Consider the following 144,179-nt stretch of genomic DNA (forward strand, 5'->3'; position numbering starts at 1 on the left):
TTAGCCAGAATTCCCCTTACCCATTATGTTTCCTCTTAATAAGCTTCCATCCACTGACCCAGACCCTGCTCCTTGGTTATCAATCTCTGCTTGTCCTTGCTGTATTCAGAGCTTGTGCTCCATCTCTCCCCCCTATCACAACACTTCCGCCCCTCCCATCGCAGCAGTCCCAGTGAATAAAGTCTGCCTTACCATCTTTAACAAATGTCACAGATAAATTTTTCTTTAACACCAGTAAATAAATTCCCTTCCTATTTCCACTTGGATTCCAACCGCAGTATGAGCAGAACTTTCTATCGCCTCTGTTCAATGCTTCAAAGGGCCTAGTCCTTGGAGACCATGGGGAGCGTGCTCAAAACCAAAACCCCCAGTGACGCCCACACCACTCAGCATCAAGCTAGCAGTGGGAGAAGTAAGGACTCTGACCCCTCGCCTGCCACACCGCACTGAAACCCTGAGTCCTCCTCACTCCCACAGGCCGTGGATGCAGCACTTGGGGGTGAACTTCGAAAAGTCAGGATATGCGACTTTCCGAAAGTACGAGTATTTGACCACTTTATCTCACTGAGCCTCGATTTCCCGCTCTGTAAAACAGAGAGAATAATCCTAGTTGTACGATTAGATAAAACGGTAGATGTGACGCTGCCTTGTACACAAAGTTATCGTTACAGAGGCAATCGCAGGTGTTACCTACTTGGAAGGAGAAACCGAGGCAAAAGCCCAAGCCTAGGCTGTAGCTCCACCCTCCGGCTTTTAAACGGGGCGGGGCGGGGCCACGGCATCGATCACTCGGCGCTCCTCTAGGCACGCCTTGGTGATCGATACTCCTCGGGCAAGCCTCTGACTACTCGGAGAGACAGCCAGAGTGTTCGTCCAGAAGGAAAAGTCGTCGCCGGCCTCCAACGACTCGACACTGTCCAAACTCGAGACTGGTGAGTTCGAGCAACTCGAGAGGGCGGGCAGCTCTGGCTCCCTAGAAGCGGGGAGGCCGGGCTGAGAGGGGAGGACTGCGCAGGCGTAGCGTGAAGGGGCGAAGCAGGAAAGGACGGTCTCGCGCGTGCGCTTTGGAAAGCCCAGGGCGGCCCTTCAAAGCAGCGAAACTGAGCCGGGTGTTGGGGGTGGAGTGGGGGCGGGCAAGAACCGGGGGTAGTGCATGCGCTTTGAGAACGCAGTTTAGCCGTTCAACTCCAGCGCCTCCAGGGGTAGGAGGAAGGCCCTGCGCGTGCGTGGTGCGCTTCTTACGCCAGTCATTTCTTTTTGCGCGTGCGTGAGGCCAGGTTGTCGTGTCCCTTCGCTGTTCTTGGTGTCGCGTTGTTGCGACTCTAATGCCCTTGCGAGGCTTCCGATTTCCGCCGTGTTTGTAGCGGCAGGTGGTTGTCGGCTGACCCTCCCGAGCCAGTCGCCGTTTGTCGGTCTGGAGCTAGGCCGACTGGGCACGCTTAAACCATTGGGCCCCGAATGTGGACCAAGGGAAATGAAGCCCCGGGGGAGGCGCCGGGGAGGGAAAAGGTGTGAGACCTCGGGGTGGAGGGTTGGTGGGTTACGTAGGTCCCCTGGGGGACCCGGTGGGCCCTGTGCATGGGGCCGCCTGGAGGAGGGGGGCTGTCTAACTCGATAGGGGTTAATTCTGAGCAAAGATGGGTCACCGTGCTCAACAAGTTTGGAGTAAATCCAGGGGCAGGAGGTGGGCAGGTGTTGGGGCCACACCGACGGCCCAAGCCCGATCCTGTCTGCTCGTTACAAGACTGGGCAGCCTGGTCCCAGAAAGCCAGATTGAGGCCGATGTATTCTGGGAGGCGCTTTAGAGTTTTAAAGATGAGTTAAGAGAATTGTGGGATGACTGCGGTGGCTTCCTAGAAGGCTTGATTTTATAAATGTCAGGAACCCACTTGGGCTGTTAACTAACAGCCAACCAAAGGCCAGCTTAGTGCTTCCCTGGTGGCGCAGTGGTTGAGAGTCCGCCTGCCGATGCAGGGGACACGAGTTCGTGCCCCGGTCCGGGAAGATTCCACATGCCGCGGAGCGGCTGGGCCCGTGAGCCATGGCCGCTGAGCCTGCGCGTCCGGAGCCTGTGCTCCGCAACGGGAGAGGCCACAACAGTGAGAGGCCCGCGTACCGCAAAAAAAAAAAAAAAAAGGCTCCTCCAGTGGGTGAATGGGAATTTGCACTCTTGCCTCAGCATGCTGGGTCCAATCAGGCGGAACAGGCAGGAGCTATTAGGAGGTTGGGGCAGCCTGAAAATTGCCTCTCCTGGGAGCATCTTGGGGCCTGCCCCTGCAGGGTTAGGAGTGGACCTGGGAGGCCAGGCGGTTTTTCAGGGTCTGCTGCTCATGTAGATGCCAAAATGATGCCACCATTCTTTGAGGGAATATTCTTGACCCACAGGGCCTATGTCTTTCTGGAGGAGCAGGACGATTAGGAGGTCCAGGTGACCCAGACCTCATATTCCCAAAAGATTTAACGATCCACCCATCCTGGGGGTTAGAAACACACGCAATATAGCCAGATGCCCTGAGCTCAAATCCCAGCTCTGCCATTCAGTGGCTGTGTGACCTTGGGTGAGTCATTCAGCCCTTTTCTGCCTCGGTTTTCTCATCTGGAAAATGGGGGTATTGACAGTACCTAAGATTGTTATGAAATTTAAATACATTACTACTTACAAAGCTCTGTCGTGAGCTCTTCCTGACACATAATAAATGCTGGTGTGTAGACACGCAGTTGTGTACACACACACGTATTTTTTAAAAAATATAAATTATAGTTGATTTACAAAGTTGTGTTAATTTCTGTACAGCAAAGTGATTTAGTTATATGTATATATACATTCTGTTTTCATATTCTTTTCTATTATGGTTTATCATAGGATATTGAATATAGTTCGCTGTGCTATACAGGAGGACCTTGTGTATCCATTCTATATAGAATAGCTGACATCTACTAACCCCAGCATCTCACTCTATTTCTCCCCCAAGCCCCTCCCCCTTGGCAATCAGAAGTCTGCTCTCCATATCCCTGCATCTGTTTTCGTTTCATAGATAGTTTTATTTGCACACACATGTATTTTTGTTAGAGAAATATAATTTAAATTTCTGACATCACGTCCAAAGAAGACTTATATACCATTACATTCAGAGATCGACCAACAGGTTTGAAAAAAGTCATTTATTCTCCAACTTTAAATTTATGTCCCATACCTGGACCTCACTGCCCATAGGGAACATGGAATTGATAATACTCCCATAATTACCTTATGAAAAGTATAATTATATTGCTTTGCCTTTTTTTTTCCCCTGAGGGTGTTAAAATGTTAGTATGTTCACTGGAGATGTGCCGTGACTCTTGTGAGATTTTTGGGGGCATCCTTGTACTTTTTTAATATGTCAAGAGCCTCAAAGAATGGCAGGGGCCCCTCCCAGCTTGAGGAGGTGGCCGGGAGCTGGAGAGAAGGAGGAGGGGCAGCGGCTGATGAGCCCATCCCAGCTCCAGCGCGTGGGCGCGACTTCTCTTATTACTCCCACGGGGTGGGTGGGGGGGAAGCAATCACTGCAGAACACAGCCGTTCCCTCCGCTGTGCTTTTCAATCTTCAATAATTTCCACACTTTGTCATGCCACCTGCAGCCCCGTTAGTCATGTCACCTGCAGCCCCGTTAGTCATGTCGCAGCCTGAAACGCTGTGTGGCAGAAGCAATTACTGCCAACGTTGTCACACTGTCATAGTGTTTGTTACCCCACCTGTAGCCAGGGCCCACACCAAACACGTGGCCACCTGCTGTTTCTCACCTGCCCCCCTCCCCTTGCTCCCTCCCACTTGGTCTCAGGCGCTTGGAGAAGTGGGACCCAGCCTCCAGGTGCCAGGACGGACGCTGAGGGCAACAGCCCACCTTGCCTGGCTCTGCCTAGCTGCCTGCCTGCTGCCCGCACCCTGAACCAGACTAGCCCAGCCTTGGGGAGATTTGGGGATTTTATGGGCCAGCTTGAGTTTGGGAGTCAGAGAGTCTTGGGTTCCCATCTTGGCTCCTCCACTCAGCCTTGAACAAGTTACTCTTTATCCCGTGTCCTCAATTTTCCGTGTCTGTAAATTGGGCTTTGATTTAGAGTGCTTTGGCAAGAATGGGCTGAGATGTGGTTGAGTTCTGTGTGAATGCAGAATTGTTACACAGCCCCTGGCCCTTAGCAGGCGTTCCTGCAAATTATCATCATGGGGTGGAGGGGGTGCTGGCACAGATGTGTAGCCCCAGTTTTGAATCTCTAGGGGCTGAGGAACTCTGGCTGCCTTCCCCCAAACATCGCTGTGTTTGCATTCTCTTCGTCTGGGTCCCCATCCTTGGACACGGTCTTAGTTTTTCTGGCAGTGTTCGCAATTCTGGTGTGACCTCAGCCTCCCAAATCTAGCTCTGTGACTCTGGGCTGGTCCCCATCTGGTCATTAGGCTCCCCCTGGGAGCCTCACTGCAGGCTGAGGTCCCTTTGTGGGGCACTGAGTGGGGTCCAGGCACACGGTGGGGCTGGTCCACTAATCCAAGGGACCCCTCCCTTACCCCGGCTCCTCCTGGGGACAGCAAGTGCGAACATTGCCACCACAGCAGCCAGGAGGCATGGGTTGGTTGTCCCTCTGTAACCATTCCCTGGTCACCATGACTGTAACCAGCCATCACAACATTAATTGTCTTGGTTATATTCTGAGGTACCGGGGGATGGGGCTTCAGTATATGAATTTGGGGGTGGGGGACATAACTCAGCCCGTAACAAGGGTCCATCCTGGGTCATCTCCCCCGACTCCCCTGCAACCCTGGTCCTCGGCTGGTCTTGCAAATGCTATTTAAAGCAGCTGCAGTGAAATCCACAGGTGGAAGAATGCTGGACACACCAGTTAAATCCCCCAAAAGAGAGGTCTTTAAGGCTTTCCCAGTACCTTCCTGGCATGACCTAAGAGGCTGCTCACGTGAGCACAGCGGTGGGCGCTTGGATGCACAGCTCACCTCTCTCTTCTGCGTGTGTTATGGTCGTGGGAGAACGCTGTGGCTGGAAGGACCTGAGATCTAGTTTAGCACAGGGCTGCTGCTTCGCATGATTCCTGGGGATGTCATACCAAGGGGTCTGGAAGCTTATGGAATGCCAGCCTTTTATTTATTAAGGTTTTACAGAGAGTTGCAAAGATGATCCAGAGAGTTCCTTAGTACCCTTCATGTAGCTTCTTCTAATGTTAGTATCTTTCCTAACCATGGTGCATTTATCAAAACTAAGGAATTAACATGGGTATAAACCATCAACTAAACTGCAGACTTTATTTACGTTTCACCGGTTTCCCCACTAATTTTTTTTTTTTTTTCTGTTCCAGGATCTAATCCAGAATCCTACTTGGCATTTATTCTTTCACTTGCTAGATTTCAAAACCGAAGTGTGGAGGGGAAGGGCTTAAGTGCCTATGCAAAGGTGAATCTAGAACCCTGTCTCTCTTTCTCCCAGGACTGCACGTTAGAATACCCTGGGGGCTTTTGCAATGCCATGTTCCTCCACCGAAGCCACTCCATCGTTGGGAGGCCACTGGCCACCTGGCTGATGGCCACTGTGTGACTCGTGCACAAATGCAATGATGGGTTCTACCTCCGTGGGGGGCAGGGACCATTCAGGCCGGCTTCGGTTTTCTCGTTTCTGGAACGGGGATGATGATAACTACCTCTGCCATTTACCTCCCTTCACTGCTCTGTGCCTCGGTTTCCTCTGAGATTAAATGGGGGGAAATTCACATTGACTTCCAAAAATGGTTGGAGGGTTTGATGAGTTGTATATGCAAATCAGCCAACATGAAACAATGCTTACTAAGCAATTCTCACGTGCACACTGGAACACCTCGGGGACTTCTTAAACTCTGATGCTTGTATCCCACTTCCGGAGATTCTGATTTTATTGGTCGGGGCTGCAGCCTGGATTTAGGGATTTAAAAAGCCCCCTGGGTGATTCTAATGTGAAACCAGGGTTGAGAATCACTGGTTGAAGTATTTCCTCCCAATCCCACCTTCCAAGCTTCAGTGAAGAAGCAAGAATCAGGATTACAATGATCTGGTAGGAGCAGGGGGTTGGGTGAGGGATAAAAGCCTATCTTTTCTACAGATAACACCAACAAGAGCAATGCTAATGTCTAGCCTCTGTTAGAGCTTACAGGCACAGTGCTAAGTGTTTTCTGTGCATTTTTCTCAAAAGGACCCTACGACCCAGGTCCTATTATCACTGCCATTACACCGATGAGGAAAATGAGGCTCAGAGAGTTTGAGTTACTTGTCTAAGGTGGCACAGCTACTTATTGTCAGAGCTGGGCTGTCACTCAGGTTGTTTTGATGGTGGAGCCTGTGTTCTTAACCACAGTGCTGTCTTACTCAGATCAGTGAGGTGGCCTCAGGATGAAAACCTATGGCTCAGTGGCTTTAAGTATGACAAATACTAACCGGTATCATTCATTATCCTCCTACCATGTGCCAGGGCTGCCTTCTTCCTCCCAACAGCCTTGAGAAATAGGTACCATTTTCTCCGATCTCCCAGGTGAGAAACAGGTCCCCCAGGAGATGAAATCGTTCACCTAAGGCTGAACTGGGAGTTGAACTCTTGGCTGCCTGACTCCCGGACCCTGAGGGGACGCTGTCTGCAGGGGAGGGAAGCACAAGAACCCACAGCAAGAAGCAGCAAGAGGGTCTCCCCAATTTCTTCCGTGTGAAGAAAGTGATTATCAAATTGGTTTCACTTTTAAATACCCTGTTGAACAATACCTGTTTATCTTAATTGTTCTACAGCTCAGGAGGCATTGCTGGGGAAGCTGAAGAAATACAGCATCTGTTGTTGGCTTCCTGGTGGGAACCTGCTGAGCTCATCAGCGTGGGGTCAGTGGGGGTCTCATCCTTGATGTTCTCCTTTCTGCTCCTCGTCAAAGTGTCTCTGCGACAGGAGAATGGACTGTCCGGGTCAGCCATCAAATTCCTTGTCACTCTCAGCTGATGCTTTTAACTCTCCCCAGCCTCTGACCTCCGCCCATTTCCAAGCTGAACCAGTATCACTGGGGCAGGGGAGAGAAAAGGGAAAACAACAATGATGGCAGAGGCAGACAGCTGACCACCAAAGAATTGTGTTCCTCTCCCCCCAGGGTGTAGAATTGTTGCTGAAAAGAGGCTGCCCATCTGAGGGCTCAACTTCCCAGCCTCCTGTGCATCTAAGGGGGACCATGTGACTAGTCCTGGCCAATGGGATGTGAGCAGAAGTGATGCATGTCACTTCTGGATCAATGTGGGTGCCTTCTCTACTCTTTCTCCATCATCCATAGTGTGGAGAAGATTCTAAAGGAGGGCAGACCCCCTCTCTTTGCAGCCTGGGTCCCAGCATGACCATGTGGAAGCCTGACTGACCAGGAGTATCACACTGGATGGTCCATGAGGGAGATAGAAAGGTTTCTTGTGCTAGGTCACTGAGATTTTGGGGGTATATCTATTGTAGCAGCTAGCTTTACCTTGACCAACCCATGTGTTCCCTCTGACTAGAACTCTTCTTTGTCTTTCCCCAGCCGACTCCAAATCATCCTGCAGCTCTTACCCAGCAGTCACTCTCCTCCAGGAAGTCTTTTCTGATTCCCCAGAGTTGCCCTCCTCTGGTTCTTTGGTTACTCATCAGTCTCCCTTATTGACAAGGGACTGTCTGAGGTCCACGTCCGTGTTTTTTTGTTCACAGTTCTATCCCAGCAGCCAGTACGGTGCCAGGTACATTGCATGGCTTGGTAATATTTGTGGGAAGCATGTCTTATTACAAGTTTGCTCATCCTGCCTCTTGTGCAGAGGATTCACAGGTGATAAAGGTACAGTGTTATTCAGAGTTCTGGCAGGAAATACAAGGCACACTGCAGAAGACAGTTGAGGGCAGTTTATTGAAGGGGCTATGTAGAGGCCTGGGCAAGGATAAGGGCAACCTGCAAGAGCTGGTAGTGTTCTCTGGGACTAGCCACAGTGGGGAGCCATAACTACCCCTAGACCTGAAAGGTTTACCAGAACCCAGAGGGAGCTGTAGGCAAGGGAGAGGCTCACTCACTGGGGCCAGTGGCTTTAATTAGAAGAAGTGAAGAATAAATACTCTGCCCTCTGATGGCCTCTGAGCACCTCCTATCAGCCAAACCCAGTCTAAACTAGGGAGCGAGGGAGTTAATTGATGCACACCATAGAAGTTAGGCTTCTGGCAAACTATAATTCAAAAAGATATATGCATCCCTATGTTCATAGCAGCATTATTCACAATAGCCAAGACATGGAAACAACCTAAATGTCCATTGACAGATGAATGGATAAAGAAGATGTACATATATACAACAGAATACTACTCAGCCATAAAAAGAATGACATAATGCCATTTGCAGCAACATGGAGGCAACTAGAGATTATCATACTAAGTGCATCAAGTAAGACAGAGAAAGACAAATACCATATGATATCACTTATATGTGGAATCTAAAATATGGCACAAATGAACCTATCTACAAAACAGAAGCAGACTCACAGACATAGAGAACAGACTCGTGGTTGCCAAGGGTGGGGGGAAAGAGAGGGAGGGATGGACTGGGGGTTTGGGGTTAGTAGATGCAAACTATTACATTTAGAATGGATAAATAGCAAGATCCTACTGTATAGCATGGGGAACTATATTCAATATCCTGGGATAAACCGTAATGGAAAAGAATATAAAAGAGAATACGTATATGTGTGTAACTGAGTCACTTCTGTACAGCAGAAATTAACACAACATTGTAAATCAACTATACATCAATAAAAAAATGTCTGGGACTATATCTCAGAAATCTTTAGAACTACAATGGAATGCTGATTCTACAACAGAAAGAAAAAGTAGTTAGGCTCCTGGGACACAGAAGATAGAAATGGGTGGGGTGAATTTTGAAGGACAAACAGAACATTGGGCACAAGCCCTGTGACAGTGACCTGCTCCCCCGACACGAGCTTGTGTTCCAGGTGCTGACATGAGCACAGCCCTCGAAGGTGTCATTCTAGGGAGGTACAGACTGGAAGGGCAGCCTGAATCTCAGAGATGCCAGACACAAGAGAAGCACCCCCATTAGTAATACAGGCAGACATCACCCACCCCTACTCACACGCCTGGGTCCCAGTGACCTGCCCCCAGCTGGCACCCCCTCCCAGGGTGAGAGCAATGATCAGACATGCTTTATCACTTGTCACTAGTCTAACCTCCTCGCCACCAACTTTCCAGGGACAAGAGAGTGGCATTTATAACACAGTGGATAATTATTCTTCAAATGAATCAAGCTATCAGGGAGCACCCTGGCTGAATAAATCAAAGCAGAATGAGGGCAGATTTCATAGAACTGAGTGGCTACAGCTGCCCTTTGTGATCGATTCGTGCAAGAGGTCTCTTTTGTCACCACCCAACATTTATAAGTGATGCCTCCCCTCCATGGCTTTCAGCAATTTCCCATGCCAAATGAAGATAAATGTCAGATGAGCAAACAGCCTTCAAATTGCTATTGAAAATATTTTGAAAAAGCCATGAAATGCCAGGCTTTTCTCCCTTCCATAGAGATTCTATTTATCTCCTGAGAAATAACCCCTCCACCCTGAAGAAACTAACTACTATTCAGTGAGGTGGGGAGGTAGCACCCAATTGCTATTTCTAAGGAGTTGGCAATGCCTAAGTGATAAGCCCTCTAGCCAGGTGAATTTCCATCCAACTAATGTCAGCTGACCAGGCTCCCAAAAGGATGACATCATTCACTGTTTATTGAGCACCTACAAGGTGCCAGCCATTGTGTTCAGCAGTGGACCAAATGGGCAATATTCTTACTCTCCTACAGCTTAATTTTTTTTAAAATTATTTTTTATTGAAGTACAGTTGATTTACAATGTTGTGTTAATTTCTGCTGTACAGAAAAGTGACTCAGTTATACACATATACACATTCTTTTTTATGTTCTTTTCCGTTATGGTTTATCCCAGGATATTGAACATAGATCCCTGTGCCATACAGTAAGACCTTATTGCTTATCTATTCCATATGTAATAGTTTGCAGCTACCAACCCCAAACTCCTAGCCCATCCCTCTCCTTCCCCTACCTCCTTCCCCCTTGGCAACCACAAGTCTGTTCTCTATGTCTGTGAATCTGCTTCTGTTTTGTAGATAGGTTCATCTGTGCTCTATTTTAGATTCCACATGTAAGTGATATCTTATGGTATTTGTCTTTCTCTGTCTGACTTACTTCACTTAGTATGATAATCTCTATTTGCATCCATGTATCTGCAAATGGCATTATTTCCTTTTTAATGGCTGAGTAGTATTCCATTGTATACATGTAACACATCTTCTTTACCCATTCATCTGTTGATGGACATTTAGGCTGTTTCCATGTCTTGGCTATTGTGAGTTGTTTCATACAGCTTACTTTTTAGTATGGGGTATGTGGGGAGGCAGATAATAAAGAATAGATGTTCTGTCAGAGGGTGATAAGTGCTGTGATAAAAAGTACAGCAGAGCAAGAGGGATGGTGAGGGATAGGGGTTGGAGGGCTACATTAGATGTTACAGGGAAGGCCTCCTTATAACATTTGGGCAAAGACAAGAAGGGAATGAGGGAACGGACCAAGAAGGTATTTGAGGAAGAGAGTTACAGGCAGAGGGATTGGCACGTACAGAGGCCCTGAGCACGGGTGGACCTGGTGTGTTTGAGTGGCAGCAAGAAAGCCAGCATGGCCATAGCAGAGTGAGCGAATGAGAGAGTGGCAGGAGAAAAGGTCGGAGAGGGATCTGGGGCTTATCAGGCAGGAAATGCTAGGCTGTGCTAGGACTTTGGATTTTAATTTGAGTGAGGTTGGGAGATATTGGAGAGTTTTGAGCAGAGGAGTTTCAGGTCTTATTCATGTTATATAATATGATTTCTCTGGCTGCTGTGCTGTCATGGACTGTTGGGGCTCAAGAACGGAGACAGGAATGTGGTCCTCTTTTGAGTGAGATGACAGTGACTTGGGCCACAGTGTGGTGATGGTGGAGGAGGTCCTGGCTGGATCCTGGCTCACAAGGAGAGCTGATGTAATTTGCTCATGAATTGGATGTAGGGTGTGAAAGAACAAGAGGAGGAAAGGATGACTCCAAGGTTTTTGGTTTGAGAAACTTCTAGAGTGAAGGTGCCAGTTAATTGGGATGGGAAGACTGAGCAAGAAGTCAAGATTGGAGATGGAAATAAAGTTTAGTTTGGGACATATTTGGCTTGAGATGCACACTAAACAGTCACATGATGATGCTGAGCAGCCAGTTGGGTGCCAGAGTCTGAGTCTGGTGGAAAGGTTGGGGATGTCAGGTGTACAGTATAGAAAGCCGCTGGGCTGGCTGAGATCATCTGGGGAGTCAGAGGATTTGTTTGGTCAATTTTATTGAGAATTACTCTACGCTCAGCCTCGTTCCACGTGTTGGGACATAGCTCACGGTCTAGTGTGGAAGATGGGTAAGAAACTGGACAGTTTCAATCCCGGGTGATGAGTGTTACTATGGAGGAAGCACAAGGTGGGAGAGGCACCCAACTTGGTCTTGGAACTCAGACAAGACTTCCTGTAGGAAATGAAATGTATGCTGTTACCTAAAACTTACAAGTAGCTAGTACTTGCCTCATGCATTCTAAGTGCCAGGTAGAGTTTCAAGCATTTGGCGCTGGTGGTTCTCAACTTTGCTACATAGTAGTATTGCCTGGAGAGAGTTAAAAAAGCCCGGTGCCTGGGCCTCACCCCAGACCAACTAAATCAGAGTCTCTGGGCATGGGATCCAGGCATCAGTATTTTAAAAAAATGTTCCCAGTGTTTCCAACATGTGGCTAAGTGTGAGAACCATTGCTATTTCTGTATTTATTCATGGAATTCTTGGAATCACAGCCTCATGGGGAAGGTACCACTCTTAGTATTATCATCCCCATTTTACAGATGGGGAAGCTGAGGCATATTGAAGTCATACACATATTCAAGGTTATAGAGCTAGTGAGTGGATACGAAGTCTGGATCCTCCACATTCTTTTTCTTTTTTTTAATTTATTTTATTTAAGTATAGTTGATTTACAATGTTGTGTTAATTTCTGCTATGCAGCAAAGTGACTCAGTTATAAATACATATACATTCTTCTTCATATTCTTTTCCATTATGGTTTAAAACAGGATATTGAATATAGTTCCATGTGCTATACAGTAGGACCTTGTTGTTTATCCATTCTATATGTAATAGTTTGTACCTGCTAATCCCAATGAAACCACAGGTCTCCCCCTTGGCAACCACAGGTCTGATCGCCATGTCTGTGAGTCTGTTTCTGTTTCACAGATAAGTTCATTTGTGTCATATTTTAGATTCCACATATAGGCAATATCATATGGTGTTTGTCTTTCTCTTTCTGATTAACTTTGCTTAGTATGATAATCTCTAGGTCCATCCATGTTGCTGCAAATGACATTATTTCGTTCTTTTTTTATGGCTGAGTCATATTTCATTGTATATACATATATACCACATCTTCTTTATCCATTCAGCTGTCGATGGACATTTAGGTTGTTTCCATGTCTTGGCTATTGTGAATAGTGCTGTTATGAACATAGGGGTACATGCATCTTTTCGAATTAGAGTTTTGTCCAGATATATGCCCAGGAGTGGGATTGCTGGATCATATGGCAACTCCATTTTTAGTTTGGATCCTCCACATTCTTAAACACTGTTCCATGAAGCTTCCCGTGAGGGGCCCGTGTTGGCATTAATCAGGAGAAGGGCACGATAGGAAGGAGTGTGTTCCAGATGGTGGGTTTATTTGGACTTTGATGGAACTTTAAGTAGATTAATGTGAGTATAGAATATGCACATTCATTCATTCATTCATTCATTCATTCAACAAGTATTCTTCCAAGGTTTTTGGGTTGAGCATCTTGGCAGGAGCTGGTTACTTTTACTAATATGTGATAGGAGTAGTTTTGGCAGAGATTATGAATAAGAACTTCATTTTGGACAGAGCATATTGCAGATGCCTTTGAGAACTCCAAGAAATTCCGGTGGGTAACTCGATATTCAAATCTAGAGCTTGGACATACATATGCCACCTACAGCCATGGGTTAATGATGTTGTCCCTGTTCTTATGTCCCCTGCAGACATTTGGCTCCCATGTCAAGGTGGTGTCACCTCAATCTGTGGCATCAGAAGCGAGGTCAAGCATATATAATATCTGACCCTTTTCTTAAATTTCAAGGTTGATCTACCTCATTTTACAGATGTGGAAACTGAGGCTTGGGGAGGAAGGGACTTGCTCAAGATCACACAGCGTGTTAGTGGCAGAACCTTCACCTCCTTTCTCTGTGCTTAGGTGATTTCATAGGTCTCTGTGGCAGTGGGAGTAGGCACCAGATCCTAGGCACAGTGGTGGCTCTATCAGGTGGACCTTGCCACTTAAACACAGGCCCGTAGTTTACTGTTTCTCTGCTCCTGCATCTTTACACTTCATCCCACTGGTGAGCTTCATAAGCTCTTAGATTTTCAGAAGTGGAAGCCCTTTGGGAGGTTAACTTGACCAGGCATACATAACATGGCACCTGTCCCACCACTGCCCATGCCAGACATCGCCAGTCGATCTCAGAACTCCTGGTCACCAAGTCTTAAAAGCATCCTCCACCTAACATTCTAGGTAGTTGAAATTCCAGAGTAGGCAGGTGAGTGAAACCTGGACAATTGCTTTGTGCGTGGAGATTAGGTTCCTAAGCCAGAATGTAAGGAGAAAATAATGGAGAACTAAAATTTTGGAAAAGTATATCAAATTGCTCATGAAGTACAATGCCTGTTATTTTGTGTACATTGTGTTTTTCCTCAATGAGTACAACTCAGCCAATTTTTCTCCTAACTTTGGTACAGATGATTGTTTCTTTGTTGAGTACTGGATGAAGGAAATGACCGGCAATTAGAAGCCATTCTGTGATATTTACCTTGAATCGCACAGGGAAAATTCACAGGAATGGTCCTCCACTGTGCCTGCCATCTCTCTTCCAGAACAATCCTGCTCTCTGCCTCCTTCTCTTTGTTTTCAATAACATAAGCTAATGTTAGTAATGCTTACTATGCATCTGATACTCTTCTAAAAGCTTTACATGTATTGATTTTATTTAATGCTTGCATCAATCCTATGAAGTGAGTGTTTTTATTAACCCCACTTTTCAGAGGAGGAAACTGAAAATCAGAGAGGCTAAGTCATTTCCCCAATGTCACACTATTGGTGACAGGTAGAGTCAGGATTTGAACCTAGAACTTTTTTTTTTTTTTTTTTCCCGTACGCGGGCCTCTCACTGTTGTGGCCTCTCCCGTTGCGGAGCACAGGCTCCGGATGCGCAGGCTCAGCGGCCATGGCTCACGGGCCCAGCCGCTCCGCGGCATATGGGATCCTCCCAGACCGGGGCACGAACCCGTATCCCCTGCATCGGCAGGCGGACTCTCAACCACTGCGCCACCAGGGAGGCCCGAACCTAGAACTTTTGGTTCTAGAGCCTGAACTCTTTATGCTGCCCTACCTAACCCTAACCCTAACGCTAACCCTAACCATAACCCTAACCCTAATCCTAATCCTAACCCTAATCCTAACTCCAGGCTGAATGGTGGTGCTCATTGCACTGTAAACTAGTAGTGACCTCAGACTGGAGCCCATATCTTTTGTCTCCCCTTCTCAGGTTCTTTACATCTCTCCAGATCTTCCTTCTGGCCTGGCTTCCCTGCCCTCTCGCTGGGGGCTGCCACACTTGCTGACTGGCATTCATCACCTGTTATCCATCCCAGTCTCCAGTGCTTTGGTTAAACATGTACTCCAAGACTCCAACCTCATTTCTCCAGTCCATTCAGAGCTTTATTGATCTTGCCTGACATTTGCTTCTCTCGGATTCTCAGCCCCATGCAGCTGGACAAATGGCCTTTACACCTCTGTGTCTCACAGGAGCTGCAGCTGTTTAACCAGCTCAGGGCTCTCAGTTAATGGAGAAGGCATGGGGGAGGGGAGGGGATTGCTATGGTGGATGAGAAAGGGACACTGACCTCCTGGGCACCCCAGAGTTCTCTCCCCAGGGACTCCTAAAAGGCATTGATCTCAGCACTTTATATTTTCAGAGTAGCTCTCTCTGAAGTCTAGAAGACCCATGTAGTGTACCTGTTATTCAAGGGCTGCAGAAGGAGGGATCAAGACGGGACCTTCATGCCTGTTGGGATGAAGACAGGACAGCAGATTCCTGGGGAACAGTAAGACTGAGATGTTTGTCTAGACTGCCCAGGAGTTGATATTTTTGGGCTGGTATCGCAGTATTTTTCCTGTGCTCTCTGATGAATGTATCCTTGGTTTCCCAAAGCAGAGGATGTGGCAGAAGCTGAAGCATTTTGTGGCCCTGGACGGGTGATGGTGTCTCACTGCCAAACAGAAAGAAATGGCTGTTCTCATTTAGGTTTTCTGAAGTCAGATCTTTTTATTTTAATTGAAGTATAGTTGATTTACAATGTTGTGTTAGTTTCAGGTGTACAGCACAGTGATTCAGTTATACACACATACATGCGTATATATGTATATGCATATGTATCTAATATATATATATATATATATATATATATTCTTTTTCAGATTCTTTTCCAATTTATTACAAAATATTGAGTATAGTTCCCTGTGCTATATAGTAGGTCCTTGTTGAAGTCAGATCTTTGATAAGGCTTTCTGATTGTTGGCATTCAGGAAACGGGTTTGGTTTCTGAGAGATATGGCTTGAAGTAACAGCGGGTGATTGCCTGGCATAAATCAGTTTCTCAATAACAATAGCAGAGTACACTTCGGTAGAATTTTTGATGAGTCACATACAGTTCTAAACATTTAACTCCTCACATTTAACGTTAACTTGCCTGATACTTACGGCAACTTCGTGGGGTAGAAACCATTATTCCCCCCACTTTACAAATGAGGAAGCAGAAGAATGGATTGTAACACCCTCAGTTAGGATTCACACTCCAGCGCCAGGTTCCCGAATTTGCAGTCCTATCCAAACTACCCAAAAAGCTCTTCTGCCTGTCGTTGTCTGTCCTGATGGTTGTCACTGTTGCTAACCTGTCACTCACGTCCACCCGATTTGATGAATTCCTTTCATTTCATTAGAACCCCTAACCGAGACCCCCCTCGGGGGGGAGGATATGGCAAAGGAGTAAAGAATGTTCTAGAAACGGTTTGTTGTCTGGTTCTGGAGACACATTTAGCCCAGCTCAAGCCCAAGTCTACAGAGGAGAAAAGGCAGATTATGGACCCCATATGCAAATCATTTGTTCCTCTATTCATTTATTTAAGTAAATAAAAATTTCTCCATAAGTATTTGTTGAGCACCTACTATGTGCTTGGCTAACATGACTATTAGCTTAGCCACTCAAAAATATTTGCTCACTCAAGGAGAGAACAGAGCAGAGAGGCAGGGACACCACAGAAGCGGTGATGTAGCCTCTGACTGCGTCACCAGGGGCCCTGGTCTCCTGGTCTGACACAGCATTTAACTTGTCCAAAGCTGAGACCTATGTCCACGGTCTTTGGCCCATCTCTCTGATCAAAGCCCTTGTCCAAACCTAGTTATTTTTCAGGCCTCTGAAAACTTTGACTTGTGCTCTGTGGTTGGAAAGCTTGAAGGCAAACAGGGTATTTCCTTGCCCTGGGGTAGGGGATGCCCCAGGCCCCTGGTGACACATCCATCTGGGAGACCATTAGGCGTCCTCTTCATGTCTGCCATATATGCTGGTAGAGCTGGTTGTCCAAACAAAACAAACACGACAAGACCTTACTAGCCATTGATCCTAGGATGCAGATAAGGGCAGGAGCTGTGGGCCAGGCTGTTTGGGTTGGTCTCACCTCTGCCTCTTTCTGACTGTTTGATTCTGAACAAGCTTCTGCACCCACATCAGACTAACATGAGGAAGAAGCAAACGTTTGGTTGTGTCAGCCCCCAGATATTTTAGGGTTGTTATAGCCATTAGTGAGTAGTCCTGTGATGAGTGCAGTAAAAGTGGAATGTTGGAGGTTCAGGGAATGCTGTGTGGGACCATGCACGGGGTAGGGGCAGGTGCTTTGGGACTGCCAGGGCTTGAGAGGGATTCTGGAGGTGGAGACAGTTCTACCTGGTGTTCTTGCTATGGCTGGCTGATGGTGCCCTGTTTCCTGCCCATCCCTCTTAGGTGGAAGGTTTATTCTTTGCTGCCCTCCCTAGCAGAGGACAGCAGGTCCTCATCTGAGCCCGAGGGACAGCAGGGTTTGCTCCAAATGAGAGGAGATTCTGAGCACAGAGAGTGGGGAGTATGAGGGGTGGGTTTTCGGCCTTTCTCATGGGGGCACTGGATCCCCTCCCCAAGCCTGCACTTCCAAGGAGAGGCTGCCCTTTCTGGTTGCCACCTTGCCCTCTGTCCTTTCTGTGAGCCCTGTGAGGGTCAGCGGGAAAGAGCCTTCCAATGAGGCTGAACTCTTTTTTTTTTTTTTTTTTTTAAAGTTGTACGCGGGCCTTTCACTGTTGTAGCCTCTCCCGTTGTGAAGCACAGGCTCCGGACGCGCAGGCTCAGCGGCCATTGGCTCACGGGGCCCAGCCGCTCCGCGGCATGTGGGATCCTCCTGGACTGGGGCACGAACCCGTGTGTCCTATATCGGCAGGCGGACTCTCAACCACTGCGCCACCAGGGAAGCCCGAGGCTGAACTCTTGATCAGGGCTCCCAGGGGGTCTTGAGAGTCACAAGCCCACGTGGGAACTTGAGCGGCTTTCTAAACTGAGCTGGGTCTTTCTGTCTCACCGGGATGGGGGCCACCCCTTCCTCTTGAGCCAAGCTTCCTGTTCCAACTTCCTGTCCCGACTCTCCTTGGAGTGGCTTCTATGCCCTCAGATTCCAAGCTACGTGGAAGCCGGGCAGCCTCAGTGCTCTGATGGGCTTGAGAAAAATGACTTTGTAGATGATTTGGAGTTTTCTCTTTTTTAGGGTGAGAGACTCCCTGTTTGGGCTGACTACACTGAAGCAGAACCTGAAAAGTAAATTTTCACGTGGAATTTTCCAATCTTTAAAAGTTGGCAATTAATTAAAATGATTTAAAAATACTGCAGGCTGCTCAAAGCATGTCCGTTGGCCAAATCCATCAAAGCTATCAAGGGTCAGAGAAAGCACAATAGAATTGAGTCTTAGGTGTGTAAAGAGCAATACTAATGAGGGCTGCAGAGCATTGTGAGTCCCAGAAATGTGGAGAGAAACCCAGAGGATGATTGGAAGTGAAATTAGCAGCTGGAGTCCTTTGGGGGGTTCTTTGGGGTCCACAGTTTGACCTAAATCTTCCTCAGTGTCCCACTGGACACCATTGATCGGTGGCTGGGCCAAGCTGAGCAGAAGTTGCTGAAGAGGGGAGACGTGGTTTCGATGTGAGCAGAGCTAAGAGAAGCCCCTGGGCCTGCACCCCCTTTCCTCCAGCCCCGACCCTGGGTTAGACCCTCTTGCCTGCCCGGGTCTGTGCCTCTTGTCCTCACGCCCAGTCACTGAGACCCAATAAGACAGGTGTCTTCCTGCAGAGAGTGGCAGGGAGACTTTACAGCCCTTCTGCAGAGAAATAAAACACTGCCTTCTGCTCAGGCTTCTCATCCTACTGGCCTCCCCCTCATTCCCCCAGAGATGGGATTTTGAGTGATGAGGGAGGGATGAGGGGTGGGTAGGGGTGGTGCCAGGGATCTAGAGAAATAGCGATATTCAAGGAGGCACGGAGAGGACAGAAGGAGACAGACTTGGGAGAGCTAAGAGCCACAGAGACAGAGATGAAGAGGAAGAGAGACAGAAAGTGTAACAGAGAGAGAAAGAGGGATGGAGGGAGGGGGGACAGGGAGAGACAGAGAGACAGACAGAGATGGACAGAGACAGAAAGGAAGACAGACAGATAGACAAAGAGATAACTTTCTAGGGACCAAGACAAAACTAGAGAGAAAGAAAACTATGGAGTTGGGAGAGGCAAACCAAGAAGACAAGGAGGTGATGTGGAAATAAAAGAATGATCCAGAGAGACAAAGCAGAATGTGGTTCAGGTCAAAGAGGGGGGCGACAAAGAGGCACAGAGATGGAAGTGGTGAGACAGGAAGAGGGAGCTCCAGATAGGATGCAGGGATCTGGGGAGCATGCCTACGGAAAGGGGTAGAGAGGGGAATTGATATTTTTTGAGGACCTCCTATGTCAAGGTGGATTCCATATATATGTGTTGATTACAAATATTTTTTTTTTTCTTGTTTGACCCTGTGACAGCCTCCTGGGCTAGAGGCATCATTGTCTTTACTTTAAAGATGGGGAAACTGAGCTGTCACTTGGCTAGGAAGTCAGTGACCTGGGGCTCATCTGACCCGACCTGCATCCAAAGCCTCTCTCTGACCTCAGACACAGCAACCAACAGAGGGGAGGCCAGGCCTTGCTCTGGGTCCTTGGTTTTCCGACCCCTCCTTGTCCCTTTTGATTCTGCCGTTGCAAATCAGGGCTGGAGATGGTTCTGGTAGGGCTTGAGGTGGGGCTGGGGGTGGTCACATTCTTCAGGGAGGGAACGTCTGGAAGGATTTTTCTTCATTAGGGCAAGAGGATGATTTGACACCTGCAGAGATGCCTGAGCAACCTCAGAAAAAGTATCCCAACTCCTCATTCCAGAGGTTAGAGCTTCTAACAGTCTAGATCTGACCTACTTCTAGATGACCAGCTGGCCAGGACCAAGTGCCATTCACATGGAATCCTTCTTTCTCCAACTGGGGCTCCTTCTTGCTTGATCACACTCCTTGCTTGACGCTGGCACAAAGATCTGTCTCTCTGGAAGTTTCTCCTCACCCCTCACAGAGGCCAAGGCAATCAAAGGGAAGGTGAGTCCCTTTGGTGTTTTGCTGTTTGAGTTACCTCACAAGTCCTGGCTCTCTACAAAGGCTGTCTTTGAACAAGATTCAGACGAGAAATCTCTACAGTCCTGTTAATCAAATATAGTCATCTCTCTGTATCCAGCAGGGATTGGTTCCAGGGCCCCCGGGGGAATACCAAAATCTGCGGATGCTCAAGTCCCTTATATAAAAGGGGGTAGTATTAACATATAACCTACACACATCCTCCCATACACTTTAAATCACCTCTAGATTACTTATAATATCTAATACGATGTAAATGCTATGTAAATAGTTGTAAGTACAATGTAGATGCTATGTAAATAGTTGCTGGCATGTGACAAATTCCAGGTTTACTTTTTGGAACTTTCTGGAATTTTTTTCCCCTAATATTTTTTGATCCGCGGTTGGTTGAACCCATGGATGGAGAACCTGTGCATATGGAGGGATAACTGTACATTAAAAGGAAATTCTGTTTCTTCTGAGGCCTGATTTCTCAGGGGACACTGGAGACTGAGGTCCCAGGGATCACTTGGGTGTAGGAGTTGATTCTTCACCCATTGTGGAGGTGGCCTTCCATCTGCTGGCTCTTGGACTCCATTCTGTGCTATACTGTGAGATCCCAGGGCTGGGATGGATGGGGTGGGATGTTTTCCAGAGTGGTTAAAGGCAGGTAAGGAGGGCAAAGAAGCACTGGGGAAGAACACCTGAGGTCAGGTGTGAGGGGTAAGGTGATGCCACAACTGCCCATTTTTCCCTGAGGGCAGAATCTGGGTAGGGACCAACAAAAGTTATTATGGAGTCACTTTCCAAGGGTCAGAGAGGTCGGGAGATGGGTGGGGGCTCCTTGGATGGAAGCTTCTTGGATGAAGTTTATGGCATGGGACAGGTTGATGGATCGAGGGTGCAGCATCATCCTCCCACCCACTGGATTTTCATTCTGGGACATTCCCTGCACAGCAGTCCCCTCATCCTTGGACTGACAGCCTGGACTTAATATTCAGTCTTTGCTTCCTCTCTGGGTCACCATTAGCAACCAGAGTCCTTCTAGCTTCCCTCTCCTTCTGCTCTCCTTGGGGGCACTGCCCAGAGAGCTGACCTTCATGGAAGAGGGGAAGGCAGACACACTGGGGTTGGGGGGATGACACGGGGGGTGTGCAGAGGATGGACTTCCCTGGCTGGGCATTTCCATCTCTTTGGAAACCTTCTCTTTGGTCACAGTCCTTTTTTTTTTTTTTTTTTTTTAAACAGTCGGTAGTTTCTTTTTCTAAATTATTATTTATTTTATTTATTTAGTTTTGGCTGCATTGGGTCTTCGTTGCTGCACGCGGGCTTTTCTCTAGTTGTAGTGAGCGGAGGCTACTCTTTGTTGAGGTGCACAGGCTTCTCATTGCGCTGGTTTCTCTTGTGGAGCACAGGCCCTAGGGCTTCAGTAGTTGTGGTACACGGGCTTAGTAGTTGTGGCGCACGGGCTTAGTTGCTCTGCGGCATGTGGGATCTTCCCGGACCAGGGCTCGAACCCATATCCCCTGCATTGGCAGGTGGATTCTTAACCACTTCGCCACCAGGGAAGTCCCTGGTCACAGTTCTGAGCCCCTCAGGGTGAGGCTTGTTGGGCAGGACCACCAGCCATCTGCCCTGAAGAGAGCTTACCCAAGGGATTTCCAGAAGAGATGAAGCCATTCTTCCAAGTTAGAAGCATCCACCCTTGGTCAATACTGATGCTCGTGGAAAGTGCGTCCAAGCATATTTATTTCCCTGGGAGTGATGAGGTTGAGAAAAGCCAGCTGTTGGCACAGGGAGACCCCCCAGATTGTCAGCTGGGCTGCAGCTGCTCATGGAGCCCACAGTAGCGCAGCTGACCTTGCCTCTTCCTTGGGAGATTTGACAGCAATTCCTTTCTTGGATGCAGGAGGAATGGAGCCAAGGGGTAGGACCTGAAGGAGGGAGGGCTCAGGGCAGCCTTCCGGTGAGAGGTGAGGTCAGGACTCTGCAATTCAAGGCTGAGAGAAGCAGGGTCAGTGTTTCTGCTTCCCTCCCAGGGTCCTGACCTGAGTTAGCCAGGACTGGGACCGCTGTGAAGGCTGACCCCAGGGGAGTGCTTCAGACTCAGAAGAGCAGCTTCATCTCTTATTTTGGTGGGCCATTGGGTGAACCCCATTCAAGGGGCAGACGGAGGACTGCTTCCGCACACTGGGAGCCTGCACAGTGGGGATCAGCACTAGGGTCAGGGCGAAGGTCTTCAAAGTTTTGTCTCCCCTCCTCTCTTTTGGTAAGAGAGATAAATGGGTATGTTCAACTGGATAGGCTGATTGTGGTCATAAGCAATCCTCAAATGTCAGCGGCTTTAGTGAGGCACAAAGATTTCTTACTCACATCACAGTCCAGTAAGGGCTGCACAGGGGCTCTGCTCCATGAGGTCTGTCAGGGACCCAGTGTCCACCAGTCCACGGCTCTGGACTCTTCTGCGTTTTCAGCTCAGATGGATGAAAAGAGTGAGAGGATTGCATGGGAGTTTTTGGATCGGGCTGGGAAGTGGCACACAGCAGCGTGCCCACATCCCTCGGGCTAAGGATTTTATCCTAGGAAGACTTTGCCTGGCTACTGGGGAAGGAAGGCTGTCTCCAGGGATTCACACCTAGAACCACTGGTCAGAATTGGGCCACACTGGTGCCTTTATGTGCAAAGGAGGTGGTGAGATTAATGTTTTAGCTGAGCACCTTGCCACCCTGGACAAAATCTGTGCTTGGGATGTGTGTGTGTATGTGTGCATGTGTATGTATGTATGTATGTGTATATGTGTGTGTGTATGTGTGTGTTGGTGTGTATGTGTATATATATTGTGTGTGTGTGCATGTGTATGTATGTATGTATGTGTATATGTGTGTGCATATATGTGTGTATGTGTATGTGTGTGTTGGTGTGTATGTGTATATATTGTGTGTATGTGTGTGTGTGTGTGTATGTATTTGTGTGTATGTTTGCGTGTGGTAGGCACCTAATCACACTCACCACAGCTACCCAGACAATAAATGAGTGGTGGTTAATGGCACTGGGTTTTGAGCCAGACCCTCTTGGCTTTGAATCTGGACTGTACACCATCCAGCACTCTCTACACTGCTTGGTTTGGGGGTCAAGGGAAGAGAAGCTCCAGGGAGTGGCTGGATGTGTGTGGCCTGGTCCAGCTGACCTGTGTCCAAGAGGTCTGAGCGGTGGACCCTCTGCTTGGAGGCTGCCCCTCCACCCATTCCTTTGCTAGCATCTCTGACTGTGGCATTTGTGCAGGGTTTGGGCATCACCCTCGGGGTGGCTCAATGCAAGACTAGTCAGAGCATGTCAGGGTTGCAAACGTAAATATCTAGGGGTCCAGGCTGATCTTTCAATAAACACAGTGGTGCAGTGGATGGCTGTGACTCAGGCTCCACTGAGGGTGTCTCCAGGGGAAAGCTGGGTATTGCCAGATTTTTGGAAATGTCAGAGAAGCTGCAAGTGAAAACTTTTATGTGCACTTTTTTTGAACGATAGCAATGAATCACCTAAAACTTATTCAGCAATAACTTGGCCCAAACCAAACATCTCTGCGGAAGGGCTATTTCCCAAGGTCTGGGTCCATCTCTGTATGAGGGAGGGGCCTGGCTGACACAATGACACCCTTCTGGGTGTGCAGGAAAACAGAGCTGAATGTTAAATAAGCACCCGCTAATTACCCTGAGAATATTTATTGAGGTTTCCACACATTGTAATAAGAAATTATTGAAACATACATCACCTACCGAGCTGTTAATCATTGGTAAATATATTTTAAAAACAGCAGTCCATTAGTATTTTAATTTAGCCTGTCTCCAGGAGAATTTGTGTTGGATCAGACAAATGTGCTGAGCTTCAGAGCCAAGGGAAAAATTCCTCACCTAGTTAATCTTTATGTTCTCCTCTCAGGGAGGAAATGCCGTCTGCACCAGCAAAAGAAATGTTCCCCCGGGTCCGGTATTGATGGAGGAGCTGGTGGGCAAGGCAGGGAGGCTGCAGCTCTGGAGAGAAGGCAGAGTGGGTCGGGGCCAGGGTGCTGGCTATTGGCGACTCCCCTGCCGGTCACTGAAATGCACAATTGTACAGCTGAAAAAAATGACAACTTATGTATTGAACCTCAATGATCACAACAGACTTTCTTTTCAGCTTGGGTGGTCTGCTCAGAATTGTTTACTCCCCTTTCCTGTAGGCTTCCTCTCTGTCCAAAGGGTGGGTTCAGATGTCATGCTTCACGTATGCCACATACACGTGGGGCCAGCCAGAAGGGGACAGACTGAGTGATGGTGAACTGGCCTTTGCCTCGGTGCCACCAGACAAGCCTCATGGACCCCTTTCCCCATCAGCTTACCTGTTCATTCAACAGACACTTATCAAGCACCAATCACGTACCAGGTACCGTTCTGGGCGCTGGAGATACAGGGGTGAACCAGGAAGAGAAGGTTTTACTTTCTGGAGCTTACATCCCAGGTGTGGAAGGCAGACAACAGACACTTCAACAGTCAGTAAGCAAGTGCGTTTGGGAGCCTGAAGACACTGTGAGAAAACAGAGCAGGGGTGATGGGGGAGGGTGACTGCCAGAGCCGTGGTGGGTGAGCGTGGTGAGGGAATATCCGAACTCCGACTCAGAGTCCATTTTTTTTTTTTTTTTTTTTTTTGCGGTACGCGGGCCTCTCACTGTTGTGGCCTCTCCCGTTGCGGAGCACAGGCTCCGGACGTGCAGGCTCAGCGGCCATGGCTCACGGGCCCAGCCGCTCCACAGCACGTGGGATCTTCCCGGACCGGGGCAAGAACCCGTGTCCCCTGCATCGGCAGGTGGACTGTCAACCACTGTGCCACCAGGGAAGCCCCAGAGTCCATATTTTGATTTGATAGGTGAGGGGGAGGGAGAAATGGATGATACCTTTGAAGTTTCAAAAGTGGAGTAGACGGTGAGCCATTCATTCCCTGAGCTTAGGAATTTGAGGGAAGGAGCAGGGTCACGCAGAGGGCATGCTGACCTAGTTGGGAACATGTTGAATCCGAGGTGTGTATGTGTCACTCAGGAGAAAGGCCTCTGCTGAAATGCCCCCTCCCACTCCCAGCTATAGCAGACACATGTGGTGCTCTAAGCCGCATCCCCTCGGCACCTCTGATGTCAGCGCTGGGGGTGTGGCCAGTGTCCTGCCAAGCTTGTGCTGCTGTGTCTCTTCTGTGCCTGCCTCGGTGGGAGGCACGTCAACTCAAGGCAGCTGCCACCAGGAAGTGGTGGAGGGGAGTTCACTTCACTGGGGAGACCCTCAGTCAAAGGAGGATGAGGGAATTTTCTGGCGCTCCAGTGGTTAGGACTCAGCACTTTCACTGCCATGGTACGGGGTTCAATCCCTGGTTGGGAACTAAGATCCTGCAAGCTGCCCAGTGTGACCAAAAACAAACAGACAAACAAACAAGCAAACAAAGGAGAATGAGAGGTGGTAGATAAAAGCCTCCATCTTCCCATTCTCTGCGAGGGGGGCAGTTCCAGGGAACATTCTCCAGGGTTCCTCAGAGGATCTCCAGTGGGACTGAGCCTGGGGGCCCACAGTGTCACCTGCTGTCCAGTGTACATGTCAGTTGGCCTTTCTCTTCACTCTGACCCACTCTCTCACTCCTGCTTTCTCAAAGAAACCTCTCAAACTCCCTGTGCTGAGTCCTTGTCTCAGAATCTGCCTTCGGTGGTACCCAAATCTGGACAGACTCTTACCAGCTCCCGAGGGCACACACATGAGACTGTACATCATGGTGCTGGCTGACCACGCAGCAGCAGATTTCCCAGGAAGAATGGGAGGCGTGAGAACAGAAGAGGGAACACTAATGCTTAGAAGGCAGGCAGAGGAGGAAGAGTGGGTTTTCCTAAAAGCACACAGAATGAGCAAATCACCCAAGAGCAAACACCGACAACCAAATACTTAGGGGGAAAAAAACCCAAACCTCATCGGCTTTCTCTTCTTTTCCCTTCTTTCTTATCCTTATCGTAGCTTCTTAACCTCTTTGGGCTGTGAGGTCATAAGAGGTTTTCAGAGGAGTTTTTGCATCCCTGGCACAGTCTTATTGGGGATATTTTCTTCTGAGACCCCATTGGTTTGCAACCCAGTAAGATTGCTTTGGGTATGGTGTGCGTGGTGTGAAACCCACCTGGAACACCAGCTTGATCAGGAAATATCCCTGGCTGATTTCCAGTCAAAGTCATCTCTTCTTCCTGTCAGTTTCTATCTCAATCAGCTCTCACCACAATCATGATGTATAACAGACAGCCTCCAAACTCAGCAGCTCATAAAAATAAGCATTTGTTTCTTGCCCATGTACTTGCAGGTTAGTGGTGGCAGCCCTGCTCCCCATGTTTCAGGTTGGAAGGGCAATGGCTGGCTGAGACATGCTTTTCTCGAGAAAGAAGTTGGATGCCCCCAGAGGGCCAGCAGAAATGTGCAATGTTTATTAAGGCCTTGACTCTGAATTCACAAACTGTCACTTCCACTCACGTCTTATTGGGCAAAGCAGGCCACACATCCAAGCTTGATATCAGTGTGCAAAGAAGCACATTCTTCTCGTGAGGATGTGCGTGTATGTATATAAACAGATATTTGCTAAACATTAATGAACCACAGGTCCCACAGCACATGATCTAAGCATCTCTTGTGGAGTTTAAAACATTCTACTCGTGAGGATGTGCGTGTATGTATGTAAATAGATATTTGCTAAACATTAATGAACCACAGGTCCCACAGCACATGATCTAAGCATCTCTTGTGGAGTTTACAACATTCTACTCTATATTATGTACATGTCAGTTGCATGTATGCTCTATCTCCCACCCACCCTATGAATTTCTTCTGGGCAGTATTCATTTGCAACCACTTTTGCTACCTCTCCACCCATCAACCTAGAAGGGGGATACTGCACATAGTAATATGTGGTCAGATTCTAGTTATATTTTGAAGGCAGAGCAAACAGGATTTGTTGACAGATTAGGTATGCACTATGTAAGAGAATGAGGGAGATGGTGATATTGTTTTTGACCTGAGCAATTGAGAAAATTGAGTTGCCCTAGACAGGGGGGAAATTGTGGGAGGAATTGATGCTCAGAAAATGGAAGGTCATGAATATCTATTTTATTGCTTCCAGAAGTGTGGGACACTCTATATTTATGGGTGGAAGGGACATGATACAGAGACCCAAGAACAGTTAACATTGAATCAAAGAGTTAGAAAGCTATTTATCTTTCAATTCTTTTTTTTTTTTTTTTTTTTTTTTTTCTGCGGTACGCCGGCCTCTCACTGTTGTGGCCTCTCCCATTGCGGAGCACAGGCTCTGGACGCGCAGGCTCAGCGGCCATGGCTCACGGGCCCAGCCGCTCCGCGGCATGTGGGATCTGCCCGGACCGGGGCACGAACCCGTGTCCCCTGCATCGGCAGGCGGACTCTCAACCACTGCGCCACCAGGGAAGCCCTATTGACTCTTTTGATTAGTTAAAAAACAGTCTCGGTTTGGTGTTGGTGTGTCTTTAAACACTTGCTGATCTCCCTTTTTGGAAAAGAGATTATGCTGCAGGCTAAGAGACTTGGGCTGGCAACAATATCTAGCTAGATTTAATAATGGCATTTTCTTTTCATTGTATGTCTTTTTCCGGATAACGTCTCTGTATGACTGTTGATTCTGGTTCATTTACATTCTAGATATACATTTCCTTTTACAAATGAATGTACTTACATTAAAATGGGAATCAATTTAGCAAACAAAGGTTTACGTGAATTTATTTATCCATTTATTTGGAAACTATTTCTTGAGTGTCAGCTATTTACCAGACACTGTCTTGGGTGTCGGGAACGTAGCAGGGAGTAAAACTAGACAAAACTCTGGGACGTGATGGAGCTTTCAGTCTAGTAGTGAAGGCGGAACACAAAGCACATAGGTAACAGGAGGGTATTTGCTACGTCCTGCAGAGCAAGTGAAGCAGGAGAGCCGGGTCGGAAGCAATGTGCTGGTGGTGGTTCAATTCAAATCGGGCGGGCAGGAAGTGCTTCCGGGAGAAGGTGGCGTTTGAGGAGAGATCCAAGGGATCTAGCCACACTGGTCTTTGAGAACGTGTGTTCCTGGCAGAGGGAACAGCAGGGACAAAAGCTCTGAGGCCACAGCATGCCTGCCATGGTCCAAGAGGAGCACGGAACCCATTCCATTTGGAGTGGAGGGAGCTGGGGGAGAGTGGTAGAACATAAAATCAGAGAGCTAGCGAGGGGGTGGCATCATGCAGGGTCCTGGGGGACATTGCTGGGAATCCAGCTTCTACTTTGAATGTAGTCAGATTCTGGGAATATTTTGAAGGTAGAGCCAGCAGAACTTGCTGACAGATGAGATATGTGCTACGCAAGAGAATGAGGGAGATGGTGTTTTTGATCCGAGCAATGGAGAAAATTGCATTGCGCTCTTATACAGACAGGGAACTTGTGGGGGGAGCAGGTGGGGGTGCGCATCAGGAGTTCCTCTTTGTCCTGTTGACTTTGAGGTGCTTGTTAGACATCCCAGTGGGGTTGTTATGTAGACTCTTGGATATTGAGGTTGGAGTTCATGTGAGAGATCCTAACCAGGGCTTAAACACAGGGACCATCAGCATATAGATAGTGTTAGATGAACAGACAAGAGACAGAGTGGGGCATAAAGCTGGGGTCTCTCTTCTTGCCTGCCTGTGCCTAGACCTGCATCTGTAGCTCTTTGCTCTTCTAAGGTCTGGGCCCCAGATATGACAGGCGCAGATGACACAAGGCTATTTTCTTCGTGACTTGGGAAAATGTCCCCATTTCCTGTGGTCCCAGAAAGGGCAAAGAAAATCTGCTTTGAAAAACTGTCACTTCAGCATAATCACTCTGCATACCAAGCTCCGCACGTTAAGCTTTTCAAATTGATCTGTCCTGCCATTTTGACTCCCTAAACCTTACCTTTTTCTTTACATAGTTCATATTTCCACTGGGAAGCAGTTGTCTGAAGCCTGAACTATGTATGTGAGAACATCCTGTGAGGGTTTTCTGAGGTTTGTGATGTTGGGTCTCTTCAGCGCATTTGGTTTCCAGATCAGAGAAGGGAAATTTTCTTCCTGTCATTAGGTTATCACCGCAGACCGGGTCTTGACTGCTTCCGGTCTTGGGACCAAAAACAAATGCCTAAGATCTGTAATGGATTCTGCTTTAGGATGTGGAACTGGCTTAGCCTGGAACTTGTGAGGACAATTTAAAATAATAGTGGTAACTGCCATCAAATGAACACTGATTTTGCCAGGCTCTGCTTTGTAGTAGATGCTATCGGTGCCTTGCAGAAACCCTACACTGGCTGCACACCCACTGTCCAGCTGCTAACAGCTCACATCTGTCCCCTTGGCTGGACAGCTGTCCCACCTCACCTGCCCCTGCCAGCAGCTGGTGACCGACTGACGCAGGTTGGCCACCTTGCCTTGATTTGGGACTATCTCTGTGCTCTAGAGCTCCCTGTGGGATCAGGCTGAAGCCAGTCTTGGGGTGAGATCATATCCTTGCTTTTCTTTCTTCCCTCATCCTACTCTGCTTCCCTCACTCCCCTTCTCTAGAGAGAGCCCCCATCTCAGAAGACCATCTCAGGCTCTGTTTCTGGAGAACTCAGCCTAAGACAAGTGTCTGATATATTTCATATCATCTAATCCTCTCAACAACCCTTTGACATAGTAGTATTATTTCTTATTTACAGACGTGGCTGTGAAGGCTCAGAGAGGTTAGGAGCCAGCCGAGAGTCACGTAGCTAGACAGGTACAGGAGCCAGGAGTCAAATCCAGCAGTTCTTCTAAAGCTCATGCTTCTAACAATTATGGTGGCATGTCATCTTTCTAAATGGTTGATCTCAGATATTTTGAACATCAAATGTTTTCTTCCTTTCTCTTCTTTGGGGGTCAAAAATGTTAAGCAGTGTTGATTGGAGGGCCAGGGACTAGTTGTCTGTGGTGACAATGGGCAAAGGGATAATGGATAGCTGGGCCCTTGGGGAGGCAAAGAAAAGTCATTGATCAGTGTATGTAGTTATGTTGTACGTATTCTGGCCAGAAAAAGTAGATGGCCTTGGACACCCCAAGAACCACTCCTGACTGGTTTTGGAGTATAGTCAGAAATTCCCAGCCATTTGTAAGTCACTCACATATTCACTACTGGCTCTCCTAGACTAGGCCTCAGGAGACATAAATATTCATCTAGCTTCTGCCGCTAATTAGCAGGGTTTTCTTTTGCAAGTGTTCTAACCATGCTGTGTGAAACAGTGTTCTCATCTGTAAAATGGGGGAAATGACTTCTCCTCCGTCTTTTATAAAATCATTGTCTGTGCTTGACAAACTACAAGTTAATTGCTCTCTGAAAGAGAGGATTATGATTGGTGAGTTTTCTGGGTGAGGAGAGGGTCCAGGTCCTCTTGTGTAATTCCCAACGTGTACACTGAGGGCTTCTGCCGCCTGGTGGACCAACCTGTGTCTCAAAATGGAATGAGTTGCTAAAATCATTGAGATGAGATGTGACTAGTATAAATGTAGGCACACGCATTTAGGTTCAAAACATCCTAAATGCTGGATGGGAGAGGGCTGGAGAAAGAACAATGCATGCTTAAAAGGATTTAAGAGTTTTTGAGAGAGCAAGGTCAATACCAGCCAATAATGATGATGTCATTGTGCTTGTAAGGCCATAAATAAGATCCTCACTTGCTTTAAGAGAACTAGGGGATGCATGGCCTCATTCTACTCTAGGTGGATGAGATTACAGTTGGGGAATAAAATGATAATGACAAGAACTTATATTTATTGACTACATATCATTCCAGACATTGTGTGTGCTAAGCGCTTCATGTGCATTATCTCCTTTAACTCTCACAACAGCACATGGGCCCCCAAACTGTATTTTTTAAACTCTACATATGAGGACATTGGGGCTCAGATAAGTCACTTACTCACCTCCCAACAATAAGTAAGTTAATGTCCTTAACCAGGAAGAAATGGTTTTCAGTCCAAGGGCCATGCTCCACCTTGAGTTAGGAAAGCATGTTTATGAGTCATGGTCAGATTCAGAAAATACCAGAGTTCACTGCAAGGAGTAAAGAGTTGCTCTGCAAAACTTTTGATCCAGGAATCCCTGTGTTGTTGCTATGTTTGTGCACATGTATATACACATACGTCTGTATTGGTTTGTGATGAAAAATGTATTTCTTGCTATAAATGATAGTTTTAAAAGTTTGAACAACACCAGGCTTACACTCTACTCCTTGCTTTGGGTTTCTCACTTTAAGTGACATGGGTGGACATAGAGATCGTCATACTGAGTGAAGTAAGTCACAGAGAAAGACAAATATCATATGATACCGTTTATACGTGGAATCTAAAAAATTGGTACAAGTGAACTTATTTACAACACAGAAACAGAGTCAGAGATGTAGAAAACAAACTTATGGTTACCAACGGGGAAGGGGGGAAGGGATAAGTCAGGAGATTGGGGTTGACGTACCTACACTCCTATGTATAAAATAGATAACTCATAAGGACCTGCTGTACAGCACGGGAACTCTACTCAGTACTCTGTAATGGCCTACATGGGAAAAGGATCTAGAAAAGAGTGGATACATGTGTATGCCTAACTGATTCACTTTGCTGGACAACAGAAACTAACACAACATTGTAAATCAACTGTACTCCAATAAAAATTAATTTAAAAATAAATAAAAACTCGCTAAAAAAAAAAGAGGGATAGGAGCAACACAGAGCACATCCAGAGGAGAGTGACGAGGACCATGGGGGATGGGGATAGATGACTAGCCCAGGTTCCGGCCCTACTCCCTACAAGAATGGAACTTTCCCTTAAGGTTCCATTTCCCAGGCCTGAAGACCATACTCAGCGTCCTTTTGTTCTAATCTTATTTATTTTTGTTTCTTTCTCTGCAGGGAAAGCTGCAGTTACATTGCTCAAAATTTCAAAGGAGTCAGTAGTGACTTTCTAATTTAAGGCTCACGCAAGGAAAGTGGGATAGGCCGGGGGAGCAGAGGCGGCCTGGGTGCACCTCAGCACCACGGCTCTGGGGTCTGGTCTGGTAGTCTGAGACGTTAGGCGCTGGTCAATGCCGGTGACTCCCTTAGGTGTTGGTCATGATCCATCAGGACGTTATTTAGGTCGGGGGAGGAGTATGAATAGGGGAAGGCTGAAGGCAGACACGGCCAGGACGTCAGAGCCAGCCAGAGGTCAAGCATGGTAGCCTGGCTGTGTCACCATGGACAGTTCCTGGGGGGCAGCCTTCCTCTGGACTCTGGGATTTCATCTTCATTGCTTCTGAGCCCCACCATGTGTGAAACCTAGTTGATGATGTGACTTCCCTTTATATTTGTCAGGAATTCATCCTCAACTTTCCAAGAGCCTTTGCCTTGGAAGGCTGTGTCTTTTGAACTGATGTATGTATATAAGACACTGTATAGTTCTTCCTGGGACTCTTTCAGAGGTGAGACTGGGGAACACTTCTCTCAACTTGGGGGAAGCACATCTCCTAGGAGTTGGTGCTCATCTTTGTCTTTATGCGGCATCAACTCTAATCAGGTGGTGCTGCGGGAATACATTTCAACTTTGGGGGTAACCAGAATGTGAGTTCTCTGCGGTCAGGGACCTTGTCTTTTTGTTATTCTTGTCCACTCTGTGCCTGGCACACTGAAGGACTTCAACAAATATTGGTCCAGTGAATAGGTTTCAATATCTGCTTTCTTTCATCCTAGCCAAATGGCCTTCAGCAAATCGCTTAACCTTTCTGAGTCTCCATTTCCTCATCTGTAAAATGGAGACGTTAATATCTAGTCTACAGGGTTGTTGGAAGGATCAGATAGGATGCTGTATTTAAAAGAACTGGACACAAATCAGACACTTAATAAGTCACTGCTGCCTTCCTTCTGAGGAACTGACATTTTTGTCCCCCTCCCCCAGGGCCCTAAAGCCCACCTCTGACTGGAGTTCCTTCCTCACCTGAGGCTGGCATTGCTTCTGAGCCTGGAGCTGTACTTTTGGGGACCATATCCTCTAACGGGGGAATAGGTGCAGGCTCATGACTTCTTCTCAAGATGGCAAGGAGAGGTGTGGGAGTCAATGGTTCACCTTTCCTATCTGGCCCAGAGCAGACTGCAAGGCCTGGGCTCTGGCAGACACCCCAGGACTGATGCATGCAGACTAGGGGCAGCCTTTTCAAAGCACACACCCCGGGAGGCTGCCGGCACCTTCCAACAAAGATGGCACCACCAGGAGCTTTCCAACTTTAGGCCACTTTCTTTTAAAAATGTATCTTTATTTTAAAAGCCTAAAATAAATATTCTTAATACAAAATAATCTAACAGTTCATTAAAGCAAGACATTAATGAATCTCTCAGTCCTGCATGCTAAGGGGAAACAATGCTTAATATTGTGGTACATGGAATGTCAAGCATTTTTTTATGAGTACATTTTATGAGTATATTAAATAAATATATATATTTAATATATATTTACATATCTACATTTAAATGTGATCATTATCTTCTGATCTGTAATATGCTGTTTTCATTTACATTTTAGTGTCAGAATAAATGTACTTTGTTCTCTCTCTCTTTTTTTTTTTTTGTGATACGTGGGCCTCTCACTGTTGTGGCCTCTCCCGTTGCGGAGCACAGGCTCCGGACGCGCAGGCTCAGCGGCCATGGCTCACGGGCCCAGCTGCTCTGCGGCATGTGCGATCCTCCCGGACCGGGGCACGAACCCGTGTCCCCTGCATCGGCAGGCAGACTCTCAACCACTGCGCTACCAGGGAAGCCCTGTTCTTTTTTAACACCTGCATAGTATTCCATTATACAGTGTGTCCTTAATTTGATGAACCAGTTGCCCTCCTGATGGTCATTTGGGTTATTTCCAATTATTTTGCTAATGATGAACCTCTTTTTCTACTTAGGATATATACACTTTGAATTTCCCATATAAGATAGGTTTCTGTCTCTTGAAAATTATTTGTATTTGGGAAACAGCTAAGAGTGATTTGTCAGCAGCTTTGTCATGATTGTTGTCAAAAACATTTATTCGGCAATGAATGTTCCAGACCCCGTGCTCAGTTCTGAGGTTATAGAGAAGCTCAAGTCCATCCACACACCGTTGCGATGAGGGTTTTATGTGATAATGACCATTAGAGAGGGGTGAAACCTCTGCTCTGGACATCTGATCTGAGCTTTAGGTAATTAGAAGTTGTCCAAGCAAAAAAAGAAAGAGAAGGACATTTCAAATATATGAATTAGAGCTACAAAGCCAGAGAGAAGTGAGAGAGCATGCCATGGCTCAGAACTGGCGAGTCAGAGCTTGGGTCTGAAGCAGAGAGGAGCTTCCGTGCGCCGAGGAGAGAGGATCCAGCAGGAAGTTGCCAAGGGCAGCCAGGACCAGACTGCAGACTCTGTGCTGAGAAGTCTGAACTTGGAGGAAGGAAGTGATAACTGAGGTCATGGGCTTTGGAGTCCAGCTGTGCTCTGATCTTCACCACTGTGGCAGCACCTTCACAGCAGTGCCTTTGGTCCTGGCAAAGAGGACTGCAGAGGGCTGGCTCTGGTCTTCCTCTGACCCTGCCCTCTGTGGGGTGAGGAGGCAGGGGGTCGAGGGGCCATGCCTGCCCAGAACCCACGTTCCCTTGCTGTAGACCATGCAACTTTATGATTCCTGTTCAAACATCCCCTAACCTACTTTGAGGGCCTGCATGAACCACTTTGCTGAGCCCATCCTCCTGAGAATGCATCCTGCTACTGGTGTGAACATTCCCACTTCTGAGCAGTGCCCAAGGTGTGGCAGTTTTCAGGGGATATGGATGAAGTTTTGATGGGAAGGCTGGGGTGTCCACACACGTGTGTGATGAAGCCCCTTTATGTATGGGATGGAGCCAGTATGGAAAGAGAAGGTCCCTGGGTTGTGGGCTCACAGCTTCCCCCTGCCAGAGGGCTATAAATGTCAAGGGAAGGCTCATTACTTCAACTGCCTGCTTCTTAGCTACCTCTTCTGTAAGGTGGACTAACAGTAGACTTTATGTCACAGGGATTTTGTGAAGATTAAATAGGGCACCAGATGTAGTGCTAGCGTAGTGCCTGCCCGGCATTCAGCAAGTGCTCAATAAAGGCTTATTGTAGGCAAAGGGTTCTCTGGGAGGCTTTGCAGCTGGGTGGCATGTTGGATGTGGGATGTTGTGCGGAGATGGACTAGGGGTGGGGAACTAAAGACAGGGAGATCAGTTACGAGCCTAAATGGTATGATATGGAGAGTTGATGGGGAGGCGGATGTAGCCTTGGCAGTGGGGCTGGAGAGAGTCAAGGGATGTTATCAGGCCATCAGCAGTTACTGGAGTTGGGGGTGTACGTTGCCTTTCTGACGGAGCACTAAAATCAGCATTTGTTCCGTCTGACTCACTGACTTCCAGCACCAGATCGACCTGGGAGGTTTTGCTGAAATGCCGATTCCCAGGTGCCAGTTCAAGCATAATGTGTCAGAATCTCTGGGGCTGGGACCCAGGGGTGCTTATATGCACATCAATTTGTGAATCACTGACACAGAGAGAAATAAAGACAAGCTGGTGACTAAGGATTGTGGATTAAAATCTGGAATGACATTGAAAAGAGATATTACCTGCCTGGAAGAAAGGAAGTATTACCTAATATAAACCAGTTGTTTTGGAGAAAATGTCTTTCTAAACTTGAGCTGAAGGAGAAAAAGAATCAGAAGGTGTTGGCAACAAAGCGGCTGGAAGCCACGGCTTTGAAGGAGGCTGTGTGTGTGTGTGTGTGTGTGTGTGTGTGTGTGTGTGTATCTAAGAGATTGCAAATCGATATTCCATTTCCCTTGGAGTTTACACAGCTGCCCACAGGGCGATTCCTGACTCAAGGATAAATAGGGCCATATCACTCGGCTGGAGAATAATGAATTTTCTAGATGGGCCACACATCCACACGATGGGCCTTTCAGGAAACAACATTTGGGGGAGAGCTTGTTCTTCCCTGCAGAGAAGTGCACTCACATACTCCTGTCCCCCTCTGGCCAGTTCTAGGACATATGTGTCACATGAGTGAGTGCTTTTGTGCAGGAGAACATAGTATTTGAGAGAGATCCCCTGCATTCAGGTCGGGGTTACTGGTATTTGTGGACTGATTTTTCTGTCCACTGGACTGTGATTACCTTGAGGGCAGAGCCATCTTGTATTTGTCTCATCACATCCCCTGTAACCATCAGGATAGGCTAGGTGGTCCTGCAGTCACAAACCACCCTGGACCCTCAGTGGCTTTTGATGACAGGGCTGATTTCTTGCTCACACTATGTGTGTGTCCATCACGGGTGAAGCTGGGCAGGGCTCCATGTCCTTCCTGCTCTGGCCTGCAGGCTGATTGATGGAACTTCTGGGCTGTTGCCAGTCGCCAAAGAAGTGGGATGGAAACATGGTGGATTTCACACTGGACCTTAAGGCTTCTGCCTGTAAGTTGCAAGACACTTCTGCTCACGTTTCACTAGACAAAGGAAGTCACATGGCTCCATTTAAGTTGAAGGAGTTGGGGAAGTTCAATGTACTTAGTCTTTCGAAGGAGAAAACCAGAAATATTAGTTAATGGCGAGAATGACTGCCACACCACCAGTGACAAGCTAACTAGGGCTTGGAATAGTGTGGGCAAATGAATGAAACGTGCTTGTCTTGAATCCAGAGCTAATAAGAACAAAAAGTACAAGGAAGGGCCTGGCTAGGGTATCCAGAGCAAATCTTCTCTTTGTCTGGGTGTCAGTTCCCATATTTGAAATATAGGACATATTGGCCCTTTAAGTTTTGTTTCTGTCTATAAGCTGGGCAGGCATTTACTGAATGATCTGGCATTTCCAGCTCCACGACTTGAATTCTGAATGCTCTTTAACTCCCTAAGTCTTCCAGCGAAGTGTCTAGCAACCCAAGCCAACCACTTGGGGCTGGCTGTCCAAAACCACACCAATGAAGTTGACCATGGACATCCCAGGTGCACACAGCTGGAAAATCTGAGCAGGGAAACGGGTTGGCCCTCAGGCCCCAACTGTTTCCACCACAATGTGAAAGCGAGACTAGCAGAGCCATGAGTACGGGCTCTGGGGTCTGATGGCCTGCTCTCAGCTTCGGCGGTTGCTGTGTGGCCTCAGGTAAGCGACATTTCCTCTTTGCCCTTGGTTTCCTTTCTTGAGGGTTTTGGTGAGCATTAGGTGAGTTCACTTGTGTAAAGCCCGTGGCATTGTGCCTGACACACACTGAATGAGGGATGATGGATGCTAAGCTGTGGTCCTGAATATTATTATTTGTTCCTTTCCACTAGGATTCCCGTGCCTGTAGCCTGTTTTTCCATCTACAATATAGAGATACAATTAAGACCTCACAGGATGGTTGTGAATCTTCATTGAGACTTGAAATCAGTGGAAATGCCTCATACGATGCTGACTCTTGATCAGTAACCGATAACCAGGCATTTCTTCTCCTGATCCCTCAACTCACTCACTGGGTGACCTCAGGCAAATCACTTTACCTGCCTGTGCCTCAATTTCCCCATCTGTAAAGCAGGCATCGATATACCTGCAGTCACATGCAGGGATTCTGAACCTCTGCTTTTAAGTGTGCCTTAGCCCCTTCTCCAATATTTCTGACCACAGAAGAGGAATAACAAGGGAATATTTCCTTAAGATTCAAAGCTGCAAGAACCCTAGAAATACTGCTAAGACCTGATAGCTAGTCAGCATCTCCAGGTCTGCATTAAGCAGTCCTTCTCACCTTAGTCTAAAAGTCAATCCAGCAGTATGCTTGCCTTCCCTGCCTCCAGCCTCCCTCCTCCCAATGTCTTGGCATTACAGACAGTGATCTTTCTAAGACATCCACCTGACCAGGTCACTACCAGCTCAAATCCTTCCAACAGTTTCACTCGCCCTCAGGATAAGAACCAAGCTGTGTAGGATGGTACACAAAGCCCTTCACAAGCAGCCCCTGTGGGATCTCCAGTCTCTTCTCTCCTCCGCACACTTCAGGAAGCTCTGCTTCTGCCAGACTGTACCTTGTCATTCTAGCCAGCCTCTGTATTAGTCAGGGGTCTCCAGAGAAACAGAGCCGATTGGATATATCCTACTGGTTCTCCCTCTCTCCAAGCTGGACCCCCAGGAAAGCTGTGTTCATATATAACCTTGTGATGCTATGGGCTCAACCAGGGCTTCTTGAAAATTCAGGTGACCAAGAGCGAGAGTTAGGAAGAGAGTCATTCTTTGTCCATTCTCCCGGCAGGGTAGCTTCTGTGCCCCTGAGGGCTCAGGGTGACCACCAGTGGGCATTACAGTGCTCAGAAGAGGGCCTGGGAGAAGAGTATTGGTACAGAAAAGGCTCTCATTGGCCAAGGACCTCCCTTGAGGGCTGATAGGTGAGTGACCTCCTTCTAGAAAATAGGAGAACCTGACAGGCTTGAACCTCGCACCACTACCAAGCCGATAGCTCACTAAATAGCTGCGGCAAACTTTCAGAAGAGTCTGATTGTTCCAGGAGCACTGGATGTGGCCATCTTTACCTAGATGTCTTCGCTAGTCATGGCTTCTCCTAGGGGAAAATGTGTGTGTGCCTGTGTGTATGTGTAGTAAAAGAATTACTCTATTAGGAGCTGACTTTGGTGGATCATTTGTGTAGGGCCCCCTGACTGTAATTGATGGTAGGGAGTGGTCTCCCCTCAGTTCGTACATCCATCCTCACTTGGATGAGTTTATCGTAAGTTGTGCAAAAGTCATACGTTCTCGGGAAGTTCGTTGGAATGCTCCATTGGTGACGTGGCTGCTGGGGCTTAGACTGTGATGTCTTGGTAATGGCACTGCTGGTGAGTGATGACAGGTTTCCTTCTCCATCCTGAAGGCAGGAGAGATCCCCCCTAGGCTGTCACAGGGTCAGAAGTTGCAGAATCTGTGTTCCAGGGCTTACCCCATTCCTGGTTCATTAGTAGGTAGAGAATAGAAGCAGGACCAATGTCGGGGCAAGTGTCAGAATCTTTGGTAATTATGAGGGATGTTTCGAATGGGGAAATCGGAGGATAGACCAAACTCACTGCTAGATGAGCAGGTAAGGGCTCAGGGCACCAAGAGCTAGGGGAACTTAGGTTCTCTGGGTGGTACAGCTGGCACAGACAGGCTGATTAGGGGAAAAGTAGAATTGGGAGGGCTCTCATTCCTTGGGCTGCACTGTTCTATTGGATTCCAGCTAGCATATGCTGGGCTGCACGATAGGCTTTATCTAGAAGAGGTGGAAGAGGTCTGTCACTCGAGGTGACAGTTTGGGGTTTGGTGACATGTTTCCTCTTTACTCCTTTAGCATTAACCTGCTCAGAAGAGAGGATTTGATTGGCTCAGGATGCCATCGTGTATCATGAAATGCCCCTCTTGGACAGAATTCTTTCCAAGTCACCTGCCCAGCCCATGTATGATGACCATCGCCTTGTGCATGAGTCCAGCCAGGGAGAGCCATGATGGCTGGTTTTACTTGAAAGCACATGGTCCAGAGAGGCTTATGTAAGAGGCAAATGATTGCAACATGTTGAAAAAGAGTAGCTAGAGAGTGTCTACTCCACTTTAGTCAATTTAAATTTTACAGGTGAATCCTGTACACGGTTTCACGGTGGATATATTTCTGAAATGCGAATGGACCTGATTTTGTCATGTCCTTGTTCCTGAAACTGATGACTGGCATGGCATAAAAGCAACAATTAAACCATGTGGCCTTGTGTAACATGGTTGCTAGTTGAATCTCTTGATGATAAACACCGGGAAAGATGCAAGTGAAATCTTTGATCATAAGACATTAAGATCACCTGGAAACAGCTAGAAACTTTAGTTTCCTGCATGGGTACAAGATACTGCATAGCACAAAATGCCAAATTCCACAAGAAGGTGGTGTGGTTTCTGGATGAGAGCAGTGAGGACAGCCCCTCTGAATTGAGGGGAGGAAGATGGTGGCAGCTTGATAACTGGTTTAGTCTCCTGGGTCTCACAGCAGGCACACATGTGCCCCAAAATCTCACTAACACAGTTCTGTGACCTTCTTCTCCTGGTCTCCCTATCCTCACAGTTCAAAACCAGCCCATAAAATGGGGGCCATTAGGGTGACACGAGAGGCTGAAATTGGGGTGTGATTATAAAATGTTTCAATGGAAATAAAAAATAAGGATATATTTTATTTTATTAAATTTTAGTTTTTGTTTTTTTAAGCTAGGCTTGAGGCATTGTCTGTCCAGGTCTGGTTACCGAACCAAACGTGGGTATGCTTGTCTGCACGCAGTGAGGCCAATCTACTGACACCGGCCTGTGTTGAAGGAAAGTGCAGCGTTTATTGCAGGACACCAAGCAAGGAGTCCAGGCAGCTAGTGCTCAAAACACCCGAACCCCCGCCTCCCGGCATGGATTTTAGGAAAGCATTTTTTTTTTTTTTGCGGTATGCGGGCCTCTCACTTTTGTGGCCTCTCCCGTTGCGGAGCACAGGCTCCGGACGCGCAGGCCCAGCGGCCATGGCTCACGGGCCCAGACACTCCGCGGCATGTGGGATCTTCCCGGACCGGGGCACGAACCCGTGTCCCCTGCATCGGCAGGCGGACTCTCAACCACTGCGCCACCAGGGAAGCCCAGGAAAGCATTTTTAAAGGCCAGGCGAGGGGTGGGGGTAGCAGGGTAAGTGCAAAATTCTCTGATTGGTTGATGGTGAGGTAACAGGGTGACAGGGTGGTGTCACAGGGGTTCACGTTATCAATCCTCAGGCTCCAGTAGGTGTGGAGGCCACATGCTCATGGTCATTGAGTAGTTAGCGTCTTCCATTTTGTGGGAGTTTTAGCATCTGTAAAACCACTCAGGAATGTGCACCAGATACTGTTATCTAGGTACTTCAGAGAGGAGCTACAGCAGAGGGTGTGGAGGGGAGCGGTCGGCCCCTGGAAGACCCCACAGGGTCCTGCTCAGTTACAGTCCCATAGAGCCCGAAGCTGTCATGAAGTCTCTTCACTCCAGCTGTCATGTGCGCAGGTTCACTTCCATTTTCTCTATCTTGCGTTGGGGCAACATGTGGTCACAGCTACTGAGGGGAGAACTTGGTAGTGGTGACAACTTGATGACATGGGAAGTGTCAGGGCCTTTATATTCAAATGCTTATGGGGTCCAGACAGTTAAATGAATGAACTGGGCCAGGCAGGGACTAAGGCATAGGAAAAGGTACTTGGCCTTTGCTACCTGAAGGGGGCAGTACCCCTCAGTTCCTGCCAACTGAGGCCACGTAGATGTGCAGGTGAGATGTAGCCAAATCTTATTTTAAGGAAATCCAGATTTGTATGTGAAATTCACCAATTCTTATTTTCCAAAAACATCGGCCCTACCAAATAGAATGCAACTGTGGGCCAAAAGTAGCCCATGATCACTGGTCTTTGCTATTGGATGTTTGTGAATGTACGCAGCTCAGCACCTGGTGTGAAGTTAGCCTTCAGCATCCTTGAGCTCTCTGCCTCTCTTCCCTCTCCAGAAAGGTTTTGTATGATGAGGAAGGAAAGTAAGATTAAGCCCAAGATGGGTGGAGGTTGTCTGTTTGTTGTCTTAATGGGTTGAGTCTCATCATTAAATTTTCCTGAGCTGATGGCTTTCTGTGGAAGAAATACCAGCCAAGCCCGAACACCCTGAAAGCTCTATTAATCTTTCTGTAACCCCATTAACACTCACTGCATATTTCCTGTGAAAAAGGATTGGAAATGACCAGAGCCCGCAGCATGGAAATATCTGTCATGTACCCAGCAGCCGGGGAAAGGCCGTGTTGGCACACAATGGGAGGACTGTCTGAATATGCTTCCTTTGGAATTGTTAAAGGACGGGGGACAGAGAGGGAGAGAAAGAATCACTTGACCCTGGGCATCTTATAACTTGACAGTCATTACAATAGAGTCATCTGTACTTTGCCATCTAGAAATATCTATTACCTTGAACCTGGGGTTAGATGCCTGCTCCCCAGGGGAACTCTGGAAACAGAGATTTATTTGTGCAGCAATAATTGAAGAGCTCATTTGATTCCAGTGTGGATCTTTCAACCACAATCAATTTCACGCCCCATCATAAATAATGGAGGTCGCCCAGGCAGCCAGGCAGGGAGGGAGGATCATTCAAATAGCATCAACAGAAAGGGACAGCATGTTTGGAGAGGGTTTGAGTGGCAGGGTGTGTGTTTTTTTTGTTTTTGTTTTTGTTTGTTTGTTTTTAGCAGAACCTTTTTTTCTCCCCCATAAATGGGAGAGACGTTCAGACATTGCATTATTAACTGCATGGGGAGCAGCAAGATCGCATCAGTGGACTCAACGCTCTGGCAGCTCCTGGGAGGGTATGCTGGAACAGGGCAACTTCTCCAGGCCCCTTAGGCACCAGGCTTGCTTCTTAGGGAAGCCCTATTGGTGGAGGAATTAACAAGTGGAGTGCTGTAATTGGCAGAGTTTCAGGATGCTTCAGGTTAAATGCCCTGAGGCGGTGTGAGGGATGGCTGTTTGAAGTCTGAATTGGATGAGGATAGGGAAGAAAGGGTAAAAGAAAATAAAAAAATCAGTTCTGGCTGCTTTACAGAGATTTTCCATTTCTACTGAAATGAGATGTAGAAATTTTAAAACTTCACATCTCTGGAAGTCACTGACTTAAGTATACCTCCCAGCCTGGTCCTCTTCCCCTGGCTCACAGAGCTGCTGATCCTCTGTCTTCTCTCTCCAGCCTCAGGGCCTTTGCCTGGGCTACTTCTTTTGCCTCACTCCTCTTCCCTCTCTTCACCTGGTTAAGTCTTACTCAACCTTATGCTTCCAGCTTAAATAAAATTTCCTCAAGGAGATCTTCTAGACCCAGTTGTATGTTCTGATAACAACCTGTTCCAGTCTTTCAGAGTACTTGTCACAGTTGAAATTAAATAATGATTTGCATAATTGTTTGGTAAATATTCACTTCCCTCTCCAGCCTAAAAACCTGCTTCTTGGGAAGCAGGGCTAGTGTCAGTCTTGTTCAATGTTGTATTCCCAGCCCTTTGCACACCATTTGGCATACAGGAGACACTCAAGACATGTTGATGGGTGAATGGATGCTTGCCAAGAGAAACTGGAGGATAGCCCCTTGGATCTGCAGCTGTCATGTGCACCTGTGTATTCTTATAACCTGGTGGCTCAGATGGTCAGGAGAAAGAGGCAATAGGAACCAGTGGGGCTTATTTAGGACAAAAGAATCTGCTTTTGCCTGGCTTCCAGGGTGGTGGCCACCACCTAACAACCAAGGTCCAAAATGGGCTGGGCATTGGGGTAAATCCAGAAAGTGGTACCCAGTTCAGCTGGTGGCAGTACCATCATTCTAGGTGATTGGTCTATTCCGGGCAGACAGATATTCAGACATGGGAGATCAGATTAAGCCACTATAAGGGGGAGGGTAGCAGGGAGGTGGACCTGAGACTACTGGCTTGATTCTAGAGCAGGATTTAAACATCAGAGATATATGGAGGAGGGTGTGGGGGTCAGTCAGAAGAGCTTAAAGATTCTGGGAGTTCAGGGGTACGTGGGGGGTTGTCCCTATCCTGGGGGATGGATTTGGAGCAGCAAGGTTAATTCCAGAACTGCTGATGGAGATGGGATTTCTAGTTTCTACGTCTTGGCTGGGTAGAGCTCGGGGACCAGAGTGAGGGTGTAGAGACTTGGAGGTCTACACGGTTTCCCCTTCCTGCACCAACAGATGCTGATTTTTGTTTGAGTAGCCATACTGTAGTCTCTTCCCCTGGCAGCATGGTGATTCTACACTCCAAGTCTCAGGGGGAATCACATGACCCAAGCCTATGCCAGTCCCACTGTCTCAGTGATTCATTCAGGGATGGGCACCAGAGCCAAGTTAGGCCAATCAGAGCCAACAAGAGCTACTGAGGAAGTGGATTACACTCTCCCACTGATTCAAACATGAAACTAGAGCTTGGGCTGCCATCTTGTCCCAACAGAGAACCTCATTAGGAATTTAAGGGGAATCCAAAGCGAGGTGAGGGATGGAGAGGTTAGGGTCCTAGCCATATCATTTGAGCCCCTGCATCTAGTTCTGTCCTAAACCAGCCCAGAAGCTTTAGGTTTTCAAGTTCCATAAGTCGTTAACTCCCCTTTTTGCTAAGGATCCTGTTTGAAAGAGATAAGCATGGATATTTCCCCTATTTTAACCCCTTCCTATCCTACCCAACTCACAAGAGCTTATAAAAAGCTATTTGAAAAAAAATCTATTTGAACCCCTGCTAATGGTTCTATCAAGCAAGTGAAAGTTCATGGAATCATAGGATGTCAAAGCTGTTAACATATCGTCTGCTTTCACAGCTTAACAAATGGGGACATTGAGGCACATAGAGAGATGTCATTTACTTTACTCAATTAGGTCTTCACCAAATATTTACCAAGAGTGTATTTGGTGCTGGGCCCTGTGCTGGACAATGGGGGTGCACAAATGAGAATATTATTCCTGCACTCAATCAACTTAAAACAGATGGTGGAAATGGTGAGTAAGTCAACAACTGCAACGAGCTTTGGTATATGATATGACGATGATGTTAATGTTGTAGGAACATCAAGGTGGGGCCCCCCATTCATCCCGGGTCATGGGTTGGTCTCATGTTTGAGCTGATTTTTGGAAAATGATAGGAATTCTCAGGGTGGCCTCAGTGTGTAAGGGCATTCCAGGCAAAGGAAAGAAAAAACACAAAGGTGTGGAGGTGAGAGAGCATGACAGGAACCTCTAGGGAATACAAGTAATTTAGTACGACTGGCAGGTAACATGTTGACTGTTGGGGGTGGTGAGACATGAGGCTGGTAGGAAATAGAAGCCCGACCACTGAGGGACTTTAAAGATGGCTGAGAGGTTGGATGTTCTAGGGCAATGAGGAGTCATAGGAGGGCTCCAGTCATGTAGCAGGTGTGAATCTCAACTCACACATTCGAATGTGCAAAAAAAATCTAATTCTTTTGTATAACTCAACTTAATTTCTGAATTTGAGCCCTCCCATTTCAACATTAATCCCAGTCATTTTGGGGGGGGTCCTCTAAAGGAGGTCTCTGAGATGATCTCATGTTCTGGGGTCTTACATGGTGTCAAGGAATTTGGGGAAGTCCGTTGGTCTTCAAGCAGTCTGTCCACTGCTTGACCAATCATGAGGATGATGGATGATGAGGTGTCCACCATCTTCGCATGAGTGACCCCTGTGTTCTGGCAGCCATCAGTGGCCAAGCTAGGCGTGGGAATATTTTGCAAGCTGTGATTATGGCTTCCTCCAGACATACCATGCAGACCTTTCTTACTTGGATTTTGCTATCAGTCCATTAGTGTTGTCAGGAAGTAGGCTTCAAGTCACATGTGCTCCAGGGTCCACCAATCTCTCTGCTTTCAGTACCTCTCTTTTAAGCTGGGGGAAATGCTTTTCCTTCATAGTTCTCACTTTGCCTTTGCCAGTAAATCCCATTTTCATAAGGGCTTGGGCTTCTTGGAACATACAAGACAGAGGATTGCAGGAAAGTTTTGATTTTGGTCCTGCCATTTCCTGCTTGAATAACGTGGGGGAAAAGAAAGGTGGAAATATAAAGAGCCAAAACAATTAACATTCCAAAATATTTCTTTTCCAGAGACAATCATATTCAGATATTAAGTAGTTAGTGTGGAGAGTATGTTGGTGGGGGAGAGTTGTGTGGTGGGGAGGCCACTGAGATCTACACACGGGATCTGAGCAAGGGGGTGTGTATCGTGACCATGGGCAAACTGCTAGAGACCGGGTAATGCTTCCTGAACCTTTACTTGTTCATCTCATTAAATCCCCATAGCAACCTTGTGAGACTGGTATTTTAAACCTCCATTTTACAGATGAGTAAACTGAGTGGTTGGCAGAGTCGGTATTCAAACACAGGCTTATCTAATGACATGGTTTCCATTGCCCCTTGTGAACCCAAGTCTTGCACCCTTTTCACCCCAGAAGGGATGAGAGACTGCCCAGGCTGGTGGGGAGGAGGGATGGAGACCAGGTTTGTGTTTGTGCACATGGGTGTGTCCATCTGCTCACGAAGGCAACCTTTTCTCGACTCAAATGCCAGAAGTCTATACCCTGTTCCCTACCTGAACTCGTTCAACAAGTGAATTCAAATGTATTTATATCTCTGATGAGTTGGTTTGTGCCAGTGTGTACCATCATCAGAGGCAGAGGTTAGGTGGTCTCTGAGATGAGATACCTGTGTGTTCTCTTTCCAAGGGGAGGGAAGGGGAAGGTACAGCTAACATCTGTTTTTAGTCATCAAATGCAACAATGGGAAATCTGCTGGGGAGAACTTGGCATCCAACCTGGAAGGGCACAGATATCCAGAGCAGGGTGACCTCCGGCTTGTCACCCTGTGATTTTCCCCAGCTGCTTCTAACAGCCTGTGTGATATTTCGGTTTTCTGTTTCCTGATCAGTCACATGGTCCGGTCTCAACAGAGAAGCCGGAGGAATTCCATGTAAACCCGAGTCAGATCTCACTCCTCCTTTTCTCAGAACCCTCAATGGCTCTCCATTTTGCTCATGGTAAAAGCCAAGTCTTTACACTGGCCTGCATGGCCCTGCACAATCCAGCCCCATCTCCTACTGCGTTTCTTTCACTCACTCCGTTCCAGCCATGCCTGACGCCCTACTGTCCTTTAAACCTGCTGCAAACCCTCTACCCAGGCATGGTCCTCTCTGGTCCCTCTACCAGGAATGCTCCCCTTTCATGACTTGCTTCTGCTCCACTTTCAGGTCTTCATCAGGTAGCATCTTTGCAGGGAGGCCTTCCCTGACCACCCTGTCTAAAATTGGAACTCCTTCCTCAGCGTGACCTTGACCAGGTCATTTCTCCACTTTGGTCCCCGTTTCTGAGTCATGGTCTAGTTGCAACCTGTGCTTTGGAATAGTGAGGGTTCCGTAAATGACGGCTATTATTAGCAGCATCCTTGCTTCGCAAAGAGGAAGGGAGAGGCCTTCCTCCCCATCAGCAAGTGAAACTGAGCCAAAGCCAGGATGGGTGCCAGGTATCCTCTTTCCCAGCTGGGATCTTCCTAATGAATTTCTCTCCTGGAAATTGAGGGAGACCTTGGTGAAGGGAAGTTGGGCCAGAAGAGAATAAACTCATTTTGAGCCAGATGTAAGAAACATCCTTGGTTCAGGTAAGTCCAACATCCCCGACTCTTTGTCTCTTTTCTCCTGTAGCTCTTTCCACTGGACTTGGCCACATCACACACCCTCCCCCACCATTCTCTGTTGGCTCCACCCTTTGGGCAGGAGCATCTTCAGAGGTGGGCCTGGTGGAGTCCATCACAAGACATCAACTTCTTTAATGATCAGTTACCATAATGACTAGCTGACCGAAAATAGAACCGCCTCTGGAAGGTTTGCATCTGCCCATGTTTCCTTTTTGTTCATCATTTTTCAACATGTTAAGGATGTTTTTTTTGTGTTTTTTTTTTTTTTTTTTTTTTGCTGTACGCGGGCCTCTCACTGCTGCGGCCTCTCCCGTTGCGGAGCACAGGCTCCGGACGCACAGGCCCAGCGGCCATGGCCCACGGGCCCAGCCGCTCCGCGGCATATGGGATCCTCCCAGACCGGGGCACGAACCCGCATCCCCTGCATCGGCAGGCAGACTCCCAACCACTGCGCCACCAGGGAGGCCCGTTAAGGATGTTTTAAACCAATATACATGAGCGCCTTTTTTATCTGCTGAGTATCAATTTTGCTACATTTTTAGGAAAGGTAGGATTATATTAAATCCTTGTGGGTGTCTTTCCTCCCTCCTATTTTATCTGCTTTGGGTCCATGCCCAGAAGTAGAATTACTGGATCATCTGGTAATTTTATGTTTAAGTTTTTGAGGAATCACCATTCCGTTTTCCACGGTGGATGCATCATTTTACATGCCCACCAGCAATGTACAAAGCTTTCAGATTTCTCCACATCCTCACCTCACAGAAAGTAACACTTGTTGTTTTCGGTTTCTTTGATAGTAGCCATGCTAATGGATGTGAGGTGGTATCTTATTTTGGTTTTAATTTATGTTTTCCTAATGATTAATGATGTTGAGCACTTTTTCATGTGCTTATTGATCATTTGTATATCTTCTTTGGAGAATGTCTATTTCAGTCCTTTGTCCAGTTTTTAATTGGGTTGTTGGTTTTTCTGTTGTTGAGTCATAGGAGTTCTTTATATATTCTGGAAATAATATTCTCCCATTCCATGGGCTGCCTTTTCATCTTCTTGATAGAGTCCTTTGATGCACAAAAGTTTTAAATTTTGAGAGTCCAACTTACTTATTTTTTTCTTTTGTTGCTGTGCTTTTGGTGTCATATCCAACAAGTAATTGCCAAATTTAATGTCATAAAATTTCCCCCTATGTTTTCTTTAGTCTAAGCGTTTTATAGTTTCAACTCTTACATTTAGGTCTTTAACCCATTTGAGTTAATTTTTATATATGGTGTAAATAAGGGTTCAACTTTTTCCCTCCATATAGCTATCCAGTTTTCCCTTTACCATTTGTTGAAAAGACTTTCCTTTACCCCTCCTTAAATGCTCTCGGCACCCTTGTTGAAATCATTTGATCGTATATGCAAAGGTTTATTTCTGGGCTCTATTCTAATCCATTGGTCTATATGTCTGTCTTATGCAAGTACCACACTGTTTAGATTACCATGGATGTATAGTAAGTTTGAAATCAGGAAGTGTGAGACTTCCAACTCTGTTCTTGTTGTTCAGGATTGTTTTGGCTTTTTGGGATCTCTTGAACTTTAGGATGGACTTTTATCTATCTGCAGAAGTGTTGTTGGGATTTTGATAAGAATTGTATTGAATCTGTAGGTTACTTTGGGTATTATTGACATCTTATCAATATTAAGTCTTCCAATCCATAAACATGGGAAGTCTTTCCATTTATTTGTGTCTTCTTTAATTTCCTTCAGCAGTGTTTTGCAGTTTTCAGTGTACCAATCTTTTGCCTTCTTGTTAAGTTTATTCCTAAATATTTTATTCTTTTTGATGATGAAATTGTTTTCTTAATTTCTTTTTCTGATTGCCCATTGTTAAGGTATAAAATCCATCTGACTTTTGTGTGTTGATTTTGTATCCTGCAAATTTGCTGAATTCATTTATTTATTCAAACAGTTTGTGTGTGTGTGTGTGTGTGTGTGTGTGTGTGTGTGTAAAACATTTAGCATTTTCTATATATAACGTCATTCTGTCAGTGAACAGAGATGGTTTTATTTCTTCCTTTCCAGTTTGGATGTATTTTCTTTCTTTTTCTTGCTCTGGCTGGGACTTCTAGTGAGAATTTTTTGAGATGCTGGATATGTTTTGTGCTTTCTAACATGGTAGCCAGTAGTCACATGTGGCTATTGAGTACTTGAAATGTACCTAGTCCATCTGAGGAAGGAGCTGAAGTTTTAAATTTTATTTAATTTTTATTATTGTAAATTTAAAACTAAATAGTTACACATTGGCTGTAATAAAAAAATGAGCAAGTGTTGGCAAAGATATGAAGGAATTGAAATGCTCATGCATTGCTGGTAAGAATGTAAAATGGTGCAGCCACTTTGGATAACAGTTTGGTAGTCCCACCGAAAGTTAAACCTAGAAGTACCCTATGATCCAGCAATTCCACTCCTAGGTATATACCCAAGAGAATTGAAACCATACATTCACACAAAAACTTGTGCATGAATGTTCACAGTAGCATTATTCACAATAGGCAAAAAATGGAAACAGCCCAAATGCCTATCAACTGATAAATGTGGTATATTGAAAATGTGGTATATTCATAAGTGGAAATTATCATAAGTGGAAATTAATCAGACATGATAAGAATTGAAGTGCTTATACCTGCTACAATGTGGATGAATCTTGAAAACATTAAATGAAAGAAGCCAGACATAAAAGACCACATATTACAGCATGCTGCTGTTTGTATGAAATGTCAAGAATAAGCAAACCGTAGAGATGGAAAGAAGATTAGCAGTTGCCAGAAGCTGAGGGAGGAGGGAACGGGTACAGGGTTTCTTTATGGGATGATGAAAATGTTCTGGAAATAGACAGTGGTTATGGTTTCACAGCCTTGTGAATATATGAAAACCCAGGGACTTACACATCTTAAAAGGGTGAATTTAATGGTGTGTGAATTATATTTCAATTTCAAATATAGTCACGTGACTGATGGCTACTGTGTTGGACAGCACAGGTCTAGATCAATCTTGGGCATCCCTTCCTCTTGCCAGTGAGCAAGGATCCATTCGGGTCGGTGAAAACAATAGGGGAGCATTTTGGCGTTCTTCTTGAGAAAGTCTTCCTCACTCTTAAGAAGGAGACACAGGAAGAGGTGCCCCCTTTTCTTTTCCCTACATTGTTTTCTTCATTTCCTCCATTTTTCCCCCTACGATGTACTGGATATTGGAATTGCTGATACCATCTTGAGTCCACGAGGAGGGCAGAGCGTAAAGCACACACACGGAGGATGGCAGAGTGGGGAAGATGGAAAACACATGGGTTTTTTTATGGTTTCATTGAGTCTTGGATCACATTACACCTGGGGCCCATCCTCCTCATACAACCTTATGAGGTTATAAATTGTCTTATTGTTTAAGCCATTTTGAGTCAGTTACTTGCTGCTGAAAACATTACTGATACAGTTATGTTCCCTCACCCCCTGCTGTTTATCACCATCCTCCTCCTCCTCATTATCACATTGGGTGGTAATTTGGGCACAGGTACAGGGTCTTCAAGACTGTGCTGCTGGGTGCGGAGGAGTTCTCCTTAATGGGATTCTCTCTCCACCTTAGTAACTGTCAGAGAGAATAGACAAGCTATTAATAAATAGCATTTTCACCATGCTTTACAGCTCTCAAAGGTCCTGCACATCCTTTATCTCAGTTGACCTTCACTACAGCCTAGCAAGATGGTCTGGGCTGAGTTCCTTACCCCATTTCATGAACAAGAAAAGTGAGGTTTCAATGGAAATGACTTGCCCCAGGTCACCCAGGAGGACAAGGAGAGGCAGATATTCAAACCCAGGTCTTCAGACTTCTGTTTTAGTATCCCTAACCACAGTGTCCTATTTGGAGCAGACATTGGGTGGTGGTGTTCGATTTTCATTCATTTCTCTACTCATTTCCAGTAGGGAGGACTCTGCAGTCATGATTTAGAAGTGCTAGCTTTCCCACATTTCTTCCTGCCCTGTAACAATTTAATGACTAGTAAGGTTCCTTAGGGCTCAGCCAGACAAAGCACACGTGAACGTTCACATGCCAGAAAGCACACTTAGGGATCTGAATGTTCATCATCTTGAGTTGTAGGAATCTTGTGTCCTGGCCTCTAACCCCAAGACAATGGGGTGGCTGGGACATCACTAGGTGGATTCCACCACCACCATGATTTTTGTGGCATTTGAAAGGGCAGAGGGCTGGGTGTGATTAGGCTGGTCCAGCGTTGCTCATGAGCCCAGACAAGCAGCAGACATGAGGAACAGCCCTAAAGGAATGATCATCTCAGTCTGGATCCCAGAGTAACTCTGGCTCTCAAATAAAACCAGGAAAGGAACCCAGTGCCTGCTCAGATCCTATGCTCTCCCAGCTCAACTGTCTTCAAGTCCTATCTATACTCCTAAAGTCCCCACGAGCCAAAGATGACCTTACTGTCCTCCTTACTGAGAACATGCAAAACCCCAGATGCCATGCATTTTCCCAGCTCAAGTCTTTCCTCTGAGAACGTGGTACAAGATGTTTGGAGGACAGCAACTTCAGTCTTATCATCATCATTGTCACTGTTGTCATCAATGTCATCTCCAGAGCGTCATCAACAGCAATTAGTATATCAAGAACCGACACTTACCAAGCACCCTATGTGCTGTGAGTGGCAAGGTACTTTACACACTTTAACTCATTTGACTTCTCACAACAGCCCCATGAATAGGTTCTGATGTTATCCCCAATTGACAGAAGAGGAAGCCGAGCACAGAACATTAAGTGGCTTTGTGGAGTCGCACAGGACTCCTGCCTGGAGTTCATGCAGAAGCCAGAAATGTGAGCCTGGGCCCCTCTGACCCCGAGCTTGAGTTTTATGCCGCCTCTCCAGATGGAAGCAGAAACAGTCACGGATTGATCAATTGATCAGTCAATCAATAGAATCAAAATCCAACCCCTGTGCCACAACATCCCACGTCCCTAAAGCCTATGATCAGGAATGGGAACGTGAAAGAAAAACAGGCTGTATCTGCAGGACAGCATTGAAAAACAGGGACTGGTTGTGTCAGCTGGGGAGGACTGATGGTCAAATGAGATAACAGAATCCAAGGAGGATGGTCCAAAGTGAACACTGGACATCCGTCAGCCAGGACCAGGGGTGCTCCTCGCCCAGAGGGAGCAGCGGGGGTCAAACCTCCTTTCTCACGGAACGCGTGGCTTCCTCCTCCCAGAAGAAGGAGCTGTGTGCAAACCCAGCTTTCCATGGGTCTTTCCCAGAGAACACCAGAATTCCTGATGCCAGGCCGTGTTTCCCCACTGCCAAGGCTGCTCTCACCCTACGCTGTGAGAAGGGAGAGTAACAGTGGGGGTGCGGTCTTTCCCCAGAACATAGGCCCACAGAGAGGGTCTAGCAGAGCACCTTGGCCTTGGCACACATCTGTCTGAGGATGATGAGAGGCCTGGGGAACCTTGGCCCCTCTTACCGACACTGGTTTCTAAGTCTCCAATAAAGCCATTCTATGTGACTCTTTGGAATTCCCTGGAGGTCCTGGCACCTGACAGATGGCCACCACAAACGGACCCCCCTCACTGACAAGCACGTGGCTACATGCCCGGCACATAGTGAGCCCTTACTGTCAAGTCGTGCCAGTTGTCAAGGCGTCACTGTGGTTGTGATTGCCATCTCCACTGTGAATGTGGCCATCGCCACCCGTCTCAGCCAAGCATTGCACCGGCCCTTTCCTTTCCTCTGCTGGAGGGGATCCTGCAGCCCGGAAAGGGGCAGGGGCCCTTTAAGAAACTGGCCCTCCTGCTTCAGTGCTGCATCAAAGAAATGTCAAGAGGCTGAGTCTGCTCCCGAATGTAATGTGTCCTGTCAATCAGGCGTCAGACCTCAGACCTGCAAGGCCCATTGACGGAGACCCAAGAAGATATATTTTGTCTCATTTAATTGCCCTTTTTGCTTTGTAAACATAAAGGTTGCAGCTTATGGTCTGACAGCTAGAGTAGCTTTTTTTTTTTCTCGAAAAAAAGATGACATTTGGGCTCTTAGAAATGTTTCCCTCAATCCTGTCTAATAGTCCCTCGCCCTCCACCCTTGCCTTGTGCAAGTTCTCTGAGGTTTCTTTAGGAAGACCCCAGCACTGGTGTCAGATGGACCCCCGTGACCCGTGGCTTCTGTTTCTTCTTCTGTGAAATGTGTTGGGAAAATTCACTGGGGCAGTGCAGTTGGAGTGGCTGAGAGCCAGCACTAGGACCAAGAGCTCTTGGGTTCAAATCGCAGTTCTGCTGCTTGCTAGCTTTGTGACTTAACCTCTCTGTGTCTCAGTTTCCTGCTCTATCAAAAGGGGATGCTTAAGGTAATGAGGAGGATTGAATGAGTTAATGTGAGTGAAGCACTTAAAAGAGGGCGTGGCCCATAGTAAGGGCTGCACAACTGGGTTTATTTAAATTAGCAGATGCTCTGTGCTTTGCTCATGCCTGACACATAATAGGGAGCTTTTATTATTTTCTTCCAGATCAAAGGTTACAAAGAGACTGCCCAAGCAGTACTTTATTTGTTAGCATTTAGCAATTTGAGGATTTCATGTAAAATGCAGATTTCCAGCTTCTCTTGAGAAGTTGGAGGATTGCTGGCATCACTGGACCTGGACCACGTTTCTGCACGGCAACAATTGCTGGGCTGAGGAGTGGCTCCTGCCATGACCATCAGACTCTGTGGGCATGTGGGTCTCCCATCTTCCAGCCACAGACCCTGGGAGATGTTCTTACACTCAGAGGCTGTGGCCACAGAAACACTTCTGTTTTTGCAAGATGCTCACCCAGGAAATCCATCGTTTTACCATGGAGTGATTTTTTTAGCCTCGACCACGAGAAGGCCATGCTGTGACTGTGGTTTTCTGACCAACCCCACACTCTTTGGGCCACACAGGACCTACTGAATTCCTCAAAGGACTCAATACCAATTTTCAGAGAGAAATGTTATAGAGAATTCTCATGTTGCTGCTTTTTGAACGTGCCCAAATGTTAGCCATTTTTACTTCAGTCTAATCACTAATTCACTGCCCTGAATCCCTGTGAATTAGCCTGCCATTACCATGAAAAATATTAAGCAATAAACAGTTGCGATATTTAACGCTTTCTGCAGAGGCTGCCACAGGCCTAGCCAATGAAGACTGCGTTAGTCGGGCGGGGGGCGGGGGCCCAGGCAGCAGGAAGGGACGGGGCTGGCTATGGCACAAGGCAAGCTCTGGGCCCCTCGCAAACAAAATATGCCAGGTTGAAGATGTGTGCACCACATGTGGAGATGTGCACGTATGGGCATGCCTCCACGTGGGCACATGCACATGCAAACACAAACGTGTGTACATACCTCATGCCTAGGTCCACATGCAAACAGATGCTAAACATTTATGTATAAGCACACACATTCAAAAGGGCAACACGCCCAGGCAAATTCACACACATGAAAATTCACATGCGTATGCACTCAAACACCCCAAACCCATCCTTGGACTCACACCCAGACCCAAGGACAAAGTCACATGTATATGTACGTGCATCCACACACAAGCACACACTTGTCTTCCAGTGCTGAGGATAGTGGTTTGTTCTCATCTGATGGCAGAACCCACTTCTTGTCCATTTGGGCTTGAAAATTGGAGAAATGATGACTCTGCTTAGTGATCACCAACCCTGGTGACAGTGTCACGTGATGGAGTTTTAAAGATGCAAGATTTAGAACAGTGCCGACATAGAATTAGGGGCACAGCTATTTAGGCTGAAAGAATATGAGCCACCAGTGGAGTGTGTAAGAGTCGTTTATGTAACTGGAGACTGGTGCAGACTAATGATCTTGCTTCCCTGGGCTCCTACCCAGTGGTGAAGCTCAAAAACTTTCCACGGCTCCGTCTTGCCCTAAGGTCCAGTGTAGAGTCATGAACTTTGTATTCACCTTCCTTCACTCTTGGTTCTAACCCATCTTAGCTATTCCTCATTACGCATATAATTTTCCAGCTATTCTGTGCAATTTTCTCATTCTTTAAAACACCTCATTCGTTCATTCCCCCATGTCTTTGACATACTCTGACATCTGCCTGGCAAGCCCTTTTTCTCCTTCCTCATTTTTCAAAGCCCAGCAAAAATGTCACTTCTGGAAAGATTTCCACTTGACTTACTTGACTTAAATCCATTCATTTATTACCAGCTGACTCTGTGTTAGGCAGCGTGGTAGGGATTTAAAGATGGACGTGACATAGTTCAGGTCCACGTGGAATCCCCAGAGTTAGCCTGAGTGGCACTTTCACCATTGTAATGAAGTATTTGCCTGTTTGTCTTCTTCCCCAAACAATGAGCTTTTTGAAGTTTAGAGCTGTGCCTTTTATAACCATACCACGCGTCTCTTGCACAGTGCCTTGCTATGTAGCTAGTTAACTGTTTCTCCTCAAGCAAAGGAGGAATCGATTATCATAAAATACAAATGACAGTAACCTGCAAGGAATCTAAGTAGACTCTTTGGTGTTAAGTCTTCTAAAGAGGGAGGGTGGAGATGATCTTGTGGATGATTTTAAGGGCTACACTGTGATTGCTCTGGTTGGTGAGCTAAGAGCAGTCTGCAGAATGTTTACATTCCTGTGACCATCAGGCTTCAGTCAGCCAGCAACACGATTGGGGCCAGCCTGAGGCGGGCAGTGGGAGCAGGGGTGGAGGAAAGTGGATGAAAACTGAGAGCGGTCAGGAAAAGGGAGACTGATGGGTGGGGTTAGATAGAGAAGGAGGGTAGGATGGGTTTGGTCTCTGCTTGGATCACTGAATATGCAGAGGTATCATCCCTGAGATGGGGAGACAGGAGGACCAGGTTCGGAAGCAGAGGCTCTTTCTGGGAGGAGGATTCATGTCAAGTGTTTCATTAGGAAGTGATCCCAGAAAAAACTGGTAGAGAAGTAGGAACCTAGGGAAGGGAAGGAGACCAAGCAGTGGTATGATAAGTAGCAAAGTCCAGGGCAACAGTTACTCAGACCCACAGGGGAGCCCTGAAGTTCACGCTTCAGAGGGGTCCCTATCATGGGCAGGGGACCCGGAGTATTTATACTCCTGCACCTGTCAATCTTTGGTTAAAGAATGCCCTCAGTGGCGACATCAATCCCTGGGCACTTCTGGCCCTGTGCACCTGCAGGAAAAGTCTCTTCTGCAGCCTGTGTGCAGCCCTCCAACAAAGCAACGCTGGTGCTGGCTGTTGGGTGTGGAAGCCACAGGAGGACGGCATGCCCAGAACAACCAGTAAAGGGATCTAGGGGATGTGGGCAGAACACTGATGTGGTGAGTGGAGAGTTTAGTTTGGGGCATACTGAGTTTGGGTTACATGTGTGATAGGTCATCTAAGTGGAGATTCTTATTAGTGAGTTGGATGTTCATCCATCCGTCCATTCATTCAATCAATATTATAGAGTGTGTACCATGTGCCCAGCCTGTTGTAGGTAACAAGGCTCCGGACAGACAAACCCTCTGTCTCAAGGAAACTCCCACTCCAGCAGCAGAGACAGAATAAACAAGTGAGTTTTAATGTCAGGTGGTAATAAATGCTAGGAAGGAAACTAAGGAGACTTGTCTTTAAGGAGGTGATATTTGAGTTGAGGCTTTAATGAAGGGAGGGAACCAGCCCTGCCAACATCTGGGGAAGGAACATTCCAGGCAAAAAGAACTGAGATGCTTGGAGTGACTGCAGGGCAGCAGGAAGGCCCATGTGGCAGAGAGGTGAGAGTGAGGTGGGCAGGGGCGTAGGGCTGGGCGGAGAGCAGGACGCAGAGCGAGTGCCTTGGTGATGGGTTTTATTCTTAGTGTGATGAGTAGTCATTGATGGTTTTGAGTAAAGGGGTGATAGTGAAGCCGAATCTGGTCTCTGCACCCCAACACCAAATTAAATCTCGGAGACAGAGTTTTGGGTGAAGCAGGAGAGAATAGCTTCATTGCTTTGCCAGGCAAAGGGGGCCACAGCAGGCTAATGCCCTCAGAACTGTGTGTCCTGACCTGGAGCGGGTAGTGAGGAGTTTTATAGTAGTGGTTCAAAGAGGGTGTGGTCAGCTTGTGGACATTCTCCTGATTGGTTGGTGGTGAGGTAACCGGGAGTCAGCCTCATCAACCTTCTGGTTCCAACTGGTCTGGGGTCTACGCACTTGTGGACAGCATACAGTTGACTTCTTCCACCAGGTGGGGTTCAGTATCTGCAAAACAGCTCAAAGATATTCTTATGTGTATCCCTTAAGGGGGAACCGGGACCCTGCCCCAAGGCTGCACTCTTGTTTCTTGACTGCTTCTCCCTTGTCTCCCATCCCCTCCCTTCCCTGATTAGCAACTATTTGAACCGGCTCTTTGGAACTCAGGGAAGGTCATGGAGGCTGAATGAAGCCTATTACCTGTAACCAAGAAATGGGGAACCCAGAAAGGCTTTTGTGCCCAGCAGCCCCACAGGGTCCTGCTGGTGATTTGGAAGCAGCCATGGAGGTAATGGGAAGAAGGCAGATTCGGAATAAAGTTTACCTGTGGAGCCAGCAGGACTTGCTGTTGTGTTGCACGTAGGGTGTGGAAGAAAGCTAAGGGTTAAGGATGAGTCTTGGCTTTTTCACCTGAGTAACCTCAAGCTGAAGGGGCCATTTATTGACATGGGGCAACCTGCCAGGGGAGTAGCAGTATGTTTGGGTTCCCCTTTGGTTATGTTAAATGTGAAGCATCCAGGCAGAGATAAGCAGGTGATTGTATGTAGAAGTCCAGACCTCACAATGGAAGTTAGAATCACCAGCTTGTAGATAACATTTAAAGGCAGAGGACTTGGTCAGATCACTTTGGGAGTGAGTGTAGCTAGAGAAGCAGTCTGAAAAGAAAATCCTGGCCTTTCTGGTAAGTGCCATTAGGAAGCAGGAGGTAAAGCTAGCAAGAAAGACAAAAATGGGGAGGCTTTGAGAGGCAGGTGGAAAAGCAGAAGACTGATGTCCTGGACGCATATGAAAGAAGTATTTTAAGAAGGAGGGAATGTCCAAGGGAGTGTCCAAAGGAGTCAAATCTTTTTCTTTTTTAACATCTTTATTGGAGTATAATTGCTTTACAATGGTGTGTTAGTTTCTGCTTTATAACAAAGTGAATCAGTTATACATATACATATATCCCCATATCTCCTCCCTCTTGCAGATGCAAGAGATGCAAGAGAGGTCTCAACCCTTATCTCTGAGGGAGAATTATTTTGGATGAAGACTGGTATCTAGTATTGGATCCTCACCGCAGCAGAAGGCTCTGTGTCCAAGTACGGGCAAGACTGCATGGGCCACATAAATGATGGGATCCAACAAGGCAAGGTGTAGGGCCCAGGCTCAGTATATGATTAGTCCATAAGAATTCAGGCTAGGTGTGTAGAAACCTGGAGGCCTTCCCCATGGATATGTGTCTTCTAGTCTTAATGAACAGTTCTCTGAACCCAATGTCTGGCAAAAACAATGGCTAGTAAAATTGCTCTTGGGGGCTTCCCTGGTGGCGCAGTGGTTGAGAGTCCGCCTGCCGGTGTAGGGGACACAAGTTCGTGCCCCGGTCCGGGAAGATCCCACACGCCGCGGAGCGGCTGGGCCTGTGAGCCATGGCCGCTGAGCCTGCATGTCCGGAGCCTGTGCTCCGCAACGGGAGAGACCGCAACAGTGAGAGGCGTACCGCAAAAAAAAAAAAAAAAAAAAAAAAAAAGGCTCTTGACCAGCACTTAAGGCATCAAAGGAAGACCACCCATACCCAATGTAGTTCAGTAGAAAGAGTGGAAGTTTTTAAGATAGACCTGGGTTTGGTTCTTGGGTCCACCACTTACTAACTGTGGCTCTGCATAAGTGACACGGCTGTTCTCAATTATAGTTTCTTCATCAATAAAGTGGGCATCATGTCAAATGTCATCATAGGGATGTTGGGAGGAGTAAATGAGGTAATTCAAGTAAAACTTACAGCAAGTTTCAAGCATAGAGTAAGCACTCAATAAACTAGGTGCTATTATGGGGAGGACAGTCCAGTTCTTGAAGCCTTAAGTATACTCACCAGTCTACTCAACAGCACTCTGCATAAGAGTATAATAAGAGATGCACTTATTTGCCATCAGAGGACAGGTGGGCAAATGTCTAAGTCCTATCTGAAGGAGAATATTGAAGTGTCAAATGTGAGTTTAAAGTATGTTTTAAGTCAAGAGGTAGGGGGCAGGGTGGGACACAAAGCTTGTTGGATGGAACAAGCAGGATGGCACTGCTTCACGGCATTGCACAGATCCCTGTGCCTCCATGGATGTTGAGGTGAATGGGAACTAGGCTCTTCCCCAACAAAAGGGCGGCCGTTTACTTCACTTAAAGAAAAGAATGAGATTACATCGACAGCCAAACTGTCACACTGGGAGGCTGATGAAAATAGGGCAGAAAAATGGTCAAGGGGGTCTGCCTTCTTTGTTCACCTTGTCGGAGGCAATGAACGGCGGCACAGTCTCCCCAGTTCTCTCAGCTTCATTACTAGTCCAGATGGGATGCTCATGTTCTGATCATGCCAGACCCCTCATCTGCTCGCAATCACAGGCAGGGACAAGCACAAAATCCTTAATCTGACATACAGTTTCTTTGTGACCTAGCATTCTCCTTACCTTTCCATTGTTCTTTTGACATTTAAGCTTTGTTCACTCTGCTCCTGCTATGTTGTTCTTCCTTCATTTAGTCTATTGAGCCATTCTCCTTCATACCTCTGGACCTGTGCACTTTGCATTTCTTCAGCCTGAATTACTGTTGCCTAAAACTCCCACCTGATACCCCCTGCCTCCAGCCTGATCCCCCTTTCCTAGGCCAGCTCCCAGTTATACTTTAGATCTTGGCTTAATGACATAGCCTTGGGGAGGTCTTACCTGATTTTCTAGCTGCTATTATATGTCCCCCTAGCACCTGAAGTTCCTCTAGCACCTATCCAGTTGAAATTCATTGCTTATTGGGGTAGTTATTTACTTAGTCTCCCCTCCACCTCTCTCTCACTGGTTTATAAACTCCATAGGATAGACAGTGTATTTATTGAAAAAAAATAAAAGGTACACTATGCCGGAGATCTTAAAGAGTTAAACAGTGGCCAAGGATTGTTGTCTTTTCTCTATCCATAGATACTCATCCATCTTTCCACCCAACTACTCATCCATCTGTCTGTCCTTCCATTTATCCATCCATCCATCCATCCATCCACTCTATCTAGTAGTCATTCAGGATGACAAGCATTCTAAAGATTTACTATGTATCAAGCCCTTGGTAATCAACATGGAGGTTCATTTACACATTCATTGATTCTGCCACTCTTTCAAAATTTATAGGAGATGCACTTATTTGCCATCACAGGACAAGTGGGCAAATATCTAAGTCCTATATGAAGGAGAATATTGAAGTGTCAAAATGTGAGTTTAAAATATGTTTTCGGTCAAGAGGTAGGGGGCAGGGTGGGACACAAAGCTAAAGGGTTGATACGTTAAACCTGTGAAGTTTTAATCAAGGAGAAGAAACTGCTGGCAAAGCATAGGCAGCCTGAACAGCATGAGAGCTGGGTGTATGCAGCTCCCTGCAGCGGGCAAGCCAGTTCACCTCCGGGGTCTGGGCCAGGGCAGCAGCACTTAACCTTACTCGTTGCCATGTGATGGCAGCAACTAAGGTCACATTAGTTCCAGCCCTTTGACTACATTTCTGCCTTTGTTTCTTTAACTTGGACTTAAGCCCAAGTCATTTTGGTCTAGAGCCCTGATCTTCTCCAAGGACTCCATTTCCTATATTCCTAAACTCCTCGTGGGGGGTCCTGATCCCCCCCAAAAGTGACTCCCAGGTCTCTAATAGAGTCGTAAGACTGTGATCGCCCGAACTCCAGCATCACCCTGAGGTCTCCTTCTCCCTGGATGACACCAGAACATCCTGGATTGAGTGCAACTTCAGTCCTAGACCTTGTCCCAACTTGGTCTTTCAGATGGGAAGCTGAAAGATGGTTCAACCATTTCAAATGGTTGGAAATGTTCCAAAAATTTCCTTACTTCACTAAATAATTCCTATGTTGTGGAGTAGTTCAGAGGATTCCATGAATTAACACATGTAAAGGGCTTATAGCAGTGCCTGGCATGTTATACCCAATGGTATTACTCTTGCCGTGGCTGTTATTATCAGTCTTCCAGGACACAGTGCTGTAAAGCAAAGAGTGCTTACCCCAGAGTCACGAGCCCTAATTCTTCCCAGGCTCTGTGATTTGAAGTAAGCCCCTTAATACCCCTGGATCTCAATTTCCCCATCTGAAGTCAACCCAAAGGCCTCTTTAACTATAACTTGCCTTGTTTTATACCAGCTTAATTCCCAAAATACTGGAATGGTGTATCAGTTCACTAATACTCTTACAGCAGTAAGTAATTAAAAAACAACAATCAAATCGATTGAAGCAAAAGGGGATTTTTTTTTTTTTTTTTTTTTTTTTGGTTTACAAAATGATGTCGCTAGGACTACATTTCCGTCCTCTTCTTGGCTTTCCTTTTCTATGTATTGGCTTCCTTCTCAGGCAGGCTCTTCTCAGGTGCTGGCAAGCTTTGGGTTTTCAATCTTCCATCCTAGTAACCACAGGTAGAAGACAGTGTTTTTCTTTCTTTTCTTTTTAAATTAAAAACTTTTATTTTTTTGAAAAAAAATTCCAGTTTTATTGAGATATAATTGACGTACAGTCAGTGCCTTTTTTCCCAATCATCTATTAAAAATCCCAGGATTTGCTTCTCCAGGACTCAACTGGGCCATGTGCCCACCCCTGAAACTATCACTGTGACCAGGATGAGGGTGGTCCACGTTGCATATCAACCCTTGAAGTTGATGATGGGAATGGGTGCCATTAACCTCAGCTGATTGGGAGATGGAAGGGGCGGAGCCCCACAGGCAAACTGGAGTACTGTACCAGTAGAAGGAGGGATGGTTGCAGGGTAGATAAAACAACAGATGCCTATAAAAAGAGCACGTGAATGAAGCCTGCCCTGAAGCCTGCCCTGCCCTGGGCCTGGCCCATCTCTCTGGAACCTTCCGTCAGCCCATTCCCTGAATGTGATTTTCTTTTTCTCAGCTTCCCTTCTTTTGCCAGAACATCTCTTACCCTTATCTGTTTACTGAGCAATTTTTCACACTTAAGAATTTCGGGGAACTGATACTCATCTCTACAGGAAGAGTTCATTGTTTTTCTTCTGTGCTCCCGTAATGCTGTGCTTTGATGTACAACGTGGAGCCTCTGATGATGTCATGTGACTCCTTATATCTGTGCCTGTCTCCCCTACTAAATCGTGAGCCTCGGGGACAGTGACTGTTGCGATTTATCTTTGTAGCTCTAGTGCTTGGAGTCATTGTGGTGCATAGTAGGCACTTAATAAATGTTTCTTGCATTAAAAGGATTCAGTCACGCTGCAATTTATCTAAGCGTTGCCAGTGTCCCCCCTTGCACATCATTTCCCTGTGTCCTAGAGGAGGGCGGGAAGATCAATGTGACCATATTACAAAGGCCTGGGAGAGCAGGGCAGCCAGTGAATACGAGGTTTTGTCATTAGTGGCATATTGCTTATTGAGACCCTGGCACATTGCATCTGCCGGGGGGTTGGATAAGAGGATTGGAAAGTCGTGATCAGAATGCCAAAGTGGAAAGAAGTTCGGTTGGCAAATGCTGAAGACATTGGTTAAAAAGCCCATAATTTACATTGGATTAGCAGGTGAAAGATTATGTGACCATTGCAACAATTCCTTCTTGGCATATGAACATCTCATTTATAAAAATATTGATTCCACTTCTTTGGACAAAATTGATTAATTATATTTTGAGAGAGAAAAATCGTTTCCAGGTCTCTGCAGGGGTTGCCTTGTCTCATCTTGTGGTGTCCTGGTCCCCAGACTGCTGAATAGCCTTATTTTTCAAGACTGCAACTTCTTCCTGCCTGGGAATGGGGGCCCACAGTCTATAAGAAAATAGGAAGAATGTGTCTCTGAGAATTTCTTAGGCTAGCTGTGAAAATAAATCGTCTAAGCATAGAATATCAAAGTCTTAAGAATAGAAAGCATCTTAGAAATTATCTAACTTAGGGGTCCTTGACTTTCAAGTCTTACAACCCATCAATCATTGCATTTTAGGAGAGGATGGGCCAAGAAAGTGGAAAATCCAAAACACATTAAAATTCTACTTTCCTGTCAATAAAAGCCTTGTGCGTGTTCTCTATGGAAAATTAGAACACTATAGAAAAAAGAAGAAAATAAAAAATGGTCTTCCATTATCCTGTCACATTAAGAAAATCACTGTTAATATTTTAAAGTATGTATTTTCAGTAATGCTTTTTTTTTTACAGTATTAGAATGATTCTCTACATATTACTTTGTAGCCTGGTCTTTCATTTATTATGAAACATTGTGGTGACTTCTTCTTGCTGTTTGCCTTTTACAACATGATTTTTAATGTATGGATAATATTTTTCATATATTTGTATAATAATGTCTTTATTTCTCCATTGTTGGATATTTAATATGCCTCTAGTTTTCTTGTTTTGCTATTAAAAAATCTAATGTAATTAGCACTGTGATATATAAAGCTTGCATAGGTCTCTAGATATTTCCTTAGGCTATGTTTCCTTGAGGGGGAATTGCTGGAGCAAAGCCTGTTCATATTTTCAGGATTTTGATATGTGTTTAGAACTGTCTTCCACAAAATATGCCTCAATTTATACTTCTGCTAATACTTATTTTCTTGTACCCTTGTTGAAGCATGATATTAGCATCATTTAAAAAAAAAGCTGCCAACTTGATAGCCAAAGAAGTGTCTCATTTTTCATTGTTTCTTTTTATAAATGGCTTTATTGAGATATAATTCACATACCATATAATTCACTCATTTAACATGTACTCTTCAGTGTTTTTAGTATATTTATGAGGTTGTGCAGCCATCACTATAAACTAACTTTCAAACATTTTCGCCCCCTCAAAAACAAACCCTGTACCCATTAGACTCATTCCTTGTCTCCTCTCTCCTCCCAAGACAAGCACTAATCCATTTTCTGTAACTATATTTGCCCATTCTAAACATTTCATATAAATTCCATTTCATATATATTCTAGAATCATACATTATATTGTCTTTTGTGACTGGACTGTGTTTTCACTTAGTATGTTTTTAAGGTTCATCTGCATTGTAGCATGTAGCAGTACTCCATTCCTTTTTACGGCTGAATAATATTCTATTCAATGGATATACCACATTTTATTTACCCATTCATTAGTTGATGGACATTTGGGTTGTTTCCACCTTTTGGCTATTATGAATAATGTGCTAAGAACATTCATATACAAATTTTTCTGTGGATGTATGTTTTCATTTCTCTTGGGTATAAACATCTAGGATTGGAATCACTGGGTCATATGGTAGCTCTACAGATTCAACTTTTTGAAGAACTGCTAGGCTGTTTTCCAAAGCAACTGCACTCTTTTACATCACTACCAGCAATAAACGAGGGTTCCAATTTCTCCGTATCCTTGCCAACAATTACTGTCTTTCTCTTTTTTCAGATTTATTTTTTATTGAGGTAACATTGGTTTATAACATTATACAAGTTTCATGTCTGTCTTTTTGATTACAGTTATCCTCGTGAGTGCAGAATTGTATCTCATTGTGGTTTTGATTTGTATTTACCTGACGGCTAATGACATTGAGCATCTTCTCATGCACTTGGCAGCAATTTGTATAGCTTCTTTGGAGACAGTCTATTCAGATTCTTGTCCATTTTTGAATTGGGTTATTGTCTTTATTTTTGAGTTGTATGAGTTTTAAATGTTTTAGATAAAAATCATATATATCAGATATATGATTTGTAAATATTTCCACTCAAATTGTGAATTGTCTTTTCACTTTGTTGATGATACCCTTCGCAGCATGAAGTTTTAAATTTTTATGAAGTCCAATTTATCTATTTTTTTCTTTTGCCTATTGTCCTTTTGGTGTCATAGCTAAGAAACCATTGCCTAATGCAAAGTCAGAAAGATTTACTTCCATGTTTCCTTCTAGGAGTTTGATAGAGTTGGATCTTACATTTAGGCCTACTGCATAAAAAAATTAGTATCGAGGTTGCATATTCACATTTTTTCTTTTGTGAACTTTCTGCTTATTTGCCTTGTTCATTTTCCCATTAGGCTGGCTTTTATCTTATTGATTTTCATAAGTAATTTATATATTGGTTGTCGTCACTTCGTCTTATTTGCTGCAATTTTATTTTCTGGTTTGTATTTTGCTTCTTAATTTTGCTTGTTGTGTAAAATTACTTTTAAAAATTATTATTTTTTAACCATATAATAAGCAAAGAGACCAGATTCCTTGTTATAGGGATTAAAAAAAAAAAAAAAAGGATTTCCTCCTTAGGCCACATCTGTGACTGAGCTTGTGCCTGCATCACAGAATTGTGACCCTTCCACCATTTCCTGGTAAAGAATGGGTAATCTCACATTACAAGCAAATAATAAAAGATGGAAATTTGGAGTTGTGGTCAGGAACATAGACTTTGTCTCAAGGCATAGTTTGGTTCAAATCCTGGTTCCTATATTTACTAGCTGCATGACCTTGGGTAGAGTATTGACCTATTTGAGTTTATTTTCCTCATCTGTAAATTTGGGATGATAATCCCTTATTTCAAAGTTATTGTAGAGAGTCACTGAAGGAGTACTTGTGGTACTGACAATGTGACTGATTAGAAACTTAAAGACAGCCCCACTGGAAACATCTAGAAATGCTGAAAATAGTTATACTTTTAAATGAATAAATGAGTTTTCAAACAATAAAGGGGATCCTTAATTGCCTGAAAACTAGAAGAATAAGCATGTAAGTGGGCAGTGTGACCGTCTTGGGTGGGGTGTCAATCTTAGCAACTTGGGAAGGTGGGTTTTAATATCCAGTGAGAACAAGAGACAAGGTTTTTAGCCACACAAAACCTTGAGGTGGGGTGTTGAAACTGAGACCACACCTTATAGTAAAACAGAACCCTTAAAAAGGCTGCGTCTTCTGAGAAAGAGGAGACAAGAAAAAAATCCACCTGCCAGTAAAGGGACAAGACAACAAGTTTGTCTATTTCCATCTGATGTCTGGGTAGGAAAAGTCCCTGTATATCTTCAAAACCACAGGCTGGCTGTTCCTCACATACATTTGAGATTCAAATTCATACTGAGAATACTCAAGCTGAGAAAATGAAACAGCAGTCTCAGATTTTTCTTTTCTGGAAGTTTTTACTGACTATGGAAGAAGAGAGAACATTCTCCACTCATTTCTGTGACAAAACATTGACACCAAAAGCTAACAAGGACAGCATAAGAAAGCAAGATTACAGGCCAGTCACATTGGTGAACATAGATTGAAAAAGCCCAAAGTTTTATCAAAAAAGAACTCATCAATACATTAAACAGGTAATATGTAATATCTGATTTGGGTTTATTCCAGGGATGTGAGTTTGGATCACATTAAAAAGTCGATTAATGTAATTCATCCCATTAACAGATTAAAGGAGAAATATCTTGTGATAATTTCAGTATATATAGAAAAAACTGATAACATTTCTTAGCAAAAGAAAAATAGAAGGGAATTTCTCTTAGACTGATATAAAAATATTCTAAGAAACATTGCATTTAAAGAAAAATTGAAGAAAGCATTCCCTTTAAGATCGGGAATGGGAAAGTAATATCTATTGTCACTACTTGTATTCAATGTTGTACTGGAAGTCCTACACAGCACAGTAATGTGAGAAAAGAAATAAAAGCTATAAAGATAGAGATGAAGAAAAACTCAGTATTCCCAAAGTAGTATGATTATGTAGAAAACACAAAAGAGTCTACAGATAAATTCTTAGAATTAGTAAGAGAATTTAACACAACTCTTGCACAAAAATTTAATCTATAAAAGTAAATGGCATTGGTAGTTACCAGCCATCAATAGGTAGAAATTGTAATAAAATATGTACCATTTATAATAGTACCTATAAAGAAATAGAAATCTAAAGATTTGTAAGAAACCTTTAAGGAGAAAATTATAAAATGTTATTGGAAGATGTTAAAGGAGACATAAAGGGATATTTTATGCTTATGGATAAGAAGACGGTTTCACAAAGCTGCCAGTTCTTCCGAAGTTGATCTGAAAAGTCAATGCTATTCTCATTAAGAGTCCAACAGGACTTTTTTTTCTTTGTAACATTTTATGCTAATACTAAATTTTATGGAAGAGTAAAGGGCTAAGAATAAGATACCCATAAAGGGGAAAAATGAGAGGAAACTTGGCTTACTTCATATTAAGAACTAGTATAAAATTATTGGTTAAAATCATGATAAAGCTGTACTAATTAAGACAGTGTAACAATGAGATGGACAAGTCATTGTATCCCTCCCTCATACTATACACAAAGGTAAATTCCAGCTGGATTAAAGATTTAAATGTGAAAGGCAAACATAACATCTTTTAGAAGACAATATTGGAGAATATATTTGTGACTATGTATCAGGGAACAATATTTTGAAAACAATATGTGGGAAGTATAAATCATAAAGGGAGAAATGAATAAATTTGACTACATAAAAATTCCTGTTAAAAAAACCAACACACAAACAAAGATGAGAGTTAAAATAAAACCCAAAATCTGGGAGAAGATATTTGCAACAACAAGATTGGTAAAAGATGAGTATTAGGCAAAATAAAGAACTACAGGTCAGCATGAATAAGACAAATAATCAAATTGAAAAATGGATAATCAAACTATAAAGGCTATCACAGAAGTGGAAATACAAATGTCATTAAACACTGGAGAAGATGGTCAACTTCATTAGTATTCTGAGAAATAAAAATTAAAACAACCATAAGATTTCATATCATACCTCCTAATTGGCCAACCTCCCCCACCCCCCCAAAAAAAACCAGACAACATCAGTTGTTGGTGAGGCCATGATGGTAAATCTTATACGTTTCTGGTGGGAGGATAAATTTATAAACTTATAACTGCTTTGGAAAACAATTTGGCTTTCTCTGATAAACATGATGGGCAGCATGAGATGCATACAGGAGTGTACATAGCAACCCCTTTTAATAACAGCAGAAAGACTGGAAATACTTATCAGCATTGGAATGGAAATGTAAATTTTGGTACATACAATGAGATTCTAAACAGTAGTGAAAATGGACTACAGCTACAAGTAACAACAAGGATGAATCTCAAAAACATGATAAATTGAGTGAGAAAAGCAAATTGTCAATGAATAATACAGTATGGTTCTATTGATTTAAAGTTCAAAACCCATGAAAAATTAAACAATGTATTGTTTATGGATGCAAACATGGTAGAAGTATAAAGAAAAACAGCGGAGTGATAAGCACAAATGATAAGCAGGAGAGGGCTGAATCTGAGAGAGAGGAACCTGGCTAAGATCAGGGAGGGACCGACAGATAGCTTCAAAGATTCTGGCGATGTTCTACTTCTTAAACTGGGTGTTGGTTACACAGGTGTCCATGGGTTTGCCCATATGTTATAAATAAATATTCATTTGAATCTATTCAGTATTGCATCATAGTGGTCAAGAAACTTTTTCTGTAAAGAGCCTCACAATAAATATCTGAGGGGTTTGCTAACCATAAAGTCTCTGTTGCAACTGCTCAGCTCTGCTATTGTCACCTGAAAACAGCCATAGACAATATGTAAATGAATGAGTGTGTCTGAGTTCCAATAAAACATCATTTAAAAAGCAAGTGGTGGCAGAATTTGGCCCTCAGGCTGTAGTTTGCTGACCTCTATTTTGGAACATTAATTTAAAAAAACACTAAACAAAGGAAATGTTGTGAATCTCTATTAACACAAAACAAAATATTTTAGAGAGACATTTATTGTTAATGATAGAAGTGTTGATACAGAATGATAATAGGAGTGACTCTTCAGGAAGATATAACACTTCTGGACTTGGGTAGCTTAAATAGTTAGATTCAAAACATACAAAGTAGGTATTGACAAAATTACAAGGGTAAGTATACAAATCCACAATCAGAATGGGAGAGTTTAACACAACTCTCTAATTGATAGCTGAAATGACAAAACAGTATAAAGCTATGAAAATTTAAATAACAAAACTAGCAAGTTTTAAGCTAACTCACATGTGTCAATTAAAAATCAAGAAAAAAATATGTATTTTAGAATTTAACAAAATGTGTGTAGATAATTCATGTATCAAAGAAAAAAATCACAATGGAAACTAGATACTATATATAGCTGAATGACAAATAAAACCTTTCCTATCAAAACTTATGAGATACAGCTAAACAGGGATAAAATTGTGTCTTAAATTCATCTCTTAGAAAAGAAGAGCCCCAAACCTAAGCGTGTTTTACCAAACATTTAAGGAATAGACAATCTCTATTGAATGCAAAAAAGAAAAAAAAGGACAGATCTCTAATCCCTTTTATGAGGTTAGTAGAATCTTGAAACCAGTATCATACAAGGATAGTACAGTAAAGAAAAATAATATTCAAATTATACTTATGAATGAAAATCTTAAATGAAATATCAGGAAATAAAACCCAGCAACTTGTATTAGAAATACATCATGACCAAGTAGGGACTTTTCCAGCCCTGTAAGGATAGTTTACCAATTACAAATCTAATTAATATGGTTCACTATAGTAAGAGATTAAAGACAGAAAATCATATGATCCTCTCAATAAATTTGGCAAATATATTGAATAAAATTTAAGAAATATTCATGATTAAAAAAAAACTTCTGGAAAGCGAGAACAGAAGAAATGTCCTTAACTTGATAAGTAAGTACTGTTGCTTTATGAGAAAAGAGTCGTAAATCCTTAGGTTGAATTAGGAAGTCAACAGCTGTGGTATTCATTATTCTTTTAGGCTTCTATGCACAATAGAAGAAATACATGCATGAAGAAGAAAATTCTGGAGCCCTTCTGTTGCATCACATGGAAACTTCCGAAGATTTTCACCTTTCAGTAAACAGAGATGTCAATTAAAATTTTACTACAAGGGCAACAAATTATTAAACAGGAACATTTGCTTAGAGTTGGAGACATTTTAGGGTTATAGGTTATATTTCACAGGCATGGCAGTGATATCTGATGACTGGGTGACAACAGATTCCTTTGTGTGACTATTCTCACATACAGCTTTATAGTCACAGGAAAGAGAACAGGATTATTTATTTACGCACTATTCTCCGCACTCAACAGGAGAGTAAGACAGATGAATTTGTTAATATTCTCACCGTTTCACTTTTGAAGTAGTTTATAATGCAGGAACACTGTCTGTTTTATTCTGCGGCTCTTTGGGGATTAAAGAAACATTTCCTTCTTCTTTCTGAAATTTCTTTCAATAATGATTAAAAGTGTTCCAAGGTTAAGCATGGGAAATCCCTTAGTTTGCACTGAGAGAAAGGAGTACACCAGAAGTACTTAAAATACCCATTAGGGAGAAAGGGGGAGCAGAAGAATTGTAACAAGAAGAGCACGACTCGTCCATTACCTCCCAAAGTTTCCTCCTGTCTTCTTTATTATTATTGTTATTATTTTGTGGTAAGAACACTTAACATAAGATCTACTATCTTAAGAAAATTTTAAGTATACAATACAGTATTGTTAGGTAGTGATGGTTTCACAGGTGTATCCTTATCCTCAAAATCACTGAGTTGTATATATGTACAACTTTTTACATGTCAATCACATCTCAATAAAATGGTTTAAAAAAAAAGAAGAGCATGAGATGTAATATTTTTCTTTTTCTAAAAAATAAATTTATTTATTTATTTATTTTTGGCTGTGTTGGGTCTTCGTTTCTGTGCGAGGGCTTTCTCTAGTTGTGGCGAGCGGGGGCCACTCTTCATCGCGGTGCACGGGCCTCTCACTGTCGTGGCCTCTCTTGTTGTGGAGCACAGGCTCCAGACGTGCAGGCTCAGTAGTTGTGGCTCATGGGCCCAGTTGCTCCGCGGCACGTGGGATCCCACCAGACTAGGGCTCGAACCCGTGTCCCCTGCATTGGCAGGCAGATTCTCAACCACTGCGCCACCAGGGAAGCCCAAGATGTAATATTTTTCATCCAAAAGCATCAAGTACCAAAATCCAAGGCAAACATACATAACGGTGAAATTTAAGCAGCATTTTCTTTAGAGTTGGCAATGGAACAAGTATACCTCCATTTCTGTTTCTATCCCATATTTTTGCTACTTTAGAAAACAGCTTTGTTGAAGCATAATTGATATTTAGTAAATTGCACATAAGATTTGATATATGTGCACACACATGAAATCACCATCACAATCAAGATAATGAACATGTTCATGACCCCTCAAGTATTTCCTTGCGCTTTTTGTAATTCCCCCTCCTGCCTGTCCTTGCCTGCCATACATCCCTGACCCCAGGCAACCACTGACCTGCTTTCTATTGCTATAGATTGCTGCTCAATTTTAACGAATTCAATACTGATGAAATAATACAATATGTGCCTTTTGCATCTGCCTTCTTTTACTCAAATAACTGCCTTAAAATCTATCCATGTTGTATCATGCATAAGTAGTTCACTCCTTTTTATTGCTGGGAAATATTCCATCCTGGGTATACCACAGTTTCTTTATCCATTCATCTGTTGAACATTTGTATTGTTCCCAGCTTTGACTATTTCAAATAACACTCCTGTGAACATTTGTATACAAGTGCTGTATACACATGTGCTTTCATTTCTCTTGTATAAATACCTAGGAGTGGAATGACGGGATCATAAGTAAGGTGTATGTTTCACACTTAAGGGACTGCCAGACTGTCTTCCAAAGTGCCTGGAGCCATTTCACATTCCTATATTCCCATTAGTGTATGAAATTTCCAGCTGTACCACATTCTTGTCAACACTTGGTGTGGTTAGTTTTTAAATTTTTAGACATTCTAGTAGGTGTGTACTGGTGTTTCATTGGGGTTTCATTTTGGGTTTCTCTAATAACTAATGATGTTGAGCATCTTTTCATGCTTATTTACCATCTATATCTTCTTGGGTAAAGTATCTGTTCAAATTTTTTATCAAATACTGCTTTCATTTTGTTTTCTTATTATATGTTCTGGATGCAATCTTAAAAAATCAAGTATGTGATTTGCGAATATTTTCTCTGTATTTTGTCTTTTATTCTTTTAATAGTCATTTTAAAAGCTTTATTGAGGTATACTGTATATATCTTGAAATTCACCTATTCTGAGTACAGAATTGAATTATTTTTAATACATTTACAGAACTATGTGATAACCATCACAATTCAATTTTAGAATATTTCATCACCAATAAAGATCCCTTCTGCATATTTGCAGACATTCCCTGTTCCCACCTCTAGCTCCAGGCAACCACTAATCTATATTCTGACTCTTTGGATTTGCCTTTTCTGGACATTTTATATAACTGGAGTCTTACAGTGTGTGGTGTTTGGGTCTGGATTCCTCCACTTAGCATAATGTTTTTGAGGTTCATCTACATTGTTGCATGTATCAGTAGTTCATTGTTTTTTATTTCTGAATGGTATCCATCAGTTGATAAACATTTGGGCTGTCTCAAGTTTTGGGCTATTATGAATAATGCTGCTATGAGTATTTGGGTTTAAGTGTTTGTCCAGATATAATCTTTTATTTCTCTTGGGTAGATACCTCAGAGTGGAATTATAGCATGTTATGTTAAATTTATGTTTAAATTTTTGAGGATCTGCCAAACATTTTTTCCCTAAAGTGGCTGCATCATTTTACATGCAATAATTGGGGGTTCCAATTTCTTTATAAGCTTCCAAATTGTTGTATTATCTGTGTTTTTGTTTCCATTATAGTGAATGTGAAATCATGTCTCATGGTGCTTTGAGTTCGATTTCATTAATTGTTCATTATATACAACATCTTTTCATGTGTTTATTGGCCAATTGTATATCTTCTGTGGCAAAATGTCTACTCATATATTTCGTACATTTCAATTTCAGCTGCTATTTCTTCAAACATTTTTTATTCTCCATTCTTCCCTTTCAGGTACTCCAATTTCATGTATATCAGGGACATTAACATTGTCTTACAGCTCACTGAGGTGCTGTTTTTTAAAAGCTTTGTGTCTTATTGCAGGTAGTTCCTTTTACCATTTCTTCAGTTTCACTAATCTTTTCTTGCACCATGTCTTATCTGTTGTTAATCCATCCCATTGAGTGTAATTTTTCATCTCAGACATTTTAGTTTTCATCTCTAGCAGTTGATTTGGTGGTTTCTGTTTGTTCCATGTGCTTAATTAACATCTTCCATGTTTTCTCTAGCTTCTATTTATTAATTCCATCAGCTGTATCTGTTCTGCATCACTTTTGATTAATTGATTATTTTCCTTATTATGGGTTGTATTTTCTTGCGTATTTGTATGCTCAAAAATTTTTTTTTTTTAATATCACCTCACTCCTGTAAGGATGGCTATTATTAATTTAATTTATTTATTTTTGCTGTGTTGCGTCTCCGTTTCTATGCGAGGGCTTTCTCTAGTTGTGGCAAGTGGGGGCCACTCTTCATCGCGGTGCGCAGGCGCCTCTCACTATGGCGGCCTCTTGTTGCAGAGCACAGGCTCCAGACGCGCAGGCTCAGTAGTTGTGGCTCACGGGCCTAGTTGCTCCGTGGCATGTGGGATCTTCCCAGACCAAGGCTCGAACCCGTGTCCCCTGCATTAGCAGGCAGATTCTCAACCACTGCGCCACCAGGGAAGCCCCGCTCAATAATTTTTGAGTGCCACTTTTGATTTTGAATTTCACCTTGCTGTGACTAGATATTTTTCTTTCCGATGACTACTTTGAGCTTTGTTCTTACGTGTAATTACATTACTTGAAACCTATTTGATCCTTTTGTGTCTTGCATTTAAGCTTTGTTAGGCAGGGCCAGAGCAGCATTTAGGGCTAATTTTGCCCCACCACTGTGACAAAATCCTTCTAGTACTCCACCCAATGCTCTGTGAATTATGAGGTTTTCTGATGTGGCTGGTGAGGATAAGCATTATTTCCTGGTCTTGTATAGTTCCTGAGTATTATATGTCTTAATCCTTTATGGTGGTTCTTTACTTAACTTTGGGGAGGGGGTGACAGTTTGTCACATTCATGAGCTGATCAGTACTCAGCTGAAGACTCCCTGGGGGCCTTCCGCAGATTTCCGAAGATCTCTGAATAGCCCTGTGAACTCTAGCCACATTGGCCTTCCTAGTCTCTCAGCTCCATCTTCTTATCTCAGGTGGATCTCATTCTACCGGGGGTCACCACCCCCTCATGCTGCAGCCTGGAAACTTTCTCTGGGCAGTAAGCTGGGGCAATCCAGAGCTTACCTGGTTTGTTTCCTGTCTCTCAGAGATCACTGACTTTCTTTGACTAATTCTAATATCTTGAGAACCATTGTTTCATAAAGTTTCAAATGACTTTTTTAGATGTTTCAAGTGAGAAGGTAAATCCAATTCCTGTAGCTCCATCTTGGCCAGAAAAGGAAGTGCTTCTATTCAGTATTGAACTGAAGGAACAATGATAGTGTAACAAAACACACACACACACACATACCTGCACACATACACACAAAGAAATAAAAGGTATAACAGTTGTAAAGAAAGAAATGAGGCTGTCATTATTTGCAGTTAATGTGATTACATAGAAAAATGCTACAGAATATAGTCATATTAATAACAAATATGAGTTCAGTGAGTTGCTTAATATACAGAAAAAATCAATATACAGAAAAAAATCAATTGTGTTCTTAAACACCAGTCAGAAACGATTAAAAACAGTAATTAAAAAGATTCAATGTACCATAGCAACAAAACCTATAAATTAATTAGGAGTATATCTAGTAGAGGACAGACACAAAATTTGTGGAGCAAAATGTAATATCCTCCTGAAAAATATATAAGAAGACCTAAAAAAATGGGAAAACCATGCTGTGTTCATGGATCAGAAAATCTCAGTTCAGATGTCAATTCGTCACACATTTAGCTATAAATTTATGCAATTGATATTTAAATATCCAAATGCTTAATATTAATATTTATTATTTTAGTGGAACTTCACAAGAAGGACCATAAAACTGGTGTAGAAAAGTAAAGGCTAAGAAGATCAAGGCAATTTTGAAGGAGAAAAATAAAGAGAGAACATTTCCTTCTTTGACATCAAGATTTACTGTGAAGTTGCTATATCAGTAAGTGTCTAGTCAAGGGACAGAAACCACACCAGTTGTTTTAACAGAGTTTAATATAAAGAACTGTAAACTGGTTGTAAAATTGTTGGTTAGGTAAATAAAAGGCAATAAAGGACACAAAGATAGCACAAAGACAGCAACTACAGGAATTACTTACGACTCTGGGACTAAGGGACAAAGGAAAATGGTTGGAATTATGACTTTTGACTGAATCTCTGTTGGGAAATGATAAATAAATTATGGTTTATTCACTGTAGGATATGATATCACAGTTTGGATGAATGAATGAGACTCATATGTATCAATACAGATAAATTAATAAAAATATGTTTGAAGGAAGAGCAAGTTTTAAAGGATACTACATGTAATATTTTAAAACATGCAAAATTTTTAACATATACACATATGTATATTACACACATATAAATATACGTATATAATTCAGTTTATGCTTATATAGAAAAATTCAATGAACATTAACATATTTGTGGTTCATTCACAGCAATTCAGTATTAAGGTTACCTCTGAGATAGGACAGAAATAGAGAAAAGAATAAAAGGTATTGATGAAGAGGAGTTTACTAGCATCTGTAACATTCTGTTTCTTTAAAAAGTGTTTTAAAGCAATATGGTGAAATGTTAACATCTCTTTAATCTTAGGGTACATGTGTCTGACACATTATTTTCTGTACGTTTGAAATGTTACAGAACTAGGAAAAGGAAAAGATTAAATGAGATAATGTACCCAAAGCACCGAGGTGACATGGGGTTATTATAATTGTGATTATTGAACTGACTGCCCCAGGTCATTGATGGACAGTCATGGCCGCTGGATCCAGAGGAAGCTGCATGTCACATTTAGGGTTGGTCGTGCTGGCTGAAAGAGACAGTATCCTATAGGATTTCAGAAAACGGTCACCCCTAGATCCCTCTGCTACCTGGTAGCACCACTAATTTAGGACAACATTGTCAATGCTGAAATGTCATTTTATAGTGGAAACTAAAGCTCAGAGGAGAACAGTAATCGGTGCACAGGAACCCAACCAAATAGTCTTTATTATGGAGCTGTGGCCGCTTTTAATTTTACTTCCCAATTGTCTTTCTGGCCAAGACACAGCATGAAAGATGGAGCTGCTGTTGGAATCAGCCAGATGTGAGTTTGAACCTGAGTTCACATTGCATAGATCAACCCATTCTTCTTCTTAAAGTCTCAGTTTCCTTAACAACAAAAATATTGGGAAGATAAGAGCAAGTTCATGGGGATGCTGTGGAGCTCTGTGGGTTAGCACACCGTAAGTCTCCAGGCTTACAGAGGTAGTCACTTCTGGTCCACCACTTTGCCTTCCTTGGTGGAGTGGATGACCCAGTGGATTATCTACTCTCCTTTCTTCACCAGAAGAATCCCAATTTTCTCACTCATTTTCTGTCCTTCAGTCAGCATATATCACTCTGGCTCCAGAACCGAACCTGAGACCCAGAACCGAGACCCAGAGCTCCAAACTGCACCAATAAATTGGCCCTGGAACTTTCCAGGAGCTATTGGAAAAGAGAAACACTCTTTCCATTAGGGTTGCTGAGCTGGTAGGATGTGAGTCTGGATCTTTTGTTAGCTACCTCACCATCCTGAGAGTAGAATCTGCTAGAGAGTGAAGACAGCACAAGAGAAAAAGATGTAAGAGACCAGGAGATAGAATTCTGATGACATTGTTAAAGCTCCTGGATCTAGCCACACCTGAAACCTGATTGGACCTTTCAGTTACATGAGCTAGTAAGTCCCCACCACCACCACCTCTCCCTTGCTTCCTTTTTTCCTTTGTTTTGTTTTGTTCCTTATAGAACAGCAAGTGATCTAACGTCTTCAAGTTATGCCTCCTGGATAATCTTTTCTGAGGGTCAGCGCCTAACTCTCCAGCTATGACACAAGTCCCTTTCATGCAAAGTATTTAGGGGGACATAGAGCAAATTCTGTTCTGTAATTCTTTCAGCATGTGAGAGCCAGGTGGTGATGCAGCCGCATTAACCCACAATGCAGGCAAGCATCTACAGAGTCTTCTAGCTGCTTAGATGAGACAGCCTGATGGATAGCAGGACTTCTGGTGTTCTGTTAGCTATTTTGGCAGCTGGAACGCACAGGTAGAGAAGAATGACTTGCCCAACTGAACTGTTCCCAGATCCTTTTAGCCATAAGTGCAGATTCCTACAATTTTCAGAGCCAACTTTATTCCATCCCATCACCTGGCTGGTTCAGGGAAGAGGCAGCTTTTCTACCAGTAGGATTCAGAATTATTTTGCTGTCACAACCAGGTGACTGTTTCAGATATGAGCCCTAGGTACACGCAAGTGCAGCCTTTCTATGGCGTAGAGTGGTTAAAGTATGGGCTTTGGAGTCAGAAAACCCTGAGACCCATAATATTTTTTTCACTACATATGAGCCTTGTGATCCTGCCTCTCAAAGCCTTGGTCTCTTTATCTATAAAATATGTCAAATAAGAGTATCTACCTCCTGGGGTTGTAGTGAGGGTTAAAGAAAACCACGTGGGTAAAGCACTTAGCACATGGCCTGGCATGCCTCAAATATTATATTAATCATCATTATAATACTGATAATAACTGTCTCACTTTTCACCCCTGTGACTATAGTGCTTCCAATCTGTCTGTTTCCAAAGGTCACAGGTAGAACCCTGAAATTATGGAAAGGGCGAGTGGGCTTGTCCTTGGGGGTGGCAGGAGCAGGGAGGGAAGCATATAAGCCCCATTTCAAGCCAAGCTAAGAGGGCTGTCTGGGGGGTGCAGCATATTTCTCCAGGTGAAGGTGAGGGCTGCTCTATGTAAGAGGAGAAGGGATCCCAGGGACCAAGCCAGGGACAGAAGTAACCTCTCAGGATTGGCATTCTGTCCCCATGTAGGTCACAGCAGGCCCAGTGGGCCAATGGCAACCCTTCTACAGCAGGTCCCTCTGCCAGGACCTGTCCATCAAACGCTCTGACAGAGCCCTTTGTTCTTGTCACCAGCAGTCAAATAATACTGGTGCAGAGGGAGTGAGGGCTGGGCGGCAGCATCAGTTTCCCCAGAAATCCTATCCCGGCTCAGCCCGGCATCGCTTGGTACCCCGGGAGCAGGGGAAGCTGGGTCCTGGTGGTTCAGGGAGCAAAATGGTTACGTGTCCTGGTTACGTGGTGGGTACAAATCTCATCTCATTATCTTAGCAATGTAAGACGTAGAGTCTAAACAATTATGTGACTGAGCTTGACTCGGATGATAGGAACTGAACCTCGGTCAGGTGGGCGTCTTTCTTCTCCCAGGGTCTTGCCCAAGTCTGGAGGTGCCCAGATCTCAGCGGGGGTCGGTGGGAGCACGGAGGAGGGAGCATTTGGACTTGGTGCTGTCATCTGTCAGTTGGTTCCCCTGTGCTGTGTGTGGTCCCCTCCGCTCTGGTCTTTGGTCCCTACCGGTTGCTGCTGTGTCTTTTTTCACACCCAGCTTCAAGTCTGCTTTAGCTCACACCTTTCCATGCCTCCCTTCTCTCCAGCCAGGGTGCATGGGAACATTCTGTGGTCCTCATTCTGGGTGGGGTCACAGGGCCTCCTTCACAGACTGCACCCAGGTGGTTTTCCTGCTCTCACTCTGGCTTGGTGTAGGGAGATCAGGGGATCCTGCTGTATTCTGGGACTTCCCTCCTGGGATAGAGAGCATGGCTCCTCTCTCCTTTGGGGTCCCCACAGGTATCTTGGGGTTCTGTAATTTTCCCAGCCATTACTCTGAACTTGGCCTTGGGGGAAGGGCACATAGCCCCTTCTCATTCACTCACCAAAGTCACACTCTTTTACCCTCTAATTCTCCTCTCTCTCTCCCAAGCCTGGCAAATGTTTATCTGGTCTGGGAGTGTGTCTTTTTATGCTTTTGAGATGCTTACCTTACTATACGTTCATCTAAGGTCTTTCCACTCTCTGGTCTTTGTGCTCAGATCTGCCAGAGCTCCGACACCCCTCCTCTGAGGCAGGATGTTGGACACCCTCTATGCTCTGTGAATGGAGGAAGCCTCTCCGGGCAGCAGGCATTTCTAGGAAAGGAAAAAAAAAGGTACACACTGATTAACGTATCAAAGCTTTATTCCCCCAGCGCCTGAAAAAGGCTTTGGCACAGCACAGAAGGAACTCCTTACTTCAGCTTCATGCAGATGGTTTTCTTTGGAGATCAGTTCCTGGACCACAGCTTGGATTTCTGGGAGAGGAGGATGGAAAGTTTTATCTCTTTTTAAAAAAATATTTATTTATTTATTTGGCTGCGCCGGGTCTTAGTTGTGGCCCTCGGGGTCTTCGTTGCTGCGTGCAGGATCTTCGTTGCTGCGTGCGGGATCTTAATTGCGGCATGTGGGCTCTTAGTTGCAGCCTGTGGGATCTAGTTCCCTGACCAGGGATGGAACCCAGGCCCCCTGCATTGGGAACGTGGAGTCTTAACCACTGGACCACCAGGGAAGTCCCGGAAATTTTTATCTTAAATGATGTAATTATAATGTTGCATCCGTCAACTCCCTAAGTCACCTCATGCTCTACCAGAGGAGTGGGCAATACATTAAAAAATTTTTACCCGTGATAATTAATTAATATTATTTTTTAAATAGGGCAGCACATTTTTGGAAACACAGTTATGGCCACAAGTCCATTGATGTAGGAAGCCAGAGACCCACATCCAAAATGTGTTGCTAATTTGCTGGGTGACTTGGGTGCATCTCTCGCTGCTTCTGGGCTTTACTTTCACCATGAACAAGAGAAGGACAGTGATAAAAAAAAATGCACCCTGTAGGGTTGTAGTGTGGATTAGGTGAGAACTGTGAGCACACCATGAAAAATGTGAAAGAACAATGAACAGTAACAAAATCTGGGGAGGCAAATGTCGAAGCTGACAGGTAGAAATTACTGCAGGAAAGAAAAACGTGTTGCTTCCGGTCATTTTCTTGGATAAGGTGAAGGGCAGAGTGGTGAAGTTAGGCTCTCTGGATTTGAATGCTAGACATCACTTCTGTGATCTTGGGCAAATTATTTACTTACTTTTGGTATATCATTTCCCCTGCCTAGGAAGTGGCATTTATCATAGGGTCTACTTTCTGGAGTTACCATGAAAAATCAATGAGGTAATTGCATGTTAGTGCTTAGATTCATGCCTGGAACATGGTAAGTGCTCAATAAATATTAGCATTTGGGCATTGAGGGTTCAGCCCCTGTGAATGCAGTTTTCTGTATTAAAAACTTTTATCCTTTGAGTAAAGAACCGGATATTTTCTGGCCTTTGATCCTCAGACTGTTTCCCTCTTCAGAATCTGTTTTTCCAGCTCCCTGAATATTAGCCTGTTTAATTCCCCACAGTACTTGGACCTGACACGTGAGGACCACACCATCTCCCTTCCTCTCTCTTGAGTCACTCCCCCCATTTGTCCCTCTGTGTCCCACTCTGGACCTCCGTCTGCCCTCCCTACTTCTCTGAGACTCTGTTACTTTCCTCATGTGGGACTTTGCCAGGGAAGGGGCTGCATCGCTGATTTCTTGTGCATCCGTTTCTGAATTTTCTTCCTTGAAAAGGCCAAATAATCTGCTGAGAAGCCCCAGCCATCGGCCGACAACTCTATCCAAAGTGCTTGCGGTTGCCCTCAGTAGTTTAAAAACAACCCTCCCATCTAGCCCTTTCTGTTGAGTACTTGGGATGGAGATGGGAAAAGCTTACCAAACCCATTTCCTCTTCCTCCTGGGGACACAGCTGGATCACATTTCCCCTCCTCCCTTGCGTGTGGCCATGTGACTGAGTTCTGCCCAATGAAATGTGAGCAGAGCGATGGGAGCCATTTCCAGACCAGGTCCATCCCACCTTCTCCTGGGTGTCTGTCCAGTCTCCTTCCCCTTTTGCCAGCTTGAGACAGATGAGCACGGTGACTGTGGAAGGCAGATCTGGAGATGGCAGAGCAGGAAGGAAGCTTGGAAGGAGGCTGAGTTCCTGGACACTCATGAGGGATTGATAGACAGCCAGGAACAGCTGCCTTGGGCTGAGTATAAATGTCCCTTGTGCTAAGCCACTGATGTATAAGGGGTGGTTTGTTAGAGTAATCATCCTGAGTCTAAAGAATCCACTTGCACTGCCCGAGATCCAGCAGTAATCCACTTTATCTTCAGTAGCCCCTTCAAGGGTCTTCCTCCCCGAGCTCTCTTTCCATATGGCTTCCAAAGCAATAATCCAAATAACAAAGGCTGACCACGGTCACTCACATCTCTGCTTGAAGAACCTTCACTGATGCCTACAAGATAAAGTTCAAGTCTTTTATTAGCTGGCCCTTCCTGCATCTTTTATTTTATCTCTTATTTGTCTCCTCATTGAACCCTGCAAAATCTTTAAAAAAATCCAAAAAACAGAGCACACTAAAATATGATTTCCATGCAACAGAGAGCATAGATATTACTTATTGCATAAAGAATTGGATACAGGCAATTACCATGACACAGGCAAGTGAGTTTGGATTTCACTGAGTTTAAGGAACAGTTGTGTTTGTAGAGGTCAGCGCATTCATATACCCAGACCCCGGCTGCCTTTGGGCTCACCTATTTATAACATTTTCTATTAACAAGTTTTACAAGAGACGAACACATGGAACCATAGTCACACATAAAGACGTCCGTGGGAGTGATACGGAGTGGGTGAGCCTGGTCAGTGCTTACTGCTTTAGAAAAGCATCTTTAGGCGTCCTTCTGCTACTTTCCCATGACCTGCCCTCTGCTACAGCCATTGCAAACACCCTTCTATTTGTCAAATGACCCTGTCCTTTTCACGCCATCGTGTCTCTGCGTGGGACACTTTCCCTGTCTTATCCTCCAGGAAGTGCCCTGGTCACCCTTCAGAGCTCACTGAGGGCTTTTACTCTTTCTAGCTAAGCTTCTCCAACCTTCTGGCTCCCTGGCTCCTAAGGCAGGTTAGTCATGAATTCCTCTAACGTAAAGCTCTTGGTGCAAGCTCTCCAGTTAGAACATTGTACGGTAGTTATCTGGTTGTGTATCTGTTTTTCTCACTAGACAATGAGCTGGGAGGAGAACAGTATGATTGTTTAAATAGCATATTTACATACACGAAATACATATAAATGAGTACGTGTGTAAGTAGCAGTTACTCTACACGCACAGATTGACTCATAAGTAGGGGGAAGAGGGAGTCTGTATGTCCACATGCAATTCAGCCAAAGTGTTGGCCGCAGGGTGGTGATGAGATCACTTATGTTTCCGCCCACCCCTTCTAAGAGGACCATGGATACGGCATGAAAGAGGAAGAAAATGTATTCTGAGTGGTCCCAGAGGTCAGAACTGGGACCAGTATTTGGAATGATCTGGGGCCTAATCTTGGTTCCGTTAAAGATGACAATTTCCCCTCTTTACTAAAATACACTAAAAAAATTAAAAAAAACCCAAAAACGAAGACATGTTTTAAATGTCAGAGAAGTTCAGATAATAAAAGACGTATACTAGGTACCTACCAGCAAGATGCATCAGATGTTGACATTTTGCCATATTTGCTTCAGGCTTCTTTGTTAAAGAAACAAATGTTACAGATAGAGTTAGAGGCCCCTCCCTCACCCCTCCCTTCCCCCCTTCTCAGAGGCCACCACTGCTTTGTGGTTGGTGTGTATCCGTCCCATGCACGTTTTTGTACTTTTACTAGATGCAACATACATTATTGTTAAATGAATATTTATATATATGAAAGATATGTAAATGAATATATATGTGTGTATAGTATCATATTGTATGCACCAATATTGTGTTTTTTTTAAGACATCCATTCAGTTGCATGTAGATCTAAAGAATTTATTTGAATGACTGCAGACTATCACTACTGTACAGATAAACCCTTTGCTGTTTGCTGACTTAGAGATATTCAGTTACATTTTTCACTGTGATAACCAGTTCTGAAAAGCACGTCATTGTTTATGCTTCATAATGTGCACAAAATAACACATTCTAACCATAGAACTGGCTGCTTCCAGAGGTCAAGGTCTTCCAGTCCCTGGAGTTGATCATGGGGAAGTTTATCAAGGAATGTTATAAAGGGGTTTACTTCACTGGTTTTTAAGTTGAATCTGATGATGTGTAAATTCCCTTCCAACACTGAAGCTGGAGGTTTTCTTGAGTTTGGGAATAAAATATTAAATAAGCATGTTGTGGAGTTTTCTTTGAACTCTAGGGTCACAAGGAAAGTGCAGTAGAAGCTAATCATGGAACCAATGATTAGAAGACCCTTTAGCAGACCACCTCTTGGTGGGTGTCTCCATGTTGGAACTGTCATTATTCTAAACAGTTTTCATTAAGTCATTCAGCAAACATTTATTGAGCACCTATTATGTGTCAGGCACTAAGTGTTAGGCATATGTAGTGAAGAAAACAAGGTCTCTCGTGGAGTTTATGATTGCAGAGAAATATGTAATGTAATGTCAGGTGCCTTTATGGGCTGAATTGGGTCCCCCCAAATTTATATTTTGAAGCCCTAAGCCCCAGTACCTCAGAAGAAGACTACATTCAGAGATGCAGTCTTTAAAGTGATTAAATCAAAATGAGGCCATTGAGGTGGGTCTTAATCCAATCTAACTGCTATCCTCATAAGAATAGGAAATTTGGACACACAAGGAGAGACGAGGGCACACGTGCACAGAGGAGAGGCCTCGTGAGAATACAGTGAGGAGGGGCCCAGGCCTCAGGAGAAACCAAATCTGCCGACACCTTGTTCTTGGACTTCTAGTCTCCAGAACAGTGAGGGAACAAATTTCTGTTGTTGAAGCCACCCAGCCTGTGGGCTTTTGTTCCGGCAGCCTAAGCAAACAAATACAGCAGTTGTGGAGAAAAATAAAGCAGAAAAAAGAGATGGAAAATGAGGAGGCTGGTATTTTATGAGGACGGTCAAGAAAGCACTGCCCTCGGAAATATTTCATCAGATCCTGTGATACTCTGCACTTTACAGATGAGGGAATGTGAGCTCAGAGAGGTTAAATGACATCCACAAAGCCACACAGCTGGGAAGCAGCAGGGATTCAAACCTCTGTCTTTTGATTCCACGTTACTCTTGTGTTATACAGTGCTGTGCTGCTCCTGTTTTTTTTTTTTTTTTTAAAGGGAAGACTAGCAGAGAGATGATGCTTTACAGTTTATACATTATTTTCATCCATACTCTCACATTTGATCATCACAGCGAATTTATTATGTAGGAAGATGATCTCCTTTCCTTCCCGTCTACTCCCCTGCCCCCTCCTCCTCCGCTTTCTTATCATCTTTGTTTACTGAGGCTCAGAGAAGTTAAATGATTAGTCCAATCTCACAGCAGCAGAGTAAAACAGTCAGAGCTAGAACTGAATTCTACTCCATTGATCTTTCCACTTTGTAAGAGAAAGTGTTTCCTCTTCAGACAAATCCTTGATCAGCTCCTGAAATGTACATCGAGCTACAGCCCTGTATTTACTCTCCTGAGAGGTATCCCACCTGGACCCCCGGGTGATCGGCTGGGCCATCAGCCTCAGCACAGTAAGCCCATTTCTCGGAGGCATCAGCCCTTCTAGCTCCCACAGCCCACAAGACCCTGCACGGCCCATCAAGCCTCCCGCTGCAAATCAGCCTAACTGTGGAGAGTTAATTCGTCTAACTATAAAGGGCATTCAATAAGTGTAAAACAAAACTAATTGGTTCTCTTCCATACAAATTTAATCATACCATAAAATGAGATCAATGCAAATAAAAACCATTGAGTAGGTTAAGTGTCGAGGATCCATAAAGGGGGAAAAACGGTCCATGAGCATCATCCTAGGAATTGAAATCTGGGCGCGTAGTCACATGTGCATTAATCATCTCGCACGCTGCCAGAGTTGACAATAGCTGGGCTGTGTTGGAGGGACACTGCAAATGTCCTTCTTTTGTGCCAATTGTGCAGAGGAGATGATTTCCTCATTGATTTTGGGGCGCATTTGTTATCAGCTAATACATTCTGGATAATATTCATCGGCTGCCTGTTCCGTGCCTCTGCACGCCACACATTGCCTGCCCGAACTGTTCTGGCACTGACTGTCCTCATTGTAGATAAAGAGGCTGGCGTTTGTGGAATGTACTTCCTCAAGGGTTAAATAATGCAGAGGGGGAGGGGTGTGGAGACCTCTTCTGTGCACAATATTTGGTGGGGAAAAACGCTGGGTAGAATGGTGACTTCTAAAACATCAAATCCAATCCTTTGTTTTATTGTTACCCCTTATTGGAGGGGCAAATGAAGGCATTTATACCACTCACCTTTGTTCGTCTATCAGATGGATTCTTGACTCCTTTCCACCCTAAGTAGAATCACTGGAATTACCTGGAAGCTGAGCCCTGTTCAGACTCTGAGGGGAGCCTATCAGGACGGGTCCCTGGGGAAGAGCAGCCCTGCAGCCAGTCTTACTGCCGTAGAGTATGTGCTCCAGACTTCTGCCCAGGGAGGTGCCTGTCTTTCTATTTTGCATTCTGATCAAAGCCCTTGCGAAGCTCACACCAAGGCAGACATTCCACTGGAACAAGGACATTGCTACCTGTGAACTCTTGAGAACCACCATGACCTGGAATGGACTAAGGCCACATGCCATGTACCTGGACCTCTTTGATGTAGACCTTGCTGTGGTTGTCTGCTGAAGTCTACTTTCTCTTCCTTACCTCTCCTTCCTGCTTCTACTCCCCATTCCCCAAGGTGGCATAAACTGTGAATTGCCACTAAAATCCATTCTCCTCTTCTCCCACAGCCACAGAATCACAGATGGACATGGATGCCCAGCCAGGGACCACAATTCCAAGCCTCCCTTGCAATTAGGTGTGGCCATGACTGAGTTCTTTTCCAAGGGAAGGTAAACAGCTGTGATGTGGATGGTAAGGATCAGTGAGACCTTGGAAGTGTTTGAGAAGGAAAAGTCACCATCAGCCTGGGTCCCTGAATCTCAGTGTGGAGAAGAACCCCTGCCCATATGAAATACCTTCCCTAGACTGACAGTGTAGGGGAGAAACTTCTATTGTATTAAGGCTATTATATATTTGGGTCTATTTGTTACAGCACTTTTGCTACTTCTAACCAATACATTCCATCATGCCTTAACTCTGTAAGCATGTCTAGTGTATACCTTCAGGTCCTATGCAAACTAATTAGACCTACTATCTACTGAGATTTTAGTTCTTTGATCTCATCCATTCTTCACTTTCCCACTCCCAATGGAAATAGTTTTCTTTTTTTTTGTTTTTTACCGACTTCAAAATTAATACATGCTTATTGTGAAAACAGTCAGACAATGAAGACTTGCACAAAGATAAAGTTTAACTCACTATTATTACACCATCCAGAGGAAACTACCCTAAATCTTTTTCTTTAAATATACACATCTGCATAAAATACTTTTACTGAAGTATAACATACATGAAGAAAAGTTCACATATCATGAATGGACAGCTTGATCGATTTTCATAAAGTGAATATACCCTTGTTACTGGCAAGCATATCAAGAAACAGAACATTCTTACACTCAAGAAATCCTCCTTTTTCCCCATTCCACTTGTTACCCCCAAAGGTAAACATGCTCTTTTTTAAAAACCAAAAGTTTGACTAAACATTTTTTGCAAACTGATTTTTAAAAAGTTTTTAACATACCATAAATTTCTTTCCATGTCAGTGTATATAGGTGTATATCATAATCATTAAAAATTAATTGTATGCCCTTTAATTAATGTATCATAATTTATCTAATGCTTAATTTATGTTGTACAGTTTGGTTAAAATGATGCTACAATGAGAATTCTTGTACACACATGTTTCTACATTTTTTTCCTCCTAAAAATGCAATCATAGAAGTTGACTTTCTGGATCAAAGGTATAAACACTTTAGGTATTTTGAAAACACATTTAAAATTTTCTCAATAGAAGTATTGTATCAATCAACATTCCTATTTTCCCATGTCCTGAAACATACTACACTTACATATCTTCCTCCTCATGTAGCAACATTTATTGGGCTGGAGATCTATTGTTTTCCTCTTCCCAGAACATTTCTACCCTTATTTCCCTTCTGCTGATCGTAGTCCCTAACCCTCCTGGTGACTAGGGTGGTCATGTGACCCAGACCTGACTAATCATAGCACCCTTTTTTTGGAGTATAATTGCTTTACAATGGTGTGATAGTTTCTGCTTTATAACAAAGTGAATCAGCTATACATATACATATATCCCCATATCTCCTCCCTCTTGCATCTCCCTCCCACCCTCCCTATCCCACCCCTCTAGGTGGACACAAAGTACCAAGCTGATCTCCCTGCATAGCACCATTTGGAATGGGCATATGATCCAAGGAGAGCCAACTGGAGTTCTTCCCTGGGATTTATATACAAACAATGGAAGAGAGACTTTTATCTGCCAGTTTTTGTAAGCTAGGAGGATGTGAATTTGGGGCTGTCAGTGGCCATCTTCCCCACAATATGGAGAGGTTTTTGTTTGTTTGTTTGTTTTTTGGTTTGTGTTTAGAATGAAACTAGAACTAAACAGAAATAAGACATTGGATTTGAGAAAGGAAAAGAGTGTTTGGATAAGACTGAACTCCTGAGGCTCTGGTTTTGTGGGAGTTGACCACAGGCACTACCTTGGAATCCTTCCCAGTTTTGTGAGGCAATGAATTACATTTTTGATTAAGCTATTAATAGTTTAGATTGGGTTTCTGTTACTTACAACTGCAAGAGCTGTGGCTATTACACATTTCCATAGCAAGACTGATGCAAAACAGGGAGGAGTAGTTTCTGATATGTGGATACCATTTGGGAAGAAAGATTAATTTAGTCACATCCAGTCTTAAAAAACCAGGGTTAGCCATTAACGAGCCTTCAACTGAGGAGGGAGTCTCTGCCTATATCACCCTAATGATGATGTTTGAATTTTTTTGGTAAACTGTTATACAAATGTGAGGGTCTTTAAAGTATTTAGAACTTTGTCAGGAGGCACAATGTGTCAGAATTATGCCAATTTTATAGGAGAGAATACTGTTGACTAGTTCAAGTGACTTTGAGAATGGATGAATAAGAGCCTGAGTCATTTCTGTATTTGTCAAGCAGAATGTCTTTGGAAGGGTCATCCCAACTGAATGAGTGCTCACATCTGGTTTTGCCTTCTTGTCACCTCAGCAGATAAAGCTGTGGATGTAGATGCTCCTGCAGAGGTTGACATCAGGGGGTCAGGAGGGAGGGGAAGGCCCAGCATATGTGGAGGGCCAGAAGTCTAGGCAAATAGTCTGTGTGTGGTGGTAGTGGTGGCGGTGGTTGTGTGTGTGTGCATTTGTGTAGTGGTAGTTGGACATCCAGGGATGCATTAGAGAAGCATCCTATCACTGGGAACCCACTTAGCTGGGAATCCAGGAGAATTCTGGTCCCTGCTGGGAATCTGGCAGGACAGGGAAGCATCCTTTCCCAGAAGTATTCTGAATAATTAGAGAGGTTTGCTAGGCTGGAGCTGAAGAGTGAGGAAAGGGAAAAGGCAGGTCTGAGTGTTTGGAGGATATATTCCAAAATAGAAACACAATCTATGACCACATAGGTGACAGCCATCCCATATCAATTCTGAGACTCAGCATCCTGATCTCTAAAATGGGCATCAGAAAACCTACCTCAGTTAATGGCAACTTACCAATAACAGACTCAGAAACATGGGAGTCAGAACCTCTTCCTGTGGGGAGGGTGCTCAGGGGATGGGAATAATCACATATTAGCATCAATGTGGGAGCTCAGGTCTCAGGATTTCTCTCAACGAAACTTGTACACCCCAGGGCCTTTGTACTTGCTATTGTTGTTGCCTGAAACACCCTTCCTCCAACTCCTATTTATCTTTCAGATTTCAGTTTAAGTGCTATTTCCTTTATGAAGCCTTCTGCTCCCCACACTTGCCCCAGACCAGATTAAACTTCTACTAACCCCCAAAGCTTCTATTTTCAGCATGTATCATTGTTTGTTTAATGATCCGCTCCCACAACCATCCTTGGTTAGACCGAAAGTTTGTTGAGCATTATTTATGGCACGTAGTTGGCTCTTAAAGTTTGTTGAACAACTGAAGGAATGAAGAGTTTGGGATACCTTCCTGAAGTCCATCAGGGATGGTGAGTCTAGGTCAAGTTCAGGTGACGGCATCCTAGAATGATTTGAATTCTTCCAGCCTCAAGATTGGAATTGGGGTTGGGTGAGCTCATAAATGAGGTGTGATATCTGGAGTCCTGACCCCCCTCCACAGCTGGACAGAGACGGACAATGAGGTGCACTAATCTTCTTCCTGGATTCTCTTTCTTCCAGAAGAGTTGAGAAAGGTCACACATTGGGTCCTTATTGGTCCCCCAAAAGAAGCCCATCTTGTACATCAGTTGGCTCCCCAGCCACTTACCCACTGCTGACTCTTTCTAGTCCTGGGTCTCTGCTTCTGATTCTCTCTTCTGCTTTTGGGAATGTGCTTCACCCTGAGCTGCTGGGGCTCTGCCTTCTTCCCTATGATTTATCAGCACAACACCTCTTGCCGTTCTACTCTTTCATTTGTCTGCTCTCAATAATTATTTAAGCTTTATTAGGTATTTATCAGGTAAACTGTCAGCTTCTGAAGTTTGCTTATTGTAAAGAAGGGCAATTTGTAGGCATCTCATAGCTCACACGGCAAATCCTCTCTCTGGATTGAAATTATGATATGAACATGATGTTTTATAAGATAATAGAGGGAAAGTTCCAAATTCTGGGGTTTGATATATTTTTTTTTCCTCTGAGCTTTCCTGAGAAAGAGGTATGTGTAAGCAGCTCAAATGGCTGGGTATTGGCAAGGAGGGTGTGGAAATGTAGTCAGTATGGGGAGTCAAGAAGGAGCAGATGAATGGTCCAGCTCAGATGGCCTTTATTTAATTAATTTATTTAATTTTCCAACAGTTTTTAATGAAAAATTTCAAACAGACTGAAAAGAAAAAAATATATATATATTTTTTGGCTGTGTTGGGTCTTCGTTGCTGCACGCGGGCTTTCCCTAGTTGTGGTGAGCAGGGGCTACTCTTTGTTGTGGTACATGTGTTTTCATTGCAGTGGCTTCTCTTGTTGTGGAGCACAGGCTCTAGGTGCGTGGGCTTCAGTAGTTGTGGCACGCGGGCTCAGTAGTTGTGGCATGCGGGCTCTAGAGCGCAAGCTCATCAGTCGTGGCGCACGGGCTTAGCTGCTCTGCGGCATGTGGGATCTTCCCGGACCAGGGCTCAAACCCGTGTCCCCTGCATTGGCAGGCAGATTCTCAATCACTGTGCCACCAGGGAAGTCCAAAAAATAATTTTTCAATGAATACTATATAATTATCACCTATATTCTACAATCAACATTTTAGAATATTTGCTTTGTCATATATCTATCATCTATCCATCCATTAATCTTATTTTTGATGCATTTCAAAGTCTATTACAGACATCAATGTAATTCACCTTTAATTACTTCAGTATACATACCATTAACTAGAGTTTACTATTTGTTTACAGTTCTTTTTTGGGGGTGTTATTTACATATAGTGAATGCATTGATCTTAAATATACCATTTGATGTGTTTTGACAAATGCACACGTCTGTATAACCCAAACCATCACTCCAGAAAGTCCCCTCATATCTCCTCCAGTCAATCTCTGCACCATCCCCATTCCCTGCAAAAGGTAAGCACTGTTCTGATTTTTTTTTTTTTTTACCATAGAATTGTTTGCCAGTTCTAGGATTTTACATGTGGAAGCATAAGCATAGAGTACATACTTTCTTGAATAACGCTTCTTTCACATATCATGTTTTAAAGCCTCATCCATGCTGTGTGAGTCAGTAAATTATTCCTTTTGATGGCTGAGCTGTAGTTCATTGAACGAATATCTCAGGTTTTGATTACTCATTCTCCTGCTGATGGGCACCTAGACTGTTTTCAGTTTTGGGAAATTATTAACAAAGCTTATATAAACATTCTACACGATACTTCTTGTGAACATACGCTTTCATTTCATTTGGGTAAACATCCAGGGATGAAATTACTGAGTCATGGGTTAGATGCATGTTTAGTTTTTTGAAAAACTGCCAGAACTTTCCAAACTAATTGTATCTTTTTACATTCCCATCAGCAACATCTGAGAATCCCAGTTCCACATCCTCATCAACAGTGGTGCTGTCAGTCATTTTAATTTTAGCCATTCAGATGGGTGTGCAGTAGTATATCATGTAGTTCTAATTTCATTTCCTGAATGACTAATGAGGTTGAGCATCTTTTTTCATATGATTATTGGCCATTCATTAATCTTTCTTCATTAAATGTCTGTGCAAATCTTTGCCCATTTTTATTGAATTGTCTGTCTTTTTATTATTGAGTTGCAGGAGTGATGTATATATTCTGGACACTAGTCCTTTGTCAGATATATGTTTTGCAGATCTTTTCCTCAATCTGTGGCTTGCCTATTTGCTTTCTCAATAGTGCTTTTTTTTAAAATTAATTAATTTATTTATTTATGGCTGTGTTGGGTCTTCGTTTCTGTGCGAGAGCTTTCTCTAGTTGTGGCAAGCGGGGGCCACTCTTCATCGCGGTGCGTGGGCCTCTCATTATCGCGGCCTCTCTCGTTGTGGAGCACAGGCTCCAGACACGCAGGCTCAGTAATTGTGGCTCACGGGCCCAGTTGCTCCGTGGCATGTGGGATCTTCCCAGACCAGGGCTCGAACCTGTGTCCCCTGCATTGGCAGGCATATTCTCAACCACAGCACCACCAGGGAAGCCCTCAATAGTGCTTTTTGATGAGCAGAAGTTTTTAATTTTTATGAAGTCTGATTTAACCATGTTTTCTTTTATGGTTATTGTCTTCCTTAATTCTGTCTAGGAAATCCTGGCTACCTCCAAGTCACAAAGATATTTTCCCAGTTTCTTCTAGAAGCTTCTAGAATTTATGATCCATATCAAATTAATTTTTGTATATGTGTAAGGCAAGGGCCTAAATTCGGTTTTCCGTGTTAGTATCCAGTTCTTCCAGCGCCATTTGCTGGAAAGGCTTTCCTTTTCTCCATTAAAATGACTTGGTGCCTTTGGTGAAAATCAAATGTTTATAGATATATGAGTCTATTTCCAGACTCTCTATTCTGTCCCACCGATCTATTGGGGGGTCCTTATGTCAGTTCATACAGTTTGGATTAATGTAGCTTTTATAATAAGTCTTGGAGACAAGTTCCATAAGCCCTCTAACTTTATTCTTTTTTTTTTTTTTTTTTTTGCGGTATGCGGGCCTCTCACTGTTGTGGCCTCTCCCGTTGTGGAGCACAGGCTCCGGACGCGCAGGCCCAGCGGCCATGGCTCACGGGCCCAGCCGCTCCACGGCATATGGGATCCTCCCAGACTGGGGCACGAACCCGTATCCCCTGCATCGGCAGGCGGACTCCCAACCACTGCGCCACCAGGGAGGCCCTAACTTTATTCTTTTTTAAAGGGTTGGTTTGGATATTCTAAGTTCTTTGCATTTTCATATAAAATTAGCATGTCAATTTCTTTTTAAAAATCTGTTGGGATTATGATTGGGATTTCAGTAAATCTAAGGGGAGAATCTAATTTGGGAAGGCTTGTCATCAGTTTTGAGTCTTCCAATTCATGAATATGGGCTATCACTCCAGTTATTTAGATCTTCTTCTTCTTTTTTTAATTTTTTTAACAGTTTAACTCATTTGTTTCACCATCAGATGGCCTTTAAATTCATGAGGTGGAGTGCAAGCCAAGTTAAATACCGCTGGGCTCTCTAGCTCCTTGAACTCTTCTGAAATGGATGATTAATCTGGCTGTAGAGCACTGAAGGGGTTGCAACAGTGTAGGTGAGCAGTAATGTCCTGAACCAGAACAGAGGCAGTGGAATGGATTCAGAGGGCAGAGTGTTTGAAGGGGGTAAAAACCACAGGGCTATAGTAGCATAATAGGAGTTATACAATCCTTTTTATTTCTGTTTCTGGTTGATACAGCAAAGAGAGGTAGATTTTTTTTTTTTTTTTTTGCGGTACGCGGGCCCCTCACCACTGCGGCCTCTCCCACTGTGGAGCACAGGCTCCGGACGTGCAGGCTCAGCGGCCATGGCTCACGGGCCCAGCCGCTCCGCGGCATGTGGGATCTTCCCGGACCAGGGCACGAACCCGTGTCCCCTGCATCGGCAGGCGGACTCTCAACCACTGCGCCACCAGGGAAGCCCGGTAGATATTTTTATACCATAGTTTTCACAGGCAGAAACTGAAGCTCCAGAAAGTCACAGATGAGGACATCTATTGTGTTTGCTAGACTGGCATCCACTCTATGCACTTTTTGGGTAACCGAAGCCAGGTTTTCTTTTGGGGAAATCACCCATCCTCCATTTTCAGTTCATGAAATTGGGGTAAGACTGATGAATCCTCCAACTCTAGAAGTGGGCATATGACCAGGTTTGGCTGATGGGTACAGATTAGTCCCCTGACCAGAGTCACTTTTCATGTGTGGAATGGCCCCCTGACCTAGACCAGCACAATGCCACTAAGTTCTGGAGCTTTGCTTAGGAAGACTGTGGGAGAGAAGCTCTTTCTCTGATGGGGCTTGAAACAGTGAGGTTGTAATATGTGTAAGACTGGGGCTGTTGGGGGCTTCCATGGGGGAGGGGTGCCTAAACTGAAGCCAGTGAAGAGGAAAAGAGAATTAAGAAGAGATGGAGGGCTTCCCTGGTGGCGCAGTGGTTGAGAGTCCGCCTGCCGATGCAGGGGACACGGGTTCGTGCCCCGGTCGGGGAGGATCCCACATGCTGCGGAGCGGCCGGGCCCATGAGCCATGGCCGCTGAGCCTGCGCGTCCGGAGCCTGTGCTCCGCAGCGGGAGAGGCCACAACAGTGAGAGGCCCGCGTACCGCAAAAAAAAAAAAAAAAAAAAAAAAGAAGAGATGGAGATCTAATGACATCTAGGCCTGGACTTAACCATTCCTCAAGAGCCCACATCTGTACCTTTCAGTTACATGAAACAGAAAGAGCTTATATTATCATCATTATTATTACTGTTATTATTTCCTTATATTATTTTTTTTATTGGAGTATAATTGCTTTACAATGTTGTATTAGTTCTGCTGCACAGCGAAGTGAATCAACCATATGCATACACACATCCTCTCCCTCTTGGACCTCCCCAGCCCCCATCCCACCCAGCTAGGCCATCACAGAACACTGAGTTGAGCTCCCTGTGCTATACAGCAGGTTCCCACTAGCTATCTATTTTACACATGGTAATGTATTTATGTCAAATCTAATCTCCCAGTTCATCTCACCCTTCCCTTCCCCCCTGTGTCCACATGTCCATTCTCTACGTCTGCCTTTCTATTCCTGCCCGGCAAATAGGTTCATCTGTACCATTTTTCTAGATTCCACATATATACGTTAACATACGATACTTGTTTTTCTCTTTCTGACTTACTTCACTCTATATGACAGATTCTAGGTCCATCCACATCTCTATAAATGACCCAATTTCACTTATTTTTATGGCTGAGTAATATTCCATTATATGTATGTACCACATCTTTATCCATTCATCTGCCGATGGATATTTAGGTTGTTTCCATGTTCTGGCTATTGCAAAATAGTGCTGCAACGAACATTGGGGTACATGTGTCTTTTTGAATTTTGTCAGAATGGCCATCATGAGAAAATCTACAAACAATAAATGCTGGGGAGGGTGTGCAGAAAAGGGAACCCTCTTGCACTGTTGGTGGGAATGTAAATTGATACAGCCACTATGGAGAACAGTATGGAGGTTCCTTAAAATACTAAAAAAAGAACTACCATATGACCCAGCAATCCCACTGCTGGGCATATACCCTGAGAAAACCATAATTCAAAAAGACACATGTACCCTTATATCATTTTGGGTAGTATTTTCTATCACTTAACCAAGAGCCTTGATCAATACAGCCCTTCGGCTAGAGAAGTGGGAATGGAGGGAATGGTGACAATGATGATTTGTGGGAACCTTCAGATCTGAAAGTCTGCACTGTCCCCACTGTGTATGTTGAGGGGGAAACATGGAGAAAAAGATACAACAAAGAACCTCACGCTGATCACAGAAGTCACCTGGAAACCAGGGCTCAAGGCAGGGCACCTGGGACCAAATTCTGGCTCAGCAGCTCATCTCTGAGTGACCTTGACCAAGTCTTCAACCTCCCTGGGCCTCAGAGCCACATCTTTACTTGGGGACATTTATTTATGGGTTTTTTTTTTTGGTGAGAATCAGACATTACAGCCATGCTTTGTAATGATAAGATCTGTGAACATGCTACTGATACTGTTACTACTTTTATTATGACTCCCCATTGCTGGATATCACAGAGAGGTCAAATGCCTACGTGTCCCAGGTATCAAATTCAAGCAGCAGATGGGTTACTAGGATTGATGGTCTTCAGGAATCTTGATGAAGGGAGTATGTATCTCTGAGGCAGTGACTATGAGCCTGGAGCCTGGTGTTTGAATGTATGTTAACCCCCTAGGTCCCACTGCAGCTGTGCGTGGTTGATTGACCATCTGCATTTTACCACTTGGGAGACGCAGATCATTATTCAAGACCACACACGGGGCCAGGGGCAGACCTGGATCTAGAGTCAGTTCTGTTGGACTGTAGATCCCATCTTTCCACTAAGGGGCTCTGCCCCAGGATTCAGAAAAGTAGTAGGAAGTTGACAGAAAGAAGGAAAAAGATCTGGAATGAGAGATTGTTCTAAATCTGGCCTTAACGTAAAAAGACAAAGTATCCTCAGGACATGGCTGTGAAATCCTCAAGTGGGTAGAAGGCCTGGTTTGATCAGGTGGCTTGATCTCCTAGAACCTTGACTTTGTTAAAGCCCATTCATTTACTTATTCATTCAATTATTTATGGAACAGATATTGAACATCTACTATGTGCAAGACCTTGGACTAAGCTTGTGAAGATGAATTAGTCACTGTCTCTTCCCTCAAGGAATTCCATCTGCTAGGGGATGTATTCCTGCAAATACCTTACTCTAGTTCAATGTCATAAGTTCTAAATAGGACTGTGATCAAGATGTACATCATAGGGACTGAGTAATAGAAACTAATCTGAAATGAGGAAATCTTGAAAAAGGTTTTAAACAGGAGGAGGGGCATCTGAGCTGGGTTTTGAAGAATACATAGGAGTTCGTCATATGCACAAGGTGAGGGAATGTGCACACCTGAAAGAGGGAACAGCCTGAGGAAAGGTAGAGAGACACACATGGTTGGAGAATAAGTAGTTGTTGGATCTGGTTGGAGCATGGGAGGTGGGGTGTGTAGGAGATGAGCTTGGAGAATTCAGCAGGGCCAAAGGACGAGTAAACACTAAGATAGGGTCTGGATATTATCCTGGGTGTGATGTGTAGCCTTTGAAGGAGTTTAATCCTGGAAGTGACAAGGATAAATCTGAATTTGCAAAGCTGGCCCTTGCTGCTCTTGGAGGATGGATTAGAGGCTGCCAAGCTTGGGGTAGGGAGGTCACAGAGGGGGCCACTGAGCTCAACAAGGGCAGTAACCACGTGGACTTGAGTTAGGACTTGAGTTAGTATTTCAGAAGCTGCTAAATGCAAGATTTGAGGTCCAAAGGGCCTTTCACAGCAGACCTCTCTGTTTGTACACTTCCAGTCTCACTACTTTATAGCTTCCCTATATCTCTGAGTTTCCCAGAGACCATTCTGAAAGGTGTGGTTCCCCTTTCCCCCATTCTTATCTATGGGCTCCTGGAAGGAAGAGATAGAACATCTAACTGAAGGAGGCTGAGAAGACTAGCCAGAGAGGGCTCCCTCCTGCAAGAAGGCTGTGAAGATGGGGGCAGTTTCAGTGGACCCCAACTCAAGTCGAGGAAAGGAAATCAAAGACTCTATTATCCTTACCTGCATGGAGAGCTGGAAGAGAAGAGACCAAAGGCCAGATTCCTTCTGCCTTGGAATTCTCTTTGGATTCAGAACAAAACACATGACCAAGCAACATCCAGATAAGTCCTCAGACCATCTAGGCCAGGGGTCAGTAAATATTTTTTTCAAGGGCCGCATAGTAAATACTTTAGATGTTGCTGGCCCTAAAGTCTCTGTTGCGATTACTCAGCTCTGCTCTTGCAACATGAAAGCAGCCACAGAAGACACATAAATGAATGAGTTGGCTGTGTTCTAATCACGCTGCATTTATAGAAACGGGGTGGCCCTACACCTGTACAGTTGTGCCGAGAACAGGAACACTTTGGAGGCTTAGCCCAAGTCATCGTTCTGCCTTAAGCCTGGTGGGCTCTATCAAGCCCCAGGGGAACCTCTTGCTCCATGGTTCCCCCTCCCATTAAAGCTGTCCGCAATTTTCCCAACATGTCTACTCCGTTTCTATGGCTGGCCTGAGTCCCTGATGAGCAAGCTCTTCTCCCCATGGGGCGGGGCTGGGGAGGACTAATTTCCTACCTTGCTCGTCAACCATTTGCTTAGAACTTTGGAACCTAGAACCACAGGTTGGGTACTGATTGCCCAACATCAGGTGCCGTATTGTCTGGATCATCCTGAAATCCTGCCTCATCTGAGCAGACCCTCTTGACAGCATCATATGTGCAAACACCACGTGGGACTCTGGTTTCCATAGGCAGGTCAGGGACCCCAGGTGGATCCCGTTCTGTTCTCCTCTGAGTCTTCCACTTAGAGACCTCTCCCTCCTGTCGGAGGCCAGGCTGCCAGGTTGGGGGCTGGGTTGGGAGTCACCGGTCTGGTAGGCGACTGGGGGTAGGAGAAAGAGCAGATGGGAGGAGAAATCAGGAACTCCTGGTCCAACTGAGGCATATAAATCGCCTGGCTGCTGTGAAGCGTTTTAAATGTTTTGACACTCCCCAGTCCATCAGAGCCTTTAATTGGGTTTTGACTGAGTTGTTCTATATGTAAATACCAGTTACTGGTGAGGTTGTTTATAGCCAAACTGTCTGTTTATGCAAATTGTGTTCCAAGATCGCAGTGGTTTCATTGCAGGATAAAAACATTCCCTTTATTTAATGCCAAAATCGCTCCCTTCTTGGGCTGGGGTTTATTTTCCTCTTTGACTTTTAAATACAGCACAGCAATTTGGTGAGCTGGAGGAGGGGATACGGTTCCCATCCAGCTGAGGCCACAAGGCCTCCCAAAGAGGCAGGCAGTGAAGCTGGCAATTTGGCTTTCACAGATGCACAGTGTGCTCTCAGCTCTCTCAGCCCAGCATCCCCTCAAGGTAGATGAAGGCCCTCGTTGCCCCTCGAAGCAGCCGTGTTTGGGTGGTTCTTACGACTGTAAAGCTGTCCTTGATAACGATTTGGAATTTGCCCTCTTGAAACTGACCCTCTGTTTTCACCAGTCTCCTAACTCCTCATCTCTCACCTGGATGATTAGAATAGCCTCTCTCTTCCCTTGAATAATCCCCTCAAAGCCCAGAGTGGACTTTTGGGAACACAGATCTCTCCTGTCTCACTGCCTTTTGCCCTCAAGATAAAACCCATGGTCTCTCGGATGGTCTATTTGATGCTCTGTGATCAGGACACATTTTTCATATCCTTGAACCCTAAACTCCAGCTTTACTGAATCGCTTCAAGGCTTTTATCCCTGGCCTCTCAATTGATGTCGAGGAAGTAAAATGTCAGACTGGTGCCACAGCACATTTGTTCATCTCAGTATTTACCAAGTATACCAAATTTAACCCTGGTGACACAGCAGTGACCAACACAGAGAATGGCTCTGCCCTCATGGAATTCATCTTCTAGTGGAGCTCACATACAAATTTCTGGCTTCCAGTCTCAGCTGGTGAATGCTTCCTCCTACAGGACCACACTCAACACAAGTTCAAGCCTTTCCTCTTAACAAGCTCACTGCCACCATTTCCCCCTCCCTCAGCAAACTAACCATTCTTCTGTTTTGCAAAGAAAATTATAGTCAGGAGGAAAAATTCCCTCATCATCCTTTTCTTCTCCACCTGAACCCCACGCCTTCTTCCACCTCCCTCCATTTTCATTTCAGAGGGCAAGCGTGAAAGGTGAACCCGCCTGTATCCCCGAGACCACATCCCCCCACCCACTCCGGGTTTCTGCTCTGGTGACTGCTGTTCATTTCTCCTACATGTTTATCTCTGCCTTGTTACGGTTTGCCATCACCATTTCTACATGCTCAGGAACCTCTCCCGCTTTAGAATAATAGCTTTATAAGAATACTCTCTCAATGCCATGCTCATAGGTTCTCAAACTCAAACAGCAGGAGATTTTGAAAGCAGATGCCTCGGCTACATCACAGAACAATTAACAGAGTCTGTGGTGGTGGTGAGCCCCGGAATCAATATGTTTTGAAACTTCCCGGGGTGATTCTATCACCAACCAGGGTTGAAAATCATTGCTATTGTCTTATTGCTTCCCTTCCTGCCATAGAAAATCTATTTAAAATTAGCCCAAGATACTGTCTCTGTTTGCTGTCCTCTTACTGACTCCTCAATCCAATGCCATCCAGCTTTGTTCTATCAATTTACTAAAATTGCTTTGAAAATTTCACTAGTAACGCTCTATATCTAAATCCAGCTGACACTCCACTTGACTCCTGGAGCATTTGATAGCATTGACTGCGCCTTCCTTCTTGCAATGGCCTCTCTGGCTCCCGTGATACCAGCCTTTGTTGCTTATTCTGTATTTATTCCCTTTCAGCCTCTTTTATGGGCTTCCTTCCTTCAGCCACGTTTTTGGATATTGGTGTCCCTAGCATTTCATTCTCTTTTCTCCCTGGCTGAGTCAATCTATTATTTCCATCTCTATAATGGTGTTTCCTAATTTCCATTTTTAGCCCAACCTTTTTCAAGCTCCACATCCTTCTCTTCCACTACCTGTTGAATGTCTCACATGCCTGTTCCTTAAACCAGATTCGCCTCTTTTACTCTGCATCTCCTCATATGACCTCATCAGGATACCCAATCCTGAAATCTAGGGTCAGTTTTGTTTATTTCTCTAACTCTCTTTCACATGGAATTGGTCACTGGGTTCTGAACAATTCCACAGCCTAAATACTTATTGAGTCTCTCTGCTTCTCTCCCATTCCCCAGATCATAGTCACTGTCTTAGCTCAGGTCTTCGTTTCTCTCTTAGATCGCTTTCTTAGTCTCACCTCCTTTAAGCCATTCTCCACGCTATCATCACAGTGATTTCTCTATAAAATCTGACCGTACATTTTCTCCTTAAAGCTGACCTTTCAAAGACTCTCTGTGGCACAGATATTGAAATCCAAGGTCCTCGAGATATGCGTGGTTGTTACAGTTGGATAGAAATATGACTTACAGAAAAATGCCAATAGATGCAGGTATGGGATGAGTGCTTCTTTAATGTAGGCAAAGACAAGATTTTCAACACACAGAGCAGGAGGGTGGAAAGACCAACTTCCCTGACCTTCAGGTCCCATGACTTGAGCTTCAGTTTCCATGAAGGCACCCCACTGCTCCAACAGGTCCTGGAGATGATCCCTTTTTGCAGTTTTGGTTTGTTTTTATTTCCCTATCAAGTGAAGTAGAGATGCTGGTTATGTGCATGTCTGACCACCAAGTGCCAGTAAAGGATAATAATGCCAACACACATTTTGGGGTACTTCCTTCAAGGATGGCAGAATCCAAAGTCGATTTTGCACGTTTTCTTCCCCCAGCCTCACTGCCAGGGAGGTCCAGCCTTAATGCCTGTTCAGTCTATTCTGAAGCCTGGCCTCTGCCTCTGCCTCTCTCTCCAGCCTCATTTTCTGCTGTGCCCTACCTCACACCATACGCTCCAGCCACACTGAAGTACCTGCAGGTATATAAATGTGTCATCATTCCTTTTGCATCATTGCATTTGTCCGTATAGCTCCTCATGCGTGGAGCCTGGATATTTCCTTCTTATCCTTCAAGATTCACTCAGCATATATTCAAATTGATGACATTAATTTAAAGATGACAGATTATGTTGAGTCGCTTAAATAGCTTTTCATTGGCAATGTGAATATGGTATTGACAGTTTCAGGGAAAGATCTTTTGAGTGTATTGTCAGTGTTATGATGGAAAAAATCTTTTCAAATTCTGACAACTGCAAAATTTTTTTATCTGCATCATGATAGTTAAGACTATGAACTTGAGAAGCCAACATGAGTGGGTTAAAATTCTGTTCCTACCATTTATTAGCTAGGGACTCAGGCAAGTTATTAATATCCCTGTGCCCCCAGCTTCCTTATTTACAAAATGGGAGGATAATAGATACATCACAGTGTTGCTATCATGATTAACTTATCTTATAAAAGTAAACTTTTATGAGTGTTTGATGTTTTCATGGGTATTATACAAGAGAGGAAACATCACTTAGCATAAAACGTTTTTTTATTAATCCATCTCTTTTTGTACGTTTTTCATTAAGGACCACTTAAGGAAACACAACTTTAAACCATATTGATCCTTATACAAGCATAAACTCGGGCATTAAAATTTTATGACAGCACCTCTAGATGAGATGGGCTCATCTCTCAGGGGATCTTGTGTCTGCAAGTTTGCCTTGTCTTCACTAGATGGAACTACTATTAGTTGAACCAGCTGGACCTTAAGAGCCAAGAAGTTGAGAAAGCTAAGGTTAATTGAATTTCTCCAAGAATAATAACCCACAGGCAAGTTTGCTTATTATAAAATGAAATCAACGCCTTCCTTAAAACTTTGCTTAAAAAAGATGCATAATAAAATTAAATGCAGCATTATCTCCCTCCCTCCCACCCTCCCTATCCCACCCCTCTAGGTGGTCACAAAACACCAAGCTGATCTCCCTGTGCTATGCGGCTGCTTCCCACTAGCTATCTATTTTACGTTTGGTAGTGTATATATGTCCATGCCACTCTCTCACTTCATCCCAGCTTACCCTTCCCCCTCCCCGTATCCTCAAGTCCATTCTCTAGTAGGTCTGTGTCTTTATTCCCCTTTCACCCCTAGGTTCTTCATGACATTTTTTTTCCCCCTTAGATTCCATATATATTTGTTAGCATACGGTATTTGTCTTTCTCTTTCTGACTTACTTCACTCTGTATGACAGACTCTAGGGGGCCTCTGGATCTTGAAGGGAAGTCCTCCACAGGAGGTCCTCACATCTTAGGGGGCACCAGGTGGCTGATGTTTACACATATGGGGGCGGTAAGTGACAGGTCCTGGGAGTGGCTAGAGCCTTGACTGTCCTCTGCTGTTGGGGAGATGCTGCCAGAAGCTAGAGAGAGCGAGTCCCTTCTCCCCTTCTCCTACCAATCTTTCAGCAATGCCTCCTTCTGGCAAAACCCAAAAGGAAGCCAGGCATCAAGGAATTCTGGGATATGAAGTATGCAGGCAGCCAGCCCCACAGTCTCAGAGTAGAGCAGAGGTTGGCAAAGTACAGCCCACAGGCCAAATTTAGCCTCCTTTCATGTGGCCCACAATTTAAGAATAATTTTACATTTTTAAATGTTGAAAATAATCAAAAGAAGAATAATATTTTTGACATGTAAAAATTATATAAAATTCAAATTTCAGTGTCCATGAACTCTAGCCAGGTTCATTGGTTTATGTGTTGCCTATGGTTACTTTTGCGCTACAGTGGCAGTGTTGAGCCTTTGTGACAAATACTTAGGCCCGCAAAACCTAAAATATTTACTATTTGGCCCTTTACAGAAAATGTGTACCACCCCTGCAGTATGGTTTAGAGAGTGTTTTGGGGGCTGAGAGATAATAAGTAAGATAATAAATGACCCCTTGCAGAACAAAAATGATGACTGAAGGAGTTAGTATGTGTAAAGTACTTATTAGAGATTTTTAACATACAGCAAATACTTAACCCATTACGAGTGCTGTATATCAGACACTAGGCTAGGTTTTGGGGCGTCAGAGATGAATAAGGCATAGTTATGACTTCCAGGAGATCCCAGCTCGGTAGTGGTGGAAATTGGGTAAGAAAAAAAATCAAAGCAATATAATAAATGCATTATTAATATCCTACTGTTTGCCCTTGCTGTTCTGGGCTGCAGGAGAGATGCCACAAAAATAAGGCCTCAGGCATTTCCTGTACTAGAACAGGTATGGTCCCACCATACCCCCCATATACTGCTAGTGTAAATATTTGCCTTAGGACCTGTCTTTCCTCTAAAGTGAGGCGGCCATCTCCAGATCTCCAGAGTCTTATCTATTATACAGTTGACAATAGGCACCTGTATATATGTGTGTTGAATGACTGAAAGAACAAATTGGGATTAAGCAATGTTCCATTCAGAAGGCACCTTCTCATCTAGTCCAGTCTCTTCAAATGGAGAAATTGAGTTTCAAAGAGTTTATGCAGCTCACCCTCTGGGTGGTTGGATTAAGGAAAAACCTGCCTTTTCAGAGCAGGTATAGCCTGATGCCAAGGCACATGGCTTGGTGGGCAGAGCTCAGACCAGAATTTCAGCCCTTGCTCACCCCTCTTCAGCTGGAGGCCTTGTGCAGTACGTAACTTGTACAACCTTACAGGGCAGTCCCAACCTGCCTGCATCAGATCTTTCTCCAGTGTCTGCCTCCCTGCACCCATAAGCCTCTAGTTTCAATTCCTCTACCTTTTCCAAAACATCCCTTGAGGCGCAGGTGGGTGGGGGAGATGATGTATTTACAGCTTGGTGTTTGAGAAAGATCCCATAGTGAAAGGGATCCTAAATCTTTCTGCAATTGGGCTGCACACTAATCACTTCCAGGTCCTGGGGCTGGCAGCTGACATGGTTCTAAGTAGCCGGCTGTCACGCCCTCGCATACATATTCCTGTTGTCAGAATTAATAAGGTACAATTGCTTGGGGCCTTGTTACCCAAGAATTAAACTTTGGATTTTATCGTGCAACCTCTAGGATGCTTTTACGGAACCAGAAGCGTTTGGCCATTAAGTACTGCTAATATTCATCGTTCCCACATGGGTGCTTCACATCCTGCTCCATTCACAGTGTGATTAAGGAATTAATTGATTTGGATGAGATTGGCACATGCTCTTGACAATAAAATGATGAGTCCTTTATGAAGCTGTGCATATAGTGGGCTTGCTGCCGCCCTCAAGGCTGGTAAGTGGGAGCTCATGGGCATTTGGGACCAAGCCCAGATCACAGTGACACTTGCCTCTGGCCAAAGAAATCTGTAGATCCTCCAAGAGGCTTCAGAGTCCAGCTCTTCCTCCTTCCAGTTCCCTCCCCCTTCCCTTTCTTCCTCCCTCTTTCTCTCTCTCTTGCTTCCTCCTTTCTAATTTATATCTTCCCTTTCCCAGATTTCTACCTAACACGCTCTCTCCCTCCCTCCCTTCTTTCTACTCTTCCCTCCCTCTCTTCTTCCTTCTCTCTCTTCCCCGATATCTTATTAAAACACCCATTTTCATTCTCTGCCTTAAATTTCTAGGAATCCCTTAACCTCACTTGAGCCTGATCTGCTTTTCTATTGGGAGAATTTCGTTCCCCAAAACAGAGGCCCACTCAAACTGGCCCACCCAAGAGGGGTCCTAATAAGACAAACACGTGGAGTTGTAAGGAGACCAGAACCTCTTAATTCTAGAACAGAGCCTCTAACAGGGTCAGGCCTCGTGGATACAGGCCTTGGATAGGACGGAAGTTCTGGATTTCAGGTGCCTGCAGTTTGTGGTGAAAACATATAATAATGTTTACTGAGTGTTTCCTGTGTACCAGGCACTGTGCTAAGTGCTTTATGTGGTTTATAGATCACTGACTCCGATAGGAGAGACAGGGGCTCAGAGAGGTTGCCTGCCTTGCACTATGGAACTCAGCAAGTAAGTGACTGAGTGGGAACTCAAACTCAGACAGCCTTTCCCACCTGGTACTTGGTCCATGTTCTATGGAGTACGTTGACATTAACCTAACTCATATACACTCAGCCTATACACGGTTTATCAGGGTGCCATTGGCCCCATGTCAGCCTCATTACTGATCAGATCTTCTCCCAGTGCTGTCTGGCAGCCTCTTCCAACCTCCCTTGTCTCCATGTGCGGTCATGTGACTCTCTCTCCCTAACGGAATGTGAATAGAAGTGATGTGTGTGAATTCTAGGTCAAGGTGGCTAAAAAGTGGATGTGCTTTTCCTCTCTTTTCCCTTCTCTCTGGAGACAGAGGAACTTTGATTCTCTAGGGGCTTGTAGAGGTTAATATGCAAGAAGCTTGGGTCTCTATACCACCACACGGAGGAGTGCTCCCCACCCACCAGGATATCTGAAATATCACATGAGCAAAAAATGATCTCCCACTTCATTAAGCCTCTGCCATTTTGAATTTATTTGTTACAGCATCTGGAGTTACCTGAACAAATACAGTTTGCAAACCTCACATAGGAAGATAGGGTTGTTGGCAAGGGATCTCAAGCAATGCTTTATCCATGACTCAATACCTCTTGCAGATCAGACAGCAAGGACACTGGCAATGACCATGATGTAACTCATTTGAGGCAGACCTTTGCACTCTGGTCTTCATACACTGCCCTTAATCAAGAGTGATATGAAGTGAAGGAGGGAGATGCAGCTGTGGAGGAGAGGGAATTGCTTTCCTGTGAGAGAAGGGCCACAGCTAGGTTGCCTTAAGGGAAATAAAGTGATATTCCTTTTCTTTCTGACTTTGAGGATGAAAGCTAATACCTATTACACTAAAAAAACAAGCCACGTCATATCATGTCTCTGCTTGAAACCAGTGGCTTCTCAGTTCACTCCTAATAAAAGCCAAAGTCCTTACTTCGGAACATAATCTGTTCCCCTCTGCTTTTACCTCCCATCACTCTCCTTGCTGTTGCTTGTACATGTTCCTGTCTCAGGGATTTTGCATTTGTTTCTTCTGCTTAGAATACTTCTCCCACTTATCCTCATGGTTTTCTCTCACCTCCTTTAAGTCTTCTCATGTATCATCTTTCAACACCATCCCTGCCAACTGTATTTGAAATTATACCTCTTACCCCACTCTACTATTCCCCTAATATGTTATCAAACTTATTTGTTTACTCATTGTCTCTTCACCAGATTGTGAATTTCATAAGGCGAAGATTTTTTATTTTTGTTTACTATTGTACACCAGATCCTGGGATAGTGTTTGGAATATCTAGGCACTTCACAAATACTTGTTGTCTAACCACATTCTGTCCTATATTGAGATGCTGTTCAGTGGCATTGCTGTTGACTGTGTTAGTGAACAAATAAATTAATTGATGAATGGATGTATGGGTGGATGGGTGGAAGGATGGATGACTAGTTGGACCAGTTTCCCTATTAATCATCTCACAGTGAAGGTTTGGGCTTGCCCCCATGTCACGCCTCACACATGACACGTGGTAGACCAAAATAATTGGGTGGATTATTATTGTTTTTGTTTTTAAATTAATAAAATTTATTTTTTAGAGCAATTTTAGTTTCATAGAAAAACTGAGCAGAAAGTACAGAGAGTTCCCATATACCCCATCTTCACACATTCACCACCTGCTCCAGTATCGATATCCTGCACCACAGTGGTAGCTTTCTTACAGTCAATGAACCTACACTGACACATTATTTAATATCTCCTAAAGTCCATAGCTTACATTAGGGTTTACTCTTGGTGTTGTGCATTCTATGGGTTTGGACAAATGTATCATGACATGTATCCACTACTGTAGTATGACACAGAATAGTTTCACTGCTCTAAAATTTGTTTTCTGCTTATCTATTCCTTCCTGTCCCCCTAACCCCTGGCAACCACTGATCCTTTTACTGTCTCCATAGTTTTGTCTTTTTTCCAGAATGTCATATAGTTGAAATCATACAGGATGTAGCCTTTTCAGATTGGTTTCTTTTAATTAGTAATATGCATTGAAGTTTCCTCCATGTCTTTCAATGGTTTGATAGCCCATGTCTTTTTAGTGCTAAATAATCCTCATTTTTGAATGTACCACAGTTTATTTATTCACTTTTTGAAGGACATTTTGGTTGTTTTGGCAGTTATGAACAAAACTGTTACAAACATCTGTGTGAAGATTTTTTTTTAATTTATATTTTATTTTTTATTTAGAATAATTTTTTATTGGAGTATAGTTGCTTTACCATATTTTGTTAGTTTCTACTGTATAGCAAAGTGAGTCAGCAATATGTATACATATATCCCCTCTTTTTTGGATTTCCTTCCCATTTAGGTCACCAGAGCATTGAGTAGAGTTCCCTGTGCTATATAGTAGGTTCTCATTAGTTATCTATTTTATACAAAGTATCAATAGTGTACATATGTCAATCCCAATCTCCCAGTTCATCCCCCCCACCCCCGCCTTTCCCCCTTGGTATCAATATGTTTGTTCTCTACGTCAGTGTCTCTATTTCTACTTTGTAAATAAGATCGTCTATACCAATTTTTTCAGATTCTATATATATGCGTTAAGATATATTTGTTTTTCTCTTTCTGACTTACTTCACTCTGTATGACAGTCTCTTGGTCCACCCACATCTGTACAAATGACCCAATTTCATTCTTTTTTATGGCTGAGTAATATTCCATTGTATATATGTACCACATCTTCTTTATCCATTTGTCTGTTGATGGGTATTTAGGTTGCTTCCATGTCCTGGCTATTGTAATGTGTGAAGATTTTTGTGTGGATCTAAACTTTCAACTTTTGGCATAAATACCAAGTAGTAAAATTGCTGGATTATATGGAAAGAGTATGTTTTATTTTGTAAGAAACTGCCAAACTGTCTTCCAAAGTGGCAACACCATTTTGCATTCCCACCAGCAATGAGAGTTCTTGCTTTTCCACATCCTCACCAGCATTTGGTGTTGCCAGTTTTTTGGATTTTGGTCATTCTAATAAGTGTGTAGTGACATCTCATTGTTGTTTTAATCTGAAATTCCCTAATGACATATGATGATGAACATATTTTCATATGCTTACTTGCCACCTGTATACTTTGGTGAGGTGTTACTTTGGCCTGTTTTTAGATTGGGTTGTTAGTTTTCTTATTGTTGAGTTTCAAGAGTTCTTCATATATTTTGGATAACAGTCTTTTATTAGATATGTCTTTTGCAAATATTTTTTTCCCCAGTCTATGGCTTGTTTTCTCATTTTCTTGAAATTCTCCTTCACAGAACAGAAGTTTTTAGTTTTAGCAGGTAAAGGCATAGTCATGATACATGACAGGTTACAGGTACTAGAATTTTAATGAAGTCCAGCTTATCAGTTATTTCTTTCATGATTGTGCATTTGGTGTTGGATCTAAAAAGTCATCACCATACCCAAGGTCAATTAGGTTTTCTCCTATTGTTATCTTTTAGGAGTTTTATAGTTTTGCACTTTACATTTAGGTCTATGACCCATTTTGAGTTAATTTTTGTGAAGTGTGTAAGGTCTATGTTTTGATCCATTTTGTGTCATGTGGTTGTTCAGTTTCTCCAGCACCTTTGGTGTAAAAGATTATATTTGCTCCATTATATTGCTTTTGCTTCTTTGTCAAAAATTAGTTGACTGTATTTTTCTGGGTCTATTTCTGGGTTCTCTATTCTGTTTCATTGATTTGTCTATTCTTTCACCAATAGCACACTGTCTTGATTATTCTAGCTCTATAGTAAGTCTTGAAGTTGGGTAATGTCAGTCTTAATATTATGTTGCTTATTCTGGGTCTTTTGCCTCTTCATATAAAGTTTAGAATCAGTTTGTCAATATCCAAAAAATGATTTGCTATATTTTTTTTTTTTTTTTTTTTTTGCGTTACACGGGCCTCTCACTGTTGTGGCCTCTCCCGTTGCGGAGCACAGCCTCCGGACACGCAGGCTCAGCAGCCATGGCTCACGGGCCTAGCCGCTCCACGGCACGTGGGATCTTCCTGGACCAGGGCACGAACCCGTGTCCCCTGCATCGGCAGGTGGACTCTCAACCACTGCGCCACCAGGGAAGCCCAGGAACACCTTTTATGTTCATGTTTCATCTGACTGTCCCTCTCCCACTGGTCTGTTCTATCTAACCATCAAGCCCCAACTAAAATATCAGCTCCTATGACATCTTCCCTGCCCTCAGGATGCTTATGGTCAAGCAGAAAACACAGATATTGAAGAGTAACTGTTCATTCAATGTTGCAAGTGTTTAAAAAGGAAACTATCTGGTGTGAGGTAGCCTGAGCACATAGCAAGGAACCTGCACCTGTTTTGGGATGGGGGTCCCGCAGGGCTTCCTGGGAAAGTGGTATTTAATCAGAGTATGGACGAGAAATAGGATATGGCCAGATAAAGTGGGGAGGCAAGAATACTTCAGGAGGAAGAAAGAGTTTGTGTGAGGACCCTCAGGGCAGAGAGTGAGGTTGCCGTGAGAGAAGGGAGGACACCATAAGGTGGAGCCAGATCGGGGGGACCCAGGGATCCAACCTTTGTCCTAAGGGCAACCAGAAGGTTTTAGGTGGGGACATGCTGGAGACTGGGTCATGAAAGGCAGAGCAGGTCTCTCCCTGGGATCCCACAGTAGTTTTAGCTCTGTTATCACATCTACATCCCTGCATTGCAGCTCTGTGTTTAAGCATGGTCCTTCTTTCGAGACTGTGAATAACTCCAAGAGAAGGATGGGGTGGCCGGTGAGTGCCCCCCACCCCAGAATGCAGGCACGGTGGAAGGAAGAAACAAACACAAGAAATTAATATTTAATAAACACAAGCTTTGTGCCAGGCACTGGGTTGGGTGTTTCACCTGCTTTGGGAGGCAAGAGGGTAGAACTTTGACAAGGATAGAGGGAGGGAGGGATGAAAGAAGGAAAGGATGCATCACTCATTTTCAGATTTACCCTAAGGACAAGATCCAGCCTGCAGCCCATAAGATTCAGATTAGATTTGAGCAAGGTCTGCTCCGTGGAGAATGCGGGATGTTAGACACTTAAGTGCATTTTCAAGGCTGGAGGAGAGTTTCCTCCTCTGGCAATTGTTAGGAGTGAGCCCAGTTCTCGTGGGGACTGAGTGGTGAAATGATTGTGCCGAGAGGCAGGGGCCAGGCTGGTGGTCCTGTGGAGTCCTCTCCCATCCCTTTCTGGGTGTGACTCAGATCCCCTGGAAGTAATTTGTCCACAAGTGCTAGGGAGAATCTACTGGGCTATTTGGGGAAGGATATCTTGCTGAATTCAAGGTAAATGATGGGCATCAGGTGGCACCTGAAGGCCAGGTAAATTTGGGGAAAATTTCTTAACCTAATTTGCAAAATGGGGCTTGAGCGCAATGACTCTAGCGTTGCTGGAGGGAGAAATATGTCACATGTCTTACGTTCAGTGACGGTTGGGGGTCTTTTCTGTGTCTAGTGACCTATTTTGGGAATGAGGGCCAGATCCATACCTTTGACCTCTTGACAGTCTTTCTCTCCTATTCCTGCTTTCAGAGAGGAGGCGGTGGGAGGGGGGAGAGAGAGAGAGAGAGAGAAATCAAGTGTGCTCTGAGATAATTTTAATTCTTCCCCTTTCCAGAGGGAGAGAGGGAAGAGAGCACCTTTTGTTCACCTCCATGCCACTGCGCTGTGATATAGACTTTCAGAGATATTCATGTTGTGATTTATTCAATTCTTTTTCTCCGCTGATTTTAATTAAGTTCCTGAGCTGTCTCCAAGCCTGGGGAGTGGGAACAAAACATGAAACATTGAGAGCCAAATGCTTTTCCTTTGCAATTGAGTTTTTCCGAGTTCTTAAAGTGCTTCACGGGAGAGAAGGAGAGAGGCATCCAGAGGCTGAGGCATTTCCTGTGCTCCATCAGTCCCTAAATAATAAACATAAAAATTAAAATCCGGTTAAGAAAAATCACAGAAGTCATTACAGCTTGGTGGCTGATGGGGACTTTGATCAAATCTTTTATGCAATTTCACAGTTTCTGGGGGAATTCACTGAGCTGGCATTGATCTTGTTCATGCCCGATGGGTTGTTTTCTCCCAGCAGACACAGTGCGGAGAGCACAGGACCTGCCACCTTCCAAACCAATTCCATCTTTGGATCTAAGTTCATGTCATGCTTTTTAAGGGCAATGCCATGGCAGCTTCTGGACCAGTTCCTTGGATTCCCATCAGGCACAGCCCACACCGGACCTCCAGCAGGCCTTCCCAGAGATATGGAAAGTTAGTGAGGTCCCAGAGCCAGCCTCTGATCCTTGGGCCAGAGGAAGGTCACTCAGTAGCATCTAAAAGCCAGATGGCTGACCACAAGCCTGTGGTCATGGTAATGCTGTGGAAATGGTAAGTTTGAAAATGCACATGCTTTTGGAGCCAGCCTTCGACCTAAGAAGAGAAATAGCCCGTGTATGGACTTCGGCAAAATGGTGAACCCAAGCTGGGTCTAAAGTGGGCAGCCCTGGCCAATAGTTATCACGTGGGAATCCTGGCTTGCTATGGCCGATGTTCTGAATTTTCCAAAAGCCAGAAACAAGGACTTCGAGTCATATGAAAATTTAAAAAAACACCCAAATCTTATATTTAAATATTGAAAACAAATTCCAAAAATTTAAATCACTTTGCTGGTCAAACAACATACATCTGCAGGCTGGAGTTTAGCAGTGGACACTGGTTTTCAATCCCTGACATGTTGTTGAAGAGTGAGTGCTTTGAATCAATGTCCAGGCACCATCACCTACCAGCTGCATGATCTTGGCAAGTATTTTAACTTCCGAGTCTCCATTTATAAGGACAGTACGTATAGCACGGTGTACTCACAATGTAAAGAGCCTGGTGCACAGTATGTAACCAATAAATGCTATAACGGTTGATGTCATTGTCATTGTTATCTTCTTTTTTTGCGGTACGCGGGCCTCCCACCGCTGTGGCCTCTCCCACAGCGGAGCACAGGCTCTGGACGCGCAGGCTCGGCGGCCATGGCCCACGGGCCCAGCCACTCTGCGGCATGTGGGATCTTCCTGGACCAGGGCACGAACCCTCATCCCCCACATCGGCAGGCGAACCCTCAACCACTGCACCACCAGGGAAGCCCCTGTTATCTTCTTTATCATCACCATCATTGTGATATGGTGATTTATAATAAGATATATATATATATATATATATATATATTTGGTTACTGTCCCTGTTTCTGGCCAAAGAGCTCCTAAAACTCTTGGAATTTCCTAAGCTATGAGGGCAAGAAAGGTGTCTTTAGTTATGTTAACGAGGTGACTTTTGGGGGTTGATTACTAGTTGAGCCAACCTTGCCAGTAGAGGCTTTGAACTTTCAGGCCCATCCTCAGACTCCAGGGAAGGGAGGGGAGGGGCTGGAGATTGAGTTCAACCACCAATGGCCAGTGATTGAATCAATCATGCCTATGTAATGATGTCATCGTAAAACCCAAAAGGACTGGGTTTGGAGACTTTCTGGGTCGGTGAACACATGGAGATTCAGGGAGAGTGGAGCTCTTGGAGAGGAATGGAAGGTCTGCACCCCTTTTCACATACCCTGCCCTGTGCCTCTCTTCCCCCTGGCTGTTCCTGAGTTAAATGCTTCTATAACTCACTGGTGATCTAATAAGTAAATTGTTTCTCTGAGTTCTGTGAGCCACTCTGGCAAATTGATCAAACCCAAGGAGGGGGCTGTTGGAACCTCTGGATGTATAGTCAGTCACAGTGGTAAGTCAGAAGCCCAGGTGACAACTTGGACTCCAGATTGGTCTCCAAAGTGGTATATATATGCACAATGGAATACTACTCAGCCATAAAACAAAATGAAATAGTGACATTTGCAGCAACATGGCTGGACTTCGGGAGTATCATACTAAGTGAAGTAAGTCAGAGAAAGACAAATATCATATGATATCACTTATATGTGGAATATATCTTGTAATAAACTATAATGGAAAAGAATCTGAAAAAGCATCTATATCTATGTCTATATCTGTATCTATATCTGAATCACTTTGCTATACACCAGAAACGAATGCAACTTTGGAAATCAACTACAATTTAAAAACAATAAAAGAAATGTGAAAAAAAATCATCACGTTGTACACCTTAAACATACACAATGTTATATGTGAATTAAATCTCAATAAAGCTGGGGAAAAGAGAAATGTGATGAAACTTGCAAGTTTCACATTAGACTTACTGAATCAGACTCTGGAAATGGGGCCCAGCGATCAGTTTTTGTTTTAAGATAATTCTAAATTCACATAGTTGTAAGGAATAATGCAGAGAAATCTTTTGTATACTTTTCCCAGTTTTACCCCAATGGTAACATTTAGCAAAACAGTGGGCTGTGCCCCCTCCTTTGGGTGGAACATTGGGGCATTGGGCTGGTTAAGTGGCCTGAAGCTCAGAGGAGTGGCCTCAGCCCAGTCGGGGAGCCCAGGGAGCAGTGAACCTGGTTTTTAGTGAGATGACTCTGGCCCAGGAAGCCTAGCGAGCAGCCCTGTGCCCTGGGGTCTCCACTTAGAGTGTCTTGAATTAATTCTGTGCTGCAACCAGGTACTAGAATTGAATTATTGAGACACTTACTTCTGGACACGGACAGGCAGATCTTGGGTAGCTTGAGCCTTTACGAGAGCCCCTCAAATCTAATTTTGGGTGTGTATGTCAGCTCTGTATTTTGCTCTGTTGGGAAGGGGCTAAGGGCTTGCAACAAAGACAGGAAAGGTAAGTTTTGTTATGGGATGGAAAAGATTTCACATGTGGGGCATCCAATCTTCCACTGACTGGAGTACCTTCCACGCCATTGGACTAAGACCACCTGACACAGAAGTCCTTATCACTTCCAGTTCACATTTTGGGAACATGAAAACAGAGACCAGGGTGACTAAGCCAAATTCCCAATTTCTAGGGACGTTAGAAACTGTGCCATGTGACCCCTGAAGAGCTAGTGGAAAGCTGAAGAATCAGTTCATCTTAGAAGTCAAATCATTGATCTTCTAGGTCCCCTGGATGGGATCATTTCCTGCAAATAAACCCTGTTAGCACATTTGACAGATCCTTGGAATTTACTGGAGTCGTCCCGTTTTCCCACCCAGCCTTGCCCCTCCTCTAAACCCATGTCCTTTTCAAATACCTTATTGTGCTGTGACACTCATCTCTGCCCCCATTTAATAGATAAAGTAACTGGGGTCCAGAAAAGGTAGGTGATGTGCCTGAGCTCACACAGTGGGGAGCATCACAGCCAGGATTTCCACCTGGGTGGGCAAAACTCTGGAGCACAGTGCTCTCCTGCTACCACGCGGCTCTTCTCCTTATTAGAAACACAATGTCATTAAGTGCTCGGGGCTTGGCATAATTCAAAATACACTACACAACAATCTACCCAAGACACCATAATGGAGCAACGACAGGGGAACTGCCCCCCTGACAGGTGAGAGATTCTATCTGTCTGACTCCATCATCACCATTACTCGTGCTGTATCTCGATTATCTCCCCCATAAGACATCTTTACAGCAATATTAAAAGGGAGAGGAAGGGATATATTACGTTCCTTATGTACAACATATATTACACGCCCATGCCCATCACAGCCCAGATGATGCCAGGCAAGGCGGGCTGCGGTGATAGGAGCAAAGTCATTCTATCAGTTTCAAATGGGCCAACGACCACCCCATGTGATGGGAGAGAGATCAGCATCATTATCAACACCCCCATTTCATAGAGGAGAACACTGAGGCTCAGAGGACTGAAATGATTTGCCTTAGGTGCCCCCTGTCTTGGGCTAGTGGAGGCAGGACTTGGCCCCAGACCTTCTGATTTCATATCCCCCGAGACCCTTATATTACCAATGTCTATGGGGATGTGTTCACTCATTCCCTCATTCATTGATTCATTTAATATCTACTGAGTGCGCACCTACTGCGGGCTAAACGTGAGATGCTGTGAGGAAATGGTGAAGGAGACCACCTACACTCCCTGCTCTCAGAGAGACCGGAGCAGGGGTCTTGCCCAGGTTGATTTTCCCCAGGCAACATTGCACAGAGTCTGGAGACATTTTCGGTTGTCACAATGAGAAGGATGCTACTGTCCTCTCCTGTGTGGATGCCACATAAGCTGCTAAACATCCTACAATACAAAGGACAGCCCCACAACAAAGAGTTACCCATCTCCAAATGTCAACAGTGCTGATTATTGAGATGCCCTGGCCTAGAGCATATTGAAGAAGACAGAATTAATCAAATTATTCCATTCAGGAGGGTATGGTTACAAACAGAGAAACAAGAAACGTATAAACATCAACAGCCATTGCTTTTATAGCACACACTGCCAGGCTTGACTCCAAGTGTCTTTTACCTCTACTAACTCATTTAGTCCTTAAACAACCCTGTGGGATTGGTATTATTGTCATCTCCAATTATATAGAGGAGGAAACAGGTTCAGAGAGGTTAAGGACCTTGTCTAGTGTCACACAGTCAGGGATGGGCTGGGACTTGAATCTAGGCTGTTTGACACCAGCTTCCCTGCCTTTGGCCACTACCTTGCACTGCCTCCTTGTGAGAGAAAGGAACTTGTCCTGGTTTGGGGTTGAAGGACGCTCTGTGGAGGAAGAGACACAGGATATGAGATTTAAGGAACCCTAGAGCATAGGGGAGAGAGGGAAGAGCATTTCACTCAGAGGGAACTGCATGGGCAAAAGCCACATGGCAAGAGGCACAGTTGGGAAAACGATTGAAAGTGACTGTGATGGGAGAGCAGAGGCCTGGGGTGGAGATGAAGCTGGAGGGTCCAGCAGGGCCACAGGCTGGGTTTGCAGGGAGGGTGGGTTCTGAGCAGAGCAGTGGCAGGGTCTGACTTGGACTTTGAAGGTCTGCTCTGGCTGCTGTGTGTAGAGGGGGGCCTGAGTAGAGGAAAGGACAAGAGAGGAGGCAATTGCAATGCTAGGAGACTGGGCTGGCATCACTGGGATGCAGAGAAGTGGACAGATGTGAAAACTATCTAGGAGGCCAAACTGCCAGGATGTGGTGATGGACGGGGCGTGGGGGCAGGGTGATGGGTAATGCATTGATCGCCACCGCATGCCTGACCTTCTTGTGAATTAACCCAAAGATTGTTGGTGGACAGCCCTGGAGACTGATGGGAAGTGCTGCTGGCCTTGCCCACCCCTCCTTGAACCTGAAAGCCCCTGTCCCTGCTCATGGTCCCAGCTGCAAAGCCCAGGAGCAATCATCATGTTGCCTTGCTCTGTTGACAGCCCTCTGCTTGTGCTTTCAGATGCCTCTAACTCACAGATAATTAATGTCAGCCAGCTGTCACCACACCCTGGCTAATCACAGTGCTTGGGGGTAGGTACACTGGTCGATGATCAGCCCAGGGATCTGTCAGCCCCAGGAAAGTGCGCGTCACTTGCCCAGTCACTGGAGAGTGTGCCGTGAATTTAAGCACATGCCTGTTTGCTTGAGAGGCACTGGCAGTCTCCGTCCCATGGGAGGCAGATGCTCAAGGTCATGTCTGCAGGTCCAGGGACCCAGACTGGGCAAAAGGAGAGGGAATAGGAAGGGAGTTTCCTCCTGACGGGTGTGGACACAGCCCCTCCCCTTTCCTATGTGTAAACCACAGTGGCTTCTATTTCAGACTCAGTGCTGTGCTCAAAATTCAGATAATTAAGTGCGTTGGCACAGCACCGAATTGCTTTCGCAGTCCCACGAAGACACTTGTAGCTCCCCAAACACTTCAGCCTTTGCTGAATTTCTTTGCCTTCGTCTGGGCAGTTCCTTCTGCTCGTTGCAGTTTCCTGAGCCCCCAGTTCCCACCCCCACTGGCACATGAGCCATGAAGTTAAACTCATTGCTCAGCACTCTTTTTCCAAGGCGTTGGTGTCTGCCCCCGTGTTACAGCAACACATTGTGTAAACTTCTAGGGCATTTATTCATTCATTCGTTCGTTTGTTCATTCATTCATTCACCAGATCAGCATTGAGTTCCCATTGAGCACGGATCTGTGCAAGAAAAAACAGTGATCAACAAGGCGGACGTGGTCTGCCCCAGGGCACAGTCTGCAGGGCAAGGCGGCAGCGTTAAGAATGATGCAAAGTGTTGTTAATTACATTGTCATCAGTTCTTTCCATGTTGCATTTGTGTCTCTGTTTCCAATTCTAGGACTCTGACTCCATGGGAATCTCTCTGAGGTCAGAGACTGTCTGATTTATGTCTGGGTCTTCGGTGCCCAGCACAGTATATTCACAGTAACTATTTAATGAAAGACAGTGAATGGAGTAAATGAGAGCTGGATTCACACTCCCAGGACAATTAATACTTCTTCATCCAGAGAGCTGCCTGCCATCCCAGCTACCCAAGGTACATTGTGATGTATCAACACAGTCATTTGCAGGATTAGTTGGGCACATCAGATACAGCCTGGGCAGGGGAGGGTCCCTCTTTTGGAGGTCTGGTTGCCCAGGCAAGAACTCAGAGACAGCCATCTCAAGCATCTATTATATGTGTAGCACTGTGCCCAGGGCACGAGGGATTGAGGCTTCCCTCTGAAGCTGAGTGGCAGGCTGAACTCTGGGAGACAGGAGACAGGGCGAGGGCAGCAGAGACCCTCCAGCTGGTCTAGGAAACTCCAAGGAGCGTCAGCTTGCCTACCAGTGCAGTGGAAGGAAACTAGAGGGGAAGAGGCAGTGAGGGAGTCAGCTCCCCATCTAAGAAGGTATTCAAGAAGATTGTAGAAGATGCCTTGCCCGAGATGCTGCATTCCCAGTTGGAACAGGCAATCTGAAAGAGCTATTGGGATGGACTAAGTGTGAAACTCAGCAAGCTTCTGCCGTGGGTCTCATAGGGAAGGGGACTTGGGGTGTAGTTAGGAGCCCTTGTCTTAGAATCAAACAGACTTGTGTGATTAAATGTTGGCTTTGACCTCTTAATAGTTGTGCAATAGTGAGGAAGTCATTGAACTTCTTTTTTTTTTTTTTTTTTTTTTTTTTCGGTACGCGGGCCTACCACTGCTGTGGCCTCTCCCGTTGCGGAGCACAGGCTCCAGACGCGCAGGCTCAGCAGCCGTGGCTCACGGGCCCAGCCGCTCCGCGGCATGTGGGATCTTCCCGGACCGGGGCACAAATCCGTGTCCCCTGCATCGGCAGGTGGACTCTCAACCACTGCGCCACCAAGGAAGCCCCCATTGAACTTCTTTGATCCTTAGTTTTCCTCTTTGTAAAACGGGGGAAATGACACTTACATGATAACACCTGCAAAGTATGGTGTACGGGCTTGACAAACAGGAGCTACCCATGCTATTTGTAAAAGATCAAAGGCCAGTGCAGGGAACTGGACTGGTGCCCGGTGGATGGGGAAGTGGGGTAAGTAAGGCTGCACATGCTGGGTTTGGGGCAGGTGGCACCTGGGGAAAAGCCACAGCAGGAGAGGGGTGCCAGGGCAAGGAGGCCAGTGAACAGAGGGCTGAGGCACCAGGCACCGCCCTGCAGGAGGAAGTGAGTGGGTGAGGGCTGGCTGAGCAGGGCTCCTACTGAAGCATGGCCAAGCTCAGGCTCCAGCTCTCAAATCATCTTGAATCCCCATTAAGGGGATGGCTTTAGGGCCGACGTCTGGCTTCTGTTCTCTTCCAGCTCTGGGTGCTTTGTGCCTCTGGGGTCCCAGTTATAAGCAAGAGTGAGTCCTACCTGTTCATCTGTTTCACTTCCCCTTCCCCTCTGGTAGAAGGCTCCTCATTCATTTGCTCCCTTTTTAAGTCAGTCGACAAACCCTTCTGAGAACTGCTTTCTGGCTGGCTTCTAGCCTAGGGCTTCTAGCCTAGGTGCTGCAGAAATGCAATAGAGATGGAGCAAACAGAGTCCCTACCCTCAAGAACCTCTAGCCTGGAGGTGGAGGCAGAAATGTGGCAGGGGACTGTCATACAGTGGGACAACTGACACGGCAAGTACAGCCACTATAATATAGCTAACACTGCATGTTCATTGCACGTAAGTTACCTTATTGAGTCTTTGCTACACCCCTTGGGAGGAGGAGTTGAATCTCAGAGAGGCTAGTTCACACTTCCAAGGTCACACAGCCCTTATCAGTCAGGTCTGCCCGACACCAATGTTTGTGCTCTTAGCCACTATGTTATGCAGCCTCCTTATGTCTCCTAATTCGTTCGATAGATGTTTATAAAGCTCCTACTATGTGTTGGGGACCATAATAAAGGCAGATACTACAACCGAGAACAAGGCATCTCCTGTTCTGTGCCTATGGGGAGTATACATTCCGACCAGGGTGCTTTGGAGCACAGAGGAACTCTTCTTGGGTGACATATTCACAAAGAATGTGGCATGTGAATTGGGTTCTGAAGCATCCACAGGAGTTTTCCTGGCAAAAATATGGAAGGATGTGTGTGGGTGTGAGGTTGAAGAAGTCATCCAGGAAGTGGAAATAGCAAGGGCAAAGGCCTGGAAATGTGTTCCTAGAATAATGAGAATTCCTCCCTCCCTGCTTCTCTCTTGTTCTTCATCCTTCCTTCCTTCCCTCCTTTTTTCTTTCCTTCCTTCCCTTTTATTTCTGAATGGGTGATACTTTCACATAGTTCAAAAGTTTAAAGGCAAAAAAATGTGTATAGTGAATATCTTCCTCCCTCTCCATCCCTACCTCCACCCATTCATTTCCCACCCTACTCCCTGCCCCATCCCACCCCCCTGCATACCACCACTTTCTTTTGTCTCCTAAGCATCCTTCCAGAGTAGCTTTATGCAAATGCAAGCAAATATAAATAAGTTTTCTTATCTCCCCCTTTTATTTCACAGAGAACATGCCTACTACTCTGGAGAAAGATGAGAATTTAACGCTGAAGCGTAGCTTTGGGGGACCTGGGAAGCAGGGAATAGTGGGTGGAGATTTGGTTGTGAGGGGCCTTGAATGTCATCCTAAAGACCTTTCGAGTGTGGGCATATTCTAGGCCATTTCTCAGATTTTTCTCCAAGTCATGACACTTTCAAGGAAACTACAAACCCAGCCAGAGTTATCAGGAGCTGTCCGATTGACTTGATTAAAAACAAAACCACAGCCACAATCCACTCCCACCCCCCCCCAAAAATTAAGAAAAATGAAACTCAAGGCAAAGGTAAGCACAATGAATTTGTATCACACCGGGAGCTAGCTGCCTCTCTTGTTTTCTCCTTAATTTATTTTCTGGAAAACATTCACTGACTCATAGAATAGTTCCCTTCCCTCTGTCAACAACCAGCCCTTGAAACCAAATTGCTGGCTAAAATTAATGTATTTTTATTAAAAATCACTTTAAGTTGGTACATATTTCTAAGACAAATTCACATATGGATAACCATCCAGTATTGCTTGCTATAGATAAGTGATGAATTATTTTAATCAGAAGTGGATTTAACAGCACTGCAAAAATAAATTTATGAGATTTTTCACAATCTGGTTGTCTTTTCTGATTCTTCATATTTATATTTAGTATTCAATGAAGACTAATCGTGACTATTGGACATTCAATAAAACTTCCCCAAAGCAGATTCATCTCGCCCATAATAAAGACTGACATTTTCTCCAGTCATTCTGGGAAATGTTTCCAGTCTCTACGTACAAAACTAGATGGGAAAATACATACACAGAGACTTTCCTCCCAAACACCAGCAGTCATCTTTGGCTCTGCAGTAGAGGAGTGCATTGCTGTGTTTAGTCAATCATCATCCAACACCCGCAGATCTGATGCTCACGGTGGCAGCCACTGCATAGAGGGAGAGAGTACTGAACGATTCAGAAAGGGCTCAGCCCTGCCCTGGCTCCCCGGCCAATTTGGCTTGGAGCAAGAAAGACCTTAGTAGCCTCTTACTGTTAACTGGCTATGCTCAAAACTGAACCTTGTTTTATTTCATGTCCCAGAATGAAGCTTCTCTACAGCATTTGCAAGCAAGAGTCGTAGGACTAGGGATATGGGAAGAGCTGGTCATCAGGAGACTGTGTGTCAGTTAGGGGACTTTTGAGTGTGAGCAACAGATGCAGATTCAAGCTGCCTTAAGGCATAGATCATGGTACAGAGACATGACATTAAATGTCAATGAATAGCTGAGCGTATAATATGGAAATCTCAGTTGGTTCTTGTATGTGGTTAACACTTCTCTAACTTTTCCTCATCTCTCTAATTAACAAGGAGAGTGAATCCCAGGCTTTTTCTGGCAATGATATTGAGCCACAATAACAATGTTAGTTTTCATCGTATTTACGGCTGCTTTTGGCTGGTGGAAAGTTATACCAGTTTTTCATTTACAGTAGTGATCTCAAGTGTCCTTTAAAAATATATTTATTTGAGATAATGAATGAGTCAAATTAGAGATAACGTATTGTTCATAATAGAACAGGGAGTAAAAGAATGGTAAAAACCATGAAAACTGCAGTCAGTTGAGTAAATAGATCTTATTCACGTTGGTTTCTCTAGCAAAGAGGTGACTGAAGGGTTAGACAAGAAAAGGAATCTATTTTGTTCTAAGGATTCCAGGTATCTTACATAAATTAATTGAACTCCAACTTTAGCTTATTCAACAGATGAGGTCAATATCTCCCCTTGTACATTTCCAAGTTGCTAATGGAAAGGTTGCCTGGGACAGGACCAAGGACAGAGCACTGTGACCCTCCACTACAGGCCTCCCAGTTCCACTCGACTCAATTATTAACACCTTTGGCCAGGAGGGTGTGACTTGTATGGCTTCTCATTCCAGGGGCTCATGAGAAGAAAGGGTCTTCTTTCCAGGGGTCTGGCTGCCTCTGGAATCTAGTGGACCTGACAGAGCCCTCCACGCTTTCTTTTTCCCGATAAACCAATATCATCAGCTTTTGTTGATCAAGACATTGCTCTGGGTTGATGGGGCTGACATTAGCAGCTGGATTAATACATTTTTTTCCCTTTCCATTTATTTGGAGGATCTCATTAAGGCAGGTTTCCTTCAGGAAATTGATGCTTTAATATTCTGCGTTGTCAGCTGAGGGCCTGAATTTTATTTCTTGAATAACATTTAATTAAATGTGCAGGCTCCCTTTCCCTGACACATCAGTGATCACAGTGCTGGGCCCACCTCCATTGCTCTTTGGAAAATCAGCAGAAAGCTAGGTTGGGGGGGGCAACGTCCTGCTGAACAATGAAGTTTATGGCCTGTACCTCTGCTGAAATTCGGGCCCAGGGTCCTGCTGACGCAGGCTGCTTCAGGTGCCTGGATTAAGATGCAACCACTTTGTAAATGCTGGTTCCTGGATTGTAACCTGCACCTTGTTCAAGAGGTATCCCAGAGGGGGACTCCCCTGAACCAGGAATCAACAGACTAGGACCTGCTAGCCAAATCAGCCCACAGCCCATTTCTTAAAATAAAGCTTTACTGGAATATAACCTCACCCATCCATTTATGTATTGTCTATGGCTGTATTTGTGACAGAAAAGAAGAATCCCAGACCCTGTGGCAGGGCAGTAAGGAAGGTCCAGAGAATCCTCTGGCCAACCCAGGCTTGTCTTAAGCTGAGCGCTTGCTTTATGTCAAGCATTCAATATACTTCATTTCATCTCAAGCATTCTTTCAACTCATACTTATTGACCACCTACTTTGAGTCAGACATAGTTCTAGGTGCTGAGGATGAGATGCTGAACAAGACAGTGGAGGCCCTGGCTTTATCTGCCACAAGAGAAAGACGAACAATAACCAAGTATCCAAATAAATATATAAGCAAGAGAGTTTCGGATAGTAACGTAGATCCTGGAGAATATAAACCAGTGTGAGAAAGCATGATGGTGTGTATGTATGACAGTGTTGAGAGGTGGTCAGGGAGGGCTTCCCTGAGGAGGTGACATTTGTACTGAGATGTGAATGATGAGTAGGAGCCAGACAGAGAAAGATCTGCAGGGAGAGCAGCCCAGGCGGGGGTGGGGAATCAGCTGGTGCAAAGGCCTGGTGGAAATGGAAAAGAGAAGGATTGAAGTCAGGGGAGTGGGGAGGGACCCCGGTGCAGGGACATATGGAGTTATGCTGCCATGCTGCCGAATTTGAACTTTATTTTAAGTATAATGGCAAGCCTGGGAATACTGACCTAATTTACTTTTAAAAATTCACTTTACCTTCCATGACATAGTAATGAGATTGGTATTTTTGTTATGACACCCTTCCTGTGGTTTTTTTTTTTTTTTTTTTTTTTTTTTGCAGTTTATAAAAAGCTCTTTTGTTTTCTCTCAGAAAATCTTGCTCAGGATTGTCAGAAATGTGAGGGTACTTGCCCAGGCTCAGCCTGTTCACAAGTGGCAGAGTTGGAGTTTGAACCCAGCTCTGTTTGACACTGAGGCCAGCTCTGTCAGAGCCCCTCTGGGCCAAGGTGCAGACCTGGTGGGAGAGGACAGAGGCTGCGTCATGCTGGTTTCTGGAGGCTGTGTGGACTCATGGATGTCTCACATAATTCCGAGTCAGTGTGGTCCAAGCCTGTTGGCCTCCCATTCCCGAGCTGGGCACCTCTGAGCAAGTCAAGATATCTGAACCTCAGTTTCTTAAATCTGTAAAATGGGTGGATAAAGGCTCCTACCTGGAAGAGAATGAGATGGATAATGTACCTAGAGGGTCTGAAGCATATATATTTTTAGGGAATATCAATATCATCCTTCTTCCCCTGCCCTGACTGTGGAAGGAGCAAGAGGAGGAGGAGGAGGAAGAGGGGGAGGAAGAGGGGGAGGAAGAGGGAGAGGAAGAGGGGGAGGAAGAGGGGGAGGAAGAGGGGAGGAAGGGGAGAGGAAGAGGGGGAGGAAGAGGGGAGGAAGAGGGAGAGGAAGAGGGGAGGAAGAAGGGGAGGAAGGGGGGAGGAAGGGGGGAGGAAGAGGGGGAGATATGACACTAAAAGCACTATCCATAAAAGAAAATAATCAATAATAGGACTCCATAAAAATTTGAAGTCTGCTCTTTGAAAGACATTGTTAAGGGAATGAGAAGACAAGCTACATATGAGGAGGAACTATTTACAAATCACACATCTGAAAGGGACATGATCTAGAATAAGCATGGAACTATCAAAATTCAAAAATAAGAAAATAAACAATCTGATAATGATGAGCACACACTTTAACAAAGACAGACGGTAAATAAACACATGAAAAGATGCACATCATTTGTCATTGGGGGATAATCAAATGCCTACATTTAAAAAGACTTATGTTAAATATCAGTAAAGACACAGAGCAATTGGGATGCTCATACACTGTTGACGGCAATGTTAAGTGGTTGGACTTTATATTCCTATGTGTCTCCTAACAAGCATTTGCTCATACAAAGGCTTTCACACGTGCATTCACAGCATTTTTATTTGTTATCACCATCAACTGGTGAATGGATAAACAGATTATGGTATAACCATATAACGGTATATTCATATTCATATTCAGCAATAAAAATGAACAAGCTATTGATACATACAACAATGCAGTTAAAAATAAAAATAATTGTGTTGAGTGATGTATTTAAAGTGATGAAAGGAAAAAAACCTACAACCAAGAATACTTTACCCAGCAAGGATATCATTTAGATTTGAAGGAGAGATAGAGTTTTACAGGTAAGCAAAAGCTAAAGGAGTTCAGCACCACTAAACACAAATAAACTCAAAATGGAATAAAGACTTAAATGTAAGACCTGAAACCATACAACTCCTAGAAGAAACATAGGCAATACTCCCTCTGACATCAGTCTTAGCACTATATATATATATATATATATATATATATATATATATATATATCTGTCTCCTCAGGTAAGGGAAAAATGCAAAAATAAACAGATGGGACCACATCACACTGAAAAGCTTCTGCACAGTGAAAGAAACTGTCAACAGAAAGAAGGAAAACTCCACCTACTGAATGGGAGAAGATATTTGCAAATATTATAGCTGATAGGAGGTTAATATCCAAAATATACTAAGAACTCGTACAACTCAATATCAAATAAACAAACAACCCAATTTAAAAAATGGACAGAGGACCTGAACAGACATTTTTCCAAAGAACATCAGAGGGTCAGAAGACATATGAAAAGATGCTCCTCAGGGAAATGCAAATCAAAATCATAATGAGATATCACCTCACACTTGTTAGAATGACTGTTACCAAAAAGACAACAAATAACAAGTGTTGGTGAGGATGTGAAGGAAAGGGAACCCTTGCTTACTGTAGGTGGGAATGTAAATTGGTTCAGCCACAATGGAAAACAGTGTGGAAGTTACTCAAAAAATTGAAAATAGTACTACCATATGATCAAGCATTTCCACTTCTGGACATTTTTCTGAAGAAAACAAAAACACTAATTCAAAAAGTTGTATGCACCTTAGGTTCATTTCAGCATTATTTATAATAGCCAATATGTGGAAGCAACCTAATTGTCCATCAATAGATGAATGCATAAAGAAGAAGTGATACACACACACACACATGTGCACACACACACATACACACAATGGAATACTACTCAGTCATAAAAAAAGATTGAAATCTTGCCATTGTGACAACATGGATGGACCTGGAGGGTATTATGCTAAATGAAATAAGTCACACAGAGATAGACAAATACCATATGATTTCACTTACATGTAAAATTAAAAAAGCAAAATAAATGAATAGACATAACAAAACAGAAACAGACTCATAGACACAAACAAGTGGTTACCACAGGGGAAGGGTTGAGGGATGAGTGAAATAGGTGAGGACGATTAAGAGGTACAACTTCCAGTTACAAAATAAATGAGTCATTAGGATGTAATGTACAGCATGGGGCATATAGTCAACATTATTGTAATATCTTTGTATGGTAACCAGACTTACTGTTGTGATCATTTTGCAGTGTGTAGAAGTGTTATTATCACTGTGTTGTGCACCTTGAACTAACATGGTGTTTGTAGGTCAATTATACTTTAGTTTTAAAAATTATTAAATTTAAAAAGAATATACAATAACTTATTTATTGTGGTCTTTTTCTGGCACAGGAAACTGGGAGACTGGGGTTAGGGATAGACAGGAAGCTCAGGTTTACTGCATATGGACTTGTAATTCTGATCTTTTTTAAAAATTAATTAATTAATTAATTAATTAATTAATTAATTTTTGGCTGCGTTGGGTCTTCGTTGCTGTGCGCGGGCTTTCTCTAGATGCGGCAAGCAGGGGCTACTCTTCATTGCGATGCGCAGACTTCTCATTGCAGTGGCTTCTCTTGCTGTGGAGCACAGGCTCTAGGCATGTGGGCTTCAGTAGTTGTGGCATGCAGGCTCAGTAGTTGTGGCTCGTGGGCTCTAGAGCACAGGCTCAGTAGTTGTGGTGCACCAGCTTAGTTGTTCTGCGACATGTGGGATCTTCCTGGACTGGGGCCCAAACCCATGTCCCCTGCATTGGCAGGCATATTCTTAATCACTGTGCCACAAGGGAAGTCCTCTGATGTTTTTACTTTACACAAATATAACCGATTTTTAAAAATATCCCCCCCCAAAAAAATCAAAACCATAAAAGTTAAAAAAAAAGACTCCAAATTAGAATTTGCCTGGGCATGTTCATGTTTTCAGCTTATTTTGGTGCAGGCTTTGGCATATGTGTTATTTAAACTAGGCTGTATTGTAGTAACAGACCAAAATATGTAATGGATCAATGCATTAGATGTGCATTTTTCATTTATGTAGCAGTCTTGGTTGAGCATTCAAATCAGCAGGGTGGCTTCTCTGTACATAATCAACCAGAGACTCAGACTGTTTCCATCTTGTGGCTCTCCCTTCCCTTAAGATCTTAGAACTAGTCTAAGCATTCAACAGAAGGGAGGAAAAAAGATGGAGAAGCAAGCATGGGAGGCTTTATGCACTAGACCTGGAAGTGGCTCACTTTACTTCTCTCATTCTATTGGCTTCAACTCATTGCATGGCTACACACTGAAAGGGAGTCTGGGAATTGTAGTACATCTGATGCGTAGGTGGAAAGAAGAATGTGTTCCATGTATAGTCAATAGTCTCTAACAGTTTTAGTGCACAATCAGCACTCAGAAATATTCACTGAATCAAGGTTTTTAAAGCATCCTGCAGGAATGAAGCTCAATGAATAGTCTGAGGTCCTCTCAGCATTCCTCATGTCCTTTCCCAGCATCTGCTCCCTGTACCCAGCTTTCTGACTTCTCAGTAGGGGAATTGTAATGGAAGCAGTATCTGAAGGCAGAAATAACATGAGGCTGAAAGGCAGGAGGTCTGAGTTCTAGTCCCCATTGTAATTATCTGAGTCTTGTTTCTTTGTAATATGGAATGATGACATTTTTATTCCTAGAAGCGTTTGAGCTCTACCTTATTATTAATAGTTCAGTCTTTAGTGATAGGTGAGGAGGGGGAGAAATCTAGGAAGGGAGGAAGAAGCTAATGGAGAGAAGGAATGGAGGAAGAAATCATATTTTTTGAGAACTTACATATGCCAGAGATTCAGTTATTTACTTCATATGCATTAGTTCTTTTAATTCTCAAGACAATGCTATGAAATGTCACTATTGCAAGATCCATTTTATAGGTGAGGAAACTGGATCTAGAGTGCTAAAGGGACAGGGTCACTTGACTTCCAGGGTCACACCACTAGGGTATGATGGAGCTGGGATTAGAATTCAGCTATTTATGACTCCAAGCCCTGTGTTCCAAGCCAGTAAAATGCAGCCTTGGGGCTTTCTAGTAAATCCACTTTCTTTGCCAGAGCTTTGGATCATAATCTCTTCTCTGCTCGTAAACACATTGGCCCAGAGAGTTGGAGGTCCTCCTGCTGTTCATTTAATATTTTGGAGGAAATAGGTTTATGACCTAAATATATTTCTACCTGTTAAATGTTACAGCTTCTTGAGCTTTGCATCTGGCTTAACACTGCTTTATGGTTGGTTTGGGGTTTCTGCAGTGAGTTTGGCTGGGGTCCTCCAAAGGTGATGCTGCCCAGTTCTGAATTCCCTTTCCACAATTTACCCTAAGTCTTGTTAGGTCTATATCTGGATTACTTAGGGGTTGCATTTTAAAGCATGTAACAGAAAACTCAATCACACTTACCAAACAAAGAGCAATCAACAGGGCTTCCCTGGTGGCGCAGTGGTTGAGAGTCTCAACCACTGCGCCACCAGGGAAGCCCTGTACAATTTTTTGAGGAGTTGGAGTAGAAGCCCCAATGATAACTAAGACTGAATTTCCTTCCAGGTGAGGGGTCAGAGTCAGATTTAATTTGATTATTGAGACAAAAGGGAAATAAGATGATATTTCTTGTGCCTGAGTATGATGGTGATGTGAAATTCACACCTATTACACCTTCAGAGGTTCCTCATTTTGCTCAGGACACACTCCACTTCCCAAGAGTCTATGGCAGAGCAGTCTATAGAAAGTCAAGACTAAAACAAAGTTATACAAAGTTGACATCTTGTAACAGGGAGAGGAAACTTTGTATGAGAGTTTGGTTCTCCCAGAGGAGGAAGGGCTGAAAGATGAAAGGAGGGGAAGTATGTCCTGGGGACAAAATTTGCACCACTTTTCCCTACAGGAAGCTCAGGAGGAGAGAGCAAGTCTTTGGCCAGATTCTGAAGACAAGGCACTTCAGAGCTTCTTCCCTCTGAGTGGGTTACGCGCGTATCTCTGAACCAATCATGGTGGCCAGGGAAATAAGATAAAGCCAGCCGTACCCATAGACATTCTGGGTATAGAAACCAACCAATCATCTTTTTGCTTACTCTGGTTTGTGTTGGGTTTTCTATTTGCAACCAAAAAGGTTGCTTCACCTGGAATACAGGTCCCAGAAGTCCCAGTTCTTTCCACTGAATTCCATAAAAATAGCAATCTCCTCCCCGCTATTCACTGGTTCTGATTAAGATTGACCCAGCAGGGCTTCCCTGGTGGCGCAGTGGTTGAGAGTCGCCTGCTGATGCAGGGGACGTGGGTTCGTGCCCTGGTCCGGGAAGATCCCACATGCTGCGGAGCAGCTGGGCCTGTGAGCCATGGCCATTGGGCCTGTGCGTCCGGAGCCTGTGCTCCGCAACGGGAGAGGCCACAACAGTGAGAGGCCCGCATTCCGCAAAAAAAAAAAAAAAGAAGAAGATTGACCCAGCAAAAAGATCAAGGCCGGGAATAACCTTTACCCCTCCATCCCCCTACTCAAGGATCCTGGAGGAAATGGGGGCATGGATTCCTCCCTTCTCAGTTCTTAACAGTCTATTCCAATGAATAGAATTTCCATCTAATTTTACCATTAACAAGAAATACTTTAAAAGATTTAAAACATTTAAGTAGGTTAATTCTTTTCAAAAAGAACAGTGAAGTTTTAAAAACTGCTTCCATCAGTAAATTTAAAATACAATAAATAATTTAGGGGTCAATTTTCCCTCCACAATGAAGAATTAAGAACCTTCAGTCTCTCAAATAGTGTCTTTTAAAAAGCTACAAATTCTTTCTCTCCTTTCTCTGGCCTCAGACTTGGCACTTGGGCTTGGGGTTGGGCTGCTGGTCATGTTTTAGCAGCTGAAATTCCTTTTCAGTAAGAAACATTTTCTTTTAATTGCTTTTCTCCATCCATCCCCTCCCCAGCGATATTCAAATCCTCCATTTTTTTTCCTCTGTGAGCAAAAGAGATGAGGTATTTATGGCCATTTTGCAGATGCAAAAACTCAGTGAGATTAAGTGACTTTACCAGGCATGTGGAATAATCTGAGTCAATTTACTCCTCCTAACAGTAAACGAAATAATCATATTTATTTTCTCTGAAGGAGACTGATGTAACCTCATTGTACAGGGTCAGATCAGTCAAGGGTGAGTGGGAAACATAGTTCATTTCCAGGGAAATGCAGAGAAGTAAACATGGGGACTTTGAAACAGGGCCAGGCAGGGTTGGAGCAGGAAGTAATGGTGAGGCAACCAGGGTCTTCCTACAGTGAGAAGCCAGTGCTTAGTGTTGGAGTCACAGATGGAGGAAATGCTGTTATCAGAGCCCAGAAAAATCTGGAGTCAAGGAAGAGCCAAAGCAGATATACTCACTACAGCTTTGACAGGGAGTTGTCCTGACTCTGCTCACACAATTCCAGTATCAAGGAACTCACTGCCTCTAGTCATCCATCTCCCATCTGCCTGCTTCAAGTTTCCTTCTTAGGTTGCAGTGGACTGTCCACTCTTTTTTTTTTTTTTTTTGTGGGGGGTACGCGGGCCTCTCACTGCTGTGACCTCTCCCGTTGCGGAGCACAGGCTCCGGACGCACAGGCTCAGTGCCCATGGCTCACGGGCCCAGCCGCTCCACGGCATGTGGGATCTTCCCGGACCGGGGCACGAACCCGGGTCCCCTGCATTGGCAGGTGGACTCTTAACCACTGCGCCACCAGGGAAGCCCTGGACTGTCCACTCTTGATGACTGCTGCTGTATTTCCCCTATTTCTCTCCCATCTTCCTTCATCATTCCTGCAGCACCATAAGAATCAGGTCCGCTTCTGCAGCTTCTGGGCCAGGCAGATGTCACGGAGTCCCGTGCCTCCTTCCTGAACTGACACTGGCCTTGTTACTGACTTTGCACCATGATGAGCAGAGGGAAGAGAGAAGGAGGAGATGAATGAGGCGTTAGCAAGGTGAGACGCATTCAGCCTTATCCCCCGTCAGGGAGGGACACGTGGTCTGGAAAAAGGGGAACAGAGGAAAGAAGAGGAACTTATCCATGGCCTAGATCCCATTGTTGGAAATTAACTTTCTTGCTCAGGCAGCAGGTGATCAGACAGATGAGAACATGCGGTGTATTCTTGGAAGGCTTGGTGTGTCCTCAGAGGTGGGGGGCTGAGCAGAGAAGCAGATGCAGAAGGTTCTCTGGTATTTTGCTCCTGTTACCTGGTATAATTAGAAACAGAAAGGTCTCCTCCTGATTCTGCTCCTAGGAAGGTTATCATCGCTACATTTCCTGGGATCTGCCTCAAGAATGCCTTCCAGCAGGATCTCTCTGTACCACCTCTTTTCAACCCTTGCAAAGGATTTTATTCCAGAGATTTGCATCTATTTGGTGGTGATGGGGGAACATGGAGATGTGGCCCCCTCGCCGCTGAGCATTGGGCGCATAGCAGGACTGCATGCCTGGCGTGAGCAAGATTCCAGGCATGTGGTGAATAAGGACCAGTGGACTGTGCCACTTTCAGTCCCATCCATGGACAGGGCTGGGACAAGTGTGGTGGAAGCAGAGGCAGGACACTCCTACCATGGCTGCTTGGCATGTCCTGGGCCTGACAGGATCTGCCAGACATTTCAGGATTTGGACTCTGATTGCAGTCCCCATCCCCCTCCCACCCAGCAAGAAGGTGCTAGAACTATGCCCTTGGTTTCCCACCCACTTCCCTGTAAACTGCTCACGAGAGCCTTGTTGCTCCTGCCACAGCTGTGTCTGAGCTGTCAGGATACTTCCCTGCCTCTATCTTCCTCTCAGTCTGTGGAAAGAAACAAGTGAGGCTGCGTGGGTGACTGGGGTACATGTGTGTGAGATGTGTGTCTGTGATGTGTGTGATTGTGAGTGGTGTGTGTGTGTGTGCATGTGTGTACAGCAACCTCACAGACTCTCTATATAGTTTGCTACACTTGTGCTGGGAAAGTGCACAGGGGTGTTTGCATCTACACAAATAGCTCAGAAATGTTATGATTTTTGAAGTCTTCTTTCTGTTCTACATGGATTGTCTGCTTTTCTTCTCTGCTGTTGACTACCCAACTCTGACTTTTGCCTACTGCCACCATGCCTGCTTCTAGGATACCCACTGCCAAATTCACTTACATTAGCCCTGAAGGAAATCAGAAAACCAAGTTGTTAGAATTCTGTGTAACACCTGAGCAAAGTCTTTGAGGGAGAGGAGGGACTTGTGGCATGAATTTTGGCTTCCTGGAGAACTTTCCTGGAGTCTCTGAGTCACGAGTTCAGATAAGTGATGGGTGACAGTGACCAGCTCATAAAAGATGACCCTTGTCCTAGAACAGATTATGTAAAGTTCAATACATTGAAGAGAAGGTGTTTGCTCAACCATTGTCTCTGACCCTTTGCAGAAGGGATCATCTTCGGGTTCTTTTGAGCAAGATCTTCCTTGATGTATGTAAGGACTCATTTACACAGAAACCAGAGGCAAAAATACCTAAAGACAGTGTATTAGATGCCACTGGCTCAGATATTCTTCAGAGAAGGAGGGAAACAATCCAGACCAGACCAAGAAGGTTCCTCAGGGCTGGTAGGATAAACATTAAAACCTAGGGTTTACTCTTAGGATCCCCAGGAAAATGCTTTATACCCAGTCCCTTGTTTCCAGAACATCATCTGCAATCCATAGAATTGTGGACACCAGTCATCCAGTCAATCCACTGCCTCTAAGGTAGAGTCCTCACACATGAAAAGCTACTGCTGGGGTTGGTCCTCCCCAGAGCAGCCCCTGAGACAAGGATATGGGTGCATAGAGTTTACTGGGGAGGTGATTCTAGGAAGCAGTGACAGGGAAATGGGGAAGAGAAGAAAGTCAGTAAAAGTGTGTCATCAGGAAGGTTACTTCTGTGAGCAACTGAGGCTGAGTCCCAGCAGAGAACTCTGGGAGGCAGTGTGGACTGCCCTGCCCTCATCTCAGCAGACGGAAGGGATCTGGAGCAGTTGTCCATCAGGTCCCATTGGTCATCAGTGAAGGGCTGCTCCTTTGGAGGATTAATGTTCTATGTGCACGCACAGAAGTGGCAAAAGGTGTGAGTGGTGAGTGGATCTGGGCAGAGTCCTTCAGAACCTGCTACAGCTATTTTTCTTTTGACTGTCAATTACGAGCAAGTTCTCTTGCTGTGATTTTGCACACACTGTACCAGTTTCCCCCAGTATCCCTTTCCTTAAACCAATTGTGTGTTCGGGGGAAGTGGGAGCCTTGCCCTCTTGTCTTACATTTCTGAAGCCGCTGAGGTTTTCATCTGAGGATGCCCTCTCCCCTCAGTTCCCCAAGGATACTCTAGACATCGAATCCTTAGTCACCAGCAGCTGTAACCTCTGATATTAGTGCTGTCACTATAGCGCTGATAACCCAAAGCAATCTACAGATTCAATGCAATCCCTATCAAACTACCACTGGCATTTTTCACAGAACTAGAGCAAAAAATTTCACAATTTGTATGGAAACACAAAAGACCCCACATAGCCAAAGCAATCTTGAGAACGAAAAATGGAGCTGGAGGAATCAGGCTCCCGGACTTCAGACTATACTACAAAGCTACAGTAATCAAGACAGTATGGTACTGGCACAAAAACAGAAAGATAGATCAATGGAACAGGATAGAAAGCCCAGAGATAAACCCACGGACATATGGTCACCTTATCTTTGATAAAGGAGGCAGGAATGTACAGTGGAGAAAGGACAGTCTCTTCAATAAGTGGTGCTGGGAAAACTGGACAGGGACATGTAAAAGTATGAGATTAGATCACTCCCTAACACCATACACAAAAATAAGCTCAAAATGGATTAAAGACCTAAATGTAAGGCCAGACACTATCAAACTCTTAGAGGAAAACATAGGCAGAACACTCTATGACATAAATCACAGCAAGATCCTTTTGGACCCACCTCCTAGAGAAATGGAAATAAAGACAAAAATAAACACATGGGACCTAATGAAACTTAAAAGCTTTTGCACAGCAAAGGAAACCATAAACAAGACCAAAAGACAACCCTCAGAATGGGAGAAAATATTTGCAAATGAAGCAACTGACAAAGGATTAATCTCCAAAATTTATAAGCAGCTCATGCAGATCAATAACAAAAAAACAAACAACCCAATCCAAAAATGGGCAGAAGACCTAAATAGACATTTCTCCACAGAAGATATACAGACTGCCAACAAACACATGAAAGGATGCTCAACATCTTTACTCATTAGAGAAATGCAAATCAAAACTACAATGAGATATCATCTCACACCAGTCAGAATGGCCATCATCAAAAAATCTAGAAAGAATAAATGCTGGAGAGGGTGTGGAAAAAAGGGAACACTCTTGCACTGCTGGTGGGAATGTGAATTGGTACAGCCACTATGGAGAACGGTATGGAGGTTCCTTAAAAAACTACAAATAGAACTACCATATGACCCAGCAATCCCACTACTGGGCATATACCCTGAGAAAACCATAATTCAAAAAGAGACATGTACCAAAATGTTCATAGCAGCCCTATTTACAATAGCCCGGAGATGGAAACAACCTAAGTGTCCATCATCGGATGAATGGATAAAGAAGATGTGGCACATATATACAATGGAATATTACTCAGCCATAAAAAGAAATGAAATTGAGCTATTTGTAATGAGGTGGATGGACCTAGAGTCTGTCATACAGAGTGAAGTAAGTCAGAAAGAGAAAGACAAATACTGTATGCTGACACATATATATGGAATTTAAGAAAAAAAATGTCATGAAGAACATAGGGGTAAGACAGGAATAAAGACACAGACCTACTAGAGAATGGACTTGAGGATATGGGGAGGGGGAAGGGTAAGCTGGGACGAAGTGAGAGAGTGGCATGGACATATATACACTACGAAATGTAAGGTAGATAGCTAGTGGGAAGCAGCCGCATAGCACAGGGAGATCAGCTCGGTGCTTTGTGACCGCCTGGAGGGGTGGGATAGGGAGGGTGGGAGGGAGATGCAAAAGGGAGGGGATATGGGAACATATGTATATGTATAACTGATTAAATTTGTTATAAAGCAAAAAATAAAAAATAAATTAAAAAATATTATAGCGCTGATAACCCTTGTGCCACGGGGAGCACTGAGCTCTCATAAGCCCTTGCTGCAGAAGTCTATGAACCTATGGGTTCATATTCAGCCTGCAGACAGTTTTGTTTGGTCTGCAAATGTCTTAAAATACTTGAAACCAGTTGCCAGCATTTCCAATGTGTGGGATGTTCATACAAACTCTGGAATTCTGGCTTCTCTTGAAAAATCACAAGACCTAGAAATGTGGGAATCATATTTCCACCTGGTATCAGTGGGCTGGAGCTAGTAGCAGCTACCCAGCCCGCCTAGTTGGGACACGTGTTTTCTAGGTGACCAGTTTCCACTGGATGACCAGACCCACTTAGATTGTTTCCCTGGTCTCCACGGGCACTTGAGCTTGCTACCCCTGCCCTGCCTTCCTTGGCCCCTGCTGTGTTGCCTCTGCCTCATTTTCCCTGCCTGTGTGCTCACTTGTCTACTGGAACTGGATGGCTGTCTTGTCTTTCCATCCCTTTGTTTTCTTTCTAATCTTCTCTCTGGATTTTGCTGGCCTCTTCTACCTGGGGTGTAGGACTGTGCTTCTTGTTTTCTTAACTATTTACTGAACTTGTGTTATAAATGAACAGAAATTATGATCTTCCCACAAACCAGACTTTTAAGTGCCACCTGCCACCTGGGGTCCTGCTGCCTTTATCCACTAATTACTGTGGGCATGTTTGGATTCTGATGCCAGCCAGACTAGAGCCCAAGACAGCAGGGCACTTGGGATTATGTATATTAGACTATGGGTCTATGTCCTTGGGAGATGCACTAGGCTTGTACCTATGTCTAGAATTCTCCATTCCTTCTACCTCAGGCTTCTCCACTTCCCGTCAACTCATGCTGCTGAAATCCCAGCATGCTTTGCACCTGGATCCAGTAAGGTTGCTAACATTAAATATATTATAATTGTAGCCCTCATACCAGATGGTTTTGTTGCCATGGAATTCTGTGAAGGTGCAAACCATGCAAGAATTCTCTTTCCTGGTCTGAGCCCAGCTAATTAGATCTGTTCTGAATCCAGTGTTAGAAAAGACATTGCCAATCTAGCAAGCAAGTATCACTTTTCTCCACCTTTTATTATAAATATTGGTTTTTTCTTCTCTGTGCCTTTTTTTTTTTTTTTTTGTAAAAGCAAGGGTAGGTATTGGGAGGAGGAAGTCCAGGTGATTTGGGACTTTAAGTACCATTTGTGTCATTGATTGCCACTTTTGAGGTAGAAAGGAATGAAGGCAGAGAAAGTGATTTCTTAAAGCTGATTCACTTGGCGTGTCTCCTTGGACAACGCCAACTACACATGGTCAAGTTCTTTTTTGATAGGAAATGACTGATACAAGGACAGAAACAGATGAATCACTTATTTTTGCTAGTTATTAGCTGGATAGAGTTTGTTAGAACTACAGTGTCATAGAATCTGAAAGTTGACTGCGACCCAGCCCTGCTTTTGCAGAACAAAACAAAACAAGCAAACAAGAAAACCTAGTGAGAGGAATAGAATCTCATTCATTCATTCTTAGTTAAGCAGGTCAGCTTTTTTGACAACCAATGTATGGCAGCCCTGGCTGGTGGGGACCTGAGATGAAAGTTATAGACTTCATCCCCAAAGACCTGATTTTTTAACCTGCGGGGCTGAACAGCAGCGAGGTGGTGTGGTCACTACCCAGGATTTGTGGCCAGACCTGCCTGGATCATATCCCGGGCCTGCTTGTCTCCTGGCTCCCAACTTTGAGAAATGGATTCAAGCTCTCTAATCTGATTTCCCTCATCTGTAGAATGGACATAGTAATGTCTTCCTTTGAGGATATGTCACGGGCTTTAAGGATAATTTGGGTAAAATGCTCAATATATAGCAAGTTCAGTAACTAGTTTTCAAAGTAATTTCCATGAAAAGTGGTATGTATTGGGAGTGTAATGGAGGGGCACCTAATCCATTTTGGAGAGTCTAGGAAGGTTTCAGGGAGAAGGGGATAAAAAAGAAGGCACCCCAAGCAGAGCTGTGAGCATTGCAAGGGAGGAAGGGAATGGTGAATTCCCTTTTATGTGAATGAAGGTTATATTACGTGGAGGAGTAAGGAAGGGGCGTAGAGGTGAGGGAATTAAGGGCGAAGTGGTGACAGAACAAGACATCATTGATGGAACAAAAGAAAGATTTGAGGGAGGAGGACACCCGTTTCCTGATCTGGGTCCCTGGTGGATGACAGTTCTACCCATGAGAAAAGAATTGCAGGGCAAGACAGGGTGGAAGAAAGGTGAGGATTGCGGCTGTCAGGTGGGCTTTGTGGTGTTGGTGGGACTTCCAGCTGGAGGTGCCCAGTAGGCAGTGGTGATATCCAGACAGAGATGAAGGCTTCGGTTATGAACTTGAGAGTCCTCAACACATGGTTAGTGGCTGAGGAAAGAGGTGAGGACAGGACCTCACTGAGGAAGGGGCAGGCTGAAGAGGGAAAAGGACCCTTGATAGAACCCTGAGGAGCCAGATGTTTAGGGGCTTGGCAGAAGAGGAGAAGCCAAAGGAGGAGAATGAGGTGATGCTCAAACCAGAAGATAATGTATTCATCCATGATACTGAAAAGTCGGGCAATTATCAGGCTGTAGGCGTCACTGGAACCAGGACCTAAAATACAGTACAATACAATACAATACAATACAGTACAATACAATACAATGCAATACAATACAATACAATACAACACAATAAAGGTAAAATAAAATTTTCTTTTTTTTCTTCCTCCTCTTCCTCTTCCTTCTCCTCCCCACCTTTCTTCTTTACCATCCTTGTGCCGACTACATACCTTGCGTACGTTTCATTCTTGAGGTGGCAAAGGTGGCCTCAGGTTTTCATCATCCCACGTTTCATCCCAACAGACAAGAGTGGGACTCATTTACCCCATCACAAGTCCCAGGTTGACTCTTGGGTCTCTCGTGCTTGCCTGACTAATCAGGTCACCCTGGATCTTATACCCACCATGGATCCTAGGAGTGAGCGTAGCACCATCCAGACCAACAGACTGAAAACGAGTGAGGGATAATTCTAAAAAAAGCAAGTGAGTAAAAAAGGATGCTGGCCAGACAAAAACACAAGATGTCTTCCTGAAAAGTAAAAAAGACATCATCTTAAAGTGAAAAATTGGCTGAATTTTGCATTATGAGGTTCTGACCACATTCTCCTTTATTTCCTCATTTTGCTTCAGACTATGAACAACTTGTTCACGGACGGGTCCGGATGGATGGGCGTTTGCAGACCCAAGGACAAGGCAAGGACCTTAGCTTCTACCAGGACAGAGTGCTTGTCACTTTTCTATTTTCATAAAGAGAAAAAAAAAACCCCTCCAAGTCTTTACACTGTTGCAGAACAAACATAACTGTGACTCATGTTTCACAATTTATGTAGCCGCTTCACATGCTTTTGACAGTTCTATCATGTTTTAGATGCTGCGAAATATTTGTTTTCCTCTGTGAAGCTGGGGTGGTGAAAATCCACTTGCTTCTTGATTACTGATGCTCTGTGCTAGGGTTTCTCAACCTCAGCCCTGTTGACATTTTGGGCAAGAGAATTCTGTGTTGTGAGGAGCCGTCCTGTGCCTGGGAGGATGCTGAGCAGCAACCTTGGCCTCTACCCACTAGATGCCGGTCGTGAACTCCCAGCTGTGACAAACAAATGTGTCTCCAGACATCACCAAGTGTGTGTTGAGGGGGGATATTTGTCCTGATTGAGAACCACTGCTATGCACTTTGGTCTCTAGCCATGTGTTGTGCTAGGAAAGCAATACTTAGACACGAGGAAGGGCTTGGGGATAAAAATAAATCACGAGAGAGGGATACCTCTGTACCTTTCAAAAGGTGACGTTGATGGGGTGTGCACCTTGAGGACCATCTGCCACAGTCCCTTACTTTTCTCTCTCTCAGATTTCAGGAAAAGGAAGACACAGGAACCTCATCCAGAAGCAGAATAATTAAAATCTAGGTCTAAATGAGATGCTTGTAATATAATAGAAACCAGTTGGAGCTCTCCAGTCAGTGAATGGAAGAAGCCTGCTGCTTATAAATAGCACAATTGGCAGCCAGACCCCCCGAAAAACACTCATCATGCCCGTGTCAGAGGAAGATGTGTCCCATGCTTTAGACGCTGAAAATAAATACCGTGAGTCGAAAATAAATGGCATTATTAGCATAAAGGGAGTTCCTAATTAACTAGTAATCGTCCATTACTGCAGCCTTCAATTCATTAAATTGCATAATTACATAAAAACCCAGTTGATGCTTGATTCAGTCAGTGTATCCGGTATTGTCTCCTCAATAATTAGTTCGATAATTGTCAGTTTGACAGGGCAATTAAAAATGTTTGAAGACATTGTGTCAGCTTCCCCGTACGAGGCTGCACTCTTTAGGACGCTTCTAGGAGAAACCTTCCATCTGGGCGGCTTGATGGTTCCAAGCTCCTGGGACGAAGAGAAGGAAGGGCCGGGGGCTGGAGGGGTCAGAAATGAGTGATTTGCAGCTTTCTGGAGGGAAATTATTCTATCTGGGTGAACTGAGTATCTTTATTGGAGTGGTCACAGCTTTAACTGCTGGGATATGGGAGAGGTGGAAGAAGCCAGCATCAGGAGCTGTGTACGAATAAGTGGGAAGGAATCTGATTCTGGGTTTGACCGTGCAGGCATCAGTATTCAGAGTGTTGGGTCCAGGGTGTGAGGGCCACAGCATGAGATTTTCAATGTCAGGCTGGCTGAAAGCATCCTGGAGTTACAGTCCAATTTGGATTAGGAGTCCAATTTGGATTAGGCATCCATTGGTGGCTAGTTGCATTGGAAAGCTATCCCTTGTAAGAAGGAGATGGCCAGCGAAGGCTGTATGTGTGTTATGTTACGGGGGGTGGCTTTAGATGGTCGGTATGGGTTCAGGATTCCCAGGTTTGTATGTCTGTGTTGGTGGCAAAGACTATAGCTTGCTAAGTTCTTAGTGCTCAGGACCCACTCTAGGCACAAAGATATCAGACCTATGACCACAAAACTAATTCAGGTCCCTACCTCCCTGGCAAAGCTGCTTCCATGGCCCCTCCCCTGGTCAGAATTTGCTCAGGAATGAGGGAGGACAGCTCCTAGATGGGTCGATCACCAGCCGTCCTGCTGAGCTGTGCTGAGGAGCCCCCAGGTCATTTGGATGTGCTGGACTGCACATGGTTTAACACCTTATTATTCTGGTCTGTGTAGAACTGAGAAAGCCCAGCTTAAGGGTGAACGTTCTCCTCAATTTGGGAGACCAGGAAAATGTCATGAAATTCCTAGGTGGCTGGTCCCAGATTTCCTTTGCTCTCAAGTCCTATTTGCTTCCTGCCTGGCTTTCTAAAGCTAAGGAGGAAGACGAGCTTTTCTCTCTTAGAATCAGCTGCAGATGGACATGTTGATAAGACAGAGAAGTAAACCAAAGGGGAAAGCTGCATTCAAGGGAGCATTCTCCGTGGCAGAAAGGATGTTTAATCAAACATTCCACACTCTTGGACCATCATCCAGTTAGGTCTTAAATCCACACAGCAGCCCTCCCTTGTTTTTGGAATCGGGTTGAAAGGAGGACTGAAATTTCTACCCATATTTTATTCTCTCCTGTGATCAATGTGGTCTTATCAACCGGAGCATTGACCAGCCGGGTGTGTTGCTGCCCTTTCAGGGAGGGAGACTCATGGAACCCTAGAATAGTCTTACCTGCTCTTTTGTGGGATTCTTCTCCAATCTTTACAACAAACTTTATATGCATGTCAATGAGTTGAGTGTTCGTGTACTTTGGTGACTCTGTCTCAAGAAGTCTCTAAAAGTCACCAGTTGGTTAGTTCAGTTAAGGCCACTCCACAGGTACTATAGAGTAGAATAAGGCCGCTCTCTCTCTAGGGCTTTTCAACCAGAGGTACACTCAAGATCCACCCGTGAATTTTCTAAAAAAACATAATGCCTGTACCTCATTCTAGACCTACTGAATCAGCATACGAGTATACATGAACAAAACTTAAAATTTTTAAGTTTAAAAGGAACAAACTCTTAAAATTTATTGGTATTCATAGTCTCCTTCCTGTCCCACTAAGTATCTGACCTTAATTACTCCTCATTCATTTTCAGCCTCCAGCTCTCTCACTAGGTGGGTCTGGGTCTTTTTGTATAAATCAGGGTAATTATGAAAGAACCAAGAATTTCTCTATCAATGTCTATATCCATTATCTATCTATCTATCATCTATCTATCTATCTATCGAGCCACTCTATCTATCTATCTATCTAGCAAGCCTATCTATCTATCTATCTATCTAGCAAGCCTATCTATCTATCTTTCTATCTATCTATCTATCTATCTATCTATCTATCTTCCTATCTCTATACAAGACATAGGTCCTTACCTGTGCAAGAGGGAGAAAAGATAGGAGTCTATGGAGATAGATTATGGAGTGAAGGGGATTTTTAGTAGGAATCACCTTTAACTCACATTTTGGTTAATGGATTGTCGTTCTTTGAGGGGATAAATGTGCAGTTTCTAGGGGTCAGCCTGTGTTTTGATCTTGGGCCCGTTCTTAAGTCATTCCATGCTGTAGTCCCACAGTTTGTCCTCATTTAAAAACTGGAATTAGACTTCCGGGTAAGATGGCGGAAGAGTAAGACGCGGAGATCACCTTCCTCCCCACGGATACACCAGAAATACAACTACACGTGGAACAACTCCTACAGAACACCTACTGAACGCTGGCAGAAGACCCCAGACCTCCCAAAAGGCAAGAAACTCCCCACATACCTGGGTGGGGCAGGGCGGAGAGATCCCCACGCGGAGGGTCGGTGCCGAGCGGCGCTCGCCGGCCCGGGGGGCTTGTCTGCTCGCCCGCCGGGGCGCGCAGCGCTGGGGGCTGGGGCTCGGGCTTCGGTCGGAGCGCGGGGAGAGGACTGGGGCTGGCGGCGGGAACTCAGCCTGGGGGGGGGCTGGTGTGCCGCAGCTGGCCGGGAGGGAGTCCGGGGGGGCTCTGGAGCTGCCGAAGAGGCAAGAGACTTTTTCTTCCCTCTTGGTTTCCTGGTGCGCGGGGAGAGGGGATTGGGAGCGCTGCTTGGGGGGGTTTCCACAGACGGGCGCGGGTCGCGACTGGGGGCGCGGAGCCCAGTGGCGGGCGTGGGACGCTGGGGCTGCTGCTGCCGCCGCCGGGAGGCCTGTGTGCGAGCGCGGGTCACTGCCCGCGCCGCCCTTCCGGGAGCCTGTGCAGCCCGCCGCTGCTGGGGTCCCGGGATCCAGGGGCGGCTTCCCTGGGGGAGGGCACGGAGCGCCTCGGGCTGGTGCAGCGTCACGCCGAACTCTGCTGCTGCGGGCTCGCCCCGCGCTCCGTGCCCCTCCCTCCCGCCTGGCCTGAGTGAGCCAGAGTCCCCGAAGAGGCTGCTCCTTTAACCCTGTCCTGTCTGAGCGAAGAACAGACGCCCTCCGGCGACCTACACGCAGAGGAGGGGCCAAATCCAAAGCTGAGACCCAGGAGCTGTGAGAACAAAGAAGAGAAAGGGAAACCTCTCCCAGCAGCCTCAGAAGCAGCGGATTAAAGCTCCACAATCAACTTGATGTATCCTGCATCTGTGGAATACATGAATAGACAACACATCATCCCAAATTGAGGAGCCCGGAGTCAGTGCTGTGCCTCTGAGGTGGGAGAGCCAACTTCAGGACACTGGTCCACAAGAGACCTGCCAGCTCCACATAATATCAAATGGCAAAAATCTTCCAGAGATCTCCATCTCAACACCAGCACCCAGCTTCACTCAACGACCAGCAAGCTACAGTGCTGGACACCCTAAGCCAAACAACTAGCAAGACAGGAACACAACGCCACCCATTAGCAGAGAGGTGGCCTAAAATCATAAAAAGTCCGCAGACACCCCAAAACACACCACCAGACGTGGACCTGCCCACCAGAAAGTCAAGATCCAGCCTCATCCACCAGAACACAGGCACTAGTCCCCTCCACCAGGAAGCCTATACAACCCACTAAACCAACCTTAGCCACTGGGGACAGACACCAAAAACAACGGGAACTACGAACCTGCAGCCTGCAAAAAGGAGACCCCAAACACAGTAACATAAGCAAAATGAGAAGACAGAAAAACACACAGCAGGAGAAGGAGCAAGATAAAAACCCACCAGATCTAACAAATGAAGAGGTAATAGGCAGTCTACCTGAAAAAGAATTCAGAATAATGATGGTAAAGATGATCCAAGATTCTATTTCCCAGATCCAAAATCTTGGAAATAGAATAGACAAAATGCAAGAAACAGTTAACAAGGACCTAGAAGAACTAAAGATGAATCAAGCATCGATTAAAAACACAATACATGAAATAAAAAATACTCTAGATGGGATCAATAGCAGAATAACTGAGGCAGAAGAACGGATAAGTGAGGTGGAAGATAAAATAGTGGAAATAACTGCTGCAGAGCAAAATAAAGAAAAAAGAATGAAACGAACAGAGGACAGTCTCAGAGACCTCTGGGACAACATTAAACGCACCAACATTCGAATTATAGGGGTTCCAGAAGAAGAAGAGAAAAAGAAAGGGACTGAGAAAATATTTGAAGAGATTATAGTTGAAAACTTCCCTAATATGGGAAAGGAAATAGTTAATCAAGTCCAGGAGGCACAGAGAGTCCCATACAGAGTAAATCCAAGGAGAAATACGCCAAGACACATATTAATCAAACTGTCAAAAATTAAACACAAAGAAATCATATTAAAAGCAGCAAGGCAAAAACAACAAATAACACACAAGGGAATCCCCATCAGGATAACAGCTGATCTCTCAGCAGAAACTCTACAAGCCAGAAGGGAGTGGCAGGACATAATTAAAGTGATGAAGGAGAAAAACCTGCAACCAAGATTACTCTACCCAGCAAGGACCTCATTCAGATTTGATGGAGAAATTAAAATGTTTACAGACAAGCAAAAGCTGAGAGAGTTCAGCACCACCAAACCAGCTTTACAACAAATGCTAAAGGAACTTCTCTAGGCAAGAAACACAA

At 44.5% G+C, this 144,179-nt stretch overlaps 1 long non-coding RNA gene across 1 annotated transcript; it reads left to right on the forward strand.

Annotated features, from left to right (window-relative positions):
- Positions 1–853: 853 nt before the first annotated feature.
- Positions 854–112,201, forward strand: LOC309791613. Its single transcript, XR_014291531.1, has 3 exons — positions 854–932; positions 86,257–86,380; positions 111,431–112,201. It is a non-coding gene; the product is annotated as an uncharacterized lncRNA (long non-coding RNA).
- The last annotated feature ends 31,978 nt before the right edge of the window (positions 112,202–144,179 follow it).

This window comes from Mesoplodon mirus, assembly GCF_964341445.2.
Source record: "Mesoplodon mirus genome assembly, chromosome: 15".
Lineage (NCBI taxonomy): Eukaryota > Metazoa > Chordata > Mammalia > Artiodactyla > Ziphiidae > Mesoplodon > Mesoplodon mirus.